The 144,179-nt window shown below is 40.8% G+C and overlaps 2 protein-coding genes across 4 annotated transcripts; one reads left to right on the forward strand and one right to left on the reverse strand.

Moving 5' to 3' along the window:
- The first annotated feature begins 24,431 nt into the window (after positions 1-24,431).
- CHODL (chondrolectin) lies at positions 24,432-51,730 on the forward strand. 2 transcript variants are annotated; one of them, XM_083439305.1, is made up of 8 exons: positions 24,432-25,024; positions 45,123-45,435; positions 46,116-46,273; positions 46,869-46,916; positions 47,302-47,385; positions 48,497-48,599; positions 50,034-50,112; positions 51,174-51,730. In XM_083439305.1, exons 1-8 carry the CDS (start codon positions 24,928-24,930, stop codon positions 51,174-51,176), a joined length of 885 nt encoding a protein of 294 aa, XP_083295431.1. In that variant the 5' UTR covers positions 24,432-24,927; the 3' UTR covers positions 51,177-51,730. The 2 variants fall into 2 exon arrangements, with proteins under 2 accessions (XP_083295431.1, XP_083295430.1); XM_083439304.1 differs by lacking the exon at positions 50,034-50,112 and having other exon boundaries at positions 24,433-25,024.
- A 387-nt stretch (positions 51,731-52,117) lies between these two features.
- TMPRSS15 (transmembrane serine protease 15) lies at positions 52,118-107,536 on the reverse strand (the record flags this gene model as incomplete). 2 transcript variants are annotated; one of them, XM_083439229.1, is made up of 26 exons in its annotated part: positions 52,121-53,299; positions 53,951-54,090; positions 56,259-56,354; positions 56,590-56,771; positions 62,173-62,347; positions 62,816-62,865; positions 64,500-64,595; positions 68,168-68,300; positions 70,724-70,834; positions 71,658-71,798; positions 72,663-72,788; positions 73,868-73,957; positions 80,543-80,684; positions 81,717-81,867; positions 82,111-82,216; positions 82,865-83,014; positions 85,126-85,263; positions 86,151-86,260; positions 89,714-89,822; positions 96,078-96,197; positions 97,193-97,231; positions 99,082-99,123; positions 100,653-100,804; positions 104,260-104,327; positions 104,865-104,986; positions 107,392-107,536. In XM_083439229.1, 26 exons carry the CDS (start codon positions 107,534-107,536, stop codon positions 53,144-53,146), a joined length of 3,090 nt encoding a protein of 1,029 aa, XP_083295355.1. In that variant the 3' UTR covers positions 52,121-53,143. The 2 variants fall into 2 exon arrangements, with proteins under 2 accessions (XP_083295356.1, XP_083295355.1); XM_083439230.1 differs by lacking the exons at positions 62,173-62,347; positions 62,816-62,865; positions 64,500-64,595 and having other exon boundaries at positions 52,118-53,299.
- Positions 107,537-144,179: the final 36,643 nt, after the last annotated feature.

The following is a 144,179-nucleotide window of genomic DNA, read 5'->3' on the forward strand; positions in this document are numbered from 1 at the left end:
CCAGCTTATTCAGAACCAAGAATTTTCTGAGTTAAACAATTAATCAAATGATAAAATCTAGCTATTCATTTTTAGTATAAAATATCCTGTACTGTGGACACAGGCCCATGTTTAGGAAACTATACCAAATCACAAGTGATTAGAAAGCATGTAAGTTATATTGGGGCATGTCACTCATTTGTAAAGACTACAAATGAGTGGGGCTGAATGTGCTAAGGTCCTGTATACTATGCCTGTCGCTCTGCATGAGTTGAAGAGCCAAATCTGAAGCTCAAGCACTTGTGAAGGATCCCTATGTGATATAGAACCCCATTTTTTTCAGGCAGTTCCTCACTTCAGACTTGTGGAGTCACTCAGCCACTTGTGGAGAGCACCAAGTACAGCAACATAGCAGGGTGCAGAGCTTAGAGCACTTGTCCCCACTTGGTCTATTTGTGTGCAAAAGCCTTTACCCACAAGTAACATACCCATATAGGGCTATATCTGGGGCCTAATATGAGGGCTGTGTTGAGGTGAGGCCTGTGTGCCCCATTCTATGCATGGACCTCCTTCACACGAGTAATATATGATGGGAACTTTCCATTTTTATAAGTGTTACACCAACAAATAGTCTCAAAATCTTCTTGCTGACAATGAGTGATCACTAGAAATAGCCCCACGCTTATAATATTTGACACCCTGATTTGCCCAGCATATACTGGCATTCAGGGAACAAGAGCACATTGTAAGGAAACTCTTCTAGTTGCTTCCCATCAGTTAGGGTACCAAATAACTCAGTTGGTTAGAGCATGGTGTTGATAATGCAAAGGTTGCAAGTTCGATCCCCCTAATGGGCAGCTGCATATTCTTGCATTTCAGGGAATTGGATTAGATGATCCTCAGGGTGCCCTCCAACTCTATGATTCTATGAAATGTCTGCTTACCAAATGAAGAGGTTAGATCCAAAAAAGGCTTTTGCTGGCACAGGCAGAACACGGGTAGGTTCACCAGTTTAATGCAGGACCTCTGTGGATCTGACATCCACTCTTTTAATATGGACCATATCTTAGCCGAGAGACCTAGCCAGCCACTGCCTGACACTTCTAGCATCCCAGTAAAATGAAGGGGTGGTGGAAGTCGTTCGGTAATTATAGTAATGCAGGAATGACCAAGTTGTGACTCATAAGAAACATTTCTCTCAAAATGGAATCAGCACCCTATTAATCAAGAATGCATTTGGGTGTATTTAAATGTTGCAAAAAAACATTAATTAGAACGTTACTGCAAATACGTAGAGGAATTAATTGGTCTTTTCTCCTCAAATATACGGACAATGTTTCTCATTCACGTTTCAAGGAAATAAAATCATTAGTCTCCTATGCACAGAATTATATATGTGGTTTACTTATTACAATGGTTCCCAAACACTTCCAGCTGGCAGCAGACCTTGAAATATGGCCTGGAAGATTCCTGAGCCCCTTGGCTCCTAAGCAATTCATCTTGATGTCTGCTCAGACCTCTGCAAATTCCAAGTGGGAGTTTGTGGCTGGAGTAGGGAATACATATATAATACGTTTATAAGGCAAACGATGCAGCTCTCTTCCTTCTCATCCCCCCTTTGTGACATCTCAGAGGCTACAACAAATTGCTGATTGATTATGGCAGAGGAAGGAAATATTTGTTTTGAGGGAAGAGAGCACGGCCTGTGGGGACATCTGTCTACCCTATTCTCATTAAGTTTAACACACATGAGGGTTGTCTTTAAGGGACTTGTCATGACACAACAATATCTGAACTTCTTTTAGTCTCTGATCTGTCACATTTTCATCTTGCTCTCTCTCCATTTATCTTATCTCATTGCAGCCTTTTGAGGTTGCTTAAGATACATTCCTTAAGCCACCAGGAAGATCTATATATGAGCATGGAATTAAAGCCAGATTTTCCTAGCTGACAGTCCCCAGCACACCTTTTTATGGGTGTATTCTGCACCATGTCATTGACACAAGAACGCTACATGGCTACTGGACTGTCAAAACCCTATTCCACTTTATTAATTGTTTTGTGATGTTTCTCCAGTGTTACTGCATTCTTGCCATCTGGAGGGGCACTCCAGGAAAGATTCAAGATTTCAACAGGAAGCTACAGGACATACACCAATCGGAAATGAAGCAGTATGACCATCCAAAACTATTGTAGGTGCAAACATTATTTATAACTGGAGTAAATATAATTGCCCCAATATAATTGTGAGAACAAATCACTAGGAATGCACAATAAAAAGGTTGTCTGGAGACTACCCCAAGCTCAGCTCTCCATCTTCTACACTTATCAAGTAATTTCATGAACTGACACAGACAGACAGACAGACAGACAGACAGAAAGACATACTATTTTTAAGGTCAAATATATCTTTTCAATCCAGCAGCGAGATTTAGCCAAAATGTAAATGCTTACTGGTCACACATTAAAGTGTGTTCAGAGGAATGGGCATTAAATCACTTTCATTTGAGCCACAGCTATTCCTCTGTTGGTAATATTTAGTTATTGAGAAACATGATTCAGTTTAATATTAGAAATCAGCTTCTCTCCTGCCTCTAATTATTTACATGAGACTGATATTTTGTTTCTCTAAACTGAAGTTATAAAAATGCAATCTCAATACAAGTTTGAACTAGAGTTGGATTAAAGTCATGACTATAAATCCTAATACCTATGGTTAAGCAGACTTCAACTTTCAGGATGAACTCTCGTCATGCAATTGTCAAAAGAAAATGCTGAACAAACACCTGTGTCTAACATTGTTATATTTATTGCCTGAAAACAGATGGTCGATATTAGCCTGCACATTAACTAATAGCACCAATGATGCCCCTGCCCATACAATATCATAGTTAATAGCAATCATAATGTCTTGCTACCACAATAATTGGCTTCCTCAGAAATCGATGGACTCCATTTCTGACGCAGACAGAACAGTTGAAAAAAACATTTTGCATTTAGAAAGGGTTGTTTATTCAGGTAACATGGAATTTAGAAAAAATAAGATGGATTTATTGGACCGTGTGTGTGTGTTTGTGTAAATTGCTACAACATTGATGTATGAAAGCCAGTGGCAGTGCAGATGAGTCTGCTAGGTTGGAAATCCCGAAATACACAGAAATCCAGGCATACTTGGTTGCCCCATCTATTAAAAAATCATTGTTGTTTAATAATATACTGTTTGTTTTAGACTGTACAACCTGTCAGGGCCATCAGTGCCGGAGGGAGAGAGCAAAAGCCAGAGGGATTCCAGAGAGTGTCCAGGGATTGGGAGAAGCAGCCCATCTTCTGGGGAAGAGAATCAGCGTAGCACCAGTGGAGAAGGGGGGCAGATGGGGGAAGCGGCGAGGCGGTCCCATGACTCCTTGCCTGGGACCAGCAGGGAGAGTAGGGGTCCTCCGTTGCCCACACCCTCCTTGCACAGAAGGCTTTCATGCAGAGAGTGTAGGTGAAGACTAGGCGTCAAAGAGCTTCTTTGCTGGAAGAAGTTTAAGAAACGCCCACTGATGGATTCTGCCAGCGATTGAGACAGCCACGGGTGAGTGGCTGTCCGGACAGAAAAGGTTCACTCAGGCAACCCAGCCAGCTTACGCACGAGCAACCCCTAGAACCATAACACAACCACTTAGAGATTCTTGAAATATTTTAATATTTTTGAAATATTAAGTGGTATATAAGTTCTGTACAACAAAAAATAAACTGAAATTGATACTTCTTGGGATCTAAGGTCTGAATTGACACAATTTGTTCTCATTCAGGTTTTGCCTACTTTCCCTCTTTCCTTTTGGACTCATGGCGGCTGAAGAAAACACAGAGATACTTAAGTGTCAAGAAAGGGCTTTCTGTCTGTCAACTCTGCCTGTTCATCTGAACAAAAATTCCTAACTTCTCATATACATTAAGAAGGTATGAAACGATAACTAACCAGGAATGAGATCTTGGGGTTGGGTGAATAGCCCAATGAAAATGTTCACCTAGTGAGTGACATCTGTGAAAATGGTGAATTATGTGTTTCATAAAACTACCAATATCATTATACCATTAAAGAAATCTATTGTGTGACCACACCTGGAAAATTGTGCACAGTTCTGGAAGAGCTGGAATGGTGCAGAAAAGGTACTGAAACAACTCCCTAGTGAAGATATCTTACAACATTTTGGACTTCTTAGATTAGAAAAAGGCAACAGGGAACACAATGGAGTTGTGTATGCATGATATAGAGAAAAAATGATAAGAGATATGTCCCCTCCCCCCAACACTAGAAGCTGGTCCTGGGGTCATCCAGTGAAGCTGAATATTGGAAGATTTTAGATGAAAAAAGGATGTACTTCTTCACACAGCACAAACTGGACTTCTATACCACAAGATTTAGTGATGGCTACCAACTTGAGCAGCTTAGAAGATTCATGGATGGTTAATACCCATGCTTAATAGCCATGAAAGCTGTGTACTGGAAGTGTTATGCCTCAGAACACTAGCAGCTGGGGAACATAAGCAAGGAGAGTGTTATTGCCCTCATTTCCTTCTGGTGAACTTCTCATTAGCATTTGGTTTCTCACTGTGAGAACAAGATTCTGGACTAAGTAGGTCTCTAGTCTGATCAAGCAGGGCTCTTTTGATGTTATAATGAAATTGATGCAAGCTAACTTATATGTATCCATACAAATTTAGAAATAATACACATAATTTAAATGGGGAATGCTGAGTGATTGCTTGGTGTGTTGTTTAGGTGCTAACTGTTGATGGGCAATTTCCAGGCCTATGTTCTCCCTTCTTATGGATCTTTATCTGGAACCTGGGCTTGGACCACACATCCCTTCAAACTGGGGGCTATCCTTTACAGATGGCCACCCTCTAATCTTCTTGAAAAGGAAGTAGGACTCACAACATGATGTGGGGAGAAGAGATTTAACATAAGTGAGTGGGCATCATCACCAAGCTAAATGATTTTTTTAAAAAAATTAGACCTTAAAATGTTTAACCTATCTGATATAGGAGCATGATTTTTATAGGATGCCTGAAAAGATCATTACATTCAAATTCAAATCTTCTGCAAACCTTAATGGACAGGCTTCAAAACAGATGATGGATCTGAAAGACATGAAAGACTTCCATCACTATCTCAGCAGCTCTTTGCAGATGATGATAATAATTTGCTAACTGACCACATTTTAAAGTTCCGATCATCTTCTCTTATCCATGTTTCCACACTATTTATTGAGATCTTAATTAATTAAATGCTTTAAGTGCTGAAGTAAATCGACATTGATTTTTAAACTGGAATAGTAATTCCAAAAATAGGGGAAAGGGGATATTTATGAAAAGCCATAGCTTGATTCATTTATAGGTACTTTCTGGCACCAGCTCGTATGCAAGTTGTTAACCAGCAGTGCTTTGATTATTGATAGTATTGGAAAAAGAAAGCTTGCAGCTTTTTAAAGAATATGTAAATGAGGTTTCTCTGGCATAAATACTAGCAGATTTTTTTTTTTAAAAAAAGTCATAGGGCTTGTCTATATATACATTTTAGTCAAGATGATCACTCAGCATTTTACCACCAGCTGGTAATCATCCAAATGCAGCAGTCCCCCTCCCCACTTGCTTGTATTACTGAGGCCCAGTCCTGGTGGACTTTTTTCTTTTATAGGTGCAGAAAAATATACATAGACAAAATATGTACAAAATTTAAATGAAACACTTATTCAACAGAGCTTCCCCCCTGTCCTTAATATCCTCTCCCCATATTCTCTGGCGTGGCCTCTGTTGCACAGTGGTGGATGCTACTTCTCTGTGGTGCAGATTTCAGCTGGACAACAGCAACAGGCCAGCCAGATGCCTGCCTGCCCCCTAGAAGTCATCTTAATGTGAGAAGTTAATGTCAAATGGGGTAGCAGCTGTCTAGCTAGGAGCTATTCTTCCTGTTGACCCAGCTCTCCACCTAACCCAGATATGGCAATAATGAGGAACAGCTTCCCCAAATAAGCACTCCTTCCCTGGTTCAGGTATTCAAAATCTGATGGGACAAACTGTTCTGTTGAGGTTAGCAATCTTTGGCCATGATGCCTTTCCATAACGAAATGTTCTGTGAACCACCCTGAGACCTCTGGACAGAGGGAGGTACAGTGGTAAAGGTAAAGGTAAAGGTACCCCTGCCCATACGGGCCAGTCGTGACCGACTCTGGGGTTGTGCGCCCATCTTGCTTAAGAGGCCGGGGACCAGCGCTGTCCGGAGACACTTCCGGGTCATGTGGCCAGCGTGACAAAGCTGCTCTGGCGAGCCTGCACCAGCGCAGCACATGGAAACGCCGTTTACCTTCCCGCTATAAAGCGGTACCTATTTATCTACTTGCACTTAAGGGTGCTTTCGAACTGCTAGGTGGGCAGGAGCTGGGACCAAAGGACAGGAGCTCACCCCGCCGCGGGGATTCGAACCGCCGACCATGCGATTGGCAAGTCCTAGGCGCTGAGGTTTTACCCACAGCGTCACCCGCGTCCCTTAAGGTACAGTGGTACCTCGGGTTAAGAACTTAATTCGTTCCGGAGGTCCGTTCTTAACCTGAAACTGTTCTTAACCTGAGGTACCGCTTTAGCTAATGGGGCCTCCCACTGCCGCCGTGCGATTTCTGTTCTCATCCTGAGGTAAAGTTCTTCACCCGAGGTACTATTTCTGGGTTAGCGGAGTCTGTAACCTGAGGTGTCTGTAACCCAAGGTACCACTGTATATAAATTCAATAAATAATAATAATGATAACTTACTACAGAAGATGCTAAGGGATGGTAGGGAGAAAATGAGGAATGCCTATTTAATTAATTAAATATTTTGATTGACTAAGACTGTATCTCAACTAATCAGGCAGCAACTTCTTTTTTAAATGATAATAGACAAGTAGTTATAAAAACTGCAGGTAGCGAATACCATTTTAATCAATGCATTTCCACTTTTCTCTCACAATGGAAGAGATGCCTTTTCTAAAACGATGCCTGGTGTGACTCATATGGGTCTCACTTAAAAATAAATATGTATCTGTAATCAGAACTAATGTTTTTGCACACATGATTGATAGATTAAACAGTTCCATTGCAACTGTACATTAAGAAGCAAGCCCCAATGTGTTCAGGTTTACTCCTAGGTAAGTTTGCATAGGATTGCAACTTTCATCAGCTAAAACATATATGAATGATCAACTGATATGTCATTAATCGGGTGACAGCACTAGAATAAAGCCATTTAGTCACATGAGCAGTGGAAAAAGGTGACCATTTTTTGTAAATAGAAAATGCATAAATTGTCATCTTTTCGTGGCAGAGAAGGAGTGATTTTGCATTGAGTTTGTGCATCACACATCACACTGTTTATATGAACAGACCTCTCTTGTGAACGCAGCCCCACAGCCATCATCATCCTTGGCATTTGAGCAGAACCAAACTCTCAGTAACCCTGTCTTGAAGGATGGAAAGAAATACTGACGTGTGCACTTTGTTCGTGCAATCAAGTACTGACCCTTGTGGAGAACAAGCTTCTGGGAGGCAAGATAAATCTGAAAACATCTGTATATATAGTATTCATCCCATTTTCTCCAGGTATATCAAAAGGTCTCCCATGGTGTATGCAAACATCCCATGTGCTGAGAAACACTTTCCAATTCCACATGTCCCATTGCAAATATTATGCACTGCAAGAGTATCATCCTCTTTGCTGCCATTTAGGCAACTGCAAATGGAATGTGCAATTGACTTTGCCAAAGCCTGGCATAAATCACCAAATGGAAAAGACAGAAAATTATATTTATTGAAATCAGGATTAAGCTGCACAAGTGCCAGATTTCTGGAAGCCTACAGAAACTGGCCAGCAGCCATAGACATTGAATTTCTGCTGAATACAGTTTTATGTGACCACTGCTGTAGAAGTAAGCTTGCCCACAGTTACTGTATATCATCCATAAGACTGTCAGATCTGTTTCTTTGCACACTCTTCACAAAAGCATCCATTTCTCCCATCTTATACTTCTTTCTTTTAAAATAGCTGATGCCAGATTAAGCCATCAAATCTGGTTCATTTTCCCCCCTAAGAGGGCAACAAAGATCACTTCTTTGCTTGTCAGCAACGAGACTCCATAGCAAAGTTTGAGGCACCTGTAGATCAATGAATGTAGCACATCTAAATATGAATGACTTGTTATCATAGCAAGAGAAGTACATCTTTCCTTTCTTTTATTACAGTTGTACACTTCATCCGTTTTTGGAGTAATCTGTTGAGAAAAAAATTTCCATAAAGAGAAGCAGTCTTGATAAGCATGTCTGATGCTCATAATTACAGTGATTTTTCAGGATCATTCATGTCTTCTCTCACTTGCACTCATGTTTATTTTGCCATATTCTCCTTCAGCTGTAGTGGCAGATAGTAAAGCTCCTTAGCTGAAGGTAATCTTATAATCAAAGTATGTGTTGTATGACAGTAGAAATAATGCACAGTTGCTACTTGAATGTTCTCTTTCCTTCCACTAGAATAAAAAGCCAAAGCTGCAGAAATAGGCCAGGGGTGTGGATTGAAGATTAGGCTTTGTATCTCGCTGATATAGTCTCTGAGATTCCTGCATCCCAGGGGTTTGGACTAGATGACCCTTGGGGTCCCTTCTAACACTACAACAGCTGCCCTAAAGAATTTACACCTAACATGTTTAGGCTCCTGCAACTCATTCAACAAACTTTTTTTTAAAGCACCTCTTATGGTCTTTTCCTTTCTAATTTTTTTAAAGCCATCAGTGCACATCAGGGAATGACTTGTACATCTGCTAAAATGTACAGACTAGCCCTCAAATGTTTGTATAATAAAGCCCATGAGCAAACGCATAAGGAAGGCAGAGTGATGCATGAGAAGTGGATGAATGACTGAGAACAGCCCTCCCACCAGGCAATCCACAATGATTTGTCCTTGTTGTGTTTGGAGTCAGAACATCATGATGTGAGTATATTTGCTATTGCAGCAACATATGGAACCGCCCAATCAATACAATCGACTCTTCATAAGCTATTTGTTAGATTTAAAATTTCCTTTGGGGATTTGATTTCCCTTCACTACAAAATTTGGGGCTCCATGAATATGCTTCTGTCAGACAAAAGGTAAGCGATCTTGACATAAATTAACTGCTGCCTGTCACTGCAATCCTATGGATCAGCTTAACAATACAGTGCTACAAATAGTGAAATGCGAACCATTCCTATGTTTAGCCAGGCCAGCATCAGCATCTGGTATCCTCAGGCGGAGGTTGAGGCTTCTACACTCTCATGCCCCATCATTGATGGATGCCAAGGGCTTCCCCTTTCCAGTGCTCTGATGAGTGCTGGGATGCCTCAGGGCCACAGTGTAAGCATCCCACAATGCCCTGGATTGCCCCCATTGCTCCACCCATTCCCAGGGAAACCTGCCAAGGCTCATGGAGGGCACTGAAATAAAAGAGGCCTATCAGAGGACACGGCTCAGAGAGTTTTCTTCAAACTTCAGATCAACCTGCTGCCAAGGAATCAGGGTGGTGTTGACTGGCAAACAGGGATGGGCGAAGAATTCATGGGGTCTGAATTCACAGGGGAACTCTCCTTCCATACGAGTGTGCTAATTTGGATGCAGCTCTCCTGAGGAATCTGTACTACAACAAATAGTCTGAGGTGGTCTAAGGCTGCCTTTCAAACCTTTCCATCTTTTTTTCCAATCAGGGAAGCTGGTGGCACTATGGTGTAAACCACTGAGCCTTGGGCTTGCTGATTGGAAGGTCAGTGGTTTGAATCCCCGTGATGGGGTAAGCTCCCGTTGTTTGGTTCCAGCTCCTGCCCACTTAGCAGTCAAAGTGCAAGTAGATAAATAGGTACCGCCCTGGCGGGAAGGTAAATGGCATTTCCGTGTGCTGCTCTGGTTTTTTCAGAAGCGGCTTAGTCATGCTGGCCACATGACCTGGAAAAACTGTCTGCGGACAATCGCCAGCTCCCTCGGCCAGTAAAGCGAGATGAGCACCGCAACCCCGGAGTCATTTGTGACTGGACTTAATTGTCAGGGGTCATTTACCTTAATAACTGCATGGAGCAGTGAGCATTGGGATCTTGGGTGGCAGCTGCCTTTCCCTCTATGTGATGCTACAGTTCATCATATCTTCCCATCATGGACCAGGGACATGCTGATCCCCCATTTTCAGGATATGGCAAGAGCAGTGCTTGCTCGTTCCTCCAAGTTCCTCCAAGTAGCTGCTAACTGCTTTAAAAAAGTAAGAAAGAAGATGTAGAAAATAGACCACTATGTAAAAGTGAGTGATTCATTTTGTTTTGGGAGTGAGAGGGGCAGAATATAGTGTTGTTGTTTTTTTAAAATCCAACAACTATAGAAATACAGTACACCACTTGATCGTAAAAAACCTCAACTTTCTAAGCATCTGGGTAGGCTTGTCTAAAGAAGAATGTTTTTAGCAGGCACTGAAAAGATTAGTGCAGTGGAACTTCTTTGTGGGTAGAGACTACAGCAAAGCCATGTTCACGTCCAGGCAATAATGTGCAGGGATGAGTTGTAATGGTCAAAGAGTCATGGTTCAGTCCTCAAATGACGAACTTCAGAACAGTCACACTCCAGCTAGAGCAAAGCAAAGCACTTTAGCTTCTCTCGTTTTCCTACACCAAAGAGACTGAATTAAACATACAGCTTGCCAAAAGTGTGACAGCTCTGAACACGTCTTGGCAATCTTCCTAAAACATCTCCTGCACGTTTCTTCTTTTTATGCTCTGATTTATTTATTTATTTTAAATAAAATCTAGGCGTTAACTGCATAGCTGTAGAGACCAGAAAATAAAGAACAAAAGGCAATGAATTGAAGCATTTTCACCAAAGGGATTTACCATAAAATGGATCTGATAATTGCTAAGGAATATATAAGAAATGGGGGAATCATAAGAAATAAGCAATAAGGAATCCCCATATGGTCTTAATCTCCTGTCCCAGTAACCTACTGCAGAACTGAGAACTCAAATATCTTGTCTTTGGCTTGGAGCCAGCTAAGGCCTCAGCTACACCATACATTTGAAGCTGAGCCATAGCTTCTCTCAAAGAAGGGTGCTGAGAGATGTTAGGTGACCCATTCCCCTCACAAACTACAATTCTCAGAGCAGTTTAACATTCAATCCCTTCTCTCAGGAAACAAAATTTCTGCCTCTCATTCCCACTTTGAGCCTCTTATCTGAGAAAAGTCTGATTAGTTCTTCCAGAAAGCAGCCTAGTAACATGATACATCATAGGTAGCAACTTTAGCAGACAGAGAGCAAAAAACTCAGAATGACCCATGCAGATAAAAATTAGGTACCAGTGAAGCTCTCCAAGTCTGGGCTCAGAAATTAACTTGGGAGGCTTATTCCAAACTCTTATTCCAGCTCTGATTAAAATTGCAGAAGCCCTGGGAATACTATATCATACAGCATGTTCTACAGTATGCTAGGGTGATAGAAAGTAGATGAGGGAAATGTCTCTTCTCTATGTGTGCATTCACTGTTACACCTGCTACTATTGATTCAAGGTAAGGAAATATAGGTTTGGAGTGTTTTGGAGGAGTAAGGAATAATGAGGGTTGTGGAGAGAGGCAGAGTTTGTCCAAGACCCTGAAACTGGATGGAAAAGTTACCTGAGAACTTCCTCCCCCCCGCCGCCCCTCTCTCTAATCTTTGATAATTGCAGAGTTAACCTGAAGCAAGTTTGAACTGCTTTTCTGATTCCAGCAAAAAAAAGCTCTTGAGAAACCTATATTTATTTCAGTGGACCTTGTGTGGGAGATGGCCAAGTGGCCTGACCCTGAGTGAAACCCTTTGACAATCTGTCAGTTTGTTAAAATATTCCCAGACTATGAAAAATAGATTATAGTGATTTCACCACTACATACCAACTTTATTGCTCATAAGTGCTTGATACAATGTCAGCTGCTTCTGACTTACTCTAGAGGCTTTCAGTTCCTTAGTGACACGATAGGAACATATAATTGGTGGCTGCTTAAATGTTGAAGAATGTCAATGAAATGGAAACAGCTTTACCATATTGATTTGCTTAACAAGAGGGTGGCACAACATTAATAGTACCCCATTACATGTGACAAGATGTTCAGAGACCAGATGTTATTGTAAGGCTCTGTCACTTTGGCTGTAATAAGATAGGGGCTTTGAGCATTCTAGCTGTAGAAACTGACATGGTAACTATTATATTATCCTTCATGGAGAAGACTTTGTCACCATTTCCCTTCTTGAATATGTCTGGCAGGGTAGATGGATTATAAAGTGGCTGGCTAGGAAGGAATAGGACTTTCAGACAATTGTTTTTCAATTGGACAAAGCCTGGACCCAAGAATGGGCAAAGCCTGCCAAATTACAGGCAGCTAAGCCCATGGGCTGCCATGCTAGCTAGGCATCTTGAAAAATTGCCTGGGTGGTGTTCAACTAAGTTTTACTCAGAGTAGGCTCATTGAAATTAATGGATGTGATTAAGTCAGGTACATTCATACCAGTGTGTCTACTCTGAGTAAAACCTGAATTTGAACCATCCATATTGTCAAATCCACAATATTTTACAGACGGTGCATTTGGTTTGGAAAGCTTTTTAATTCTAGTGGCTTGAAACGGAACAATTCTTCAGAGAAAATGTCAAGAAAATAAAGATTTTTTTAAAGCCTATTACTTAATGTCCATAAAAGCGTATTTAATAGAATGGAAGCTTTCAGAACCATTGAAAGTGGACAGCATGTCTCCTTACATTGCTGATTTATAAAATAGTGCAAGAGTTATTGGTATTTTACAATCCGTTAACCACTTTATTGTGGTAATAGCAGGGATTGTACAATCCTCTGTGTCTTATAGCAGTAATTAACTGAAGCCTATTTTAACGCCCCTGTTACTATCTGCTCGTACAGGCAGCTCTAAGTGTGATTTTCCATATGAATGCGTGATTCCTTATATTTCACTGGAGCTATTAATAAGATTTGGACAATAGGTACTCCAGAAAATGATTTGAGACATTTGTACCCACAGTTAATGCCAACATGTGTGTAGCAAGCAGGGCTATGCTGAACGACTGTTCTTCAATGTATAATACAAACATCTGAAAATGATTCTTGGTGTCTACAGGCTCTACTTGATCTGGAACCCTAATCAATTGCTCATGGTTCAAATACTTCCATGGAAGGGCCTGTTCAGTAAGTCTCCACTTCCCATTCATATTGGTTTTAGCCATGTGTAGACCATGTGACCAGGGCTTCCACTTGAGGTATAACCCCCAGTCATGCAAACTGGGTGGAACAGCAAAAAGGGACCAGAAAAGATCAATGCAGACAAAGTACAAAGTAAATCATGCTAAGGGGAACCAAGCTAAAACCCTCAAGAGCTGATCAGATCTGAATTTGCTTTGACTGCCGAGGAAAGAGATATCTGAGTCATGATAGTTCACTGAAAGCGTACAGTGTTCAGTGGTAGTGAAAAAATGTAAACGTGGAGTAAAACCTATGTGCATATGAAAGTAATTGCAGCAACACTCAGTGGGACTTACACCCAATTAAGACATGACTACCACCTTAATGGAATTATTAGAGAAAAGACTGGAATTAATACAAGGATTATTTAGATTAATTTAAAAATGTAGCCAAAAGGTGGTATACTTTGTGCAGTTCTAAGGGCCCCATTTCAAAAGGGACATTAGAAAGACTTTACATGATCAAGTAGTTCTTTCCTTTTGCTAGTAGAGGCAAAGTATTTACTGCAGAAAAGCAACCTGCCATGATCTCTTCCATTAGACTAGTCAGTGTGCAAGGCAATATGGAACTTCAGTATGTCAGATTTAGGAGCAGCAAATACATGAGCTGTCACATCAGGAATCCAAGGAAATGCAGCCAGAAACAAATATGACCAAAGCTGGATTCAACATGTCCTTAAGATATTAAATATATCAAATTTTAGATGTCTGCTCATTAAAAAGATTTCATCAAAGAACGTTCAAATACAAATTTGTCTCATCTCCCACATTTCAGGGGATCTAGATGGATGCCTACAACTAACCAAAGTTGAACGCTAAGTTGAAGGCTATGGGTATAAAAATAGACATTTTGTCAAGGCCACTGAACAACAGTCCCATAGATCCTTCTTTAGTGCGTATGAAGGCAGTGCTGTAACAGGCACTTTAGTTCTTTAGTTCAGTAGCTTGAATCCTAATATTCTCTCCTCTTTTCTTTCCCACATTGCTCAGGGAGCTCCCCTGACCCTGTGGAGAGGTGGGTGGCTCGGGTGCAGACTGAGGTTTGGGTGGCTTGGGCTTATAATAATAATAATTCCCCAGCTCAGGCTGGCAGTGGCTCCAGCTGCCTCCTTTTTTTGCTCTTCAAGATACGGCAACCCTAATATATGTAAGATTTTCTGTTTTTTCTCATAATTCACAGATTTTAATAAAAACTTTTAAGAATGAACGATGAGTGGGAGCTATTATCATAATCTGCTCCTCACTCTGACTGTTGACTTCACACCAATAATGGCACAGGAAAATGGCAGCTGTTTTAACTAACATTTATTCGGGTTAGTTACAAATGTTAGTATCTGTTTCAACAGCCACAATATCTTACTGAAAAGAGCAAAGCAAAAATCACACATGTTCCAGGCTCTCTTAAGAATCACTTAAGGCTGAGTGCTGCTTGAGGATTGAAGAATGCTGAATTTGAAAGAGGGTAATGGATGAGTGCTTTATCTAAACACCTGAGGGGAGAGAGAAAAAGGTGTGTGTACGCTACCTAAAATGCCCTTTCAGGTGCAGTGGATAGTTTCCTTCACTTCAGCTTCTCAACTGAAGTGTTCAGTGCAGTGCAGTGCAGTGTAGTCTCAGGTTCACTGCAAGACTATGTGTATTGTTAGAGTTAAGAATTCATCTTCTAGATAAAAGAACTTTCAGAAGAGAAGAGTGGAGATTAGGGAAGTTAATTCCATAGTCAATATAGTATGTTCAATGCAGTATCTATCCCTACTGGACAGATGTCCATAACCCAATTGGAGAGTGGTCCATAAAGCAGGAATTGAGTCTTTAGGGCTGTGACACCTTCCCCACTGGAATTCCTTCCCCTTGACTATTAGACAGGCACCATCTCTGTTGTCTTTTCAGCACCTACTGAATATCTTCCTCTTCCAGAAAGCCTTTTGAGAGCTTTCTTCTCTCTGCAGCTGCGTTGGAATGGTTGTCTGTTAACAAGTGCACCAATTCTTGAGCCGAGGCACCTGCAACCCCCCAATATTTGTTTTAAGGGGGCCTGCCCCTCTCAGTGTTGATGGGGCCCAGTTCGACATCACAGACAGCTGCACTGGCCTGCTCAGCATCAGAACAGGTGTGTGACTTCCCATATGCAATGCACACTGGGGGCCCCCAATCTTGGGGGCAACCTGGCGCCTCTGCCTGTTAAGGTGGCTGTGTTGTTTTAGCACTTGTTTGCTGCCCTGGGCTTCTTTGGGAAGAAGTGAGGGATATAAATTTAATCAATAAAAAAACAAGCAATAATTGCTTTCTTTGCTTTACTTAAGAGTATTCTTATAAGTTTCCATAAGCATACTGAGATACAATTCTCACATCCAGAAGACGCCACAGAAAACTTTTGTAGTTGACTCGTACTTTCAAACAGTGCCTTTAAACCCCAATTCTGCAATTCCCTCAGAGGCAAGAGAAGAATAGGAAATGGGTGAACACAAGCAGAGTTGTGTGAGAAAGAACAAATTTAAGATGTGCAGACAGAAGATTTGCTGAATCCAAAACCTCCCCGTCAAATAACATGGCTGTTATCTCTACAATTTATCCTCTGAACCTTCAATGCTGTTCTTCGTTGTTGGAATCATGGCACTATTCACCTTGATATTTGAGGGGCTAGGAGGGCTGCAATGTAGGGCATACCCCTCAGTTACTGGGACAGGAGTCAGAGGGACAGGCTGTGTAGTTAGCACTGAGTCTGGGGCCTCCACAGTTTTTGCTTCAACATCATGGCCAGTATTCTCATTGGCCAGTGAACAACTGTCCTTTGTTTGCAGTGGCTTAGACTTTTCGAATCTCAGGGCCGGGCCAGAATAATCGTATTCTATTGTATCATCCAGGTTATCCTCCCCAAGACGATAATGTCTCTCTTTCTTTGTAGAAATCTGAAAACAAATAAGAAGTTAGGTAAGTTCCATTTACTCCAGTTCCAAGAGCTAGAGCATAGATACCAGCACATACTCCATGAGAAATGGAGACCACCATAGTCACTCCTCTCCTCCCAAGCACCAGGCAAGACATTTTAGGACCCAAAATAAAAAGGAGCTGTTGCGCACCTCCTGCAGGTCAAAGTGCATAGTACCCAAAGGTGGGAAAGTTTGGCATCCAAAGTGGAAAATCCAGAAGAACCTCCCTGGGAGTAAAAACACCATAATGAACTAAACAATTTGCTGTCATGGTGCCAAAAATCAGCTGCTCTTTCATGACACCCAATATCAGTTCTCAGAAGTGGTAAGGTCAGCCCTGCAGGGCAGTAGATGGCATAACATGGGAATAGAAGAACTTCATGATAAGCCTTGACTACAAAGTGCTGTATTTGCACATTATCCTGGCTTTCATTAAAGAAGTAGATTAATTTTAATAAATCTAAAATAAAATAGGATGGGAGTCCAGTTGATCTCCACAGGAAGGGCATTTAAGAGAAGTCTCTGTCTCTTGTACCTGCACATCTGATCTCATGTCAAGACAGCACAAAGAGCAGGGCATCACACACTTATCTCAATGTTTGGGAAGGTTTGAATGGGAGAAGGTGGTCCTTGAGGTAACATGCTGCATGAGCACTCATGGCTTTAAATGAAAAGGATACTGCTTTAAACTGATTTGAGAAATTAGCCAGCAAAAGCAGAAGAAAAGTGCTCCTGGTCACAGCTGCTGCCAGGCTCAGGTGCCTCTTCAAAATGCATACCTGCTTCTTCAAGGGAACATAACCCTATCCAAAACACGTTGTAAGTCTTCTCCCACATCACAAGGACCCTGCAATGCCTCTAATTTGTCCTTATGAACTTTTAACACCAACCATCAAATTATCACTCAAAACAGAAGCAACCTGGCGGAGTGGCCCTGCTTCCCTTCTCTCCCTCTGCTTCAGTTCCATGGAATGGCTACTCCTGTGCAACAGATGAGGGAAAGAGGAGCTGGTATCATATTATACGTTTTCTGGAAAATGTGTGCCATTTTTTGTCTTATCCTACGGATGGTAAAAAATTAATGATTACACTTCCTTTTACAGCTGCTAATGTTGGATAATTTTTTTCCTGGATAGGATCCTGCATATGGCAGGCAGAAGTTAAAGCTTTTGCTACTGCTGCAAATTTTAATAGCTGAATGTCTGTTTTTGCCTTATGAGGATATACTAATAGCAGATCCTCTATCCCAGTCCACTAGCCAGATACCCCTTCTATCCTAGTCCTTAAAGAGACCCGTTAATCCTTGGTTCAAGAGGGAGGAAGGGGAGAAAGAATTCTTACTTCTTCATCTGATGAAATATAGTCAGAATCCTCCATTTCTGCCCAAGTGGGAGCAAATTCTGAAAAAGAAGAACGAAGATAATTAGAAGGACTAGAACCAGGGCTTGTTTTCAGCTGGAACTCACCAGAACTCAGTTTCAGTACCTCTCAGGTGAGTACCATTGCCATTATAAGAAAACAAGGAAGGTGTTCATGGTTTCTAGAAAAATAGCACTGCCTAGAACAGAAATATTAAAACTCAAACTCTCAAAGCATAACTTTCAAATTCAGTACTCAACTATTTAATATAAAAGTCCTAATAGGATCTAAGGCTCCATAAGAACGCCTTATTATAACACAATGGAGGGTGGGGCAGGAGAGAAAAGCAGGACTGAAATAACAAGGATAACAGGTAGCATAAAAAGCCATCACAGAAATGTGAGTAACAGTGCCTGCGGAACACCCCACTTGTAACCTAGGCTGTTGCTTTTTAGTGTAAGTAGAATGCTGTAATAATTTCACCCATACAAACAACTAGGTATAAATGTCACAGGGAGGCTAATACCTTTACTGAGAGTTGCTGTCCCTTCCTATTGGCTTGTAGCTGTTCCACAAGGTTAATTATTTCAGTTGTATGAAGTAATAACTGATCATTTCCTTTCGCAAGAGGAACCTACTGCCCACAGATCTTACAAATACTTATACACTGAAGCACCATTTAAGTTAAATGCTTCCACCTGTTATGTGCTCCCAGCTCTAATGACTTTCACATTCCAAACATCCCACAGAGTTCTCTGTACCAAGGAATCAGGCATGTTCAAACTAGCACGTACACCTCAAGACATCATGGCAGGAAGAGGTTGCAGCCACCAACCCTAGCCTACCACACCCCCTACTAGTCACACATGTATGAAAAGGCCAAACATAGGTGGACTGATGGACATGGGTGAGTCTCCATACTGGAGAGGATCCTGTAGCTATTCAGATTTTCCCCTCCCTTATGTAAAGGTACACACATAGGTCCCTGCTCATGCGTGCTGTCTATACAGACAGAGTGTTTCACATCTGGTGGACATGTCAGCAACAACGGGCAGGGTTCATATGATATTTCAATTCATGGAGAGACATTTACTTTAATCCAAGTTTTCAGCCTTTTCTTTGCTTGCATAAAGTAAAATGGAACGTCACGGATTCCTTTCACCTCCATATTGACTGTAAACCACATGATGTGCAATGAGAAGGAGATGTTGTGAGGTTATGGGACTATTTCCACTCTGTCATAGCTGTCAACTTTTCCCTTTTCTTGCCAGGAATCCTATTCTGAATAAGGGAACTTCTCTTTAAAAAGGGGAAACATTGACAGCTATGCACTCTTTTCCAGAGATTCTCTTCTAGTCTTGACTTTCAATACTATTAAAAGGAAACATAAGGTTAAGATTCACAGGACTGCAAGCTAGAGCTGAAATTAAATATCCTTAAAATTTCCAGTTTGACTTTACCCAAATCAAATTTTTAATCTCAAAATATTACTATTTTTGTTATCTCTTTAAGGTTGCAGTCCTGTAGACATAACTTACACTTAAGGAGGAGACTTATTTCTGATTTGACATGCATAGGGTTGCTCTGTAAAGGAATGTTTCCCAAATAGCTAAATGAATCGCTAAGGCTGCAATCCCAACTCTAAGTACTTGGAAGTAGAGGTAAAGGTAAAGGTAAAGGTAAAGGTACCCCTGCCCATACGGGCCAGTCTTGACAGACTCTAGGGTTGTGCGCCCATCTCACTCAAGAGGCCGGGGGCCAGCGCTGTCCGGAGACACGTCCGGGTCACGGGGCCAGCGTGACATCGCTGCTCTGGCGAGCCAGAGCCGCACATGGAACGCCGTTTACCTTCCCGCTAGTAAGCGGTCCCTATTTCTCTACTTGCCCCCGGGGGTGCTTTCGAACTGCTAGGTTGGCAGGCGCTGGGACCGAGCAACGGGAGCGCACCCCGCCGCGGGGATTCGAACCGCCGACCTTTCAATCGGCAAGCCCTAGGCACTGAGGCTTTTACCCACAGCGCCACCCGCGTCCCACGAGAGTACTTGGAAGTACTCTCTATTGAATTCAATAGAATTTACGTCTGAGTAGACAAGGTTAAGTTTGTGTTGTAAGTCTGCAGTCATAACCCTGCTTGCCTGAGAGTAAGCCCCACTGAATTGAATAGGGCTTACCTCTGAGTAGACATGGTTAGGATTGTGTTGCAAAATTAGCACTAAAGACCGCATTCACAAAAGGCTATTGATGTCAGGTGTCAGATACTGAATAAACCTCAAGTGAGCTATTTAAAATGTTAACTACCAAGTATAGATGATTATTAGGTATAAAACATTGACATGAAATATAAAATATCCTTAGATGTCACAACAGCCAGAAATGGAATTTGAATGAACAGAACTTATCTGACACCAGCATGTATAGAGTTAATGCCTCTCCACCTACAAATGTGTGAAGTGATGTGCAATAAATACAAGCAAGCAATGGGGACTTTTCAAAATGTTGTATGCCCTGTGGATAGATGAAGGAGGCTGTTCAGTGACTTTGAGAATCCATCTGTTCGGCTATTAAATATTAAACTATTAAGGATTAAAATATCTGTGCTGGATCTTGAAAACCACAATTTGCATTTGATATTAAAGCTAGGTCTAGACATAGATATAGATATGCTATTATATAGATTATTTAAGAATCAAATTCCATAACTCATGAGATCTATTATAAATTAGAGTATTCCCAATAGAAGTGCAGTATTTTGAAGTATTAGCAAAGATGCCAGGCTTTTGTGAGTACTGTTTTCATATATGGTGCATAACTTATTAATGCAGAAGGGAAGAGAGCCATTTTAAGATTGAAAATGGACATTTCATTCAATGTACCACTTCATTTAATTCACAAGCAAGGCGAACCGGGATACAGATTTTATTATTGTGTGTCAAAAGGCACTGGGATTGGCTCAGCCACGTAATTTTCCTTGTGTGACATTTTTTGAATAATGTTATAATGCTGAAACAGATTAAAATTACCTCAACATGCTAAGCATCTGAGCAGGTTTGTCTAAACAGGAATGTTTTTAGCAGGTGCTGAAAAGACTAAATGGAAGGCACTTGCTTGTGTCAAGAGGCGGGGAGTTTCAAAGTTTAGGCACTGCTGCACTAAATGTGGAGCAGGTATTATGAGGCGCCTGCAGTAGTGCCAGTTCCTTCATGGTAGAGGGCTGTTGCCTTTCTCTCCTGCTTGTGGTCTTCTGTAGGGGATTTTGGACCAGAGATGGACTTTAGTCTAATCCAGCAGTACTCTTATCTTCTGCAGGCAGCATACGGATGGCTTATGGTTACATTCCTAAGGAAGGTTCACTAGAGCAGGCATAGGCAAACCCGGCTCTCCAGATGTTTTGAAACTACAACTCTCACCATCCCTGACCACTGGTCCTGTTAGCTAGGAATGATGGGATTTGTAGTCCCAAAACATCTGGAGAGCTGGGTTTGCCTATGCCTGCACTAGAGAGTCAATAATGCCCATTGAACACAGTAACAATTACTTGTAGGTAAGCAGGCATAAGATACAGGCTGCTTACACTGCTCTTCCCAGTTGCCATCAAGAAAAGGTCTTTTGCGGGGCCTGCACTGGGGAAAATAAAGTCTAAACTAGTGCATTGTTTCTTGATTGTTAATCATGCAATGAGTGCCAACCAGGGACCTTTAGTAGCTTCTTTTTAATTACTTGGTTGGCTTCTTGGTTTGTCTTGAAAGCACCATCCTGTGCATCAGTGAGAACTTCAGATATGGCAGTGAGCTTAATAAAGATTTTGGTCCCCAAACTATTAGATTAGTCCTGTTGGTTCTCTGTGGCTGTTCATAAAAAAGGCAGCTGTTTCATTATCTCAATCTACCCATGGAACCATAAAGAGCAAGCTAGCATTTAATCCATTTTTTTAAAGTCTTGTAGTAGGAGGCTATGTTAATATGCATTTGAGATGGAAAAGCATCTGAAGTTTAAATGAGTCAGAACTGCAGATTCCCAAGATTGTGGGAAATTCAGGGGGGGCAGTCATTATCCACAGTCCCATTAACAAATGAGGTTTTTTTCTGTGTATTTCTTCTACAGCTGAGGGAGCACCATGATAACACTGAGCTCCAGTCTTTCTTCTGGTTGGCAGTAGGTAAGTTCCACTTACCAATATCTTTCCACTAGATGGGTCCAAACCCAGTGATCACCCTCTGCCTGCAAGTACAAAAGTGACTCTGCACACAAGTGACTTGATTCCTTTTCTAAATTATTATAGCATTGCTTGGAAGTAAATCCCAGAAATAAGCACTTAAAACTGCATTAAAGAGACACCTCTTGTGAGACATTTTGTGCTTTTGTGCAGAGATCCCTGAATACAAAAAGCTCCCAGATGCATTGTGTCAGGATGAAGGCATACACCCAGATACTCAGAAAGTTGATGTGAATCAAAACCTGTTTTAGTATTTTAACTTTTTGTATGTTTAAAACCATTATTGTATCCCCCCTTGATTTTGTTTCATCTTTTTGTAAACTGCTTTGTGGGGTTTTTTTAAAATAAAAAAAAATGATTAAGAGTTGTATAAACCTTATGAAATGAAATACATAAAATATTTAAACAGATGCATTTCCCCTTCAAATACACACAAGTGGTGACTGGACAATAGTAGTTTGATAGGGAAAGCTTGGGTTTCTCCTTGTGTGTTCTTTGCACATGACTTTGGTCTACATATATTTTGAAGTGTGCTTTGAATATTTGTGCCGGTCTCAGTGCAAAGCACTGCATAAGAAGTGACCCTTAGCTTTGGTCCTTCCTTGCCCTATCATTAGGCTGACTGAGGCAGGCGCTTCAGGTAACAGGTGCTGGGAATGGGGGACTGGAACTGTGCTGTTGGAGAATATCAGGGGCGAGGAACCTCCGCCTTGTGGACCAGACTTGGTCCACCAGTCCTCCCCATGTGGCAAACAAAGCTAATGTCCTCCATGATGCCAGGTGTGGGGGATTAAGGGTGGGGCTTAAAAGGAACAATCTGGAGCTTGAAATGGGATTCCAGTGGCTCATTTGCTGGAGCTAGGCATGCTTTTGAGGGACGCGGGTGGCGCTGTGGGTTAAAGCCTCAGTGCCTAGGGCTTGCCGATCAAAAGGTCGGCGGTTCGAATCCCCACGGCGGGGTGCGCTCCCGTTGTTCGGTCCCAGCGCCTGCCAACCTAGCAGTTCGAAAGCACTCTCGGGTGCAAGTAGATAAATAGGGACCGCTTACTAGCGGGAAGGTAAACGGCGTTTCCGTGTGCGGCTCTGGCTCGCAAGAGCAGCGATGTCATGCTGGCCACGTGACCCGGAAGTGTCTTCAGACAGCGCTGGCCCCTGGCCTCTTTGAGTGGGATGGGCACACAACCCTAGAGTCTGTCAAGACTGGCCCGTACGGGCAGGGGTACCTTTACTTTAGGCATGCTTTCAACTGCCCATCAACTCATGGGTGAATGAAAGGAGGAACGCCTGGGGTGATAGGAGCATGTCTAGCTCAAGGAGGGGTTTTTTGGGGGGAAGGTGCCCCATGCCAACCCTCCAATGTCTCACTTTCTTGGGTCTCCCACAGCAGCAGTGGGTGCTTGAGAACTGTGCCATGGATTTTGACAGGTGGGTGCATGGGCGTAGATAGGCTTTATGTTGGGGGAGGCAGAACCTCAGTTAGTTCTGCTTTTTTATTCAATGATTTAGGGGGCAGCTTCCCCCCTGCTGCCCCTTTGGGCTATGCTCATGGGTGGGTGGGTGGTTCAACCTATCCATGTGAAGTCATAATGGCACCATGTGATTGACAGGCAAACATGCCCATCCACCTGTTGAATTTGGCCTACAAAGCTGATCCTGTTAGAGCCGCAAGGATTCTTCACCACTGAAGAAAATAGTTGCATAACCCAGCATTGCTGCCCCGCCACCGCCCCCAACCTGGGGCAGAACTTGGTGCATCTGGCTCCTGGCTCCCAGGGAGATTTTGCTGGAACCTGGAAGTCACTGCTGCCGCCCCTTTTCCTCACTTCTCTGGCGTGGGCGGGTGGAGGACATGCCTGTGCTTCTCTGGTGCCACCGCGGGCACTTCCCACCCCCTGTCACCAGATAAGTTAGGAAAAGCGACCTCGCCAGAACCCAAAAGCTGAGTGACCCCGACTTTGGAGCAGGGTGCGCGTGAAGCAGCATTTTCCCATTTTGCCTTAGGCAGCAAAACGACGGGTAGGGTCGATCCTGGTCTTGAGCCTTTAGACTGCTTAGGGTTCATTTATGGACGCCTTTCAGCTGGCCCAGCAAAGAGCCTTCTTGGATTCATGTAATCCACAAATGGCAAAACCGCAGCCTAAAGGCAAGGCGATGCCAAAGCTCCGTCTCCCCTCTGATCTTATAGAGATGGGTGCTGCTACCTCCAGTAATATGGGGAAGGCGCTCTGTATATGCCCAGAAATATTCTCCCTCACCACCACCACCCAATCTTGCCTGGCTGCAGCGCGGATTGCAGAAGTGGCGCCTCGACCGTGCGCTAAAGCGACAAGGAAGCCCAAAGAGCCGGCAGAATAAAGCCAGAAAGTCACGCTGATTTCCCAGAGAGGGGTTGTTGGGGCGGAGGGGGGGGGGGTGGAGGCAGCCGCCCGTTACCATCTTCTGCGCGGTGGCAGAAAGACAGGGAGCCCACCCGCTCCTTTCGCGATTTGGCACCGTCGCCCTCTTTTAATCGCCTCTGCGGCTCTGGAAAGCCCTCTGCCTTGAGGAGGGGGCTGCTGAATCCGCGGCTTTCAGGACCCCCGCCCCCCAGCCCAGCCCCCCGCCTCGCGCTCGGCCCCCTCCCAAGCTGCAGCGCTGCATTTCGCACCAGAAATCGATAGTCGCGGGGCTGGCCCTGCCCAACGCGGAGGCTCCGGGAGGCTGGCCGGAGCCGCTATATAACCAGGAGCCAGCAGCTTGCGCCTTCTTTCTCCCTGCGCATCCAGCGTCGCCAGGCGCAGGCAGGCCAAGGCGAGGAGAAGGGAGACCTTGCAGTGCCTCCTGCTGCTTCTCCTCCTCCTCCTCCCTTGGACAAGACGCTTCCCCTTCTCGCCCAAAGGGGTCCTGCAAAAACGAGCGCGCTTCCTTGGCGCACGGAGATGCGCGCAGCGGCAGCGGGCAGGGCAACAGCTGGCTCTCAGGGATCTCCTCAAGGCGGCTGCTGCTCCTATAGTTGCTTGGCGCTTTGAAGGGACCCGCTTTGGAGCATCTTCCCCGCGGAGGACCGGTCGTTGCGCAGGCGCTGAGGGTGCCTGCCTGCCTAACCTGCTGCTGCTGTCACTTCGGGGACTTTGTTCAGACGCCCAGAGCCTCTTCCCTCGGCCGCTGCGATGCTCCCTTTTCCGTGCGGAAGGCGTCCCCAGCTGCTGCTGCTGGGCTACTGTTGGCTGTGGGCTCAGAGTTGCCTCTCGCTGCGAGTCCTGAGTGGTGAGTTGAAGGGAGGGATGAGGAACCTGGTTTCTTATTTGGGGGAGAGCAGCGAGAGAGCTGGGACCCCCTCCAGATGTTTCTGGACTCTACACTCCCATCAGTCCTGACCATTGACCATGTGGCCTGGGGCTGTTGGGAATTGGAGCGCAACAACCTCTGCAGGGCCCTTTCCCTGCTGTATAAAGACCCCGAAGTGCTCGGGATATTCGGGTGCAATCCTTCCACCTCCCCCTTTCATTGCATTTCAACTTGATCATTGAACAGTGGTTAGCGATTCCCAGACAGAAAGGTGGCTCTTTCTGGCGGGGATCCTCATACTTTCAAGCGGGTGGCGCTCTATTGATTCAGTGAGGCAAAGGGAACTCAGGGAACGCAGCCTTGGCATTGTGTCACTGGCGCTAGGGACGAGCTGTTTCCTGGCGAGTAAAATAAGGCTCGATTTTTGTCCCAAGTTGATGATTTGACTTTGCGGAAAGATCACAGCCTCAATCCTGGAAACTCCAAAGATGAGATCCCCAATTCATATCTTTAAATATGGGGATGGAAAGTTTGATGTCCCTTATATTGTGTCTCCTAAGTCAAAAGGTTTTGCTCTGACTTGTCTTCCATTTATAGAGAGTCTATTTGTCCCTCATTTATAAAAAGTTCAGAGACTGAGAAGTAGGATAGAGGATCAAATACAGAGAAGAAGGATGGGGGCTCAAATACCAGATAAAGAGTGGTGTGAAAGAGATGCCCATCACACCCGACAACTTTCTCAGTTCTTGCTTGTCTGCAGTAACCACCGAAATCCACATTCATGTTTGTGGATAAGGATTTGTGTGGCATGGTCTGTGGTGGGAAAGATATGAGTGCAAGAATACTTCTGAAGAACCATGTGTGCTACCAGATGTAGACTTCCAACCTGAGTAGTGGGTGGTAGGGGTATATGGGTGGTGTCCTAAACTTCTGAGCTTGTACTTCTACTGAACTTTGATGTGAATCAGTACTGGAAAATCCTACAGCTTCCTCAGATGATCCCAATCTGCAGAGGGTTGGACTAGATGACCATTGGGTCCCATTCTATGATGCGATTGTCTTGCCTTGAATATTTCTTTCCAAGGAAAGAACTTCTCAGGGAATTTGCTGAACTGCTTAATTCTTTATAATCAGGAAGCCGTCTTCATATATTGAAAAGCTCCTTAAGGAAAAATATTAGAAAATATTTATTAACGTACACATTTTTTCAAATGTGGTGCAAAGTTCCTTCCTTCCTTCCTTCCTTCCTTCCTTCCTTCCTTCCCTCCTTCCCTCCTTCCTTATATATTTGCCATAAATATGTGAAATATACTGTGAATTGCATGCAAGCGGTGGAAGAGCTGGAACCTGCCCTGAGTGTCCTGCACATAAAGATACAGTGTACATAAGAAATAAAGAATCCAGTTGTATCTTTAAGGCTAACAAACTTACTATGCAATAAGCTTTGATAGCTTAGAGCTAACTTTCTCCAGTGCAGATTGTGCAGTGTGTGACTATTTTCTAGATGGACCTGTACATATTATTACCTGAGTGTGTTCTATTTCAGTCCAATTCCAATGGTTTCCTGAAAGGTCAGGCAGGAAGCAAGGGACTAGAAATTGGATAAAGTTATAATTATGCTCGAGTTTTCCATAATTAGAATAGATTCATGAAACATGAACACAAGAAGCAGGAACCTTTAGACCCCTCGTCATTGGACACACCACTTTTAAAATGAAAAAAACAACAACATTCCAGGGAATCTCTTAGGAATGGCTTAAATAGTTCACATAACCTAGAACCAGTTCTGATCCTTTCCAGCTACTGATCACATGCAGCACAAACCTTAAGGTGCTATGTAGGCACCAGGGGGTGTCAGTGTCAGGAACTTGTCAAGGCTGCCACCACAGTTATGGGGACCACTGCAGATTCCCCCCCCCCATCCCCTGTCTCTGCTTATCTTGCTGTTGTTTCTTGTTCATTCAGTGGCAATAACAAGAAGGAACATTGCCCTTTTGGGCAATGGTGAAGATGGTCTCAGGGAGAGGAAATCAGTGACAGCAGTCACAAGGAAGCAAGTCCATGCAGGAATGGGGAAGTGTTGAAGGCATCTTATCCATGGGCCCCTCAAAATCTGGATTGTGATAATAGCTGAGGGGAGGGAGTTGCATGCAGCAAACAGGAGATTAATCCATGCCATCCCTTCTGAGCTTTGTTCCTGGAAGCTACTATATGAATGGAACATTAATCAACTCATAGGAGATAACACTGTCCATTCAGATGCCAGGCAGAACTGTTAAAAGAGATCTGTACCATCTCCAGGTTGCAAAGTCTTTACCTGAAGACAGTGGCCATCCCTTTAAAAGTGCTAAAGTATTAGGCAACTTTTTCAAAGTACTGCACTAGTCTCTTTGTCCACCCACCTCTTTTCTACCAGAACACAAGGGGAAGAAAAGCAGAGTGGACTTTAGTGAATTAACTGTACAGGAGATGCAACAACTGTAGTCTTGGTGTAGAGCATTTCAGGAGTGAAGTGCAACCTATGGATGAAGACCTTGAGATACTTTTGGGTGCTGAATCCTTTGGTGTCTTCAGATAACCTGTTTATGAAGTATCCAACCTGATTTGTTTGCAGAAAGCTTGTGCTGCAGTTAGACTATGTCTTGTCTTTGTTGAGTATTTGTTCATATTTGTTTGTGGTGATGTTATCTGACCATGAGCATTCTTTCAAAATTCATCCTGATTTGTTTGCATGATGTTTATACATCTTCCCATGAATTGTTTGTTTATCCTACACTTTTCAGTGTAGATTTATTGTGCCAGGGTAACAGAGTGCTTTGATCCACTTTAATTGCACAAACCTAAATTTCTGGTATGGTTTGACCCCATTCCACAAAATGCTGACACTCAGGAGGTGTCCATTGCCTGTAACAACCCAGGACAAATGCGAGAGTGAGAGTATCTGATGGAGAGAAATGATCGTGGGATTTGGAGAGAGGGGCATTCAATACATTGGTAACATGGAGTTCTACTTTGTGTTCCTATCTTATTCAAGCAAAGCTTTAGAAGTGCAAAATATTGATGTCTGGGATTTGGGATGGCATGGATGAGGGCGAGGGAAAGAAGCTCAATTTAGATATGATGGAGCTGATGTTGCTGGGTAGTTTGTCTGGCTTGGGTTCAACTCATTCTGGGAGGATCGCACCCTACAAGAGGATCATATTTGCAGTTTGATGGGTGTTGATTGACCCAGCTTTGTCACCAGAGGACTACATGGCTTAAGAAGCACAAAACATTTCCCATTAGCTAAGGCTGGTATACCAGCTGTGGTCCCTTTTAAACAGAGATAAGCCACAGTCATCCTTACTTTGGTGATTGCTTGAATAGATTATGGTGATATGTTGTATGCAGAGCTGCCTTTGAACTTTCCGAAAATTTATGAATGCTGTTGTTAGACTAACTGAGGTGAGCTACAGCTAACACAACTTGCTGGTTCTGAAACAGCTTTGTTGTCGATCAACCCCAAATTCTAAGAGCAATTTAAAGCCTGATAAGCAGTGTTTGAAATCCCCCAGGCGCCAGGCGCATTTTGAGACTGGCATGGGTCCAACTGTGTCCATGTGGATGCTAGGTTGGTGACTGAGATCTCCATCTGGCTGGCCCCTCCAGCTCTCTTAAGCAGGTAAGCAGAAGAGCTTATTTAGTGCATTTATATCCCACCTTTTTCTCCAAGGAGTACGGTACATGGTTCACCACCCTCCTCAGTTAATCCTGAGAACGACCCTGGGACGTAGGTTAAGAGGCTGTGACTGGCCCAAGGGCACCCAGTGAGCTTCATGACTGAGTGGGGATTTGAACCCAGATCTCCCAGGTCCTAGTCCGACACTCTAATGACTACACCAGACTGGTTTCCTATAGTATTTCTGCTATGGGGCAGCAACCTAAATTAAGTAGGTAAATAAGTATGGGGAAAGCAAATATGTCACCCAGAGAAGGATCTGAAATATTTTCCTTGAAACTTGTTTTATTCTGGATTGTTTCATTTGATGTTTTAATGTGTGTAAACCACTTTGAGTTTTTTTCTTCAAAATATAAAGTGCTATAGTAATGAAATGAATAATAATAATAATAATAAATTTCACTGGGAAAACCATAGCTATGTTTTTCCAGTAGTGATGTATGGAAGTGAGAGCTGGACCATAAAGAAGGCTGATTGACGAAGAATTGATGCTTTTGAATTATGGTGCTGGAGGAGACTCTTGAGAGTCCCATGGACTGCAAGAAGATCAAACCTATCCATTCTGAAGGAAATCAGCCCTGAGTGCTCACTAGAAGCTGAGACTCCTGAAGCTGAGGCTCCAATACTTTGGCCATCTCATGAGAAGAGAAGACTCCCTGGAAAAGACCCTGGTGTTGGGAAAGATGGAGGGCACAAGAAGAAGGGGATGACAGAGGACGAGATGGTTGAGCAGTGTTCTCGAAGCTACCAACATGAGTTTGACCAACCTGCAGTAGGCAGTGGAAGACAGGAGTGCCTGGCATGCTCTGGTCCATGGGGTCACGAAGAGTTGGACACGACTAAATGACTAAACAACAAATAAATTTTACTGCAAAAAAGAAAAGATGCTTAGACATGCCATTGTAGTGACTGTGACCCAGGTTTAAGGTGCCATTTGGTGATTAGCTGATTCCTGTATTAACATCAGAGTAAATGGACCTTTTTGGGATGCTGTTGCTAATAGAGGTTAGATAGGTGTCTCTCAGGGGAAAAAGCCTTTTCAGCTGTGATGCCTCACTTATGGAACATTCTCCTCTGCAAAGGTTACCTGGTGCCAATTCTTAAGCCTTTTCAGCAGCAGACTCTTTCTCTCTTTCTGTATATATACAGCAAAGTTCTTCAGATCTTTTTAAACATTAAGATAAAATTGATTTCTGCTTCTGGGGCCTCTCTTTGGGATAAACTTAACAGCAGCACAATGTACAAAATCATAGTCTATAACAAGAATGTACACAATAGAAAGAAGTTGTGTTCTCAAAACTACACCATGCAACCAAATTCCAAACAAAGTTAAGCACCTTAAGCCTGTTAATTTTAATGGGATTAGACCTGCCTATTTAATGGACTTATTTGCTGTATGTGTGCAGGAAGACCAAATGAGGAGGTGCCAATCACAGAAGCAGACTTCCAGGTGCACAGGAAAAGGTTGATTAGGCCCAATTTGTTTTGGAATAAATCCTCCTTCGGAAGACTCTTGAATTATTGCTGTCAACCTGTCTATAAACCACTGTTGTAGCTTTTCCCACATATACACCTGTATTCCTAATGGTGTAGTCTTAAGCCTGTTTACTCAGATGTAAGCATCTCTATGTTGAATGAGACTGGCTCTTTGCTGTGGAGGACTGGGGATTTCCAAGCCATATTGAAAGCAGAGCTACTTGAAGTTTTGTCTGAGGGTTTATGTGCAGTCAAAGGATTTTTATTTTTATTTTGAACAGTTGACTCCCTCCTCATTGTTGCATCACAGACTAATTTTGAGATGCCTCTCAAAAAACAACAACAGTGTATTATGAAACATAATGGGAGAAGTGACAGCTGTTGGGGTGTGTGTGTAAAGCCCCCTTGGGTTCAGGGAACTAGTTCCATGGACTTACGAATACTAGTCAGGGTTGAACTGTAGGCCACAGTAGGGATGGGGGAGAATTTCGACTCAGTTGCCATTTAAGGGCAAACCCACCTCTTCTGTATTTGCTGAAGAAATATGTGAACCAAAATAGAGCCATCCTTTAGAATTTGCTCTTTCCCAAACTGTGGAGGGGAGTTCTCCAAACCAAGTAACATGTACGCAGATGCATATACAGTGGTACCTCGGGTTAAGTACTTAATTTGTTCCAGAGGTCCGTTTTTAACCTGAAACTGTTCTTAACCTGAAGCACCACTTTAGCTAATGGGGCCTGCTGCTGCCGCCGCGCCACTGGAACACGATTTCTGTTCTTATCCTGAAGCAAAGTTCTTAACCCGAGGTACTATTTCTGGGTTAGCAAAGGATGAAATGGATTTGATCTGTGGGCTTCATAAATGAGCTCCTGAGAACTGCATGCTCCTTATCCCTCAGCAGAGCAAAATTATTCTATTCTGTTCTCTTATCTCTGCTAACTCATGATACTTCATGGTAGCTTGCAGCATTTTTACATTCTACCATGTCTTATCTCATATCCTCGTAATTGACCCTGTAGCAATTTTTCTCATGGTGGTAGTGCTATAAGAAGTGATAGGGAAACACATTATGCTTTTGTGTTCATATTGAATTATTGGCAACAATAGCTGTTTGCAATGCAGTAGTTCAGAATGCCTGGAGTTGGCTGAAGACCAGTCCTTAAAAAAGAAAAGAAAAGTGAGAAGACAGGGTTAGGAAAAACTGCTGAGTGTTACATAACCTGCATTGCTGTACCTATGACATCATAAAGCACATAAAGTGATGATAATGCAGTTTGCAAAAATGCAATTACTTTAAGTATCTGTTGGGCAGGAAATACGAGAGCTAATCTTTTTACTAGCCACTTAACAACCAATGTATTAATCAAAGCCATTATGCCTTAATGACTGCTGTTTGCTGTCAGTTTATTTTTGCCCTTTTATTTGTGATATTTTCTTGATTTTGTCAAGTGCTCATTCCAATATTTATGTGACAGTACTCAAAATAAGATCTCTGAAGATAAAAAATAATTCATAGGGGTGTGTGTGTGTGAAGTTGCCATTTACTAAAATGAAAATATCAGCAACAGAAGTGTGGCACAATTCCAGAGATAGTTGTTGTGTTAATAATGGTCAGACAATAACTACAGTAGCCCAAAGAGTAGATGGAGATACATATGTCAATCTGTTTCACAGTCCGTATGGAATGGTAGATCCCTCTGAACACTGTGGCATGAGCATCTGATCTTTTTGCTTTTCTATGAGCAGTTACTCTGTAGCTGATCACATGAGTTCTTGCTCTAGAAACAGGCATCTCATGGAATCATAGCTCTCAAACTACTGGGGTAACATTCAAAAATGCCTTTATGTCTGCACATGCTCAGGCACACTCTTGCTTTTACTTTTGCTTCACACATTCCGGAAGAGAGCTCTGGAAGTCACACAGCTTCTGGAGCCAGCCCCTGGCTCACATTAGAGCTAGTTAAAGGCTTTCCAATATTGATCCAAGACATTTGAATTCACATCACCACTTCACGCTGAAGAGGAGGTTGTGACTTATGCTTCTCTACGAAGAATTACAACTGGCTGAAGCATGAAAGCATTTACAACTTTGCAATAAGCAATACTTCTGATTAGGGCAGCACTATGTCAAAATTAGACTAGCTAATTTTAAGGTTGGTTTCCCATTGTCAAGCTTGTATCACCCTTATTTTCAAGATGTTGGCAGCAAAATAGATGGGACTAAGGTAAAGGTAAAGGACCCCTGGACAGTTAAGTCCAGTCAAAGGTGACTATGGGGTTGCGGTGCTCATCTCGCTTTCAGGCCGAGGGAGCAGGCGTTTTTCCACAGACAGCTTTCCGGGTCACATGGCCAGCATGACTAAACCACTTCTGGTGCAATGGAACACCGTGATGGAAACCAGAGTGCATAGTAATGCCGTTTACCCTGCCGCCACAGTGGTACCTATTTATCTGCTTGCGCTGGTGTGCTTTTGAACTGCTAGGCAGGCAGGAGCTGGGACAGAGCAACAGGAGCTCACCCTGTTGTGCAGATTCAAACCATCAACCTTCTGATCGGCAAGCCCAAGAGGCTCAGTGGTTTAGACCACAGCGCCACTTCCATCCCAGGCTACCTCACAACGTAGCTATGAGGAGCATTAGGGCAGGCATTTGCCCAAGGCCTTGAATCCAGACTGCTACATCTGACTTCCCTACAAACAAATAAAAATGAGTGTTCAGTAAATAGTTATGTTTAGTCACCCTGCAAACAAATTAGGATGAATGCTCAATTGGTGGCTTGGAAGTCACCCTCTGTCTCCCCAGTTCAATACTATAATCATGAGGCCACACTGACTCACTTTGGGTGTGATTGGCCATTTTCAAATATGCTTTTGATCTATTCACTTACTTCAGAAGATAGAGCAAACTAATGGATTAATATATGTTTTTAGATTCTTAATAACATTCTTGGAAGAAGCTGAGCACGATTTATCAAATCATGTTGCAAAGCATAGTTTGCAAAACAAAACAAACCTTGTTTCAAGACTTGAGCTTTTCTGCATATTCATCAAGAGCTTTGAAAAAGCAAGGAACCTTCATGAAAGCAGTGGTCCTCCTAAGATGTTATCTCATCCTCAAGCAAGAAAAGCAACATGGAAGTGTGATGCTTCACAATGTTTTCAGTTTAGAAAAATGACCCTTGATTACTGTGGCCATAGAAAATAAGTGCAGCTGCTGTAGAGAATCTGCTGCTTCTGTTACTTGAAGTGAAATGAGCATGTTCCACTAGGTAAATGTGGGTTGCACTTGTGGGATGTGATACATAAGTAGCAGTCAAGTACAACATTCCTTGTTTTCCTAGAGTAGACATGCGGGGGGAATGTTTGGCCCAGCCAGCTGAAAACTTACTGTTTACTCCTGGCTGGGACATACTTCCTTTGCATGTGACTAGAATCATAGAGTTGGAAGAGACCACAAGGGCCATCGAGTCCAACCCCCCGCCAAGCAGGAAACACCATCAGAGCACTCCTGACATATGGTTGTCAAGCCTCTGCTTAAAGACCTCCAAAGAAGGAGACTCCACCACACTCCTTGGCAGCAAATTCCACTGTCGAACAGCTCTTACTGTCAGGAAGTTCTTCCTAATGTTTAGGTGGAATCTTCTTTCTTGTAGTTTGGATCCATTGCTCCGTGTCTGCTTCTCTGGAGCAGCAGAAAACAACCTTTCTCCCTCCTCTATGTGACATCCTTTTATATATTTGAACATGGCTATCATATCACCCCTTAACCTCCTCTTCTCCAGGCTAAACATGCTCAGCTCCCTTAGCCGTTCCTCATAAGGCATCGTTTCCAGGCCTTTGACCATTTTGGTTGCCCTCCTCTGGACACGTTCCAGTTTGTCAGTGTCCTTCTTGAACTGTGGTGCCCAGAACTGGACACAGTACTCCAGGTGAGGTCTGACCAGAGCAGAATACAGTGGCACTATTACTTCCCTTGATCTAGATGCTATACTCCTATTAATGCAGCCCAGAATTGCATTGGCTTTTTTAGCTGCCGCGTCACACTGTTGGCTCATGGCAAGTTTGTGGTCAACCAAGACTCCTAGATCCTTTTCACATGTACTGCTCTCAAGCCAGGTGTCACCCATCTTGTATTTGTGCCTCTCAATTTTTTTGCCCAGGTGCAATACTTTACATTTCTCCCTGTTAAAGTTCATCTTGTTTGTTTTGGCCCAGTTCTCTAATCTGTCAAGGTCGTTTTGAAGTGTGATCCTGTCCTCTGGGGTGTTAGCCACCCCTCCCAGTTTGGTGTCATCTGCAAATTTGATCAGGATGCCCTTGAGTCTATCATCCAAGCCGTTGATAAAGATGTTGAATAAGACCGAGCCCAAGGCAGAACTCTGTGGCAACCCACTAGTCACTCTTCTCCAGGATGAAGAGGAACCATTGATGAGCACCCTTTGGGTCCGGTCAGTCAGCCAGTTACAAATCCACTGAGTGGTAGCATAGTCAAGACCGCATTTTACCAGCTTCTTTACAAGAATATCATGGGGCACCTTGTCAAATGCCTTGCTGAAATCAAGGTAGGCTACATCCACTGCGTTCCCTTCATCTACCAGGCTTGTAATTCTGTCAAAAACCGAGATCAGGTTAGTCTGACATGACTTATTTTTCAGAAATCCATGCTGACTATTGGTGATCACAGCATTCCTTTCTAGGTGCTCACAGAATGTTTGCTTAATGATCTGCTCCAGAATCTTCCCTGGTATTGATGTCAGACTGACTGGGCGATAATTATTTGGGTCCTCTCTTTCCCCCTTTTTGAAAATAGGGACAACATTTGCCCTCCTCCAGTCTGCCGGGACTTCGCCTGTTCTCCAGGAATTCTCAAAGATGACTGCCAGTGGTTCTGAGATCACATCTGCCAGTTCTTTTAATACTCTTGGATGCAGTTCATCTGGCCCTGGAGACTTGAATACATCTAAACTAGCCAAGTATTCTTGTACTATCTCCTTAGTTATTCTGGGCTGTGTTTCCTCTGCTGAATCATTTGCTCCAAATTCTTCAGGTCGGGCATTGTTTTCTTTATTGGAGAAGACTGAGGCAAAGAAGGCTTTGAGGAGTTCAGCCCTTTCTGTGTCCCCTGTTTGCATTTCACCATCTTCTCCTCTGAGTGACCCCACTGTTTCTTTGTTCTTCCTTTTGCTACGAACATACCCATAAAAGCCTTTTTTGTTGCTTTTAACCTCTCTAGCAAGCCTGAGTTCATTCTGTGCTTTAGCTTTTCTGACTTTGTGTCTACACGTGCTGGCTATTGGTTTGAATTCCTCTTTGGTGGTTTCCCCCTTTTCCATTTTTTGTACACATCCTTTTTAAATCTTAACTCAGTTAAAAGTTGTTTAGATAGCCACCCTGGCTTCTTTAGGCACCTTCCATGTTTCCGTCTCATTGGTATTGCCTGAAGTTGTGCTTTTATCAGCCTTCTTCAGCTGCTGCCCTGCAAGCTCTGATAAGCTCCTCCCATAGCTAATCACCTACCTCAACAGAAACCCTGCCCCCTCTGACCTTTGCACAGGGAGAGCAGCTAATCAGCCACAAAGAAACACACACACAAGAAAACCCTTTTTGCTCCTTCTTCAGCTGCTGCCCTGCATGACCTTACCTGTCCAGGTAACAAAAGGACAAGGCTGCCACTCTCTCTCTCTCTGACTTCCTCCATTGTTGGAGCAGCTTTTTAGCTAGAAATGCGCTGTTGGCTTTTAGCCTACAGATGTCACTGGGATTATCCCCATATGGGATAGATCCACATGCATATACTTTGTAACTAAGTCTGCCTTCAGGAATCCAACTGTGAAATGATGATGTGAGTAAACTTCTTTTATATACTTTAAAGAAGATTGTGGCATTCTTATTCTTTTAAGAGAGATATAAGGAACTCACTAGGAACCTCATACTGAGAGGCTTAAACAAGCCTGCAGCCAGGTATCCGCTGTGCGTTTAAAAGGGGAATGTAAAACTCTGCTAAGTAAAGGAACTTGCTAGCGCAAGTTAGGAAGGATATTAATAAACTCTATATAGCCTCTTCTGCCTCCTTGAACATTCCTACAGTACTTGCCAGGCATCTTTAGATTGCCCCTGTTACAAGCAAATCTGCAGCAGGAAGGTAAAGAGGAAAGAGGCAGGTTATGCTGAGAAAGGCAGGTGAGCTGAATAGGTGAATTGGATCCAGAGCCAGCTTAAAAAACCATTGAAAACAAGGTCTCCCACTGAACAGAACATCTTCTACTAAAAAAAGGGGGGGGGTTGGTTGGGTTAAAAACATCACAGCGGAAAGAGAAGGAACTTCATGTGGATTTAGTAATACCATATTATTCAAATACAAACACTTTAATTATTAGTACAATTATCATGAGTTTCATCTGAGTGACAGTAGAGAAAATAAACAAATGAGTGTACACATACATATGTGCCATTCTCTGTGAACCAAGGCGCAGCTAGGGTGTGTTAAGTAGAAAACCCCAAGGCTGAGAAGAGCTTGTGTGCCACTTTTGACTAGACCAACAGAAGCCTGCACAGGAAAGCCATTGGTTAACCTTTAGCTTCATGTTTACAGAGAGTGTGTCCCATCCTAGGTTTCAAGTTATGCTTCAAGATCTCTGTGAAGCCACAGATACCACCAGTTTGAGACTGCTGGAACATTCTTAAGAGACTTCTGCTTAGACAGAATTCTGGCTGTCTGCCAGCACTGATCCTATAATTTACAGCTGCAGGGTCCATGAGATCAAATGGGGGTGGGGGGAAGCATCTATTACAGAAACAACTAAATGGGTCTAAGCCTCACATTTTATAGCATATTAAATATATGGAGTGGAACTAATGCCAAAAAATAGACATTTTCAACTTAGAACGGTAAAGCTGTCAGAATTTTAATAGTTTGGCGCACAATTGCCTTCAGGAAATACTGTAATATGTAGGGCTTTTTCCTTGATAAAGGCATACCACTTAAACCAACAAGTAAAACAGTGTTTCATTTGCTCCTTCAGCATAATACCAATTTGCTGGTTGAAAAACCATTTATCGTGTATTGATCCAGGTAATTAGACTTCTGCATTTCTTCTGGAAATCTGTGAAAACTAAAATGCTGAGTCTGTTTTAGTCAGATGTGCAAATAAACTTTGATACAGTACTAATGTATGCTCAGGTCTGAAGAGCTCTGGTCTTTGTGGATTCTTTCAGAGCTCACTTTTTCTGTGATTGCATTAAATTGGAAGTGTGACACTTTAGGTTATAGGTGATAGATGCATACTGCTCAGAACAGGTTTACACATCTATGTACGTTATTTGATTTATCTATATTTATATACCACCCAACTTTATCAACCCCTAACTAGGATGCGCCTCTTCTTGGATGTGCTCCTGGGTGAGTTACATGACCCACACCTTGCTTTTGCCCTGGGTTAATGTGAATTTTGCTGAGGAAAGGCACTGTGTGTATGAGACTGTGGGACCTGCACAATAACAAGGAAAGGGAAGGGATTGTTACAGCATTTGAAAAGAGGCTGAGAAGATGATGACGAGGTGAAGCCATAAGATGTTTGGTAGAAATAACGTTGAGAATATTCTGAGTCAAAATTTGTTTATGAGATAGTGGGACAATTCACAAGGCCAGTGCTTAAACTTTCCTCCGATTTTTATTTTTTATTTTGCGAACAAGGAGAGTGGAATAGTTCCCACCTCTTAGCAACACAGAAAGGTTTGGCCCCACCTCTGATTGATTAATATTGATTAATTATATACCACTTAATGCCAAGATAGGCTTCCAAGCCATTTACAGTAGTACCTCAGGTTAAGTACTTAATTCGTTCCGGAGGTCCGTACTTAACCTGAAACTGTTCTTAACCTGAAGCACCACTTTAGTTAATGGGGCCTCCTGCTTCTGCCGCGCCACTGGAGCACAATTTCTGTTCTCATCCTGAAGCAAAGTTCTTAACCTGAGGTAATATTTCTGGGTTAGCGGAGTCTGTAACCTGAAGCGTATGTAACCCGAGGTACCACTGTACAAAAACCATGTGTAAAATCCTTAAAACATTCAACTCTGAACATCCATAGCTTAAAACATGCAGCAAAACAATAATCTTGCAACAGAGTAACTAGAACAGCGTACTTGGATCAAGAGATCAAGAGAATTCAATATAAGAAGTTCAGGATTAGTGTGTTGGAGTATACACTCTCTGCCTCTCTTCTCAGGGGAGTGATGGATAGAAAAAGTTCTCCAGGCCCTTTGTAGTGGTTGATATGAAGTACTTTGAAACTCAGAAGGGGCTAGACTGATTTAACTTTTAAGTAGGTGGACTAGAAGGGAGCTTTGGATAAGAGGAAAGCTTGGCTTCATTTGTTTCTTATCTTTTTAATTCTACATGGCTGTACTGTTTCTTTATTTCTACAAAGTTCTTTATTATCCTTATTGTTTTATCATTTCTTTATCACCCATTCTTCTTTGCATTTATAGTATTTCTCCTATTTTATTAAGAAGATATATAATTATTTCTCTACTACCCCTCATGTTTTAAGTTTAGTTCACATGAGTTACCGTTCTGAGTGTATGGTCTTTTATTAGTGACTCAGCTGTACTCCTGAGGAATAGTTTTGAACCCAGATTCACTTGCTACATTTGCTGGAAAAGATGGCCAGTGGGAGATCTCCTACCATAAAACTTGTGTCTCATGTGCTTAAGGGAATCTTAAATTCTGGATGCTCGGGCAAGATGTTCTTAAGTTTCAATTTCTCTGGATGTAGTTAGGTAGGACATTTGTGTACTTAGAAAAAATATATTGGCAATATATCTCCCCAGGGGATCTTGCACTGTTTTAAATAGTCACTCCCTGACTCACCAAGTCATGTATGGTAGCTTACAAAGAATTTGATCAACCTCCTTGTTTTGCTTCCTACCTGAGACCATCAAAAGTGTGTGTTCTCAGGCACCAGGTAGGTTTCTACACCTGGTTGGTCATCAGAATTCAGCTTTATGGGTCACATCTTGTGCCGGCTTGGCAAAAGATAACCAGCTAGAGGGATGAAAGACCAGCATAAATGTTGAAGCAGAAAGATGTTTCTTAGCGGAAAAGAAGCTATTAGTTTCCATATATTTATCTTACTAATGAATACAGAGTACAATTATGAAATTATGCTGCAGCAGTAGTTTTTGAAGAGACATAATGTAATGTGATTTATCCTAAAATGCAGATTAGAGCCCATCGATGGAACAAAAAAGAAAAAGAAAAAAAAGGGTATGGTGCAGTGAAACATCAATAGTACTTAATGCAATTCATCACAAGATTGGCTTCTGAATTGGATCAAAGTTCTGACAACATAATAGGAAAGGATGATTGCTAATCATATGATACATCATGGATGGGTCAAAATGCTACCCTAGAGATGTGTTCTTTCTATTTATCAGCTCACATCTTGCATTTTCTGTGGCATATTAGCTCTCAAGCTGAAATTGTGTGTGATGTTTAGGTAGTCAGGACCACTTGTAGGATGAATAAAATAACTTTGGTACATTAACAGAGATATCAATGAATTTGTTATCATTTTCAGCAGCTGTGACAACTCGTTGCCTATTATGTAGCATTTGAGGGTATGGCTGTTAATTTAAAAAATGTCGTTGGTCTTTAGTCCTATTATTCCCTTCAGGTTTTTTTTCCCCTATTGGTCTCTTCATTTCCTGATCTTCCAGGGAATCTCATGCATCCCTCTTTAGAACTCATGGGCATTTGTCAACATCACTCTTTGCCTCTCCAGCAAAGCTAGTTTCTTATCCTCCATGGTTCTCCTTAATTCCCTTTTGAAGCTGTCCAGATTGGTGGCAAAAATCACAAACCTTCTGGTAGACAATTCCTTGGTTTAACTAAGTGCTGTGTGAAGTAGTTCTTCCTCTTATTTGTCCTCATTCTTCCACCATGCATCTTGATTGGAAAAATGGGTTCTAAGTATTATATGAGAAAGAGAGAAAGACTTCTATCTACACTGGTACCTCGGGTTAAGAATCTAATTCGTTCTGGAGGCCCGTTCTTAACCTGCAACTGTTCTTAACCTGAGGCACCACTGTAGATAGAAGTCTTTCTCTCTTTCTCATATAATACTTAGAACCCATTTTTCCAATGAAGATGCATAGTGGAAGAATGAGGACAAATAAGAGGCCTCCCACTGCCACCGCTGCCGCACGATTTCTGTTCTCATCCTGAAGCAAAGTTCTTAACCTGAAGTACTATTTCTGGGTTAGCTGAGTCTGTAACCTGAAGTGTCTGTAACCCGAGGTACCACTGTACTTTTATACACCATGCATAATTCTGACATGTTCCCACAGTTTACTTACATTTTAAAAATAAACTTAAAAGTCTCAGTGATTGTAGCCTTTTCTCACTGAGAAGTTGCTGCAGCCGCTTGATAATTTTTACTGCTCTATTCCAGCTATGTAGCATTTTTTAAAAAATAACCAGACTTATAGGCAGTCTTTCAAATTTGGCCACACTAGATTTGTATAAAGGCATTTTGATAATGGTATTTTTAGTTACACAGACAATGGTTTGATGTTTTCATCAAGTTGTCCACCATAACCTCAGATCCCATTGTCATTTATGTGGTTAGGATTCTTTTTGATCTAATGCAAATCACTTTCTATTTGGACTTACACAGTGGTACCTCGGTTTACGAACTTAATCCATTATGGAAGTCCGTTCTGAAACCAAAACCTTTCTGAAACCGAGGTGCGCTTTCCCTAATGAGGCCTCCAACTGCCAGTGCCCTTCCACTGTTTGGATTCCATTCTTAGACCGAGGTAAAGTTCGCAACCTGGGATACTACTTCCGGTTTTCTGGAGTTCGTAAACTGAATAGTTCGTAAACAGGGCTGTTCTTAAACAGAGGTACCACTGTACTTAGACTTTATGTGCATACTTTATACTGAATTATATTTGCTATGCTCATCATGCAATTTTGTGAGTTTCTTTTAAGAGTTCCTTGCAATCCCCTTTTCTTTTAAGAACATTGAACAATTGGGGGATCATGAACAAATATGGATATCATTCTGTTCCCCCAGAACTACTGATAATTTGTGAATGTTTAAAAAGCCCTGGTCCTATACAGATCCTTGGAGGACCCCACTGTTCACATCTCTCCTTGATGCAGTCTGTCCATATATTATTATTCCTCTTATTTAACTAGTTTCTGATCCATACGAGGACCTCTCCTCTTATCCCATTCCTGTTGGCCTTATCTGGTACCAGATATGTTTTCTCTTTGTGGAGTTGGAAAGTATTTTTATTCAATTCATTCATGAAAGCCAGCAAGGAATAAATGCATGCCTACCTTCATTCAATATTGCATGCTTTTGATATGGTATTTGTTGGATATTTCACAGACGATGTGGTAGGTATAAAGCTTTCTGGTCTAAATTATATTTTCATGGGAAAATACAAAAATAAATAAAACAAGGATGATGCTGTGATTCTTTCAGTAGGCTGAGTCCACATCTGAGCTTGCAATTTGTTTCTTGTTTACCTTGAACTATTTCTGTGTCTTAACTTTATACTATATTGTTAAACAGGGTGTTGATTATATTAATATAGATATTTTATTATATTTATATTTATCATATTAAACATGATGTGTGTGTGTGTGTTAGATAAATGTGAATTTGGTTACTAATAAATGTACATCTGGTTCCTTTGTCTGGATGCCATAACTCATGACCACAGCCTAGGGTTGCATATGATTTTCTGTTGCAGAATTGGGACCACACATGTGGCACTGAAAAGTTGACCAGTTCTGCCATATATGGTAGGGCTAATCATGTGCTTGGGCATGAGGGACAAGCAGTGATGTGCACATATCTCTGAATCAGAATATGCAACCCATGAATTAGATTTCCATCACACTGTCAACTTAATCCACTAAAGTCAGATTAAAATGATCCAACAATTTAGAACTATGTGACATAATCAAAACCCAAAACTGGCAATTAAAAGGCAGCAAGAGGTGGCAGATAACTGACCCCCCCAAAAAACAAAAAATAATGGTTAAGTGATCAAGTTATAGTGCAATTCTATGCATGTATTATTGGAAGTAAACCCCATTAAGTTCAGCAGGACTTGTGTTACATTCAGATAGCACTTTATTGTTTCCCTGACATTTCCTTACCTGATGGTTTCAATCTTTTATGTGATATTTCACATGACATAAAAGCCACTTTTGAAAATCTGGTGGAGGTTTAGCACTTATTTCCATACTAATTGTTGTTGTTTTTTAATCTGTTTGCAATCCCATTAACTCGCAAGCCTGATAACTTGGAAAGCTGAGTTTTGTATTGTAGTTCCATGTGATGAAAAGTGGGGCAATATCCCAGCAAGAGTTCTTCCCCACTGTTCAGAATTCAGCTTGACATGGCAGTATGTCAATCTAAAAGCCACAGTTCCATAATGCAGCTGGTACTGCAGTGTAAAAGGAACATTAGAAATTGGGATGGAAGCTCTAGCCTTATAACCAGTAAAACTAATGCAGCAATCCTCACATTTGAATGCAGCCTTGCTTCCAGCCCATAATCCATGTGTATTAGTCTAGCAAAAAAGTTTTGAGAAAGACACTGAAAGTATTGTAAGGTGGGGGATGACATATCTACCTAGGCAAGGAGTTACATAAGCTGGGAACCATCACAGAGCAGGTCCCCTTCCACATTCTTACTGGATGTACTGCAGACAAAGGGAAGATAACCTTATCAGATGTGCTCAGAGATAGAGAAGCCTAAAATGAAAGACATGGGTGGTGCTGTGGGTTAAACCACAGAGCCTAGGACTTGCTGATCAGAAGGTCGGTGGTTCGAATCCCTGCTCCTGTTGCTCAGCCCCTGCTCATGCCAACCTAGCAGTTCGAAAGCACGTCAAAGTGCAAGTAGATAAATAGGTACCGCTCCGGCGGGAAGGTAAACGGCGTTTCCGTGCGCTGCTCTGGTTCGCCAGAAGCAGCTTAGTCATGCTGGCTACATGACCCAGAAGCTGTACGCTGGCTCCCTTGGCCAGGAGAGCAAGATGAATGCCGCAACCCCAGAGTCGGCTACAACTGGACCTAATGGTCAGGGGTCCCTTTACCTTAAAATGGAAGAAGGAGGACCTTTAAGTATTCTGGCCTCAAGCCTGGTAGACTTCAGTAGTGCCAGCAAGCACATTGATTGGAATCCAAAAACTTATTGGTATCCAGTGCAGTTGGTACAACAAAGGTGTCACATGTCCCAAGGACCAGCCACTTAGTGCTCTTGCTGCCAGCTGAACTTTCTGAAAGCTTCTCTAAAGCAGCCTCACATAGAGCACATTGCAGTAGCAGTCCATTCTTGAAGTAACTATGGAGCAATGTAGTGTCGATAGATATTCTTTTCAGAGTCCTTAGCAGGGCTTTTTTTTCTATCTGGAACTCACCAGAGTTCAGTTCCAGCACCTCTCAGCTGGGTGCCATTGCCATTATAAGAGAACAAGAGAGATGTTCATGGTGAGTTCTGGCACTTCTTTTTCTAGAAAAATAGCACTGGTCGTTTGGAAACCATAGTTTCATGCTATGTCTGTTATGAACCTATGTGAGCATTGGGTTCATGCGCTTCACCCTCTCATAATTTTTCACAGTCACAAGGAGAGGATTAGAAACATTCATTTCTGCTTTTGAATAAATCACAGTGTCTGGTTACTGGTGCTGGTTTTAGCCTTTAAAGCCCTAAATGGTTTGGGCCAAGGATACCTGAAAGACCACCTTCATCCATATGAGCCTCACCAGATGCTCAGTTCAACATCTGAGGTCCTGCTTTCTGGCCAATCAATAAACCAAATACTTATATATATTTTCATATTCTTACATTTGTAGCCTACTTTCCTTCCATTATGTAATCCAAGACATCATTCATGTGCTTCCCAAAGACAGTCTTTCATCTATTCACTGACCAGAGCCAGAACTGCTTAACTTCAGCAGTGTGGTGGCCTCATGATTCTTCAGATCAGACCTTGGGCAGGCACCTTACACAGGGCATTCTCAATGGTGTCCCCATACCCTTGAACCCTCTCTGCATTTCTGTTGTTTGTAACTTAAAAGGTTTTGCAAGAACAAACCATGCTTTAGATCCTGAAGGGTGTATTAGAAAAGTATTTAAAACATGAATACTGGGGAAACTGGTTTGTTCTAATTAAACCATAGTTTGTGCAAATCACAGCTCTCTGAATTCATAATGGAGGACTGAAATTTGTTTAAAAGCTGAAAGGATGTTTCCATTGAAACTCACTCCATCTTAAGCTTCTGATGAGGTCCTTTCCAGTTCCATTTTAACAGGACCAGTATCAGCATTTTGATGAGTGTTCAAGTTACACTTGTCTCAGGACCTATCATGTGACATTTGCTCAGGAGACAGCTTTTGCTCATCAATCTCTGTAGTTGGATAGGAGCAGAGCAGTTAGGGTAGAGAGGATCAGTGGAGGAAAGATGTCATTTTCATGTCATTCCATTTCTTTCATTTTCCACAAAAAAATGTTCATGGCTCCCACAAAAAATAATAACAATGAAAATGTATACATGATTCATTGATTCCCCACCCCCCTTAGCCTGCTTTTGTGGGTTGTAACCTTCATGGATATTGTACCCATTGCGTCTCAAAAGTTATCCTATCAGATTCTTACATTTTTAAGCCACATAACATTTTTGAGTTTATTAATTTTTCAATCATTAGCATGGAATTCTGGGAAAAATTAAATAAAAGATGGTGCGAGAGTAGGGGAATGTAACCCTGATGTCATTCATATGCTGTTTTGCTATGAAATAGGTCTCCATTAACCTATAACTGCATGTCTCTATATTGGTGTGTGGTTTTTTTTTAGGGCAAAAGATATGTTATGGTGATTCAACACACCCCTGCTACAAGATAGCCTATTTCCAAGACTTGTCCAGACGCCTGGGATTCCAGGAGGCTCGCCTGGCCTGTGAAATAGATGGCGGAGTACTCCTCAGCCTTGAAAGTGAAACAGAGCAAAAGTTAATAGAAAACATGCTGCAGAACCTCACAAAATCAGGCCTCGGCATTTCTGATGGGGACTTTTGGATCGGGCTGTGGAGAAGTGGTGAGGGACAAACCACATCAAGTGCCTGCCCTGATCTTTACAAGTGGACAGATGGAAGCAATTCACTCTTCAGGTAAATATTTTGTGTCATTTGCTGTTGCTGCTGCTGCAAACAGAGGCCAAAAGGGGATTTGGGGCTGCTAGGCAGACTTGATATTGCCCTGGGGCCCCATAATCCCTGAAGAGAAAATGGATCCTGTGAAATAAGAATAATGAATTATGTATTAGTAAGTTATAAAGGAAGAAATGTTTACTGGTGAAATACCCACCAAGTGCTGGCAGCATGTATGGAAATGTGACTAAGTAGCTAGATAAATGCTAATCTCAATTTTCTCTGTTTTTGTCTCACTTTTCCCATTTCTCTGCTCCATCACTGAATCTAGCATAGTATTATTTATATCCATGGTAGTCAACATGCTGTCCTTCATATGATGTTAAACTGCAGCTCCTAGCTTCCTTAGCCATTGGCTATGTAGGCTGAAGATGATGGGAATTGTAGTCCAACAACATTTGAAGGCACCATGTTGGCTACCTCTGGACATTCATAGGCATACAGTGGTTTTCCAAAGCTTCAGAATGAAGTATATCTCAGTCCTTGCTGGGAATTGAACCTTGGATGTTTTGCCTGCAGAGAATGTGCTTTACCACTGAGCTACTCCTGCTCCCTTTTTTAGATCCAGCAAAGCAAAAACGGACTCACAAGCAATAATAGTTTTCAAACTAATTTTTACTGTAATTTGTGTATTGTTATAGAAATTGGTATACAGATGAGCCTTCCTGTGGGAGCGAAGCTTGTGTTGTGATGTATCATCAACCAACTGCAAATCCTGGCTTGGGAGGGCCTTACCTTTACCAATGGAATGATGACAGATGCAACATGAAGCACAATTTTATCTGTAAATATGGTCCAGGTAGGAAATGCTGAAGATGAGCTTCAGATGTTATGTGTGATTTCTGGTTGACTTTTCAAACCCTTGAAGTCCTGGTGACGTTACCCCAGTGCAGGCCATGTATCTCATTAAGACAGGTGAAATTCACAGTTTAGTTGGATTAGTGTATAGAAGCAAGATAAAATGTAAACAAGGGGGGTACTGTGTTATTCTGTTACTAAGAGGCAACATCACCCTGCTTCAAATTTTAACAGAAGGCCTAGATTTTAGCAGAAGTTATACTAATCATTACACACTATTTTATTTTCTGCCTCAAGCACAGCACCTTGCATTAACTATCCATACATTAGTATACATATCTCCTTATAAATAAATTCCATTGAGTTCAATGGGACTTATTCCAAGGGAAGTAGGTATAGAAATGCAACTTTAATTAAGTACTTCATAAGATGCTACAGGATGTATTGTGTCCTTAAATACAAAAATCTATCCCACGGAACACAATTGTCAACATATGGTTTTAAGTATATGAAAAACTGCTTATTTAAATTTAGGATTGCCTGAAAAATGTAAACAACCTATTCCTCCCTGCCTTGTTTATATATTATTTTAACAGATGACATCCTAGAAAAAGAATTAGGAGACAGAGCAGATCCAGATTATGGTAAGAAACGTTTGGATTGTGTTGCAATGGTAAAGCAGTAGAATCTCATCCATCATTTCCAAAAGCAAAACAATCCATAGATTGGAAAAGCAGAGTAGCCATGGAACAGCTGAACAATGAATCCTGTAGAGAATAATAGTTACCATGTATGTTTTTATAAGTGTATGGATACATTTTGGAATATTTCAGTTTGTAACTCTTATTCCAGATGTTATCCCTATGTTACAGTAAAGTCCTTAGACGAGTTTATCACCTACACGTATTCATGTTCAAAACTGATGAATCTTGTTGCCTTTGGAGCTTTTGCAAAGTGCAGTAATATGTGCAGATGTCCCAACACAGGAATTCAATTTTGTTTTGTTAAAATATGTAATTACTTTCACAGAAGCCCAGCCAACGGTGCCAGCAGGGAAGCCTCACGATTCAAGCAAGCCAGAAGATCATTTTCCAGTGGTTGTTACTGAAACTGGTAATTGATGCATATGATTCTGATATCTGAGTAATATTTAAATATAAAGCATAGACTGCAGACATGCAAACCCCACTTATTCATCATATGAATAAACTGGCTGTACTCCCAGAAACTAAAATGAACCTGAGCTCTGGGATTTTAAAAAGAAGAATTATTCAAGATGTCGTTGCTGCAGGGCAAATAGCTCTACTTGGGTTTTTAAGGGGAAATGCTTTTTGTCAAGGATAGACATCACATCGCAAACAGCCAGAGTCAATATGCCAAGTATTTTCTCCCACAGTTTCCTCTTGTTCTTACTCCAGAGCCACACACAGTGAATGAATTGCAGGGGGTTCTGCATGTTCAAGTCTTAATCTAGTCCATTAAGCTTAATGGACCACAGAATAACTAATTAAAAAAATGATCTAACAAAACATTTGGTTAATGAACAAGTTTTGGAAAGTCAGCTTTTTGCTAAAGTTCTGCACCTTCCCAATCAGGTTCTTGTTTTGTTTGTTTGGCTTTTATAAATGGTGGCTGGTGAGGTTGTTTGCTGAGTACAACTGCCTACAGCTATGATGCTGAAGTAGGGGGCATCCATTTCCCCCTACATTGTTAGGTAGTGCTGGAGGTGGAGTACTATTGAAGCAACCTGCACCTGTGCTGGGTTGACCCTCCGGTTACCAATCGTACATGGGACTGGGTTTGGCACTCGCTGCTTCCACTGCCACCGCTCAACACAGAAAGGAAATGGTGAGAACCAAAAGCCCTGGCCAGGACTGAAGATAAACCCTGGGACACTCTCAAAACTTTTACAGTTGTACTTTATGTGGAAAAGTCTTTACAGGTGGGCAAGTTGTCTTTCATGTCTTTTCCATCACCAGTTTTTTTCACTGAGGCCTTGAAAGAGCCTCAGGGTAGTGTTCTGCAGCCTACAGTTTGAAAATTGGAAGAGTAGAGTCCTTAAGATTGGATACCTCTTGGGTTGTAAGATTTCATGGACTAGATCACGCTAGTTCATATGTGTGAGCCATTGGATTAAGAGACCTCAGATTGTTGTGGATTGACTGGTGCAGTACAAGAGAATTTGTGCAAGCAAAATACAATAATGAAACCCTTTTTCTTGTAGGTTTAATTCCCAATTTAATTTATGTTGTTATACCTACTATACCACTGCTGTTGTTGATATTAGTGGCTTTCGGGACTTGCTGTTTCCAGATGCTACATAAAAGGTAACTATTATGACTGGACAGAAAGAGTGTCTTGGAACTTAAGCTCATGTATTATAAAATTAATCCTTCCAACTGACTCATATTCAAGGCCATTCCACACACAAAGCAAGGCCATTCTCATCTGTACTTGAAAATGAATATTATTCCAGTGTTATGCCTTGACTAAAATGGCAGGAAGTCCACATTTAATAATGTAGCCACATTGTCAAATATATAATGTGTTCAACATTAATAGCAGGTATATTGAGTTTGCAAAACCTTTTGTTCTAAGTAAGTTAATGCTGCTCTCATGCTAGTGTAAAGAACTCATTGCTTTTGTAGATTAGTCTTGGGGAACCTTGGCCTTCCAAATGTTATTGGACTACATTTTGCATTTTTGTTGCTCTTTGGCCATGCTGCCTGGGGCCGACAAGAGTCTAACAACATCTGGATGGCTGCTGCTTCCACATACCTGTTGTATAGTATAGAAACCAGAAAACTAACATTTAAACCCAATGCCTAAGCAAACAGCCCCTAGATAGAAGAAAAGGTCCTTGTTGTGTACTTGATTACAATGCAAAACTGAACTTACTACGTTTTCTACCTGCCTAGCTTTTCCTCTCAAAAGTCTGTTTAAGAAGAAATCAAGCTCAATCATACTCAGTGAGTTTCCCAGCTTTGAAGATTTGGTTAGTTTTTGTTATCAAAAGGATCACAGGAACAGGCTGTTTTTTAGGGCTGAATCAGCTGAAACACTTTCTTTGACACAGGTTGTGTACCCACCAAACATTTAAAGTACATGACACCACCTGAAGAATCCTGGGGACTGTAGTTTAACCCATCACAGAGCTACAATTCCAGTACCCTCAGCAAACCAAAGTCCCCAGGGTTCTATGGGGGAAGTAATGTACTTTAAATGTATGATGTGCACACAACCACAGTATGTAGTCTTGGAATATTGTGGGCACTGTTCTCTCTGCACTGCAAGTGAGGGCGGAGCCACTGCTGCTACTGCTACCTATGCAGAAGAAAGAGCAATGGCAGAAACACAAGGATTTGATCCCAGGCTGAGTTTTGTCCTCATCCCTATAAAGTTTAGTCAGACGTACATCATCCACATTTCCATAACCAATCGGCTACAGTCAATGATGGGGAGCTGAAGTGGGTTGGGAAAACAACACAGGCATATCTGACTGAAAGTTGCAAGGAGAGGTCGGAGTTGACGCACAAATGCCATTTCAGCATTAAACTTATGTCAAGAACACACCAAGTTCTGCTCCAACAGGATGCTATATTGCTCTTGCTCTCAAGGGAAGAAAAAGTTATGATGGTCCCACTGGTAGTGCAAAACCAAAGTAAGGCACGAGAAGCATCCACACCGAGCATTTCTCCTGTGCTTTATGGCAAACCAGCAACTCATTCATGCTTAGTGGCTTTCCCTTTCCTTTCTTCTAGGGAAGCAAGGAGAAACTGCTTCAGTGACTCATCTCCATTATCATCTGAATGCCTTGCAGAAAGTTTAGATTCTAACTTGGTATATTTCTCAGTTTCTATGATTGTATTTTTAAGGTAGAGCTAGGATTCCTGGCAACTCCTGTGATCTACAGAACGCTCTTCCAAGAAACTTTGCACAGGGACAGAATCTCCTCACCAGGGCTCGGTTGGCTTCATTTAGTTTGGCGGCCTTGAAATTATGTTGAGCTATATCTATGGATATAGTTCAAACTATGCACTTGATTCAGAACATATTTTTGCTACCTTTGTTCAGATGACATCCCACTCAAAGTGTCCTTTAAAAGCAGCAGTACTGGATTGGGAGTAACTTTTCCTTGCTTCATTCCATGGCACTGTGGCAAATTCTAAAGGTTTGGCACAATGTGGTTGGGATCAATTGTGCTTTTATTATCAGATTGTTCCTAGCCTAACCCATGCATCTCAGATGACTAACAGTTGTATGGGAAGGGCTCAAATGTATTGCTAGGCTTTTAGCTGCAGTGCCTTTGAATGGAGCCATAGAAAAGAAGCTTCCACGTTATGGATGTAGTGCCCTTAGGTTAGCTGAGAAAGAAATGCATACTGCAAAACTGGTTTCAGTATAACACTGCTAATGGTGGATTGAAGAAGGAAAGCCACTGGGCTGATTCAACAGCTATGGTTATTAACCAACATTAGGAATTTTTGACTCAATACAAAGAAGCTATAGATCAGGTAATGAATAAATGTACTGTAAGATAAATATGTAAAGTACCACACGAAGCTTTAGACTTTAAGGTTTGCCTGAGGGTGGGCATAGATTTTGAGGATCATATAGGTGATAGATTGTGAGAAAGCACAGCATTGATAGGCTCATCTTGTATACTTCCTTACCAAGAAAAGCATCCTGTTGAGTGTGAGGTCACTTTCCAGCTGCTAAGTGCACAATCTTTTTACAGGAGGCCAACCAAGCAACATTAGTAGCAGAGACCATTTGGAAAGCCTTTACAAATGTTTATTGTGCACCATCACCCATCTTTCATTGCATACTTATATGAACATATGAAAGGAATAGATGCATAATAAATGCATGTATATACAATTGTGTTTCTAATTTTCCAGTAAAGGAAGAACAAAAACCAGTCCGGACCAGTCTACGCTATGGATTTCTAAGAATGCACGGAAAGACAGCAGCATGGAGGTATAGAGATATGACTGAAAAGAAAGCAGGAATAACACTTTTCCATTCAGGATCTATTATAATGTCATGTCAGATATTAGCTTGGAATGGCTTGGAATTGCAATGGATCAGCAAAATGAACTGGAAGCTCCCCCTTGAGGCAATTGTTCAGATCATTTTTATATGCAATGTTTGATTTTGAATTCAGTAGCAAAACATGGCACTCCAAAAGAAAAAAAAGAATGCATTTATTTTGCTAAGGAAAATGACTCTGCTACAGATAGTAATGAGATGGAAAGAGCATTTGGAATATATATGGAAAAATGTCTACTGTATATGTCACTTCTAAACAGTCATTTCTAGTTTAAATTTTAACTCCCTCCTTGTTAGTTTCTCATACGTTGTATTGTCTCTTATTAATGGGTGTACTGTAAATTCAGTTAATATAAATTTACAGTGTAACAAAATAATTTATCTTTGCATAAAAATTTGATAAAAATATTGACTGTAGGATTATTTATTTGAAATAGGAGGTGATTTTACTGTTGTTCTTTCACTTACATTACTAAAGACAATTGGCAACACTGTGCTATTCTGCAAGGATAAACTTCAAAACCACGGGGAAACAAACTGATGAACTGTAATGAGTACACTTTGGTAGCAAAAAGGGTATTTTTATATTATGCTAGTCCAGGGGCAACTTGAGTCATTCTGCCTGTGGCAAGTTATTCATTCAATCCTTGGAAACAAAAAAGAAAAGAAAAAAGGGGGGTGGCCAGGCAAAGATCGCTAGTTATTGCTGTGCCAAGTAACTAGATTTTAAGAACAATTGTTGATTATCTAAATAAATAAACTGCCCCCCCCTGGGTCTAGTATAAAGAAGCCAGTCACTGGCACAGGGGGGACATTTTGTCTCCTTGTTTTGGTGTTTTTCCTCTTTCCTGCACTGGGAGAGAGAAGACACTGTCCCAGTGCATCACAGTTTCTAGCTCACTGATCCTTTCAAGACCCTGGGAAGCACAACTGTTATTCAAAGGCGGTGGCAGTTGAGGGAGGGATATATGTAGTAATTGAGAAGAAGCTTATATGAACAGTTTCTTAAGGTGCAATATCAGAAAAGCACAACTACAGTCATTCTAATGACCCAACACCAATGGAGGTTGTGTAGGTATATCCTTGCAGTAAGGAAGTGAAGCTGTGTTGCGTTTTGACCTTCAGAAATGGACGGCTCTGCCAAAGTTGCCTGTTCCAGGAACATTTTTTTGACAGCAGAAATCTCTGCTTCTACCTCAGCATCTTAAATAATACTTCAGGACTGAGATTTCCAGTAACCAAAATCAACAGAAGGAAGGCTTACTTGCAGCGTCTTCAGTACTTTATTTGTGATGAGAAAGGCACAACAAAAGATAAGCAGAGAGAGGAGGCATGAACAATATTCAGTACTACAAAAATACATTGTAAACACTATGATTCCTTCATTGCAGGGGGTTAGCTTAGATGTCCCTTGGGGTACCTTCCAACTCTACAATTCTATGATGCTATGGTATACATGTCACAGTTGATGTTTCAGGGTAAAGAGGTGCATTTATAGCATACAGTGATCGATGAAGATGCAAGACACTTCTCTCTCGGGAGAGAGTTCTACCATTGAGGGGCTGCCATGGAGAACGCTATCTCCTGGGGTACCGTTCTCTGCACTTCTGAATGTGGTGCCCTTCTCTGCTGATCTTGTAGTCCTAACGGGACACTGTTGTCCCCAGAACATACTTATTGTGGGGGGTGGAAACACAGGGGGAGAAGAGGCAGTGGAAGTTCTTCTGAACAAGCGGAAATCCTTGTAGTAATGGAGTGGCTTTGTTGAACATAACCCTCTAGTTTTCCATATATATATATGTATATATATTAAATGGTGCTAATGGATAGTCTTTTTTATCCAGTCGACAAATTTCGAAACTTTCACATAAACGCCGGGACGATTTGGCAGAGCACACTGACGGCCAAAGGATATCACGCCAGCCAGTAACCACCTTTCATTCTCCTGACACATCAGTGGCCCACCAGAATCTCCCTGGAATGACAAATATTGTTACATACATTTGTTTTTAATTGGAGACAAAACGCTATGTAAAGCTAAAATGGGATTTGCTATGGCCTTCAGCATTCACTGAGATGCCTGTCAGTTATACGCAGTATTAACGGAACCCTCTGCATGAGCTTCTACTTTAAGCTAAATTCTTTGAGCCAGCATGAAAGTTGTGTCAGAAGGGGTTTTGTAAGAATTGGAGAAATAGACATTGCCTTTCTTAGACGGCAGAATATCTTTAGAAACAATCTGAGGATGACAGCAGCCCATGGCTTGCAATGCTATCAGTAGTTGCTTTGTATTCCCTTGGAGGTGACAGAGCCTAGAGGTTGTTGTTTCTCTAAATAAATTCAAGTATGCTAAGGTCATAAATGAGAAGAATTGAAAGCAGTAAGATAATGATGATGTTGATAATGATAATGATAATGATGCTGCCCTTAAAGAAAGCTCCCAAGTAATGCTTTTTCCATATATCAGTTATCAAATTATGATATAGAACATTTAGACCATAAATAATGATCAAAGAATCAAAAAATGTGCCTAATAATAATAATAATTTATTATTTATACCCCACCCATCTGGCTGGGTTTCCCCAGCTGTATTGTAGCAGAGAAGACATATGTTATCAATTTTACCTGACAGGAATCAGTTCCTCCTTCATCATATCCTGCACATATCATATTTTCAGTAATATTGTACTCTGGCATCAATTGCTGGCATTTCTCATGTGTTATAAGAGGGACTTCTGCTTCCTGCAATATGCTTGCCACAGAACCTGTTTAAACATATGCATTGAATAAGCCTGATGAATAATGTAAAACAAGTTCTTCAAGCAATATTTTCATTTATTCTAACATTGCTCGTTTCCAACGGACAGTTTATAAATGCCTTATACTGCCTGTGTTACCGTGTAGCAGATGTGTACATGAGCATAGCCGTGATAATGCACAGACTGGCTTAAAGTTTGGACTAACATAGCCAGGTGTTCTTCTTATTCAGTCATCCCCTTTTAGTTGTTAAAAACAAAGATTGTCACAACTATTGACATTCACACAACTTGGGTGGTGTTCAGCTATGCTGTGATTCCCCCCTTGCGGGGGATTGTACTAAATGACCCTCAAGATCCGTCCCAACTCTTCAATTCTCTGATTCTCTGATTCACATAGAATCTTAGACCCATTGAAATTAATTAACATGTTAGGACTTAATGGGGTGTCAAAAGAAATGCATTCATTGTTGGTTTACATTTTAGCTTCCATTTTACCTTCCATGGAAATGAGGTTGCTGGCTGGTCCCAGCTGCATCTCTGAGCCTTGGTAAAGGGTACCCCCCCCCAAATGTTTGGGTCCTTACATGATTGCTCAACCTAAGCAGGTTTTGGTGCAGTCAGTACCTAGATGGGAGAGTGCCTGAGAACCTATGCCTCTTTGAGTTCCATAATCAAATACAAATGTATTAGATGAAATACTAATGTTCTATTAAACTACGAATAAGTAAGATATTTAAAGCCATAAAATTGTAAGAATGAAGTGCTAAGACTAAATCTAGCTGAATCCTAAAATCAGTTCTCCACAAGAATCTATGAAATTTGAAAGGGGGGTGGGCGAGAAATCACATTTAAATTTGTAGGCTGTTAACTGAAACTAAACTATTTTAAAACTGGCAAATTTATGTTGGTTGCACTACCAAAAGCATTCCATTCAATACTGCACAAAAAATTAGCCAAAATATTTCTCTATAGAACAATGAAAAGCATCTTTAACTTCTTACAAGTCACAAATAATTCCTAAAGGATAACTGAATATCTGTTTGAAAACGTGTGACACATTCAAAACAGATTTATTGTGGCACAAGCTTTTGTAGACTAGAGCTGCCCTCGATTTACAGTTTTTATTGTTTGTAAACATCTATGTGTTTGCCAAATGAGGAGGATACTTGATGCATCAAATGAAATAGGCTCAGGTCCATAAAAGCTAATGCGACAACAACTCAGCTAGTATTTTTAAAGTGCCAGAAAACTCTTTGCTGTTTCTGATTTATTGGTATCTTTAAATATAGCCCCTTATTTATACATATGAGAGCATAGTTTAGAACATAGGGCCTGTGGGCACATTTGCGAACCAGAGAAACTGTTGTGGGCACCCCTCCTGCAACCAAGCACACAGCACAACTTCTTCCATTGTCTACAATAAAATGCTTCTTTCAGGATGAACCTCAGTGGAGAGAGATACCTTGTGAATGACAGGGAGGGTCTTTGTTGGCACATGTGCATCTGCTGGTGCCATACTGGTGAACCATGGTCTAGAAGCAGAGGTCAACATGCAAACTAACATATCAGAATGGAAAAAATAACTTTCTTCTCCATGGAGCAACTTGATGGGATTGGTAGGCATTCGTGAGAAATGAGGCATTATGTATTAGCATCATGTATTGATGTTTCCTGATTTCCTTAACCCTGGCCTTGACTGCATTCTGTCCTTTTTAACTGGTGCAGATCTATGCATATTGGTTTCAATGTGCATTACTTATTCAGGGCTAAATTACATGCCATGCATTATTGAAAAGCAGTCACCTTGATCTGCTAATTTGATTGGAGCAGGTGGCTAAATTACTAATTCCTTGCACAACAATTTCCAGATAAAAATATCCACACCCAACCTGTTGTTTGCCCCACAGAGTAAAAAAAAAGGCTTATCTTTTCTTCTTATGGTCCACACTTTGGTCCAACAGCTCTCCTGGGTGGGGGGGGGGTATAATTTGTTCCATTGCAGCTAGTGCTATGACAGTTATAAGAAAAATATTTTTCTGCATAGCAACATATATTTACTTCAAGTACCTTGTATTGATTGCATCATAAAATACCAAAACACAGAGACAAAAAAACACAGAGAAAAAGTTCTGCTCCGGATTTTAATAGGGCCTTTTAACAGTGTGATGACGTACCTTGATTTGTAGTTCTTCCCCAGCCAGCAATGGAGCAATTAGTTCCTGGCAAAAATTGTTTTGTACTTTCTGGGAAGCAAATGGGCTGAATGTAATCTGTGAAAAATAAATGACCAATCAGTTTCAATTCCAGTGTCCATTATGTCCATTTTGTGATGTCATTATACAAGCAGCTCCTCCACAGCAATAAGTCCAGAATGCGTCCATTACTCAGGTCTATTTTATTATTTTATTGGAAACATGTAGTATCTTAACTTTCCAAAGTTCTTCTAGATTTGATTCTAAATCACTTCACCATATGAAAGAAACCAGGAAAAGAAAATGATCCCACCTGTGTAATTCACTCGGATTTGAAGATGCATCAAAGCAATGTCGCTATCTTTCGTTCGCTTATTGTAATGGGGATTTATGATGATTTGATCGATCTCTTGAATGACTATTTGAGGATATGACAAATTCAGATTGTTATGCGCACCAAGTACGGCTTTCCACTGAGATGGTTTTAAATTCCTCCTGAGGAATTACAAAGAATATTCTGAGTCAGAATCAACTGTGATCAAATAACAACTCTGAGCAATTTGTGACATGTAATTTCTGTTACTTTCTACTTTTACACCACTTTGCACAATGTCTCAATCATTTGAATGCAGCTGGACCATGCAATGGGCTCTTACTGTATCATTTGAAATTGGTATGGAGGTCTGATAGTATTGTTGATATAAACCAGAGCATGCCAAATTTTTACAAGATTCCCACATATTAAAATTGGAAAGACATATTATTTTAACACAAAATTTACATACAGCCTGAAAACCGAATAAGCAATCTGTTTGCTACTGTGAGAAAGGTAATCTAATATTGTGTCCTGCATACCACCCAAAACTTTGTGGGATGTAACATAAGCAGTCAAGTACAACATTTCCTGTTTGCTCAGAGTGGACACACGGGGATGGTACTCCAGTCAGGAGGACTTCCTGTCACACCTGGTCTGGAGCATCCTCCCCCTGTCTGTGACCAGGTAGATGGGGGTGATCCTGTGAGACCCTTTAAAAGGGCCAGTCATGCAGCCATCTTCCTCTTTGACTCTTTTGCTGCTCTCTTCTGATACTGATGCTTTTGCTGTCTGCTGGCTCTCAGCCAGCAGCACATGAGCCCAATCCTCATATGGGATGAACTCAATCTCTATTCTGTAACTACAAGCCTGCCTTCAGGGAACCAACTGTGAACTGAATGTGAGAAAATGTCTTATTACAGTGGTACCTCGGGTTACACATGCTTCAGGTTACAGACTCAGTTAACCCAGAAATATTGCTTCAGGTTAAGAACTTTGCTTCAGGATGAAAACAGAAATTGTGTTCCGGCAGCAGCAGCAGCAGGTGGCCCCATTAGCTAAAGTGGTGCATCAGGTTAAGAACAGTTTCCGGTTAAGTACGGACCTCTGGAATGAATTAAATACTTAACCTGAGGTACCACTGTACTTTTAAAAGAAGACTGTTGTGTCTTTATTCTTTTTAAGAGGGATAAAAAGGGAAATTACCAGGAATAACCCAATCTGGACAAAGCCAGATTGGATTGCTTAAGTAAAGAGATTCAAACGAATATACCAACTAGCTGCCTGCAATACACTGGGGAATGTACTCTGCTACTGACTCACTAGCGTGAGTGAGGAAGGATAATATTTAATCAATATATCCTCTCCTACTATCCACAACATTCCCACAAACCTTTCCTCGGTCAGTTGATATTGGGACTATACTTTCCTTAATTGCCCAATAACCACAGTATGAACTTGACCAGTATATGACAGTGTAGTTGTACACCTTCCTGGGGGATACCTCTGCTGATATTTGGTACCCATATCTCTACCAGATGTCAGGGACTGGCAGGGTTCTGCTGAATGTGTGATGGAGGAAGGGGGCATAGAGGCTGACCCAGGAGAGAGGGCAGTGATTTATGCATTTTGGTGCCACTCATGAGCCAGGAGCCAGGATTGAAGCAGTAAGAATTGGAAGAGGGGGACAGGGCATGTCAGAAATGGAGGTAGAGGCAGTTTGGGTAAGGGACCTGCTCTCTCCTGCCCCACTGCCCCCAATCAGAGTTTGTAGAAAAAAGCACAGTGACAACTTTCATGTCCCAGGTTGTGTCTGCTCACTCTGTCAGACAAGGCTACACAAACTGGGGTGGTGGTGGTCAGAGTGGCTTGGTCCCACAGTTGCTTCAACTGCTTGACCCAGCACAAACCTGGGAAAGTTAATGCTAGCACTTAGACGCTAGAAGCATGTGTGCGTTTCTATCTGGTGCGCTGTAATTGTCTGCTTTTGTCAATAAAGAATTTACTATCAGCTGCTTGTCTTCCTTGGCTGGGTGTGCACAGGACACCATGTCTGGTTTTACCACAAAGTGAGAGATGATCCAACAGGGTGGCTTAATTTTTCAAGTCACACTTCAGCTTCCGCCAAGGAACTATGGTGCCTGGAGACACCATTATGGAATACATCAAACTGTTTGTAAATTGCTTTCATATTCAAGCAGCTTTTCAGATGAATTTAGATTATTTGTAAATAAAGAAAAATATGTTTGATAGTTACAGACTTTAATTTACCACTGACTTACCACTGCCTGTATTTTGTGTCTCATAGCACTGGGATGTGGGGTCATCAAAGAGGTAAGGATAACTGCTGCATTTATTCCACTGCAGAAACATGATCACCTTCTAGCCCAGTACTATCTATTATGCAGCTTTGAGAAAAGAGGGGTCTTTTTATAGCAGCCAAAGGAAGAGGGCTCAGGAGTATATTATTGTGCTTTTATGACAAAGGCTAAATGACAGCTTGGTCAGTGACAAATGGGGTGCTTGCTAATACCACTTACACTGTGGAGTGTGATTCATTGCTCTAGTGGTCAAACACGAATACCTTGGCTTATTTTGCCTTACATGGATGGGTTGTATGCTGGGCTGTGAAGCTGAATCTACCTTTAGAAGATATGAGGTCATTTCTTAATGACACCACTGGCAACATGTTGGATGAGTAATGCAGATACTCAAGTGATTCTAAATAACGTGGGAACACTTAGCCTGGTATAGCATATTTCATGTAGATAACTTTACATTAATCACTCGTTACTTGCTTATATCCGCTATTGTAACTGATGAGATATAAGGTTGCAAGTAAATTGAAGAATCATCAAACTGGATTCCATTTTTAGAAGTGAAGAGCTTTGACTGTATTAGATACATTACAATAAATATGTTCACATTCTGATATACTGTAGAAGATTTTAGTAATATGTACTCTGATCAACACTGATTAAAAAAACTGAACTGAACTGAAAAATAATCAACAGTTTATCAGCAAAATGTTAAATATATGTTAATAATTTATATATATTTACATATGCACACACACAAATATATAAATACCAGAAGAAATGCCTGGCACCTCCCAAGTATTTTTGGAAACAAAGAAATATTGTGATTTTTAAATGAATAGTGTTGAGTTTCTGCTTGTCATGCCAAAAACTGGGTGAAGTCAAACCACTGATTGTCTCCAAAGAACCTACCGTAATTTTGACTCCACATACACTTTCCCTTACACCAAGATGACAATGCAGTTGCTTCTAATACTACCATAGCAGTCTTTAAGATCTCCTCCAAAACCATTAACACCTCATTAACACATCAGCTCATAGTGATTTCGGGCCCCAGAGTGTAACTGTCAGTAAAACAGAGCTATTGCTTTGTGTCAGCTCTATTAAAGGCAGCATTTTGTTAAAGAAAATAAAAAGCAACAAAAACCTTGATAGAGGCACCTAAAATATCTAAAAGATTGAGAGACCCACATGATGTTGTGGAAGTGTGCTATGTAAGTTTGCCTAGTTTTTGTGTTGTTTTTTTAAATCATTCAATATGCCAGCATATCTTTAATTGCTAAGGCATTGGAAAATGGCATGCTTTAATAGTGCTAAAGTTCTGTGTTATTGTTAGAACAGTATGAATAAATACAGCTGAGTAAGAATTTCCCAGAAGATCTTCATAACATTAATAAATCTAGATGGAAAAAATGAAGAATTATAACTGATTATGGCTATTTTCAATTAACCTTTGGGAAATCTGCCAGAAGAATTTACACACTCCTTTTGTCTATATAGCAGAACAATCTTCATTGTCTCTATCTATGTGCAACAGTGCTTTTTGGTATAGTTCTTAAATGAGCATTACACCAAGATGCCTGATAAAACCTGATTGAAAGAGGGAGTCTGAATGTATATGATTCATTTTCACTAGAAAGACATTTTGGCACCTGAGGCGAACTACAAAATGGCACCTTCCCACAAGCGATGAAGTGGTGAATGAATTTCTGCATTAGGAAAAAGGGAAGAATAAAGATCTACATTGGGAACAAGGTGGGGAATCCAATCAACCTTACCCAAAGGCTGTTGTGGGTGAGGGGAAAGGGCCCACTGAATCACACCAGGCAGGTGAAGATTCCAGGAGACCCCAGAGGGACATCTCCACCATTTCTTCCCTAGGGAAGGGAGGAAATCAGTAGTGTCTCCTATACACCAAGAGGCAGCTGGTAGCAAGGTGGAGGATCCAGCCTCCAAGGAGTGTGCTGTAGCTATTGTTGCTGGAGCAGCATGAGTGGGCCAGCCCTGACTAGAGCTAACCTTCATCCCAGAAAACACAGCATGCAACAATGATAATGAGCCCTTTGCAGCACCAGGATTAAATGGTGATACAATGAAATGATATAACATGAAATTTCATATGATCCCTAACCCTGATCATTCATGATGCTGAGTTTGAAGATTTGTCAGTTTCAAGGTCTAGGGCACCGTCCACCCCACCCCCAATGATCTAAGATCAGAGCGACATGGGCTAAAACAGGTAATGGGGTCCTACATCACGTCACGGCCATTTCCCCCAAGCCACATCTACCTGCTCTATACCTGATGCCATATGACATCAAGTGTGGGGCTAGTAAAGCAAAGGCTGCAAAGAAATCTTTGGGAGCCTTAAAGTGCATTCTTGATATTACCCAGCAAGAAGGGCTGTTTTTGGTGTCAAAAACCTAGCCCGGCTGGATTTAGGCAGGAGCTCCCAATCTGAGCTTCTGCAGTTGATTTCTGCATAGAGTGGTGCTGAGTTTTGACAGGAATATTTGCAGCCCCAGCTTGAACTCAAGCCATGGCTGCAAAGATCCATGCCTTGCAAGCCCAGTTTAGCTCAGCTGGTAGAGCAGGAGACTCTTAATCTCAGGGTCATGGGTTGGAGCCCCGCAAAAGATTCATGCATTGCAGGGGGTTGGACTAGATGCACCTTGTGGTCCCTTTCAGCTCTATAATTCTATGTTTCTATGAAATTAAAGCTGGGGTTGCAAAGAATGAAGAATCAGGCGTGTACCTGACAAAAGTGGCCCCTGAAAGATGGGCCAGATTCATTTATCCACTCAACCCTTTTATGTTATCTTATGGCTCTCCCCGAAATGGCAAATCAAGCACCACAGCTCAGTTGCAGACCACTGACTTCTATGTGCAAAAGGTCCCAGGCTCACGCCCTGCTATGTCCCCACAGGGTTGGGAAAGATCCCTGTTTGAAACCTAGAGAACCAGAGCCAGTCAGCATTGACAATTTGCTTATCTATTTAAAGTATTTTTATACCTCCTTTTATTTGAAATCACAAAGCAACATAAAACAACATGCTAAAATTACAATAAAACAACATAAACAGAATCTAAATTAAGAAACAGCGTCATACAGAAGCCAAGGAATACTAAGCAAGATGCACCAATGGTCTGACTTGGTATAAAACAGCTTCCTAAATTCCTAATTCCTGCTTAAGCTATCAGAAGTAAAAATATTATGACAAAGAACCAGGTACCTATTACAAATTAAGGATAGAATTAAGCTTACCCATAAACACAGTGTGCAGCAGAGACCAGCCATTCATTGCTGACAAGAGATGCTCCACAAACTGGCCTGGAATTGAAACGTAACGAGACCATCCAAGGCCAAGCACCTTCTGGAGCATCAGAACCACCTATAATTTTCATTCCATGTTCCTGAGTAATCAGCCTTTCCCCACATGCTACCATTAAAAGAAAAGGTTAAAGTTAAATCCATGTCATTTGTGGGGCTCAAAATCTAGAAGGAAGTATAATGTCTTTCCAAAGTGTTGGAATTTCATTTGAGATTGCCTTCTTTATGATCAGTTCATGATCTCTAGGATTACCCAGAGCTACATTATTTGAGTTTATTATACATACAGATGTCAGAGACAGATACTTGGGGCAACTGCCCATAGTGGAAATCCTTTCTCTTAGAGTCTTCACATAGCATGAAGATGGATATTTTCTGGAAACATTAAAGATTATTTTATTTGTTCTGCCTTTTGGTGTCCTAACTTAAGCTAGGATTTACAATACATTTTGCTCCTGTGAAATCTATTTTATACATGTTAAATATAAAAACCCATATTGTTAAATATAATATAGTAAGAGAAAATGTACGTGGCGCAGGCATAATGTGTTAAACTTTTGAATGTTCATACACTCACGTTTATTGTTGCATTGCAGGTGAATCACTGAATTATTGAGACAACTTGCCCTAGAATGAGAACACAGTAATTGTATTTAAGCTGTTTAGCGAAAACAGATTTTCATTACCTGTTGGAACACCATAAGGTTAGCGACATGGTGCTTCTCACCAGTTACATATAATTTTTTTGGTTTTAAATATGCAAGTATCTTTAAGGATTATGTGAAGTCTACACTGCTGGATAATCTACAAAAAAGCCACCTCAAACCCTGTACTTCCTTAATCATTAGTATTAGGGAGTATGCACATTTTAAAATAGTCTATAGACTCTCAGTACTCTAGTAAGAAAACAGTATTGCTTTCTTATATGTTTACACAGTCATTTGCCACTAGAGATCAGTGTGACCAAAGATTTAAAAATGTTAGCTTGCTAGGAAGTAATACTTACATAGATACAACTCTGCTCTGTCAGGACTATCTTAGCTTTGCTCAGAAGACTGAGAAATATTTGGTCAAGAAAAAAAGAAGATAGATTCCAGAACAGTAAAAGACCACAGATCAAAACGACTCTAGTATTTCTGTGATCCAGGGGCTTGAAGAATATTTCATTAGCCTGCAATTCATTTGAGCCCCAGAAGCTGTGACTGTGCCGTTAGTTAACACATCACAAATCAATAAATAGCAACAAGCATCATGGATAAAAATTTGCAGATAAATAGAAAACAACTGCACAAATGGAAAAAAATAATACACACAGTAAGAGACTAGGGCAGGGGTAGGCAACCCAAGGCCCAGGGGCCGGATGCGGCCCAATCGCCTTCTCAATCCGGCCCATGGATGCTCTGGGAATAAGTGTGTTTTTACATGAGTAGAATGTGTCCTTTTATTTAAAATGCATCTCAGGGTTATTTGTGGGGCATAGGATTTTTTTTCAAAATATAGTCCGGCCCACCACATGGTCTGAGGGATGGTGGACCAGCCCACAGCTGAAAAAGGTTGCTGACCCCTGGTCTAAGGGCTTCTGCCCCTGCTTGCATTGCTTGCCAAGGCTGCCTCCTCCAACCAACCCCTTACTCTATTGCCAACCCCTTGCTCACCCAGGTAATCCCCTAGAACTTCCCACCTGATGCAACTAGTACTATTGGCCCTGGGAACTCCCCTCTCGCCCTATCCCCAACCATATGCCCTCAACCCAGGCCATAACCCTCACTGGCCTTGCTTCACACACTGCTTGTGAGGAGAGTGGTATAAAAGGAAGATGAAAGGCAAAGTCAACAGGGTCAAATCTCCAGAGGACTTGGAAGTTGTTCAAAATCACAATAAGCTCAGGTAGAATGTATACAGCAGTTCAAGAGGTACCACTAGAGCCAAGAAGATGCCACAATAGTTAACAAGAAGAAAAGGTAGCTGTTAGAGGCAAGAACGCTTCCTTCAGGAAATGGAAGTCCTGACCACATGGGAAGAAAAAGGAAGACTAACTTTGACAGAAGAGATGCAAGGAAAAAATAATGGATGTACCCCCCTCCACTATACCATTGGGACTGACCTGCAGATTCTGCATAAGCCCTCTCCTAATGCAACTACCATGATCCTTTTTTATAAAAGATGAGACGATCAGATGACAAGCTGAATTTAAAGAAAAAATAATAATGTGCCCTAAGCACAACTTCAGTTGTTCATCATCATAAGTTAAGAATACTTACTTGGGTGTTAGTATTAAACTGTTGTTGACTGCTTTTGTAACTTCCACAAAAAGTCCTGCCCGATCAAATAATACAGGATACGATCTATTCATACTTCTACAAAGGAAAACAATGCTTGGAATATATTCTTTAAAATAATAATAATTAACCTTCTAGAAACAATTATGCCAAATGCCTCATTAATATAGCAGTGGCTTTAAGAAAATGTCTGATGGATTTCTTTCTTCCTCTTCCTCAAGGAATCTTCCCTTTACAGATACATGTCACACAACATCTGTGATGTATGGAGAAATGTGTCCAGTAAATTGAGCAGTCAGAATACGACAGCCAACAATTCCTGTGATCACAATGGTACTTTGGCCAGCCAAGGGCAAAAAGTGCTATACCTATCACAGTGTTGTACTGTTTCTGGAATGGGACTACACATGAACTTGCCAGACACAACCCATTTGAGAAAAGGGAATCAATCCACTTACCTTCTTCCTTTCCCTCCCCAAAATGAGGGATTAGTGGCATCAATACTGACAGTGCCAAATTGTACAGTTTTCATCAGCAACCAGTGATGATAGTAAAATTCATTACGTATTCTGAAAATGTTCAGTTAGGAAGGATGCCCTACATAGACCAATGCACTCCCTGGTTTCAGTCCAACCATATCAAATGACGTATTATTATTATTATTATTTTACTGTACTTGACTGTAGTAAACAGCTACAGTCACATAATCTGTGGATGTAAGCATTACACATGAAATCCTGAGCTTCTATACCTAAAGCAGGCTTTGGGGACTAGAGCAAGAAAGTATAATGCATATTTTCTCCATGAAAGCTAGAATATTTTTTCCTGAACTCCATTCCATTTTATAAATCCTAGCATGTTTTAATTTAGGTGAGTAGGAGAGAAGGTTAATGTCTAACCCTTAGGACTTTCATTTTACTTACCATTGACTTAAATAACATTTAATTTTAGAAGTTCTGTATGACGGTTCAAACGTGATTTGCTCTTGTGTATTGTGGTGGCAATACCCAGTAGGACTCTTCATGCCCATTGTGATAAAATATTGAGGAAATGAAAATATAGGCCAAATATCAGCAGAGCTCTAGAATGCAAGGCTAAACATGCAGAAGTCATTGGGCGATTGGCAGAATATCCTGGAAGCTGAAAACTAGGCTAGCTAACACTAGTGTGGAAATACAGCTGGAGAACAATCCCACACTTGGCAGGAAGATGGACTAAGTGACCTAGCAGGTCTTTTCTATCTGCAGTTTCTTTGATTGTATGATTGACTTTGCTCTTGCCACTTTACCAAAGTGCTTGGAAGCAGCAGGATATGTGCAGAGGTTTGAGGGTCTGGCGGAATACAATACATCCATTATAAAAAGAATACAACATAGTCATCTTCCCCCAAAATTTCAAGCAACAGGGATGCTGTTGGCAGTTAGCTGAAGCACACACACTGTGCTAAAGACGGCCCTAAACCACTCTTTCTGTTAAGCTGGTCAGTTTTACACACTGTTCCTCAAGTCATTATCAAGAAGGATGATGCTGAGCACATGCCCAGCCCCTCTGATTTACTTCTTCTTGTCACCATGGGAAGACCAGACATTTCCAATTTGATCAGCGGTTAGTCTTTTTCCTCAGGAAAAGGCTAGGTAAAAAGTGAATTTCCTCATAAATCTCAACTGAAAAAAATGAACTCCTTTAAAAGATCTGCCTGCTCCACAAGCTGTTTTAGCTGCTCAATTCAATGCTATCTCCAGTTCAGTGCAAGAGAGAAAACAGCTAAAGTGCATTGTTTGCAAGTCTCATTAGCTACTGGACAATGCTCAGGGGGACATCACTGGCATCAAATGGCAACTCCCTTTGCTCATGCCCAGGCAGTTTTTCAAATATTAGGGTGGTATTCAGCTATATTTTATTCAGAGTAGAACCATTGAAATGAATGAGCATGGCTTAGGGAGCAAGCCAGATCCAAGATCTGCCAGGATGTGACTTAGGATCCATCATACCATGCAGCTAGGGACCTAGGCTGAATCTTAACTCTACTCAATCACATTGCCTGACACCCTGGCAGAAGTGAGGCCAGCAAAAAGGATGGAGTAATTCAAACCACATAATGAAAATTAATAGAGAGGGCCCAATCCTCAGAAATCTGCTCCTAGCTTGCCCTAATGTCCCACCCCACTCTGAAAGAGCACTTGGGTAGGGGTGCAGCAGGGGCCTTGTGAACACTCCAGGGAACATACTTCACAAACACTGGGCACTCTGAACACATTCCCAATGAAATGCAAATGAGGAAGAAACAAAATTGTCATGCTAACATCTCTTTCCCAAGCTTTTTCTCTCCACAGGAATGCACCAGCAGTAGCAGCTGCAATTTGGAGATCCAGTAACAGCAGCAACTGCCCACAAGGAGCAGCAGCCACAGAAAGCAAGGTCAGTTCAGCTAGGGAGATCTTCAACAGAAGACCAGGCAACAACCCCATTCCCAGTGAGGAGGGTTGACTGCTAGTGTATCTCACCAAACATGGTTGCCATTGCTCCTCTTAGGGAAAGCCTCTCTGGCCACAGCAGCCCCACTGGTATCCTAAGAAGAGGTCCCTCCTCTCCCAACTGGTCACAGCTGATGCCAAGATAATGCTGTGTGCCTGACAGGTGCTCCTGCCAAGCAATGGTGTTGCAAGTGTCTTGCTGCTACTGCTGCTGTGAAAATCATTGTCCTTAGCAGCCTACCCTACTTGGCTTAATGGCAAGGAATGGAATAATACCTACAAGAACATTTGAGGCTGCCCACCCAGATGGCCATGGTGCAAAGCCTGTCTCAGGATGAGGTGATCCTCGGTCCAATCCTGTCAATGGAAACCATCTGTGGGGTGGATTTCCTAAGAGGTGAATGTCCCTGCTGAGGAGATGGTATACAGAGGGAGAGCTGGGCCTCTGAGAGGCTGGCAGCTATAGGATGGAAGGGCAGCATCCTTCATACTGATAGCACCCTTAAGATTAAGATGATGATGGTGATGATATCATCAGTTGTATGTTATAGCATTCTGTACTTTTCTTTAAAATAGTGCTACTAATAGATGCTGGTAATACTCCATTTAAGAAGATGTCTTCTAAAACTAAAGAAAGAAGGCAGAGTGCATTGGCCAATGCAGGTTTTCTGAACGATTCAGCATTTGTTATGAAAGTTTCGTTTATTTGTAATAGACTTTGCGGAACTAAATCAGCTATACTTCACAACACATTCAAGAGGGTGCCAGTCTTAGGGCCCTTCCTGCATCCCTGCTCTTTCTCAAAGCAGTGTCATAAGCTGCCCACTGCCCTTTCCGAGAAGTGCCTTAGTGGAAGAACAAAAATATAAATATATAACCTCATAGTATTGATCCACTAAAAATGATGCTCTCTATTAAGGGTGGGAAACCTATGGCCCTCCAGATATAACTGGACTTCAGCTATTGTCATCCCTGATGATTCAGCTAGAGCTGATGGGAACTGGAGCTGAACAACATCTGGCGAGCCATAGGTTCCCTATTCTTTATCTACATTTTATTGGATAATCACACATGTATGTATACTGTCCTTTGCAAAGTTGGCCAATCTTCTACCAGATATAGCTATTATGAAGCATATACAGTCTGAAACAAAATGAATTAAACAGCCTTACTTACCCAAGTCCCAACCAGTTACAGACACTGCTTGACAATTGTTCAGCCCACTCATCTGAACAAGCTGTGTACCATTCATTCTCAACCTTGAACTGGACCAATCCATTGAAGCTGAGAGAACCATTGACCAAGCGCACTGTTGACAAAGTAAATAGACTCAGAAGTAAACTTCTAACAGTGCACTATAGATTGTAGGATATTTCCACTCATGAAGAGGAGGCATGGGCTCAACTTAAGGCATCCTAGCCAAGAATGGGAAAAGGGAACTAAGACTTGTGCTAAGACTTCTCCCTAATTTAGGTGTTTAGAAAGCTACTCTGAAGCCAGCCATAGTGTGTGTGTGTGTGTGTGTGTGTGTGTGTGTGTAAGTTTGGGTCCTGAAGCAAACACCATTGCAATCATGAACCCATTACTTGTAACCCAAACAGAGTGACTGTACCATGGTTAACTCCTGAATGGCCAGTAAAAAGCTTTCATCTATCAGTTTCTTGCAACTGTATGTTGCTTAGCATCTGTGGGTGGTATGATAAGTACACTGTTAGAGGAAACATATGGACAGACAATTTTACAAATGCCTTGACCAATAAAAGAGGAACAAGAAAGGTCACTGCAGTAGCAAAGTACATGCAAATAAAGTATTTCATATTGCACTTTAGGGATAGGTGTTCAATTAACCATAACCACAGCCACAATTTTATGGGAGTAAAATTGAGCAAATAAATACTTGTATTATTCAGATTTTAAACCTTCTATAGAAATTACTGCCAAGATTTGCAGGTTCATATTTGTTAAAAAATAATAAAGTATAGTTTTTTAAAAATAAGCTTCTGCTACAAAAAGTAGACTACCGATAAAAAATGTCGTCTTCTTTAAATATAGCAAGATAAGATGTATTAGGAGCTGTATTTTGCCTTTGGACACATATACCACTAATGATACCTGCCAACAGATGTCTAAGAGTTTCACTACTAACAGTTATGATTTATCTAACATAAGCCAAGGAAATACGTGTCTCCAAATCTAAACATCCACCCACAGAAACGATTGTGTCAGACAGCTCTTTGTCTGTGAGAGCAATTTCATTTTTTTAAAAAAACAGACCCTAGCATCATTTTAACATCAGTTCTGCATATAAATTGGTGCACAGAGACCATTATTTCTGTTTTATGAGAAACAGAGCTATGTATGGAACATTTAATTTTGGAAATAACTACCTCCACAGATGGTACTGTGACAACAGCTGTCATAGTTGTCAAAGTAACCCGCATATGTGTTGCAAAAGAGTTGAAATGGTGCTCCCCCGCAGCTGTTTTATGCTCCTGTCAAACACTTTTAACAGGCTTACACTTGATCCTAAACTCGTTTGCTTGAAAGTGAGCTTGAGAATTTAGTCCTAAGCATGCTTTTTAAACAAACATTGAAGTGAATAAATAGGACGTTGCAGAGGCAGTAAATCTACAGCTCCTACGTGTATATACATTCTGGTTCAAGATACTAGGCTGCAATCCTCAATAGTTTCTTCTTTCAGTTCAGTGGAAACAGAGCTGCACAAGGAGTCTAAGGGGTATCATGTACTGAAGTCCCTTTACCACTAAAATGAAGAGAGCTCACAAAAGATCATGTGTATTCTCTGGCCCAGGGCATACTAATTCAGAGAGGGTATGTGCGGGTGGCAGTGGAAGACAGGAGTGCCTGGCGTGCTCTGGTCCATGGGGTCACGAAGAGTCGGACACGACTGAACGACTAAACAACAACAACAACATGTGCTTAGATACTGAGCATACAGAGCTCAGAGTACATTTGGCTCCTCACTCTGTGGCCTCAGTCTGCTTTAAATATTGTATATGTATAGATACAGCAGTATGTAACATGGTTTACATTTTGGTCGAGAATCTTGGCCTGTGTGAAAGTTTCAGTAGGGTCAGTGCAATGAAGCCTATTAAATATAAACCATTGGGTAGATTGTTCCCATGGAGATAAAGCAGCTTGTACTGCTTCACATGCCCAAAAAAAGCCCTTCACCTACCAGAAAAGTAGATGTGCAAGCAGGGCATATCTACTATGAAACAAGTACATCTTTCCAAATGTACGCTTGCCTACTTGTGCCATCCAGTTTGGTTGTTGTTATAATTCCTTTGTTTGATCCTATACAGTAATCCACTCTACAGGTATAAGAGCTCAGGAGTTATAGCACTTGTCCAGTGAAAGCAAAAATTCCATAAAGAAGTGTTAGAATGACTTAGTTTTCTAACTAGTGATCTCTGTAAACAGAGTTCTTAGTTCTTCACATTTTTTTGAGAGAGAGATTAGCACAGGAAAGGTGTGGTGATGTCACCGTCAAACAAGATAAAGGAACTGCTACAGAAGATCAAGGATAGGCATATTGTTCATTACACTTAGGTAAGAAAGCTGGGATAGCAAAGCAAAGTTTTTAACACCTACTTTCCTTCCTGAAGATATTCTGTATATGACAATTTCTTATTGAATTTTTTTTTTTACTTATTCAAGAATGTATTAGAAGTGGGTAGCTTGTTTTTCGTTTTTGAAATAAAGATTTACCACAGTCTGATTCATCAGAATTATCTTTACAGTGCTGTGATTGATCACAAAGGTAAACCAGCGGGATGCATTCTCTACTTCCACACTGATAATAATTGGGACCACAGGGATCTGTAAAATAAAAATATGTATCATATGTATCATCTAAATGTAGCATTTTAATTATTGTACTGAACTCGAATTCTACATAATGTTAATAAACACAATCTGAATCCATTTTATCTTTAGAAACTTGAGGCAATTTTCTGGTCTCTCATGTGTAAGGGCATTCTTGCAACTCCTGCAAGAAGGACTTACAGTTCAAAATGGGGCTTAGTTAACCTCTTCTTGTGAAGAGATACTAGGTTACCCTGATAACCAACATTAGTCCAACAGCCACTTCTTTGTTCCTCCATCTGTCATCAGAAGAAGGTTATTTGCAGTGGGGAAAGAGCAGGGAGGATGCTTAACCCTTTTCTTCATACTAATTCCTCTCTGAAAGCCCATGCTTTCTTAGACCCATGTTTTTAAGGGAAACACAGCCTGGCATCCCACAGGAAACAGAAGTGTATGGGGTTGACAAGGAATCTCAGGGGAAAGTGAGAAGAGGGCAATTCCCCCCCCCCCCACCGCACCCCCCACCCACTGGTTCTCTGCCGCAAATCATCCCTGCTGAGCTTCTTTGGAGTACAGAATTAGCCATTTGGCTAATGATAGGCAGAATAACTGAAAGTTAGTGTGTAAGATGCAGATTAGCCCAACAGAGGTCCTGATAAATGTGAATTACATTTGAAGGCTTTAGCCTTATACACTGTAATAGAGGAAGCTCCATTAAATCCAATGAAACTAACTTCTAAGTAGACATGCATAGGATTGCACTGAAACAAATCTTTGTTCACAGTTTCATGTGGCGTTTTAAAATGTTTGATTAAAAATGTGTAAGTGTGAATCTCACCTGGCATGCCTAAATGGTATCCTGTAGTGAAATTGGCTGCAAATCCTTTCTTAGTTACAGAATCGTCAGTAATGAAGAGTACAGTCATCTGATGAGTCGTAGAGAATATATCTGGCACCGGAGACTTTCCTGTATATACAGCTACCCATAGAGAAAACAGAAATATGTATATTTTAGATATAGGTCAAATGCTTTCTGCTTAGAAATTGTGTGAAGTGTTGATATACATAAAAATAATAAGAAAAAACCCAACCCCATAACTTTTTGAGTGAAAAAAATGCCATTGTCCTTCATCTATATCTAGGGGAAACAGTTTTTCAAGACTAGTCTAGAAAAATTATCCTGAATTCTTTCAATATGTTTCATCCACATATATTGGTGAATTCTGCCCAAACTGGAATTTGTGGGGAAATGTACCTGAACCAGGACCAACATCTGTAATCTATTAGCAGTTCTGGTTCAAGCAAGTTGTGGGTTCACTACTAGAATCTGCCACATATGCATGGAAGTCTCTCTACCACATTGTGGTACAACATGCTACAATGGTGCTACAACAATGCCTGACACACTGAAAGCCTTACTACACAGAAACCTATGGAGCATCATGGGATAAACGGCATTTCAGAGTCCAGAATGACCTCTCTGTAATTCTTTTAACTATACCAGCCAATTTGGAAGTTTCAGTGAAATCTGTGTGGAAAGCCCACCAAATTGTTTCCAGAGTAGAACCTGCCCACTTCTAGTTTCACCTGCATTGTTGCAGCTAGTGTTATTGATGTTATATTTTTACCTCTAGCAAGGATAAACCATCAAAATATTATCTCATGCTCAGCTCAGTGAAATTGTCACAAATGTACTATAAGCAACTTTCATGGTGTATTTTTTTTTTTTTAAAAAAAAACCTAACTAACTAACTAAGGTCGCCTGTGTTTTCCAGAAAATATGAAATACTGCTCAACCACACACAGTATTCTAATTCTGCATAAATTTGTGGATTATACTTGCCTAAAAATAAAGAACCAGTTCCTGTGCCATCTCTGATTTCTACAACGTCATTAATATTTTCCAGATCAAGGTACTGGAAATGAAGTTGGATATTTTTTCCTTTCTCTGCATTTAAATACCATACACCTAGGAAATAAAAGACAGAGAAAAACAGTCCCTTTGTTTTACAGATATACTAGAGCTTTGATTTATCAACATCTCCACATAGAGAGATATGAATAGCAGCTTAAGCAAAGATACAGACATAACAACATTCTCTTCCAGTCTGAGAATGAATATAAAACCAATTCCTGCCTCATGTGAAGTCACTCTGGCATGTCTCTTCTTCCATTTATGCTCTGCCTTTCAGTATGAACATCTTTGAACATCAATACATCCTACAATCATTTACTTGGAATTATCTGACTGTGTTCTATGTAATACAGAGAGACACAATCAAAACTGCATTTTGTTGTTTTTTTTGGAAATTGCACCTTTTGCTGCAGGCTGTGGGCAAAGGGAACCATAAATAAAGAGCAATGTTATTTTACACTAGGGACAGTGAAGAAATTTGATTCAGTTTGCATTCAGAGGCAATCATGCCTAATTCATACTTTCTGATAGAATGAGAACCAAAACACAGGAATCCTTGAAATTCATACTTTTCTTAATTGTGCGATACAGTTCTCCAGCCAAGCAGTGTCTACAAAAATACATATATCCTGTGTAAGTACACATAAAAATGAATATTTTGGTGAAAATAGCAAACAAAATGCACTTTATTAGGGAAACTGTTTGCAAAAATATGTGTATCAGTCAAAACTGCATACAAAAGGGTGTTTATTAGAAAAATAAATGCTCATAATTATTATTAGTTTTAAAATAGCAAATTACTGCAGAAACATGGGGAGGAGTTTAAGACTGGAAGAATGAGAAACTGAGAGAACTGAAATTAACAGTCCAGTCCACCCCTATTCCACACCAAATAAAAGAGGGAATGCAACCTTTTAGTGCAGTGTTTAAGCACAGTGTACCTTTCTAGGCTCCTAGTAGGTTCACAAGATTTTCCTCATGTATAAGCACTGTTTATGACCACATACCATATTCAATCCAGTCTAATAACAGTTCATGATGTAAATTGCTTAACAGAATTTTGTTGATTAAGTGGTATATAAATGTTGTCAAACAAAGAAACATTTATTAAGTTCTGAAGTTACAGTACTTACAAGAGGCTAGGTTGGGGTAATTATTTGGATAATTCATGGAACTAAATGTAGTGTTTGGTTCCCACAGGTCAAATGGTCCACCGCAGTCAGCTGAAAGGGGGAAAATTATAAAGAAATGACAATCCATTTATTTATTGACTAGTGTACATCAATACAGTTGTTTACTTGGCTGAAAATTTAGAAGCTGTGCTCCAACCTTGCTCCCTCTTCCATGTAATGCTCTTTGGACATATCCTTATCTCATCCTTAGAAAGAGTATATGCACCGTACATTACTGTGCACTTGCTCCAAATGTGTGCATTCACACAGGCACAGGATACATGCTTGCATTCATTCATTCAAATGACAAAAGCCCCATGCTTTCGAGAGCCTTTGGTTTCTAAAACTATAACTGGATTAAGATATTCCAAAGTGGTGGAATTTCAAGAGTGGTGTTGCTAACAGAGACACAACCTCACTGGCTTATGGAACTCTTGGCTTGGTGTCCATTCTTGCACTTCTTAAACACCGAACACAAAGAGATTTTTGGAGAGTGGCGTTGCTGACCTGGCTGCTTTCTGAATTCCAGGACATATCTTGCTGGGATAAGCTTAGTCTTATGACTTGTAAACTCCCACTTTGGTTTTCTGTGCTCCTCCTCATCTACTGATCCTTGACTGGCAAAATCATGACTGAGGAGAACTGCCTCCCTTTTGAACTTTCCCTGATGCACAGGAACCTTGCCGTTGTTAGCTTTCCACTGCACCACTTCAATGCCCCTCCTTTCCCTTGAACTCTAAAGCATCACAGCCTTCTGGACATTGCAGTCATCTCAATTCTTATCCTCCCTCTACCTTTCTTTTCTCTGAGAAAGCCTTCAATGTATAATTTCCCAAGTACCTTACAAGGGCATCCCAGTATCTAGACTAATTCCTTAATTGACACACTCTGACCTGTGCATTTTTGTAAATGTCTCCAAACCCAGCTCTACCAGATGGATAGTGACCTCTCTTCCAGCTGAATAATGCCAGGCAGAAAAAGGACTGCACTAGACCTAGCCTCCCTCTTGTGTTTGAGAAGGGCTTATTCCTGAACACAGGAAAGCATTTTTGGATTTACGTACCCCAAGTAAACAGGGCAAAATGTTATTTTGGGCTCAATAAGTCCTTTTGGCTAAGACATTCTAATAAAAAATAAACAAACATTTCTCAAGGGGCTAAGAAACACAACATTGTATTTATAATAAAATCAGCAATGTCACAATCCTGTCTACTGATTTAAAATCAAAACTGGGGATTGCTAACCCCTGCCCTGGAAAATGGATTAGGTTTCCACACTAATTGTTCTGTCCTTGCTAGACACCACAGAGTTTGGGGGTAGCGGCAGCAAAAGGGAAGTTAAAACAGACACAGAGCTGGTTGGGCAGAGAGGTTTAAATATCTTCACTCAGCCGAGGGCCCTGGAGATGTTTAATTACACAGAAAGAACTTGGGAAGTTCAAAAAGTAGTCTGTTTATCTTAAGATGGTTTTTATGGTCCTACAGAAAAAATATGGAGAAGGAAAGAAATGTCATGGGCATTAATGAGCCTGGCAAAATTACTAAGCCTCTCTAATATCTATAATACATACTAAGTAGAAGATGTATTCTTAAATAATGAAGACCCAAGTTTTAGAATAAAGTATAATTTTATGCTGAACACCTCACCAGGCAATGTATCTTTTATTCTTTGTCTAACAAGATATATTAACAGCTGTCTAGGTACAGATGGCTTGAAAGAAGCACTTACAGGATCAGCTATTATAATTATAATGATACCATTAAATCTAATGATAATTTGACTACTCTGTGTGGAACAGATCTTCCTCTATAATATTGCTTCATGCATCCTCTTATACTATGCTATTAGATATACTAATCATACAGCGGCAGAATAAGCATTCAATGGAGAAAGGTTGAGAGCTACATATTTAAAGAAAGAAGCCTCACTCTGGACTGTCTGCCCTAATAACCTTCAAATGTCAAGTCACAAGGTGGTGGGGCAAAGCTCAGTTTTTACTACTTCAGGGGTTGCTGCTGAAGACCACCATGCTTAGCTGTGCAACAGGCAGCTTGTGTATCTGTTTCAAAATAATTTGTTTTCTCTAAGGGAAGTTGAGAAATGTACCAGTGAATTAATGTGTTTAAATATTCCATAATTGCAAGGGGTCCAAATAAGAAAACTTTTTTTGGGGGGAGGGCATGGAAAAAGAGAGAAATAAACTTGGTTTTCTATTTCATGTTACTGATTAGTGGACTTTAACATCAAAGAACATCCAGTCACCTGGGTTCTTAGGAAAAGTGTCACCACATAGAGAGAGCAACACAATGGATATGTATGGGTAGGAGGGGGACAATCTGTGAGTTGCAAAGCTGCCACTACTTCCTGTGTCCTGCTAGTTAGCTGCGGCCAGGGTGGGAGGAGATATTGTATCCTCTGGGTCTCTCCACTCCTAAATTGATTGCAATAGGAGGGGATTAATTATGCCTGCTCTTAGTTGGTATAATTAGGGGACCTGTCTGGGACTATGGTGGGGGAATGAAGGGGCTTAGGATCCAGCAGATCCACTGTATCCCCACCTGGAGTGCCCTGTTTTCACCCTCCAATGGGACATGACCACCAGGTGGAGTTTTCTATTGCTGCACCAGGGGACCTCTGGTGATGGACTTCTGGGCACTGGAGAGATACGTCAGCAGCATCTTGCTGTGCCTCAGCCACCTTCCCTTGGAGCACAGGATTGTTCTCACAGTTTATTAACTGAATTACTCCCCCCCCCCATTTTCTAGGACAGAGTAAGATATGTGTCAGCACAAGATCACACCCTTGTATGTGGCACTAAACAGAAAAACTACAACTCCCGAGTGACATATTAATAATCATTTACACAGCAGACTCATAATTCACCTACCTGTGTCATACTCTTGACATGAAGTAGATCTATCTATGGCTGCCAAGTGTTTGTGAAGGGCAGTTAGCTAAAGTTCTAATGATATTGTAGTTACCATTGTTACCAGCTACTGTTGCTACTGCTGTTTAATCACTGCTGAGGATAACACAGTAATAAGGGATATTCTAGGTACGTGCATTTGATTCTAATATATGGCATCCCAAAGAGAATACACCCTTATTTAAAAAAAATAAAAATAAAATTATACAAATCCCACCAATTTTTCTATGCATTTGTGGCACATTGAGGCTGAAAGATGGCAGCACTATGGAATCAATCTTTGTTTTACATTGAGTTTAAACACTATTTGCATGTATCACATATTTCACTTTGGCAGAACAACTGGATATATAAGCCACATGGGAAACCTGACAACAAGCATAATTTAAGCAGCTCTTGGTTAATGTCCTCCATGGCTAGGGCTATAGAGACCAAGGTTATTTGAACTGTTTACACATGGATTGGTCTCCCCATATTGAGACATATGGTGTTAAGTGAAGTGTACTCATACAAACAGCCCCAAACTTGTCTGAACAGAATGCTCTCTTACATCTACTGAAAGTTTAAAGAAATTTGGAGCGTGGTCCTGTGAAGACTGCGCCTTGATTGCCTGTCAATTTTTTTGTTCTATGAACTGCTGGGTGCTACAATAAAGAATAGACTTGTTTTCATTTTTCAGTGTTGGCCAATCTATATGGTTTTCTAGTTGACTGAATTGCCACATCCAGAGATAGCAAAAGATGTACAATAGAAAGAAGCTACACATCAAGTGACATAAATTTAATGAAGATATTGATAGAACTAGAGTCAGGGGAAAACCTCAAGTGAAGTCCATTCTCAACAGATATAAATCACTGGCATTTTGTTTTGGAGCAGGTTTTTAAGGCTGGATAACAAGATGAGGAAAATAGTGTCTCTCTGTGTGTGATCTGATGATTTAAACAGAATCATAGAAGCAAAGTCAAGTTTTGACTTGAGCTTAGCCAAAATTTGATTGTGTATGATTTCTGTACACTAGATTTCCTATTCATGAATAGGAAACATAGTTCTATTCACAAAAATAATGTAGAAAAATACTTCTGCTTTTATCTTGAAATGTACTTTCAAGATTGTTCATAGTACCTTCCAAGCCATAAGACTGGAAGATACATCACTTTTCTATGTTTATTTTGAAATTGCGAGGTGATCCAAAACTAAATAAAGGAGTAAGAAAATGGCAGGTATCATTGTATGTGCACAGTAAATTACTTAGGGACAAAAATAAATTCCCAACCAGATGCATGCTGAATGGATCTTCAGTGTCTGTGGCCACCCAGAAAAGCCATATTGGATCTATAGATGGAAGCTCACTGGAAATGTCATCTGACTTCAGTGTTAAGAATTATTACGAAAACAGAATCTCAAGAATGACAAGGCCACACAGTAAATTTGGAACACTGTGTAAATGGAGCAGCTTCCTTTTGAAGAAAAGGCTAAGGCACTTAAGCATTTAGTCTGGGGAAACAGCTGAAGATGGAACATGTTAGAGGTTTATAGAGCTATGTAAAATGAAAATGAATAAGAGAAAGATTACAGATGCTGCCTAGTGGGGCTGGTTGGGCAAAGGATGGGGCATTTAAGAGCAGGGGTAGGAAAAGCCATAGGTCACAGTAGGTGCAGCAATCCCACCTTCTCTCTCACACACACAAATTTACACAGAGTTTAAGCAATGGGAAGAGAAGAAAGAGCAAGGCAAAAGGCTGGGAAGGGTGTGGTGAAGAGTGCAAGCACGACCTGCCTTTATGTTCAGTAGGCGGACCAGAGTGAAGACCAGCACATAAAGTCTTCACTCTGGTCCACCCAGTAGACCATACCCGTCTTTCTCAGAAGGGAACTGCAGCAGCAGCAATGTGAATAGTTGAAAGCATTTTGAATGAATTCTGATTGGTTCAGCGACACACTCAAGAGTAACATTGTGGGGAACATTTTGAAGCAGACTAGCTGTGGAAATTAGTTTGCAATGGACTCTTTTCTGCAAATAGCAGCAAATAATTATGGGTGGTGTCCAGCTATATAGTTTTGTTACTGCAAGGACATTTTGTGTGCAATGGAACTTCCATCCCCTATCATGTCCCCATGTAGAACAGAATCTGAAAAAAGAGCGATAGATATTAGTGATATATTAAAAGATGGCAAGGGTGTCCCCTTCCAATGATTTTAAACACCATGCCCTGTTTTAAAATTTCACTAATATCCATCCTTTTTTTTAAAAAAAATCATATATTTCACATCTGGAAATGGGAATATTACAGCAACGTGTAAAAGACGGCCGATCCAATTCCTTTAAAATCACTGATGCTTTGCTATTGTCTCCAATGAGTGCTGCATTACAGCTAATGTCTATTGGAGTAGACTGAGGTAGGCTCAGGTCCTTTTTGTCTGTTGTTTTTGGCAGAACAGATTTAATAATATCAGTAGCATTATAAAAATGTGACAAGTTGAAAGATTGAATTTGATGGTATTCAAGATTTCTGATAGCTCTAGAGGGAAAACAATTTTCAGCATGCTTTAGCAGAAGAAGGAATATAATAAAACTAGACGTATTAGCCATCTTTCCCTGGCCGGAATTAGTATAGAATATGCTATTATTTTATTATGTGAAGCAATCTGATCCTGCCTCAGAACCTCATTAACAGTTTCATAAGCATGTATGGCTGACCCTTTATCCTTTCCACCCTTGTTATTATTTGTCAGTTCACTGAATGTTCATGAGATATAGGTTACTGTTTCTCTCTGAAATGGACAGAAATTACTCATGTGCATCATCAACTCTGTCTTTCAGCATCTAACACAGCAACAGCAGCAAAATTGGAAAATATGTGAATTTAATTAAGACATCCTTATTTCCCCCCTGCCCACGAAAGTCATATCCTATCAATGCTTTTGCTGAAATTTCCAGTGAACATCAAGTTGTCACATAATGCAATTAATGGGATTTTACATTAGTGATGATCTGCAAAGTGATGCCATGGATGAATTTGCATCAGTGTGTGACGTTAGTAGGAAGTCTGGATTTTAATAGGTTACAGTTAATTTGGGGATGCATTAGAAATATTACACTTTCGTCTTAAGGCCTACAGATAACTTCCAGTTCAGTACATTGGCACCACATAGTGAAATATCCCTCCTTGCTCAAAAACTGGCTTCTGTGTGGCATAAATCAAATAGCCCTACTATTTCCCCCATCATCTGCCATGCCAGAGGGTTGAGGGCTAGCATGGCACTAGCTAGTTGTTTGGAGTCAAGGGCTCAAATGTGCTAAATTAGCACAGCCAGTCCCCAAAGAAAGTCCTGGGCAGACATGCCATTCAAAATTTAAAATAGTGGAACAGTAGAGCATTATAACCCCTTGCACCGCATAATTGTACAGTGCAGAGGAGAGCTATAGTGCAGCAATGCTGATAAGAGTCCAGCCCTGGCAGTGCTAAATCCTTAATTCCCACCTTGACTGGCTGCAGCAAGCAGAACAGCCAGTAGGAAAGAAAGAGATAACATAGGAATGGCAGGTGAAAGGATGTTATTCCTCCTTCAGATATTATGCCTCTAGCTTTGCTTTGTTTTTCTGTCATCAGTTGTTCCACTTACTACTGATAGCCCCCTCCAAGAATACAACATAGTAATCCAACCTATAATGAAATGCTTCTGTGATCACAGAAAACAATAATACTTACTGGGCAGTTGAGGGGTCGTAGGGACTGTGGGGACCAAAGTAGGCTCTGGATAAATAGTTTCATTGCAGCCTCCATTTGTCACAGCAATATCATCAAGGGCAATGCCATCCCATCCTGGTCTTTTAAAGGCATCAAAAGCAACCTTTTTTAAAAAAAATCACATAAAATGTTATACATGCCATTTCATTTTAGATTTTACTTATTTATTTTACTTATTCTACTTATATCATTTATATATCACTATTCATAAAAAGATATAAGAGCTATCATATATAAAACCATACAACATAGACACATTTTTAAAATTAGACACACATAGGAGTAAAAACCATGGGATTCAGTGATGGGGCTTGCTTCCTAGACATGTATGGGATTCCACTGTTATAGAAGGAATCTTTCTACATTTCTAATTTTAATAAGTAGAAATGTGAGCAGTCATCTATGTGAACCTTTTAATGGCTTTACAAGGAATTCTACCTCCCCTAAAAGGAATTACTACACATTCAGATTCTCAAAACATCTCTAGCCATTTTTGCTAGCGACATTGTTAGTGGATGGAAAGATGACATATGAATACAGTAGAACTTATGGACCGAATCCATTTTTCAGTACAGGAAAGCTGAAGGAACAATTCTTCAATAGAAAGGTTCTGTTGATTTATTGGACATGTTAGGCCAATAATTTATAAACTAGATCTAAGCACGTTCTCTTTGGAAGCCAAGTTTGACAATGTAAGCATAACCAAGTCCTAGAATTGTTGTTTTGGAATCGAAAGGTCCCTGGTGTGAGTCCCAAAAGAAATTGGGGAGGGGGAGAGACTTAATATTGCATTCCTATATGAAATACTTCAAGTAAAGCAAGTAAATTTCAGTTGTAGATATATTTTATCACTCTAGACAAGGGTTCTTAACTGGTGACAAAGCTGGCTAGCCCAAGACAGAGAGAATTTTCAGTGTTCCAACATAATCATAATAATTTCTTCTGTCAAAAACATACAGTCTGCTCATACTAACTAGTCTTGTGTGCTGTAACCATTTTTTGGCAGACTGTAATGATAAAAGTATTCTTTTTGCAGATACGAAGATTGGGATAGAAGATTGGGAATGGTCATAAAGGCCCACTGAACTCAGTGACTTGACTACATTCTTTACTGAGGATAGATAGCTTGACATACTTTAAAATTAGATGTTTCATTTAGTGTTATTTGCCCATAGTTCCAGTTATTTCCATAATTTCCTTCTTTCTGGAAAACTGTCCTTTCAGTGTTCTGATCATACGTGATGGTAATGCTCAAACGATACACATTAATACCATACATGTGATACCTGAATTGGAAAATGAGAGGTAATTATTTATTCTGGCATATTAAATTGAAATCCACTTGGTATCCACTAGCACAGCAGACTTCAGCTTGTGCAGTGAGCTTTTCCTCCCCTCTGCAGCCCCTCGTGGACCCTCAAAATCTGTTCCAGAGGCTTGGGGGATTCTCTGGAACAGATTTTGAGGATGTGTGGAGGGAGGAGAGAGAACTGACTTTGCTATTAGTACATATGGTATGTTCACAATACCAGAAACTTAGGCAGAACACATCTGAAGAGGGGACTAAGGATAAGCTTAAAAGTCGAACTCTCACAAGTCTGCCTCCAGACATCATTGGTGTTGAAATGTAATAGCCTGCAAGACAGATAATAATATATATTAGTTAATTATTAACTCCTTGTTCCACCAACTACCTAAGGAAGTACACTTGCTAATTTGCTGCCCTGAACAATGGAATATACACTGAATAAATACTAATAAAATAATTTTATTAGTTGCTGTAGTTGCTCTTTTATAAAAAGAGACACACATAGTCCACTGGCTCTCATATAGATGCCTAAGCATGATGGATCACTGGGCTGAGGGGAAAGGTCCAAGGAGCCCATGTTTTGTAGCCCCTCGCCTGACAAGCTAAAACTCTTAGTTTTTAGAGCAGACATTGTTTCCTTTGCTAAATACAAACAAACATTCATTATTTTGCAGATATAACAAAAAAGGGGGGGCATTGTTAACTCACATGAACAATAAATATAATCCATCAGTTCTGACCTAAATATTGATATTAAGATATGCATTCCATTGGTCCAAATAGGTATCCAAATGAGATTGATGATTATAAGATATATTGTCAAGTGCACCAAGAGTAGTGATATCTTCAAGAGAGGAAATTATCCCTCCTGCCTTGCAAGACATTTCTTTTTTCTTTTCTTTTTTTGCAAAAATATATTGGTAAAAAAAGAAAATTCAAATCAATTCATGTTTTGCTCATATCTTAATTCTTACCTGATAAATTGCCAAATGTATGATCAAAGTTAGGGCCAGATGTAATAGGGAATGTGGGACCACTAATTCTTGCCCATTCATCATCGTCATCTAAATCTTGAATCCAGTAGCAAAAGCCATCTTCAAAAGTGCAGTTAAGTTTCTGACTGTCTTGAAGCGAAAAGTGAATAAATTAATGAAATGAAATTTAATAAATTAACTCAATGGACTGTGAACAATGACATTCCACCATGTACTGATTTATTATCATCCTTTTCATATCACAAGCAAAGTGACTGTGTTGAAAGTGCTTCCCATCCAACCTGAAAATACATCACCCAACTGTTAGCTTCTATGAACCTTGGCATGGTTTTCTGTAGATACTCCACACACACTTATTTTCTGTACTAGTTTCATGGTAGGTTTAATGGCCTTTCCCCATTCTCAAAGCACTAAACATGAGTACTATTTCCCTCAACTGGCATTAGGGGATTGGTGTTCGACTGGATGACCCTTGGAGTCCATTCTCACTCTGCAATTCTAGGATTCTCGATATACAGTAAGCCTGTAATGCAGATGCAAATCTCCCTCCCATCTCCGTTCTAATATTCAACCATGGACTTATCCACACTTACATTTCCTCTGCTTGTTCTAGGCATGGTCCACGCTTTAAAGCTCTACGTCCAAGCACCCCACCCTTTTTTGCTCCAGAGCCTTTTCCCGCAAAACTCCACTCTTTAAAGCTCAGTTGGAACAAATGGCAATCAATGGAAAAGCCAAATTGATATTTGCTCTGATGGAGCGCTCAAAAAGCAGGTTTTTGTGGGGAAAGCTCAGGGGCAAAAATACCCTCATGCTCAGACACAGAGCTGGGTTGGAAAAGAGTGGGGGGAAAGGTAAGTGTGGCTAAGCCCTAGGCCCCTCTGCAAAGGAAGACAGAAATGCCTAGGCAACTGGACAACTCTCCCTCTCTTCAAGATCAGTGCAGCAACTTGTATCTTTTAGGACTGTAAGGTTTGTTAATATCCACAGAAGAAATGAATATAAAAGATACAGGTCTTTGTTTTCAGGGCCAGAGGATATTTGCTTCAAAATAACACATGATGTTACAACTCAGCAGTGGTTCTTATGCATGAATGCCTATATTTAGTTTGAACCGTGTGTGTTCCAACAGGGTATCTATTTATATGAAGAAAGAAGACTCAGCTGAAAGCACTTAATGTCTTCTTAATGAATATAGAAGTTGTGTTTTTGTTTTTGTTTTGTACAACATGCTGGGCATAGTTGTTACCAGCTCTGACTTTTAAAGCCCTAAACAGGTTGTAACCCAGTTATCTTAGGGATCAGTTGCAACCACACCAGACTACCCATTTCATGAAAGCTATGCCAGATGCCCTGATGTGATGCCTGCAGCTAAGCACAAGAATCAGGGCCTCCTGCCTATCATGCTTCTGCCTATCATGCTTTTCAATTTTGGAGGAATTTTAATTTAAAAGAATTTAAAAGAGCTGTCAATGCACATTTTAAAAAATGCCATTTGGAGAGTAGAGCGTGATGCTGGATGCTGGTTTGAAGTAACTGAATATTGTCCTAAAATGTGCTACAGAAATTTCTTAAACAAAGAAATATATTCTTGCATGCCACTAGTCAGATATTTCAATCAATTTAATTTATTTTTTCCCAAACCACAGGGTACTAACATCTAGGAAAAAAGTAACATAATATAGTAATTATCAAGGTGAAATGGGAATTAGATTGGAAATCATCTTCATTAATCTGTAAATCCTGTTAATTATGTATGTTCCTGGGTAACATCTCTAGGTATGGATACATTTTCCCAATTTTGATTTATTTGTTTTTTTTTTAAAAAGTCTAAAGAGTTCAAAGCTGTAATACAAGTAAGCAGCCTTGATGATACAGGACCTCTGGTATCTATAAGCAGCAAAAAGGGTAATGATATCAGGCTTGACCAATATAGAAAGGGATAATTATTCATGGGGTGTTTGGACAAGTTAAGTGGATAAAAACACATTGTTACATTAGCACTTCAAAATGGATTTGATAAAAGAATACAGTGTCTGTAGCATAAGGCTATAGACACAATGTAAGACTACCATTTATGGGAGCTGATTTAATACATCCACGGCAAGTCACATGTGAAATCAGGTGCATTTGTCTCCGTATCAGAGCAATGTCACAGTTTTGCTAGCTGTGGCTAGATCTCTTCCCACCACATATACTAACAATGTGATATTTAAACAGAAGTTAGAAAGACTACTTACCTGTCAGTTCACTTGTGTTAAATGCAGTGTAGGTTGCATTAAAGCCATTATAATTTTCAGCGTAGTCTGTAACAAATTCTACAGTGGCTTTATTAGAAAATATGTAAATTGTACCAGGATCAGAACCTGAGAGGAAACCTACAAAGAAAGAGATGGCAAAGATATCTAAAGGGTATAATGCCACATACATGCACATAATCCAAATCAGTAGTCTTACAGAATAGTGAGCCCAAACACTTATGCTTTTTCTACTATTATCCAATTGTATACCTAAAAATGAATAGAGTTGCTCATATTTAAGCATCAAGCTGTGAGCAAGATTACAATTTGCCATTGAAATTGTTTCTGCCCTCGTAAGAGTTTGAAGTGTTATCCTAGGATATATCAGATTATCCTCTAGAATCTCATGATGAAAATAGACAGCAATTTATAATTAGAATTAGAAACACCATTGACTCGTAACTTCATGGAAAACAAACAAATCATTTATATGACATTGACACATGAAGAGTTCAGCATTATTGTGGCCACTGGTTCCCCATGGCTTTGGGCACATGGTAGTGGTTGACTTCTGCATAAGCAGAACCTCAACTAACAGAGGCTTTGCATGTGGTTAGAAGTGCAACCTGGAATGCTTTTAAGCAGAGATCCTGCAACAAGTGTTGTCTTTTCATCCACAGGAAAAGTATAAGCTGGACATTGCATTTATTATAATAGCAATTCTTACTTCTCTTAGAACTTTTGGAAAATGCAAATGGGACACATAACAATGGTGTGACTAACTAAAGCACATTTGCAATTGCCACAATGAAATTGTTGAAAGGAATGTACACAAGGTGCTACCTCCTACATTCAGCTGAATGGGGAAGCCTGCTCATGAAAAAAAATCCCTGCATATCTTGATACACAAAACTCTGGATCATTCTCACCACATGGGATTATAAAACATTGCATTGTAAAAAGAAAAGGATGCCTGGTTGCTGTAAGTATCACAGATTTAAAACAGTATTAAAAAGGTGTCTTACCTCTTAAAATCTTCCCTGGGCCTACACCTTCATAAATACTTAGAGTGTCTGCATACTGTTGTGTATCAAAAGCACTGAAATTCAGCTTAATAGACAGTTCTTGATTTACACTAAAAGGGGCAAAATATTCTGTTAATAGCTGCATGCAGTAGACATAATACACAGAAATGTGAGGACATATCTTGAATCAAATCCCCTTCCCCTAGCCAGCAACAATTTTGCTTTGCATTGCAAGCTAAGTGCTGGAAAAATGCTGCTCATGTAAAGAGCATTGGAGCTCCGTCCAGATGTTCAAATAGTTCCTTGCACATTTTATTTACTTACTTTATTGCTTTCCACCCCACCTTTCCTCCCAAAGGAGCCTATAAAGGTGCTCCTTGAATTGTATCCAAGAGAAGCAATTCAGGGATAGTTATATTTTGAAAATTACACACTTCATTTATTTATATTTAGGAAAGTATTTATATACTGCCCAATCATAAAATACCAGAGTGTTGTACAGCAATAGGAGCACATTAAAAAAAACATTTAAAACAGCGCAAAATGATGATTGAAATGACTGGCTAGTGGCTACTCAAGAAAATGTTAAACAACCACATACGCCTGGTGGGATAAAACAATATTCAATTTGTTTGAAAGTCAGTGTCTGCTGAATCTCTGTTGGAAGAGTGTTTCAAAACATGGGGCTGGAGACTGAATGCTCAACTTCTGATTGAGGCCAGTTGGGCCTCTAGCATGGCGGACAAGTGGTTGACATCCCATTCTAAACAGACTCATTTTGAAGCAAGTCCTAACGAATTCTATGAGCCACCTAATTTAGGTTTGCAGTCTGAATCTGAATCCTGTTTATCTAAACTTTCTCTGTCCCCCCCCCCCAAGTTTGTGCAAATCTAAGTATAAGTTGCTGATTTGTATAACAAATAAATATAAGCATTAATTGTGCACTATCAGCTCTGAAAGTTCATGGCAATTTTTAAATTATTTGTTGGAGAGTATTGTTTAGATTATATTTTGTCAACTTGGTATTTAAGGCAATGGATTTAAGATATCTGGTCACTTCACACATTACCACGTTAGAAAGTGTGCTACATATGATGACAATGTATCCTGTAAAATGGGAGAAGATTGCAAATTTATTTGAGCAATGCATGCATCCTGGGTGGAGCTGGTCTATACAAAGTATATATGCAATGTACGCAGAGTTTTTAAAACAGGATACATTTTATCATTATACCTAGGAACTTGCACTACATCCATTAATTATGTAACATGAAATGGAACCATACACCCCCCCCCCTTTATTTTAGAGACGTGCACGTTCAGAAAATGATATAAATCCGCTCTAGGATGTCATGTATCCCAATCTTCTGGAGCAGATTTGGGGGGTGTATGAGGGCTGTAGGGGAAAATTCAGTTATGCAAGTGGAACTCTGTAGCATGAACACAACAACAGTGCTGGAAACAATGCATAGTAATTTTTTAAAATAAACAGTAGCATCATCTCAGATACAGTCCTCATTTCCATTGTCATGTCCTCCTCCTTTTACAAACTAGAAAATCTGGAATACTCAGGATGCGAATACAAACTTCAAACTGGCAAACTGTTTTGAATTTACTAAATTACCTTTTTTCCCCTGGTTGCAGTTCCCAAAAGGAATTGAAGTATTTGACCACAACCATTTCAACATGCTTGTCAGAATCAATTTGGAAAGTGCAGTAGAGCCCATTTTTAATGCAATCTGTAATCCTTTCTATTTATTCTTTTGTTAGCACTTGCGTAGATAGAAGAAGCATAGAAAATTATATCTGACAATAAAAAAGCTCAAGGAAAATGCTGGGAAAAGTAACTCAGTAAGCCATATTTGGCTAATTTAATATGATAGGGTAATTTGACAACAATCAAGTTATTTTTCTACATTTATTAAAAAGAATAACAATATTATATATTTCTGTTCAGGAAAGAAGCACAAAATTGGATGAGGAAATGGAAAATCTTCATAAAAGCTTAAGTCAGAAGAAAGCAACAAAACAAAACAAAACCCTCACAGATCATCTTTGTCCTGCTTCTGATTTACTTTTGAATCACTGACAACAGCACGTGCAGGAGTTCAACATGTTTATATCATCATTCAAGGACAGGAAGTGTCTGAGTAATTTGTTAAATCCTTCCACAAATATCCCACATGCCACTCAGCTCCTTCAAAATACTGTACACCCCTCCAGTTTGGCTGGAGAAGAGGACTGGGGTGGAAGGGGAAGAATACACCTAGGATATTTCATCCTATATCTTGAGCTTGTGCTGGTTTTCCCCACCCCTCAGGTATTTAGCTGGGAGATTGAGAGCTAAAGGGCTCTCATCCATCAGCCAATATTGGCCCTATATTGGGGGGGGGGGAAATCCTCCTCTGCAAACAAGACAAGCAACAGCTGTACTTTGGAGATCTATGTTCATCAGTAAGCCTCCCCACCCCCTGACCTATGAGGTGCTCCTAGAGATATGTCAGTATTGTCTGATGGCGACAACAGTTGATAGTTAGGTCATTAAGGAAAGAAAAGTAAGTCATTTGTTGCATGAGACAATGTCAATTGACTGATGCATAGAAGCTGGATGCAACCCACCCTGAGGTTATGTATCAAGACCAGGGCCAGCCCAAGACATTTTGACACCTGAGGTGAACCACAAGATGCCTTCGTGCCAGAGAAGAAGGCGTGAGTGAAGATCTATACCAGGAACCAGGGAGAGTGTGTGCGTACATGTGTGTTGTGATCTACATTGGGAACAAGGTTGGGAGGAGACCAGCAGCGCCTCCTATTCATCTATTCACTACTGCAGAGGTGCAGGGCTGCTGAGGAAGCAGCAAATCTGGCCTCCAAGGAGTGCACTGCAGCTGTCGCTTGGATGCCAGATATGTGGCCACTGTAGAGTCTGCTGCACAAGGCAGTTGCCTCACCTTGTCTCAGAGATGGGCTGTCCCTGATCAAAACAAGGAGAGAAGCTGGGCACGTTGCAGACAGTGGGATGCTCAGTGATGGCTCAGTGCCTGTGGGAATCACCTTGAGGAGGAGACAACACAGAAAATGGCCCCTCTGGGGTTTCCCCTTCTGTGATGCCATTGGGGATCAAGAATTGCACCCCCATGAAGTTTGCAGATAGGTGGTGGAATGATCCCGAGTGAAAGAGACCTCCGGTATAGGTTGGTATAAAAATTCAATAAATAATAATAAATAATAAAAGACAGGGAAGTGAAGATATTCCAGGGTGAGAGATGCAGAGGGAAGAAAGGCACCCAGGTGAGAGCAGAGAGGGCATATTTCCTAATGTTTTATTTATTGTTTATGACTACTTTTATGTTGTAGTTATTTTTTTTATGTTGCAAGTCGCCTTGAGCATGGTTTGTAATATGGAAAGTTGGCATCCAAATAAAATTATATACCATATGTATGTAAATAACTTATTGGTGCATATTATGCCCCGCATTAACTGGAGTGTATAAAAAACATTGTTGAGAAAAAAGTGTTTGCATTTTATTTGCCAATACAGTCTAGTTGATAGAATGACTTACTGTATAATCCATCGGCAAGCAAGGTTTGAAATATAAGGCTCTGGATAATGAATAGAGTGGAAAGATCCAGTGGAGCCAGTCAAAATAAATTTTCCATCACAGGATGTAGCTGTAAATAAATAATAATTATCTTTTCAAGAAATTCAGTCTCAGAAAGAGATTGCTCCAGTCCTTGATTATAAAGAACAATTGTACTTTGTTTTCCAACTATATTGTCTCAGTAACACATTATGGGAAGAGGAAAAGCTTCACAGTTTGAGATAAATTTGGTTATATTAGCAGACAGAATATAGATTTGGTATTCCTCATTTTATTTTTACTGTCTTGAAGGGGCTAGGTTTCTTGTTTCCAGGGCTCCCCCTTATACATTAAATTGATTTCTGGAGCATGAAAAATTACCTCACAAGTCAGCTGCAACCATTATTCTAAGACAGCGATAGTAATTCCCCCACTGCTGCAGTTAGAGCCTCCTTTCTGGATATGCCTTAACTATCACTGGCAAGGTCTGGTTAGATAGAACTTGGTATACTAGAGACATGGAGCTCATTCTTATGAAGGGCCAGCCACACCATTAGCCACACTCACAGAGTCATGTCAGGCAGCAGATGGTGGGAAGTGGTGTGGTATTCGAGAGAACTGTTTTTGTGCCACTTGCTCTGCTCTAGCTTTCTATCCACAAATTCAGTAGGAGATGCTATTCCATCACTACTGTTGATGACTGCATCTGCACTATACATTTAAAGCCGTATCATACCACTTTACACAGTCATAGCTTTCCTCAAAGAACCTTGGAAATTGTACATTGTTCAAGGTGCCACAATGCCCAGAGTTTCCTGGGAAGGGTAACTGACTGGCAAAGCACTCTGAGCTCTGTAGTTCAATGAGGAGCATGGGGTCTCCTAAATAATAGCTCTCAGTACCCTTAACAAACTACACTTCCCAGGCTTCCTTGGGGAAAGCCATGACTGTTTAAAGCATTTGATAATGCTTTGAATGTATAGTGCAGATGGCGCCTTAGATTCAACTAATCTAATAGAATGGGGGAGAGTGCCATCTTGTCTTTTGCCTCAGACAGCAAAAATCCTTGTGCTAGCCTTGTGCCCATGAGGTAAATCCTTGTGTTGTGAATGTGAAGAAATACAAATCTGGTCACTTTTCTCCCCCAAGGGAGACCAATCTCTGGCCAAATGAGTTCAAATGCTCAGAGCATATTTTGTTTTCGCTTCTTTGCTGACTCATTACAGCAATCCAAGCACATTTTCTTGAATTTGTCCTTAGGATAATGAGGAAGGGTGTACATGTCTTCACAGCCAATCCATGCTAACCAAGATATTTTGTTGACAGGTAGTTTCAGATACAATATTAGCCCTCTTCAGGCATTAGCAAATGGTGACAGTAAACATGCAAGGGAAGGCATTGGGGATGAGTGTGCTAGCATTACTCATTTCGCCCCTCACTGTTTTCATAGCCTTCATGGAAGATGACAATTTGAAGCTGACACTCTTTGGTATCCATGGGGGCTCCCCCCACATTTTACAACCCTCATTTTGTGTCTACATTCACTGTTTAACAATGCCTTCAGAGGGTGATTACTATAAATAGTATATAGCTGTTCAAATTTGTTGTGTTTAGACTTAGCTGACATCTCTGTCTTACAGTCATACAATCCACCACTTCTTTTAAATAAAGTAACAACTTAACAATAATAATAAAACACTTTAGATTTCCCATATACCTCTGTCCTCTTTTAACAAAAAATCTTTTAGTACCATGACTACTTCTACTATGATTACTACCTGAATTTCAGTATAGGACAGGGTTCTCACTTTCTAAAGCTGAATTAAGGAATGGGGACAATGGTGGAGTCACTTCATTTCATGGCAATTTTATCATTAAAACTAGGGGACAGAGGGTTGCAATGTCACCTGTTGTCTGCATTTCAGCTGAGAAACTAATTGATTTCACTGAACTCTGACAGCATCAGGAAGAAACTGTTAGAATTGCACCCTTCCTGTGCTGTGGCTTTATACCTCTAGCATATGCTGAACTCAGTAACACTAAAGGGAATTTTAATGGGGACCGGATGGTGTTGGACATAGGTTCTTTTGTGGACAAGAGTAGTTATAAAATGACTATAAATCCTGTTGTAAAATTTTCCAAACTTCACAGGCAGCTATTATGGAAGAGGTAATGTCCCTTTGGTAATGGGAACCAAGTGAAAAATCACAGACCTGGAAAACTTGCCCTGCATTCTAACAGTGTAAGTGGCTTGGTTCACCTCTTGATGGTCTTTCTGCTAACTCTGCTAGAAGAACTAAAGCCTGGCAGAACTCTTCCTCACTTCCAACTATAAGACCATAAAAATAATGGTCAAAATGTCACACTGTTATCCCAACAGAAACCTATTCTCCTAAATTTTGTGGAGGGCAGGTTTTATCTACTTTTATTATTATCATCACCACATTTATATACCACCTTTGCTCCATGTCGCCAAAGGTAATATACCCACTTTTCTTTCTATTCATTTTATCTTCACAACTATCCTGCAAAGTAGTTTAGGTTGAGAGATAGTGCATGGCACAAGGTCACCCACTGGTCTTCACAGGTGAGTGTGACTTTTAATCCTCCTCTCCCAGGTCCTAATTGAATACTCTAACTGCTGCACCATGCTGGTTCGTTTAGGGAAACAATGAGCTGAAACAAACACTTTGGCTATGTAGTATGTTAGCATCTTATGCACATTTAACTTGGCCATTTCAACCATCTGTGGCTGAAGGCAGGCTGGTTGAAATTCTCTTGGGGTTACCTGCTGCAGAATGACCTTAAAAGCTCTTTTCACATTGGGTAACCCAGCTCAGGGGGCAAGGCCCGCTCTGACTCCCAGTTCTAGGATGCTCTCGTGAGATCTTGAGGGGCAATCTGAGTTCCAGTATGTGAACGTTCTTAGGCTTCCAGAGCCCGTGTGCTGAGATGGCCTTGCCTGGCAAAGAAGGCAGTGAGCTTTAAAAGCTCTTTTCATGCCAGTTAAACCAAGCAGACCAGGCACAAAAATAGCTTTTAAGCTATTTGCCTGGTTTGCAGGGCACCCAAGCCCATTCAGCTTGCAAGATGTCCTTGAAAAATCTCGCTGGGTCATTTGAGCTCCCATGAGATCTTCTGAAAGCATCTCTTGCCTTCCAGATCCAGCATGCTGAATGGGCAGAGAGCTTAAATGCTCCTTATGCACCAGGTATCCCCAAGTGGACCAAATGCCCCCCCCAAGCTTTTAAACTTTCTGTCTTGCTTGCAGGGCAGGGCCCACTCAGCACACAGGATCTGGCAGTACTGAGGATTCTCTCTCCCCCTGCCCCCCTCACATTCTAGCTGCTGGGTGGCTCCAAGTGTTTGATTATAGGTAATTTTCATGTATAAGCAGAACCCTTTGAACCAAATCTCTGCATAAGATGGGACCATACTGTATATGTATTGTGATGCATCATTTCAACAAATAAAAATAAGACATCTAAAGCTTTTGTACACTGAGTAATAGCAATAGTCCAATAATGTCTCCGACTGGCAGTAGCTCACTCTGGCTCAGAGCTATTGGGTTTATTGAACTAGAAAGCTCAGAGGTTTATCACTGAACTGCATACATGCTAAGCATATCACGGGGATATAGAGCTAAGCTTAATTTTTCAATTCTATGCATATGGATTTTTCACAGAGTCCCACTAAGCTGAAAGCTGAATTCTATAGGTAGGAAATAGGGGAAAAAAATCCTTGTGTATTGGCTTAACATCTTTCAGTGTTCCTACACTTGAGGCTGTGATACATTAATCTTGCATCTACATTGTTGACATACTAGGAAAGAGACTGTATTCATAATTGCTCCCTTGATGGTTTGTGAAGTTTTGTTTTAAATGTCAGGAAAAGAAATGGGTTAAATGAGCAGCTTGTGTACATGCTAGCTTCTTAACATCTTAATATTAACACCAATGCTCTTGCTATATTGTCAACAGCAGAAACCTGAAATTTGAAAGAACCAAACAAATATAAATATTGAACATAAGCACCCACAGAGAAACATGATATTGGAACTGGGGAATAATATTTGATCACATGTAACTAGAATACTTCCTTAAGGCACTTCCTGTAAAGTTTTCTCTTCAGGGGCATCAACATGAGTTGTGGACATAAGTGAACTATCTCATAACCTTTGTTTGTGTAAGCAAAATACAGCTCTGGGTTATGTGAATATGCTCAGAGTAGTTGTAGTGGCAGAAGGTGAAGGTGTGCTTAACCAGCTGTGTTAGGTACAAAGACTGAAGAATCAGATAGAAATACTACTACAAATAGTGGTAGTAGTAGTAGTAGTAGTACAGTGGTACCTTGGGTTACATACGCTTCAGGTTACAGACTCTGCTAACCCAGAAATAGTACACCTCGGGTTAAGAACTTTGCTTCAGGATGAGAACATAAATTGTGCGGCAGCAGCGCAGGAGCAGTGGGAGGCCCCATTAGCTAAAGTGGTGCTTTAGGTTAAGAACAGTTTCAGGTTAAGAACGGACCTCCAGAACAAATTAAGTACGTAACCAGAGGTACCACTGTAGTAGTAATTCCCTGTCCAACTGGACCACTCTTGTTGGTTGGTTTGTTTAAAAAAATCCTGATCTCCACTGCTTTTTTTCCAGAAGGGGAAAAGAGACCTTCTATCATTTTCTTTACAACAGAAAAGCAGTTGTGGGAGGAGGGATTTTGACTGAGAAAATCATCTGCAGTGAAACAGTCAAGCATCTTTCTACCACTCTCCCATTCAAATTTCTAGCCCTTCCCTGGTTGTAATAACTAATAACAACCACAGCTAGACTGTTCATGTGTCTCCCATGCCTTCACTAGGTAAAAAGGTAAAGGTACCCCTGCCCGTACAGGCCAGTCTTGACAGACTCTAGGGTTGTGCGCCCATCTCACTCAAGAGGCCGGGGGCCAGCGCTGTACGGAGAGACTTCCGGGTCACGTGGCCAGCGTGACATCGCTGCTCTGGCGAGCCAGAGCCGCACACGGAATGCCATTTACCTTCCCGCTAGTAAGCGGTCCCTATTTATCTACTTGCCCTCGGGTGTGCTTTCAAACTGCTAGGTTGGCAGGCGCTGGGACCGAGCAACGGGAGCGCACCCCGCCGTGGGGATTCGAACCGCCGACCTTTTGATCGGCAAGCCCTAGGCGCTGAGGCTTTTACCCACAGCGCCACCCGCGTCCCGCTTCACTAGTTTGGTGCTTAAAGTCCCAACTGCTGAAATGTGATTTATTTCCCCACCTTATATGAATGCTCTGTTGGCCTCCTGATATTGAAATCTCAACACAGTCATCATACAGTTTCAAGAAAACAACCCAACTATCCACCATAGACTGGCCTGCACATGAAGGTAGGAACATAGGAAGCTGGCTAATGCTGAGTAGGAGCATCTAGTTCAGAACTGGCTACACTGACTGACAGTGGCTCTCCAGGATTTCAGGCAAAATGTTTTCCCAGCCTTACCTGGAGATGCCAGGGATTGAACTTGAGACTTTTTATATGCAAGGCAGATGATCTACCATTGATCTATGGGCCTTTCCCTTAAGAATGGGCTGGGAAAGGGGAGGTAGACTTATAAGGTAGAACAGACTACACAAGGAATTATATTTCTTAATCTTTCCCTGAAAATCAACATGAAAGCAGAAAAACACACACAGTAGTGACTGAACTGGGCTACACCAAAACCATCCCCAATGTTGCCACCCAAAACACCTCATCTGTGCCAATACTACAACTAGAATACCAATGGTGGGGTGGCAAGGGCAGCAGAGGCCTCCATGCTTATAAAATGGAGGCATCAACTGGAGACCTCCTTCTCCTCCTGTGGATCCACATGCTATCATATAGTCTCCAAGATGCCTTCCATGGAAGACCATCTCATCCTACATATGCAGCTTGGCTTTTCACTTCTATTTCTTTCTATTGTAGCCTCTGTCTGAAAGGAACCAGACCAGACTGAGGATATGAATACAATATGAATTTAGAGCTGTGAAAGCTGGATCTTTGTTCCAAAGCAACACCATATCTCAGCCTTTTAGTTGGCATAAAACAGCTATTCATGGTTAATTGCATAAATCTTTTTGTAGTCAGAATATTGCTTTTCTGTAGTATTTCACCTATAATTTCTTTATCGTTAATTCTTTTATTTTAAAAACTGGTAACTCAAGTTGCAAGAATTTCTTTCCCCTGATGGGTTAAAGAAATAATATTGTATTACCTTCCACATATTGTATTACCTTCCACACAACACTGCATGATGTTGAGAGAGTCTGTAAAGGGTCAGATGTTAATTGAAGGAACTCAAATTCTTACCACATGTTTTTTCATTTTCATCAGAACCATCTGGGCAGTTTGGTATTCCATCACAAAATGATTCTCTTCTTATGCAGCTTATACCATCAGCACAAAGCTCATCAAGAGGTAAGCATTCTACTAAAATAAGTTTTTAAAAGGAAGATGGCATTATTCAGAAAGTTGCTTTGATCATACACAGTTTGTTGTTTAGATTGTGCACCAATTAGAGATTTTTGAAATATTAAGTTACATATCAAGCTTTAAAATAAGTAAATAAATATAGCAAGGGTGGTCTGGGATGCCCAATCCAAAATACAGTACTGACAGTGTTCTCTATACTTCCAGTGCAAACTTTACAGTGTACAAACCTGGAGCAAAAGGCAGACATGCATTCTTCTCCCAGATGTGCTACTCTAGTCTTTCCAATAAGATTGCTAACTGGCCCTTTAACAGCAGTTTGGTTCTGCAGCAATCAGGAGGTTAATATGTTTAGCTGTGAAGGATTGAACCTAGGACTGCATCCGTTTTACCCCTGAGTTACAAGCCCTCCATCCACTTAAGAGAACTTTGTGCCTTCATACTATTCTGTGAGCCCAATATTACCAGTGTCAGAGACTGATTAGAAGTTCTGAGATACTTCAAGTAAAGGCATAATAAATCCTGTGAAAATAATCAGTAGTAGTCTGCAAAAACTCAAAGAGCTTGAGTTTTATTGACGCTAGAAACTGTGCTTATAAAGGACAAGTTTAAGTCCTTTTGGAATTAAACTTCAGAAAACTAAACCACAACGCCATCTACTGGGAAAAGAAAATGTGCTTTCTTCCATTACTGATTCTCTTTCCAAGTCAGAATAACAAGCATATCCAATCATCAACCTTTTTAAGCACAAATGTTCCTTACTTGTTCCTAATATCCACTAATTGGTACAGACACTGGTTACTGAAATAAGTGTATATTAGTGTAATGTGGCAGAAAGTGCTGCTCATAATTTGAACAAAACCTTTTAAAGCCTTATCTGCACAGGCTCAGTGTGGATCTTGTGGGTGGAAAAGCATATGATTTACTTGATTACAAAAATACCTGGAATCTTTGATACAAAAAACACTATATCTTGCCATTTTCTATCTACTAACCTGATGTTGTCAAAGGACTTGTACCAAATGTTCTGAAGTCTTCAAAGCAAAAAACAAAGAAAAGGGGGGAGGGACAGAAAATTATTTATAAAGCAAATGTTCCTTCCATTCATATTATAAGCTTGATAGTGCAATTCTATGCATGTCTACTCAGCAGTAATCCCCACTGAGTTCAATGAGACTTACTCCCAAATAAATGAGCACAGTATTGTAGCCTTATATGATTATATGTCGGACGCGGGTGGCGCTGTGGGTAAAACCTCAGCTCCTAGGACTTGCCGATCGCGTGGTCGGCGGTTCGAATCCCCGCGGTGGGGTGCGCTCCCGTCATTTGGTCCCAGCTCGTGCCCACCTAGCAGTTCGAAAGCACTCTTAAGTGCAAGTAGATAAATAGGTACCGCTTTATAGCGGGAAGGTAAACGGCATTTCCGTGTGCTGCGCTGGTGCTGGCTCGCCAGAGCAGCTTTGTCACGCTGGCCACGTGACCCGGAAGTGTCTCTGGACAGCGCTGGCCCCCGGCCTCTTAAGTGAGATGGGCGCACAACCCTAGAGTCGGACACGACTGGCCTGTACGGGCAAAGGTACCTTTATTGTAGCCTTATGCAAAAATGTAGAAAATGATGTGAGCAGTTGTTGCACTTCATCAATGACTTTGTCTAGATTTCTTTTAATATTAGATTATATGCTCTGTATTTACTAACCTGATGTTGAACCAGGCAGAGGACCTTCTCAGTAGTGGAATTCACCCTGTGGAACCCCCTCCCATCAGATGTCAAGGAAATAAACAACTATTTAACTTTTAGAAGGCATCTGAATGCAGCCCTGTATATGGAATTTTTTTATGTTTTATGCTTCATTGTGTATTTAAGAATTTGTTGGGAGTTGCCCAGAGTGGCTGGAGAATAATAATAATAATAATAATAATAATAATAATAATAATAATAATAATACATATCAGAATGATATTGGAAAGTGTGGGAGTATATTGTTTAGCCATTGGATATCATCAATTATTTTTCACAGATTTTCCTTTTAATTAGGCTGATATAACCTTTAGAACATATTAACTAAATGAATTGAAATTATGTTTATGTTTTCATTGGCTTGCTTTTTGGTGTTAGCTTCTGTGTTGGACCCATCTCTGCTATTTATTCTTGTTAAAACTGAATGTTGTTGTTTTATAAACTAACTCCTCAGTGTCTCTCTATCCCTGCTTTATTCAAACCTCAGTCATTGTTTAAAATCTCCACTTCCCTCAGAGTCTCTTCACCTTTGCTTTACTCAAATTTCTTTCATTGTTTTAAACTACTATTTTTTCCCCTCTCAGTGGATAAACTTTCACACAGAGAGAAACTCTTCTCCCCTTCCTTGCCTCAGCAATACCTTCCCTTAACCACTCAAAGTCATTTATTATTGCCTTTTCCTTCCTGCCCCTTCCTCCTTTCTATGTCCCGCCTTTAGAACCTTGGGAAACAGCCAATGAAAAGAGTATGATGATGGACTAGTGCAAATATAGTATATGAGAGAGAGAGGTTTTTTTTTTTAACCATCCATTAGGAAATAATAACAAGTAGGAAATAAGAAAATCACTCCAACAGTCTAATTCAGCCACTTACACACTGGTCTCACAGCTAAGACTGGAAGAGAATGACCACTCTCATTCATAAAGGACTATGTTTCTTTATTTCAATACCCCTACCCTAAAGTATTGTTACTAGAGCTGCCTTGAAAAATTATTAGCTGTGATTTCAGAATGAGAGATCCCCCACCTCTCTACCCAATTCCTTTTTTTCTACATCTTATCCCCTCTCAAGCTCTGGTTGTTTGTCCAATCAGCTTGGTTTCATTTCTCAGAAAATGCTATATGATTTGTACTTGTATTTACTAACCTGATGTTGTCAGTGGACTGTTTGTGGTAAACATTCCTGAATCTGCAAAGCCAAAACAAAACTGAATATTGTTTCAGAAAAGGAAAGGAAAAACAAAAGAATAAAGTGCCATGATTTTTTTAGAAAAGAACAAGGAGAACAAGTTGGGCTGGAGACTCCCTGCTCCAATTTAACATGCCTTGTTAATTGCATGGCCCAACTTGGGAATGTGAGAATTTGCCCTGATTTTACCCTGATTCACCCCTACCAATTAACCATAAGGTCTAGCCAGTAAGGCTGATGCTAATTAGAAGACTGTGCAACGAACAGCTGCCTTTTCAATTAGTGGTTTCCATAACAATGAATTCCAGTTTGGACTTCAATTTCTGAATCTAATACATACTAGGTATGAAATATTTACACAGAATATAACCTCTCAAGTGCAAGCTATTTTCAAATGATAGTTTTACTATGTGCCAAACTTAGAATGGCTGCTGAGGGGTGGGCAGCACTTGCAGCCTGTTGCGGGCTCTCCCCATGCCTGGGGGAGGGGTGAAATTCCTTTTGGTGCAGCTAGCCACTGACTCCCCCCCTGGTCAGCTGTTTTGGATGGCGGGATAGCCTGCCAAGACTTAAAGGCCTGCTGCACACATTTCACTCATCTCACCAATTCACCAATTCACCAATGCAAAGCAGGTGTAATTTCAGGGCACCCCATTAGAGGGGGCTAAGTGCAAGTCTCTGCCCAGAAGACAAGTGTAGGGCAAATGGGCCATAGAGCTTCCAGCAGCAGTCAAGGATGGGCCCCATCAGGGGACCTGCATCTTGTCATGGTCCAAATCCCAGGCACAACCGTGCTTAAGCTTCATCCCTCCCATCAGGTGGCTGATAATAGATATACACCCAATGCCTGAGTCAAAACCTAACCTACATCTGTAATCAATAAAGTTGTGGCCAATTTTTAATTCCAGACTGTTTTCTTGTCAAGTTTGTTCCATCACACCATTGCTATGCTAAGTTGGGGGCTCTGCAAGTGAGTCCACAATTGATATTGTATATGTAATATCCTGTACTATTGTTATTTTTTTTTTTTTTTACATTATTAGATGCAAATTATTAAATACTACTGAAGGCAGAACACCAGATGTTGAGTGCCAAATAACAAATGCCAAATACTGAACAGTTTTCTAGTCCTGTCACTATGGAGATGGATTTGGGGGTTGTTAATTTGGGGTAGGAAAACAAATAAATTGGGACACCAAATTTCCTTATTATATTATATTGTGGATATTCACCCCATTTGGAAACTTTCCCATCCTCTCTCACATCTTCAAAGTACACAGTGCCTGAATTTCACTTCTGACTCATCTTACTGCACCTCACAAATTCAGTCATTTCTTTGTTTTAAGTCAGCCTTGTTGTGGCTGTTGTAGGTAAATACTTTAGGATGCTGCTGACTCTTATCGACACAAAAAGACTTGTTGGCAGGAGCAGGGGTACTTTGGAGAAGACGCCACTGTTGAATCAGGAATCAATGGATAGTAGTTGAAATAACAGCACAATGCAATGTTTCAAAAGGAAATAATGATTACCTGTTATTTCTATGCTGTTCACATCAATGCTGAGAGTCTGCAGAAGATCACTTTTATTTCTTTCAATGCCCAATGCAAGTTCATTCTTTATAGTTACACCAGGCACCCATTGTAGAAAGGAAAGGTTGAATAGTACAATAATGCTGCCATTTCTGCCAAAGAACAACAACAAAACAAAATTAAAGTCTGCGAAAAACTTTTTTGTTTAGATAAATTCAAATGTAATACATACATTTTTTTATACCTCAGGTTAAGTACTTAATTCGTTCTGGAGGTCCGTACTTAACCTGAAACTGTTCTTAACCTGAAGCACCTCTTTAGCTAATGGGGCCTCCTGCTGCTGCCGCACTGCCGGAGCATGATTTATGTTCTCATCCTGAAGCAAAGTTCTTAACCTAAAGCACTATTTATGGGTTAGCAGAGTCTGTAACCTGAAGCGTATGTAACCTGAAGCGTAGGTGACCTGAGGTACCACTGTATATGAAAACTGTTTATTTCATTGATACTTTGATAATTTTATTGTCTACTGTTCTTCTCACTGCTTTGATCATCAGTGGGATCATGGAAGTTTAGGGAGTGAGCCAGAAATGGTGCAGATTTCAAACTCCAGATTAGGAGATAGTAAAAAAAAGTCATTGTCCCCCCCTTAAATTGTCACCACACCAAAACTACATACAATCCTTGTTTATATAGTGCTATAATGAAAATGCAAGATCTGAAATAAGGGAGGGGAGATCTTGAAAAATATATTTTTGTAAGAGACTGCAAAAAACATGAGTGTTGACTCTGAATGCAAAAGGGGGGGGAGGGAAGGATGAAAAGAGGCCTGTAAATGAATCTGGTGAATAAGTGGGTGTGCATTCAATCAGGCTAAACAAATTAAAAAGAAACTAGTGGCATGTTTTAGAATATACCCTTCATAAGCGGGGAGAGTGAACATGACCTAAAATGCTTCCATCCTTTGCCGTTTAATCTGGGTATTGGGATTTTTGACAACATTAGTTTACCCAGTGGAAGTTTCTGCTTGGTTTCCTTCATTTTCTTTACTCTCAATATAGATGTCTCTACTTGTAGCAATATCTGGACTGGCGATGATGTGTGACTCTATAATAATGCTTACTGAAGTGAAGAAAGTTTTCTCGTGGTTAAAAATCAGCAGTGACCTTTCTTATTTCAAAGAATTCCTGCCAGCAGACTGTCACTGATACAGCTGTGCTTTGGGGTAAGAGGTGATTAATCCTATCATGGAGCAAAGCAGAGGCTGCAGCAATGTAGTGAAAGATTCTTCTCTTTAATTTCTTAAATGATTCTAACAACCTCTAGGCCAGGCTGAGTAAACAAAAGCTTTTGATGCTATCTTTGTGACTCATCTGATTTCAGGGATTAAATAAGAAATCGGATTGCCCCGAAGGATAGGGCAAACACTTTTCTTAGGAAAGCTGCACAAGGATACACTCTTTGAATCAAAGTAACAATTGAAGTTGGTTGGCATGCAAACAATGTTGTCTAGTAAAATTTAGGGCAATGCTGGCAAGTTTAGGCCCTGAAATTCTGAAGTTGTGCCTCCTCCTATACTGACCTGCCCTGTTGTAAGGTTGGGGGGTTGGGGAGGGCCTATTCACAGAACCATCGCTAAATGAAGCAAATAGGTAGGGCTTCTTGGCAGTAGCCTCTAAGTTGTGAAATGGATTTCTCCAGTCGCACCTTGTACCAGCTTTCATAAGCAGGTGAAGATACACTATTTTTGCTCAGGCTTTTGGAGCAGTGTGGTGAAGCGATGCTTTTAGTTCAGTGGTTCTCTGACTTTTTTCTCTGGGCCACACTTTCAGAATAATTTTTTTTCTTGTGCCACACAGCATTCTTTTATTGATAAGAAACAACTGCTAATGGTGCTTGATTTATAACACAGAACACAGCTGCTCTGTAAAATAATGCAGCTACATAAGAACAGGAATCATTCTCAAAATATAATACTGATTGTTCTTGAATCTTCCGACCACAATTGCCATCCTCTCCACCACACAGTTTGAGAACCACTGTTTTAACCAATTCCACCTTCTCTGTGGTGTTGATGTGCTTGCTGCTTGTACCGTATATTTACTGTGATTCTAAGGCACAATATTTTATGGCTTGTATCTAATGCAGCACATAGTAGCTATCCTGTGAGTGCAAGGATTTTTGCCTGGACAACAGGACTTTCCCTACTCTCCTCCTCCATCAGGTACTCTGCACCTTCTCCAAAGCTACTCTAGAGGGTTGGAGGAAATCCCAGAACAGATTTAGAGATGTGTGGTCAGGGGGAAGGGGTGGGCGGAAGTCCCATTGCACAAGCAGAAACCCTTGTGCTATTAGGAAGGTTACTTGGTGCTTCATAGGATTCAAGCCAATATTTTGACATTTTATCCAGCATGTACTGGTACCCTTGGCGGAGGGGCAGAGAAAAAGAAAACAGTGGGTGGGTTAACTGAACCCCACATCCCAGAGAAAGCCAAGGCTTATAGGTCAAGTGGGGAGTGATTCATCAACATTCAGGAAGTGCTGATTAGAGATCATTTTTCAGTGTTGAGTTGAGCAACCATTGCCTGTGTATGCTTGAGTATACATGTTGGCACTTTATCAAATGTAATCGAAACGTGGAGGTGTTCATGCAGCCTAAAGCTTCATCGACAATCTGAATTACAGTGGGATTAGATGTTCAAAAGATCTTAATTGATACTGCTTTGGTTACTAAAAACATTTATGTTGTATTTGGTTTCATTTTATTTCTCAGATTGCAAGCCAAAAGGTTCTGGTTTTACTTAATTTGAGTATAACTTGACAGTAAATGTTATTAAACTTGGGAATGGTGATTCTGTGCTTCATTAACATTGTCAAAGGCACCAGCCAGCTGCTGTATTTAGCAAAGGGAAAATGTGTCTTATTTCTTGACAGATCTGCTGGAGAACTGATTAGAATGGCAGTCAGATATGCTATGAGGAAATGCACAAAAATCTCAGAAAAATCAAAGAAACTTTCAGAAGAAATAAGCAACAGACGTTCTATGGCAGCACAGTTCCCTAGGCCTTGCTGGAAGTGTTATTATACAAGTCATGAAAGAAACTAAATAAACAAATCCAGGTCTTAGGACCCATTGCTAAATTTGGAAGGTGTTGGGAGAGCTAGCATGCTCCTCCCCACATCACCATTCCTGTCACCCTCACCTTGTGGAAGGTATTTGTATGATATGGACAGAATCCTGTATCTGTGAGGTTCCATGTGCCTTATGGAAACTCAGGATTGTAAACCACATTGTGATATGTGGGTAGGACAGGAGACTGCTTGCTTCACACAAGAACTTCCACAAGTTGAGATTTACAAAAATGAGGCAGGGTGGAGCTAGGATGCTTGTTTCTGCTACCCTATCTCAAACGTTAAATACCACATCGTCTTTAGTGGGCTAAAGAGAAGCATGAAGAGGAATATAATATGCTGTATTATTATGAAAATAATTTAGCCTCCATTCCTGCACACATTTGCATATATTTCAATCTGTATGATTTTAGCAGTATTTAATGTACATAAAACTGCAATCCCCCCCTCTTTTTGGGGGGGAAAAAATACACCTCACCTGAATTGCAATATTTTAGAGTCCTTGTAGTCATTTTGAAGTTCACTTGACTGAAATATATCATCCACCTAGATAGAAAAGGATGACATAAAATGTTTCAGCTATCTAGAGGGGGAAGGATGACAGGCAATTATGACAAAATATTTCAGTCAGTGCCTATATGCAAATTTATGAACTTTCAAGTGAGGTATAGCTCTGTTAAAAAAAGAAGAAGCTCTGGAAGGTTCTGTGGGTGGATAGAGAGAGAGAGAGAGAGAGAGAGACTGAGAAGAGGATCCACAAGTACAACAAAGCTATATAGGACCAGGTAAGAATATTGTTCTTGACTAGGCATCAAGCTTCACATTTTTCCGAACTCCTGGTGCTTGACAATTGAAGGGTCCCAAACTCTCTGAAGCAGATTAGAGGTGGGCTGCAGGGGGGAGAGGATGAAGGGTAAATTTCATTTCCACAAATGGCTACCACAACTGAACGTCTCCCACTACTGATACCTGCATGTAAATGGCAGAGAACTTGGATAGATTTAAAACTGAAAGACAATATAGAGGAACCTGTGAAAACTAATCGATTGCAATTTGGTAAAGAATGTATTGGTTGATACTTACCATTTGCTGAACATCAAAGGCAAGAGCTTTAAAGGCTGTTGATGATTTATCTTGCAAAGCCGGACTGAAAGATGCTCCTGACAGTATGGTGAATTTGCCCTGGGCTGCAGTTCTGCTCACATCTGATATAATTAAAGGAGATATATACCAGCAAGGATACACTTCTCTCATTTTATTTAGAGCAGCCCTTTGCACTTTCTAAGGGACGTGGGTGGTGCTGTGGGTTAAACCACAGAGCCTAGGGCTTGCCGATCAGAAGATTGACAGTTCAAATCCCCACAACAGGGTGAGCTCCCGTTGCTTGGTCCCTGCTCCTGCCAAGCACATCAAAGTGCAAGTAGATAAATAGGTACCACTCTGGCAGGAAGGTAAACCGTGTTTCCATGTGCTGCTCTGGTTTGCCAGAAGTGGCTTAGTCATGCTGGCCACATGACCTGGAAGCTGTATGCCAGCTCCCTCGGCCAATAAAGCGAGATGAGCACCATAACCCCAGAGTCGGCCACGACTGGACCTAATGGTCAGGGGTCCCTTTACCTTTACCTTTACCTTTGTACTTTCTGTGAATTCCAAAATGGAACCACAACATCAAGGAGGAATGAGTGACAAACCTTATGTTATGCTTATAAGTTTCCTCACAATTTTGAAGTATATCTCTGACAATGGATTTGGTGTAAATACCCAACCTTGCAGTGGCAGACCTTGGGATCTCAAATTTCAGCCGCTTTTGGGCAATGCCAAAATTCTAAACCCTTCACATGTCACATTCTGTTCGAAATAATAGTTGCAGTGTCTCCTGCGGCTCCGCTGAGGTTCAGCTACCAGTGCAGTCAAACTCCCTTAAATCCACCTCTGCAACCGCAAGCATGGACATAATGCTTTCTTTTATATAGTTACACTTCTACTGCACAGGAATGACGGAAATTTCCTGTAGCAACACACACACACACACACACACACACGGTGGTTGGCATCAGCTATGGAAGTTGTGTCACTTCTGTCTAAGGAAGGGACAATGGCCAGGCAGCCAATTTTATCCCATACAGGAAATCATGCTGAGGAAATTGAATACTTTCAGGGTATTATAAGAACTAAGGATTAATGCTATTTCCTCTGGGCATGAAATAGATACAATTCTCTGATGTACCACTTTGAAAGAGGCTGCTTTGATTTGACACAGATATGTCTGACCTTTTCTGTCAGAACTCATGTATTGCTTTGGTGAATGTAGAGAATACCTTCCTACAGTCATTTTGATCTTTCAGATTGGTAATCTTATAAAATAAAGTTCATTTCAGTCATTTGAGATCTAAAAATAGCATCTTAAATATTTAAATTATTTAATCCAGCCTAAGATTTTTTATTTTTTTCCAGTTCTGAAAAACAGCAAGGATTGAAAAGCAATCTCTTAAATAAATCCAATGTTCCTCGTGTTGTCCCTTTAAATGCAGCTTAATTTTTTCATGGCCTCTGCTTCATGTTCCTGGTTGTTACTAGCAGATGCAAAGAGACTGACATCATGCAATTGGGCATGACACCATTAGTGAACCATGTTATCTTTTTGATGTTGTGAGTTGCCCTAAGCATCGTTTATTATGGAAAGGTTGCATACAAGTAAATGATGGTGATGATGATGACAGGGATCAATCACCCATGAAAATATAATTTCTGGTGACAGTTCTGTGGCAAATTTAACATGTTCTCCAAATGTAACATGAGATTGGGACTCAAAGTGTTGCATTAAAAGGTAAAGGTAAAGGACCCCTGACAGTTAAGTCCAGTCACAGACGACTCTGGGGTTGCAGCACTCATCTCACTTTACACGTCAAGGGAGCCAGCGTTTGTCCACAGACAGTTTTTCCAGGTCATGTGGCCAGAATGACTAAGCCGCTTCTGGTGCAATGGAACACCCGACACCAGAGCAGCACACGGAAATGCCGTTTACCTTCCCTACCTATTTATCTACTTGCACTTTGACGTGCTTTCGAACTGTTAGGTAGGCAGGAGCTGGGGTAGAGCAAAGGGAGCTCACCCCGTCGCGGGGATTCGAACCAATGCATCCCCACCAAGTGTTGAATTACTTATTAGTAAAATGTACCACAGGGGTACTGCCATATTAGAAACACTTAGCACTTTGCAGAATGTGGTGCCAAACATGCTTCAACAAAAGAACTTATTTTTCCTTCATCTGTCTTTTTGTTCAATGCACTGTAACATTCCATTGATTTAAGCAAGTGCCCTATAGCTCGTACAATCAATTCTCAAACTTGTAAATTAAAGGAATTCACACAAAAGGCTAAGTACAAAAGCAACTTTCATATCAACTTTAAAGTCACCCTGTTCTATTCTGTCATTAACTCAGTGAACATATTCTTTAGTATTTAAATTATGGTCTAAGGGTTCACTACTTTTATGTATAATGATTCTTTTTCAAAGCAGCAGTACATCTGCCTAGCATCAAACATGACAAATAATTAAAGTAACATGAACAGTTGACTTCAGAGCTCAAGGCTGAATCCTACCTCCTTACCTTGTTCAGCTGGTTTACCTTCGAACCACAAAAGTGTTAATAATCCAATGCAAATGCATAATGATACTGTAAACAGAGCAGCAAACAAAATTTCATAGCTGGTAAGAGGAATGCAGTTTTTCTTTGATCTTTTTATCAGGTTCATTTCAGGATGGAAAATGGTGACAAATTAAGGATTGCCACCCGATGCATGTAAGGATAAAAAGAACAATGATCTGCTTGAGCAGATATTTATATACCGATGATGATTAGAAACTAATTGCAACTTTAATCTTCATTTACACTCAGTCATTTCAGCTCAGGTTTCTCTGTCATCCAGTGTAATGATATGTCCTCAAGAACATATACATAGTATGAAAATGTGACTCCTGTTGACAAAGATAATATTTTTCAACATAACGTATGTAAACAAAACACCCAAAGTTATAAATGTTAATTGTCAACTTTACATTATTATTATTTTACCATTTATCTGTCACCAGTGAAATTAATGTGACATTCTGTATTGCTACTAGGCTAGAGGTATTGGAAGCCTGGTGTCAATTTACCTTTGCACCAACAAGATAAGAAATCAAAGTTCTAAAGTGCTAGAAACAGTGGCAGTCAGCTTGGAAAGGTCCATTCACATTCAAACCACTTATCTTCAAACCACACACCCAGTTGCCCAGGGTTTGCTGAAGAGATACTGTCACCTTACACAAGGTTTTTAAATGATCTTCCATTCCTGGATAAAGATAAGTAAAGGTAAAGGGACCCCTGACCGTTAGATCCAGTCATGGCTAACTCTGGGGTTGCGGTGCTCATCTCGCTTTATTGGCCGAGGGAGCTGGCATACAGCTTCTGGGTCATGTGGCCAGCATGACTAAGCTGCTTCTGGCGAACCAGAGCAGCGCATGGAAACGCCATTTACCTTCCCGCCAGAGCGGTACCTATTTATCTACTTGCACTTTGACATGCTTTTGAACTGCTAGGTTGGCAGGAGCAGTGACCGAGCAACGGGAGCTCACCCCATCACAGGGATTTGAACCGCCGACCTTCTGATTGGCAAGCCCTAGGCTCTGTGGTTTAACCCACAGTGCCACCCACATTCCCCTGGATAAAGATAGGGATAAGTAAAACCATTGATTTTTTTCCTGATTATGCTATTTTTGTAAGAGTTCACCCATTAGTCTATCCCATCCTATTTCTACATGTGAAGTTCACATGGGCAGAGAAATCTGAATGGGGAGGGAATGCAGGCAGCTTTCCCCCCCTTCTCCTTCATTCTGGGAGCTTTACAACAATTTCCTTTCCATTTAGTTCATCAGAGTGAGCCTGAGGCCACTGGGGCTTGGGTGTGGGAAGCATAAAAAATGACAACAGTCATACCTCGAGTTACGAATGCTGTGGGTTGCGTGTTTTCGGGTTGCAGACTGCGCCGAACCCAGAAGTACTGGAATGGGTTACTTCTGGGTTTCGGCGCTCGAGCATGTGCAGAAACACAAAATGACTTCACGTGCATGCGCTCAAGTGCCGAATCACATCACGGGCATGCTCAGACGCGGTCCTTCAGGCTGTGAACGCTGCGGGTTGCGAACGTGCCTCCAACACGGATCACATTTGCAACCCAAGGTATGACTGTATTGGGATTGAAATGGCCACATCTTTATTGATTACAGATGTAAGTAGGCTTTGGCAGAGGTGTTGGGCATGTACCCCGAATCAATGAGCCCAACTGCTGGCTGATTACTTCACCAGGGTTGATTTTTACTTCATCAGGGTTTAGAATCCCCCCATGACACACATCAAATAGGGAGATCCCTCCATGGTCATGTGGGAAGTTCTATGGCACTTGCTGCAGCTTCTGGACCAGATACAAGGGCAGCATGTGGCAAGGTGGGTTCATTTTCTTGCATGTGGTGGGACTGCAAAAAAGTTAAACATTTTTGGGATTCTATTTTTGCAGAAATAAATAATAATAATAACAACAAGAACAGCAATAACTGCAATACCAGAATTGGCATTATTAAATGTGTATATGGGAACAAACCAAGTGTTGCTTGCTAACAAGAAACCAATTGGTTTTCTTCTCATGGTAGCTAGGATATTAACAGCCCAACACTGAAAAGCTCAAAAGTTCTTATTCTGGATCGTTGGTACAATAAAGTATGGGGCATATCCTTGATAGAAAAGCTATCTAAGCAACTATACCTGGTGAAGGGACAGAATAAATACCTGAAATTACTTTTCATGTGAATGGACTCTTCTCCAATGATATCTGTTTTCTTCCATGTTGCCACCTACAAAATAAATGGTTATATTAATTTATCTTCCAGGTTATGTGCATGTTTATGTTCTTGTTTTCTCACACTATCTGTTTCGTCAAGAATTAATTGAAAACCTCAATAAACATTGTTTTTATTTTGTAATTTCTTTTTAGCGTTTCATAGGAGACAACCAGCCTCTGTGTCAACTACTGTTAAATGTCTGTTACATGCAGAAGGGCTGCCATCAAGCACTGTTTTGTTAAGTGCTTTTCATAAACCTTGTCAGTGTCAAACTGGCCAGAAGTCTTTCTGGTTTCTTTTCTGAGAAATGTTTTACATATCTGAATCCCCACAGATTCATGTTTCGATGAAGTTTATGTTGGCTCAGCAGTATCTGCAGTTTCTTTGAGATTTACAGTCTCATTGTGCTGTTTTTATTTTCTCCTTTTAATCATGACTACATAAGCAAAAGAAGTTGCTGACACAGAATGGGGAAGCATAGTGGTTTTTTGTTTTTTTAAAGAAGAAGAATCCCTTTAATTCCAGATCTATGTGAAAAGAAGCTAGTGCCTGACATATTGTTAATCCATCTGTGGGGAAATGATTTGGTTACATGCACAGGATTGCCCTCCATTAGCAAGATGAAGTCAGACTCAGCTTTCCTGTGGCAGGTGTGTTAAATGATTCGATCCATTCTGCAGTGCTAGCTGCTGTGAAAAAAGGTGAATAAACTGCATCGACGGATCTGCGATGAAAACCTGGGAAAAAGTCCAGTTACTTATTTTTGCTGACACTTAGAGCCTATGCTTATGAAAAGAACTCTTAGATGGATATCCTTGCCTGCTGGGGGAATGTAAGAATTGTGAAATGAAATATAAGCAGGTTGGCCGTTTGACACACATCCAAATTAGCACAATGTCTTGTTAAAAGTCATATTTTAAAAGAGTATTAGCAAAACACCAATTCTGCAGTATGTTATTTTTATGTCACACACTTCTGTTAAACATTTAAGCACATCTGCTTCCCCTGCATAACTCTCATTGTGACTATGTTACAAAAAATGCCAATGCATTTTGTGTCTCTGAATTAGCCTCCTGCTTATGAAAGTTAATACAATTATGACAACAACCACTAAAATTAGCTGGTTCTTAAGGTGCCTTTCTTACTTGGTTAACTTTATGGGAAAGTCACTGTATGGGAAAGACAAGATCCTATGATGAAATCTAATAAATAACATAACAATAACAACAATACACGGAAGATATCTTGCAACCACAAGAAAAGAGTGGCAGTTCAGCAGATTATCTCTCAGACCTTATACAGGGCCTCTATATTAACCTGAAACTATTTGGCTAATTATAGACTCTTTTGGGACTAACTTAAAGGAGTTAATGGTGTGCAGGAATGTATAATGCCATGAGAAAGGACTGTGGTCTTTTGGTAAAACTACAGCATGAGAAAGTACAATTGCAAGGGTGGTGGGCTTTGCTTATTAGCCATGATCCTTGGCCACTGGCCAGTCTTTGAAGCCACCAGTCAGGAGAATGGAAAAGTTTGGTGACCTCATCTTGAGGCATTACAAATTCTATATAAAGCCAGTAGTGCCCTTGCTTAATTGAAGATTGCAATGGATGCTTTAGGCTGCATTCACATGGCTCTTTATTCCATTTCTTTGACATTTCCCTAATGGTTAATTTCTGCATTTTATTTGAGCTCTCACACAACAGAAAAGCAACATAAAATACTGCAACAGAGGAATTAGAAAATAAGAAGTGACATGATACACTTAAAAAAAAGTTTCTCTCGGGAAATAATAAGCATAGAAGTATTTCCTTTATTTCTTTTAAGAACTTAGGTGCACCCAGGAATTGTTTACATTTTGTGGGGTAAGTCACAAAACTGCTTATAAAGTATAGATTGAAGTGCAACGCCATGAATAGCTCATTTTTAGTCTTTATTCTCCCTTTGTATTGTTAAATTTGCTGGAATTGTTTGTTGTGGATGTTTGGCTTGTATTTTATGATTTGTGCAACAATATGTGTTGTGCTACTGATAAACACACCCATTTCTCCACGTCTCTTTTATATGGGGTTATCTACCGATTCAATTGAGATCATATTTGCGATAAACCATGACTTGTTCTGCTTCAGTAAGTTGTACTACTTCAGTAAGTGTTTCCAATCTTTATCCTAATTCAGAGTGTCATATACATGAGAGCTGTGGCCTTAACCATACATGTAAATTAACAGGAAGCACGCATATCTGAGAGAAGGCCAAAAGATTACTTCGGACATTGCGTGAGAAATTGTGTGCATAAAAGCTCATCACACACTGCAGTATACTGAGACCAGGACTGTAAGAATCTTGTGGTTGGGCAATCAGAAGCAAGTTATGAGCGATAAGAATGAAGGATGCCACAGCAGATGTAACGATGGACTAAGGTGGTCCATTCACATAGTAACATATAGGGCTCTGCACTGAATTCAGCTGAGTCCTGACCCAAATCAGTAAAATTTGGAGGTCAGTCATGGATCAGTGCAAATTGGGGTGGATGGCCCAGAGTAAGCCATCTGGAGCATGGGGCACCATGCAGAAAGAAGAGATACACAGGACAGGAAATTGCAGGGGAAAGCTGAGACCTGCCTGACTGGAGGCTACCCTGGAAGTTTCCCTGGAGATGGTAGACCCACTGCTGTGACTCTCCTTCCTGTCTGAGGCCTGTGGGATCAATGCTTTCACTCAATAGCCATCATGTGGAGGCATCAGTCCCACTGAGTGCAGGTGCTACTTCACAACGAGCTTCCCTGCAAAGCAGTTTTCCCCAGTTTAAAGCATTTTTGTCTGTTATTTTTACCAATAAGAACATTTTAACATGTAGTTTACTGTAATATGTGCATTTCCCCCCACATTACTTGGCTAGAGACCTGCATTTCAAAGGTCAGAGAAGCATGCATTTTGAAGTATGTCTGCCTTTCAGTCTGCATATTCTTTCAGAAAGCGTGATTTTTTTGTAGGTTTGCCTTTAAAATCAAACTTAATTGCATTTCTCCTCATCCCTTGCTGCAACCTTCTCTCTGAAAGTTCAAAGGCTTGTGCAGTCATATTTTGGCTTACTGTGCCATGTGCCAGTATAAGGCTTATTTTGTTTTTGTGTGGGTTATGGGCAATCAATTGTTTAAAAGCATTACACAAAGCAGAAGGAAGCTGTGGGCTCATTAGGGCTCAGTCTCTTTTCTGTGTCAGGTTCACCTAGGATGTGAAGCAGTTCATTGCTAGGAAAATATATGACTCAGTCCATTCACTAGGCACAGAATTCCAGGTCACAGAGTACTTAGCACCACTCTAAAAAAAGGAAAGCACTGAAATGATGAGGGGGAGAGGTATACAAGAACTGCATTTATAAGATAAGAGGCATCATGGACTATATAAATAAACATTCAGATGAGTCAAAGTCCTCTCTGCCAAAGGTAAGGGCACCAGGCACTGTGCTATAACTAAGAAAGAAACAGTTTCTTATCTCCACTGATAATGCTAATAGCATAAGAGACACGCACAGCAGGAAGAACAAAAAGAAGCCACAGCAACATTGGCGCCAAAATGTTTTTTTGTCGGTGGAAAGTGGAATGAGTTAATAATAACTCGGTAATGGGCAAAGTTCTAGCTCGGCTTTCAACAGGAGATTTTAACATACAGTATATTACATTTTGCATCCACAGCTGAGGCAGCAACCAAGTTTAAGTTCTCATCACAGATGATGCGAGCCCATTCCCCAAACCTAGGAATCTGAACAAATAAAAGTTTGGAGCTTTGGAAGGGAATTCTGCTCCACTTGGAATATACTTAGGGGTTAATGGTTTGGGGCCAAGGTACTTAAAAGACCTATGAACCTGCTGGAAATTTGAGATCAGCTACAGAGACCCAGCTTGCCAGAGCAGCGATGTCATGCTGGCCACGTGACCTGGAAGTGTCTCCGGACAGCGCTGGCCCCCGGCCTCTTGAGTGAGATGGGCGCACAACCCTAGAGTCTGTCAAGACTGGCCCGTACGGGCAGGGGTACCTTTACCTTTTACAGAGACCCTGCTTGCATGCATGTCAGGAAGGGAGATGAGGCTGCCAGGCTAGAGAAGCAGGGCCTTCTCAGCTGTAGAGCTATCTCCCCTGAGATTTACAATCAGCTCTTTTCTTGGTACTTTCATTGTTCCCACATCTGGCAGACTCCAACTGAAGGCTGATATAGCCCAGGCCACAGCCAACACCAGCTGCAAGTGTCTGAGTCTGTTCTAAAAGCCTCATCTCTTGAGCATTATCATTACTCTCAAGGAGCTCTTTACTTGTGCAGTGAACATTGGGCTCTCAGGCACACACCATTGTTGGGTGGTTTGGATCTTCTGGAACAAATGTTCTGAAGGATACGGTGTTTGTGTGTGACCCAAATTTCCCCTCTGACTTGGCTAAAGCCTCTTGTGTGGATCGGAACCCTCACCCCAAGGGTCCTTCTAGAGTCCCCTTTGGGAATAGACCTGGGGAGATCCTTCTGATGTACCAGGGTCTTCAGCCAAGGGGCTTTCTTTGCTCAGCTAGGCTTTTGATCATCAGGAGGTCCAGGTCCTTAGCAGAGGATTTTTCCATCGGAGCTTGGCATAAAAGTTTAAGCCACCTGGGTAGGTGGAAGGTGTTGATCTTTGTGCTTGGTAATAAATGATAATGGATTGGATCTAGACTGGGTTGGTTGCACTTACTTTGCATTCAAAATCAATGGGATCTAAGGCAAGCTATGACTAACTTGTCCCATTGATTTCAGTGAGACTGAAGTTCAGTTTACTTAATCTGGATCCAACCCAATATGTCCAGAAGAAGGATCTGCCTCACTTTTAGTTTTAGTGCATGTTTTGCATAACCATATGAACCTTTGATTATGAAACTTTATGGTGCAAATCAGCAGTTATTACTGAAACCAAACCTTGTTTGTGTGCTTCCTGAGATACATAATCCTCACATAATTTAATATTGGCAGTATGCTAACTAACTGTGTTAGAACGAGTCTCATAAATTCCTAAGTCATAAGACAGCACTGCTATCATTTGAGTAAACAAAGAAGCATAATAATTTTATGTTTTGACATAACCAACATGAAAGAAAAACCCACAAATCAAGCCATCTTACAGTGTTCTTGAATGTTTTGTGCCTTTTGTGTGTAACCTTCCTCTATCTTCATTTTATCACTGGAAGATTGATGAGGATAGGAATGCCTGAGGGATCTATCTGCCACCCCCTGTTAATTGTGGTAATAAGATTACAGAGGTACATTTCTGGATCATCAGGCTTGCTCAATCACACGTACTTTCTCTTCCTTGCAGGATCCACAATCAACAGGGGAGCTGAATGCTGAAAGAGAGATAATTTATGCACTTTTAAGCACCTCATGAGGAAAGACATTCAGGTTAGACCTCTGTGGTAATCCAATTAACTCCTTGCTCCTAATTAGCACTTCACAGTGGACACTTGACAAGATGATTGAGAAATAAAAACGATGACAGAACTAATGTGGTGGGCTTTCAGGTTTTCTTTTGGTCAGATTATGTGAAAAATGTACAGGAATTCTTAAAACAGGGGTTGCTTATTTGCCTATGGTTTTGCAAAATGTTTTATTAGGCCCATTTTTTTAAAGATCGAATGCCTTGGGATGAAACGAAAATCCTGCAGGAAACACAAAGCTGGCACTGATTATAGCAGGCTTCCTGTTCTTGCTTAGGAATACCTAGTGAAACATTCAATACCACACCACTATTTGATTAAATAATAAGAATGCAAACATGAGAAACAATTTCTAGAAGAAATAACAAAATACATACAACATTTAAGACTAAGCACAAAATTAAGCTCCAAGCAATATAGAATCGGAATGTACAATCTGTCGCTCCCTAGTACATCCCAGTTCTGTGCTTATACAGCAACATACACAGAATCCGCTGAGTAGGTGCATCTGTTTGGTGCTCTTATTATTAATCTTAGTTGTACTGGCTAAGGAAATCTAAAAGGAATACCGATGATGCATATTATAAAACCAAGTTCCAGTTAGAATAACCCACAAAGAGGCATTCTTCAGGCACTTCTCAGCGTGGGTAGCACTGTGGTCTAAACCACTGAACCCCTTGGGCTTGCCGATCATAAGGTTGGTGCTTTAAATCTCTGCGACGGAGTGAGCTCCCATTGCTCTGTCTCAGCCCCTGCCAACCCAACAGTTCAAAAGCATGGCAGTGCAAGTAGCTAAACAGGTACTGCTGCGACAGGAAGGTAAACAGTGTTTCAGTGCACTCTGGCTTCCATCACGGGGTTCTGTTGTGCCAGAAGTGTTTTAGTCATGCTGGCCACATGACCTTGAAAGAGGTCTGCAGACAGACGTTGGCTCCCTTGGCCTGAAAGCGAGATGAGCGCCGCAACCCCCTAGTTGCCTTTGACTGGACTTAACCACCCAGGGGTCCTTTACCTTTTTACCTAATTGAATTCAGCAGTTGTTCAAGGGAAGGGAGGAATTCCTGTTCTTGATTCCTCTGTAAGGGTATTGAACTGCTTAAAACCTTAGTAGAGAAAGGTAGGTTCTAATTAGTTTACATTTTTTATTTAAATGAGGTTATACTATGATCACTGAAAATGCAGCCTCCTGAGTCTACTGCAAATTTTTCTTAAAAGGTACATTATTTATTCATTTTAATAACCTCTCAGGATTACTAAATTTGGCAGACTGCTCCTACAATGTCTGTTTGACTGATATTAAAAGAGGTAGGGACTGAGTAGCTCTTTATTTTGGAAGGATTCCCCCCTCCTCAAATCACGTCTGTATCACGTGATGGACAGATCCTAAACTGAAGGGACTGAACTGCCAGCATGATGGATGATTTTAGATTTTCCAGATTGTATGTGGGCACATTAGTAAAAATTCTGACAAGTGTTTCTACCGACTGACTGTGCTGCAGTGCTTCAATAAACAACATTGGCTGTGATATGCAATATTCCCTAATATCAATGGGGTCTCTCTGGAATCTAATATTTACTAGTTTCTCAAAGTAGTGTTGGTTAAGGGTTTCAAAAGAAAAGAATACAGCGCAAAGAGAAGCAGAATGAAAAACCGGCTTTCATATTTACATATTAAAATCTCTGTTTGATATGCAGCTTCTGCTATGTAATAAATAGTGCTTGCATTTCTTTGTTTTTTATTTGGTGAGGAAGAGGGGCTGCATCACGACTCCAGCTGAAAAAAGAGGTGGTTGTAAAATATATATATTAAAATGGAAGTTTTATAGCTTTATTAAAAAGCATCTGGAAACCTCAAAAAGTTTAGCAAGTGCCTCTAAGGGACTGGCCAAATGGGAAGACAACAGCAGACTATTCAAGATTCAGGAAGAATGGTGTCCAGAAGTTGTGCTGATGTTATAGTAGCATTTCAAGTCTTCAATCTCACTTTGCAGACCATCTGTTGTATACGTTGTAAACAAAACTCTAAGGGGGAAAAAGGAAGTCAACACTATAAAAAAATCTAAAGCTATTTCCATGTGTGATAAAAGCCCCTTTAATGCATTCAAAAAGGCTGAACAAACATATGTGGGGATCAGGGAAGTGGCATCGCCATGGCAGGTTCTGCCCCAGACCAACACATATTCATTAAAACCTGTATTAAGAGTCGAAAGCATATTGGTATATGCTCTCTAAATAGGGGGCTTCAGATGATATCCCTCAAGTGTTAAAAGCATGCTGGGTCACCAGTCTGCCATACCTGCTAGTCATACCCTCGCCACTAGATATGTGTTCTGCGATGATGAAAAAGGATTATATGCATGTAAAAAAAATGTAAAGGACCCATGAATGGCTAAGCCCAGTCAAAGGCGACTATGGGGTTGCAGCGCTCACCTCGCTTTCAGGCCAAAGGAGCCAGCGTTTTCTGGGTCATGTGGCCAGCATGACTAAAACGCTTCTGGCACAAGAGAACCTCATGATAGAAACCAGAGTGCACGGAAATGCCATTTACTTTCCCGCTGCAGCGGTACCTATTTATCTACTTGCACTGGCATACTTTCGAACTGCTAGGTTGGCAGGAGCTGGGACAAAGCAATGGGAGCTCACTTGGTTGCGGGGATTCAAAATGCTGACCCTCTGATCGGCAGACCCAAGAGGTTCAGTGGTTTAGACCACAGTGCCACCCGCTGTACCAGAATAGGTACACAGAGACCCTCATGATCCCCACTAGGAGTTGGTACATTCATAAGAGCCCCTTCTCCCAGATGTAGAGCATGGGGCTGGTGGGTGTGATGGCAGCAGAGGCAGGACTGGTGCTATTATTTATGTATTTAAAATAATGCTGTCAATTACAGTTTCTCTCATTTTTGCAAGCTTAGATTTAGTTTGCCATGTATCTGTGTCAGAACTGTTGGAACAGTTACAACAATATTATTTGCACATCTTAATCACAAGCCTACAAGATGTCAATATATAACAGTGTATGGCATTAGTTTAACTACTTGCTTACAGGTTCCTTTGATAAAATGAGGATCTTTTAAAGCAGGTACACAGAGGTCAGATAATATTTATGTTTCTAACATATTCCCCCCCAAAAGATATTGTTTGTTTTCATTATAATAAATTATGGTCAATAATTCTGACTATACTATATGCTTGAATATTTGTTCAGCAGAAAATGTAAGTCAAGTGCTCTTGTTTCATTTTAGCACACAGAAAATTGCTGCTGTTGCACTGGGAAATATCCTAGAAAAGAAAAACCTACAACCCACAGAGTTCTATAAATATTTTACTGGCCATTTCACTTCTATACCCCTGGGCACCTTCAAAGTCTCAGATCAAACAATCCTTTTCAGTTGGTAAGTACTTGCCGTTTGGATAGTTGGGAAAGTTTGACTTTTTGCTTTGCATTTAAAATCCTGGTAAAGCCTGAAGAGTCGTGCTGGAACCAATGCAACATATATTTGACATAACTAATACTATTTCCAGAATTGTGAACAGTCTAAAAACTCTTTCAAATTTCACAAACAATATTACCTTAAACAGCATTGTATACACACATATACACATACACCCCTTCAATCCATCCATAAGCGGAGCTGCAGTTGATGTGTGGCTAGATTATCATCAGTTATGTAGCTGGATAGTGGATCTACCCTATCTATTTATGTAGCAGGTTTTCCAAATTTACTTACTTCCACTTTGGATTTGTTTGTAGCAGCACACTACATATTTGCCACACAGAGCTCCCGTGGGCTGCAGATTATTCTGCATTCGAAAGCACACTCATATTTAACATAGACACAAGGCAGGCATGATAGATGTCACATCCTAGCCATGCTTGAGTTTGGGACCAAGAACATTCCCAACGCATGTCTGTGTATTCCAGAAGACCAATAACATTGAACAATCTTTTTTTTTTTTAAGGATGTTTGTCTGCCATTATTAATCTATAGGATTCAGTAATAAGCTTCCAAGAAACCCTAAGGTCCTACAGAATAGAGTGCGAAAATGACTGCCATAGGTAATTTGACTAGATAAAACTGAAACACGACTGCAAATGGAATGGCTCTTAGCACACTGTGGGCTACAAATAAGCATGGCAGCAGCAATCATACTAGAACAATGAAGTTTCCCTTTAGAGAGAAAGTTTTCATTTTCAGTTTTGATTTCCAGCATTGTTTCATTGTGGCTGCCCTACTTTTATGGCTCATTTTCAAATATAATGGGGGGGGGGCAGTTGCATTATAAACTCTCAATTTAGGGTTATATTCTCCTTTGAATGCATAATTCCCATTAGTGCTAATGAGAATTATGTGCATGCACCTAGGGAAGAATCATGTCCCTAAGCTCATTTAATAAAAAAAAAGCAAAAGATAAAAGCAATTGCTGCTGCTGTGCTGTTTGAAAGTCTTTGCTCTTGTGGCCTGCTCTTTTTTACTGAAATTCCTGGGTGGCGAAGCTCTATTGCATACAAATGAATATACTTTATTCCACTTCAGTGTCCTTTGGGGGAACCAGGGAGCAATCATTTCAATTTATTTAGAGGAAAAAGAAATGTGCAGATGTTTTGAATGGCACAAAACTCATTTTTTTCTCTGTTTTCCTTTAATGTTTCTGGAGTTGTTGGGATCTTGATCTGCCTCTGTAAACAGCAAAGCTGGTTTGTTGAAAGGTCAAATTTCCATGTTGTATATCTTCTCCTTTAATTATGCTACCTTTTAAAGAATGTGCCTTTCTTTCACAATCAGAGAGTTTGTCTAATGTGGCCCTGATCGTGAGATTTTCTGCAGAGTAAACCTCTCTGCAACCTACCTGAACCCAACACCCACTCATACACACTGCTGGTGACCCATATTTTCTAGACTCACCTCTGTGCACGATGAGCTGTGGCTTCACCAGGCTAACTCTTCTAGTCATCTCTCATCCTGAAGATGCAGCACGCATAGCTAAAGTCTCACAAACAAAAGGCAAAACCTAAGGCTCATTCCCATGGCAATATGAGCAGTTGGCAGCAACAGTGTTTTGTCTGGTTTATGCTGGATTTTAACCCTTGCTGCCAAATGGTAAATTGGTCAAATAAAAGTGCTGAGCAGTTAATGTGCTTTTACTATGTACTCCAAAGCTACAGGTATGATGATATGCATGCAAAAGACTTATTAGCACTTAACGCATTGTGGGTGGTTTTCACTTTCACAAAATTATCTCAGCTCAGAGCAAGCTGGGTGAAATAATTGATCTTCTTGCTGAAGAAAATCTATAGTCTCAAAAGAAAAATAAATGAAATGGCCCTTGGGCTTGAACAATTCATATTGGTCACCTCTAGGTCCATATGCAGAATATAGGTAAAGGTAAAGGGACCCCTGACCCTTCGGTCCAGTCGCGGACGACTCTGGGGTTGTGGCGCTCATCTCGCTTTATTGGCCGAGGGAGCTGGCATATAGCTTCTGGGTCATGTGGCCAGCATAACTAAGATGCTTTTGGCAAACCAGAGCAGCGCACGGAAACGCCGTTTACCTTCCCGCCAGAGTGGTACCTATTTATCTACTTGCACTTTGACGTGCTTTTGAACTGCTAGGTTGGCAGGAGCAGGGTCTGAGCAACAGGAGCTCACCCCATCGCGGGGATTCAAACCGCTGACCTTCAGATCGGCAAGTCCTAGGCTCTGTGGTTTAACCCACAGCGCCACCCTTCCCATATGCAGAATAATTAACATTAAATGGTGCACATGGGCGTCCTTCACAAGGTTACTAAAAATCTCATGATTATGCACAAAAGGACACTCAGGGAAATGTGAAGTGATCCATAGCGGAGTATGATTTGTTGAAATGTCTGCCACAAATTGCAACAGAAATTTTCACTTTTGTTATCAAGTCAATTCTGCTTCATCTGAATTCCCATTCTTTCTATCATATGCCTAATAATAATAATAATAATAATAATAATTTATTATTTGTACCCCGCCCATCTGGCTGGGTTTCCCCAGCCACTCTGGGCGGCTTCCAACAAAGATGAAAAATACACTAAAATGTCACATATTAAAAACTTCCCTGAACAGGGCTGCCTTCAGATGTCTTCTGAATGTCAGGTAGTTGTTTATCGCTTTGACATCTGATGGGAGGGCGTTCCAGAGGGCGGGCACCACTACCGAGAAGGCCCTCTGCCTGGTTCCCTGTAACTTGGCCTCTCGCAGTGAGGGAACCGCCAGAAGGCCCTCGGAGCTGGACCTCAGTGTCCGGGCAGAATGATGGGGGTGGAGACGCTCCTTCAGATATACTGGACCGAGGCCGTTTAGGGCTTTAAAGGTCAGCACCAACACTTTGAAATGTGCTCGGAAACGTACTGGGAGCCAATGTAGGTTTTTCAAGACCGGTGTTATATGGTCTCGGCGGCCGCTCCCAGTCACCAGTCTAGCTGCCACATTCTGGATTAGTTGTAGTTTCTGGGTCACCTTCAAAGGTAGCCCCACATAGAGCGCATTGCAGTAGTCCACGCGGGAGATAACCAGAGCATGCACCACTCTGGTGAGACAGTCTGCAGGCAGATAGGGTCTCAGCCTACGTACCAGATGGAGCTGGTAAACAGCTGCCCTGGACGCAGAATTGACCTGTGCCTCCATGGACAGCTGTGAGTCCAAAATGACTCCCAGGCTGCGCACCTGGTCCTTCAGGGTCACAGTTACCCCATTCAGGACCAGGGAATCCTCCACACCTGCCCGCCTCCTGTCCCCCAAAAACAGTACTTCTGTCTTGTCAGGATTCAACCTCAATCTGTTAGCCGCCATCCATCCTCCAACCGCCTCCAGACACTCACACAGGACCTTCACAGCCTTCACCGCCTTTAAAATGACACAAAACATTGCTAAAACTGAGAGGCATTTAAAAAAAATTAATGTGCAGCACTATATTATGCATGTTTACTCAGAAGGAAAATCTCAATGAATTTAATGGCACTTACTCCAAGGTAATGTAGAGGATTTCATCCTTTGTGTAGAAGATTTCACCCTTTATCTTGAATCTACAGTATATACAAGCTGTGTCAGACATTAATGAACGCTGCTCACCTATTCAAATCTGAAATTGCGCTCCTGAAGCTAGACATAATGATTCAAATATTTCCATGCATCTCTATCATACAGCTAATATGGATGTTTCTTTAGAATTGTTTCAACTAAGCACGTCATCAGCAAAAGGTCAGTTTTGGGGGGAATTTCTTCCAACAACCCTATTGGGAAGCTCTCAAAGATTGTTGTTGTTTTTCCTGTATTTTTGCTGGAATCCACCCAGAGTTGCTGAGGCATCCCAGTCAGATCTGCGGGATATAAGAAATATGATGATGATGATGATCATGATTACAGCTGGCCTGAAAGGGCGGGGGGGGGGGGCGACATTTACAGGCAACGAACAATTTGCAATCCTACATGCACACTAACCAGTCCTTCTGCCTTTCTATCGGCCTGGCTACATATCTGCCCAACGTTTTCCCACATTACTGAATCTCCACTCCAACCCTTTCTGGACAGACTTCTTGATTTATAAATCAATCAATTAAGTAAATTAGGCTGCAACACTTGTCTGGGAGAAATTCCCACTGAACTCAGTGGGACGTGTGTCTGAGAAAACATACATAGGCTCACACCACTTGTCATATTCAATGCTATTATGTCTATTTTTCTCCACTTTAATACAACAGTAGCCATAACTGAGAATACTGAAATGTGGGGAAACTTCAGATTGATTTTAGATTATGTGGGACTGTGGATTGATGCTGATATGACCCTTTAAACAAACCTTCCTTTGCCAGCATTAACTAATAGGTACACGTTATATAACAGACCTCCTTAAATGTCTTGGGAGGTTAGATAAGAAATTGGTACTGCCTACGTTGATAGATATCTCTTTTTGCATCTTACTGTGGCCAATGCACATAATATCTTCTATTTTGAATTACAGGTGTTATGGTTACTTCTCATTTATTTTAAACAGTATGCTTGCAGAAGACTAACATATTAGTTAGATAAAATTCATATATCATAAACTTAGATAAAAGCAATTATGTTTCCTTCTTTCTGTTTGCTTTTTAAGGAAGATATTTGTGGACTTTGTCCAGAATTGATCTCCTCCTATATGAAACCATGGTTCTTATCTATCTCACTACCCTGTAATCTGTAATTATATTGGCAAGCAGCAGGGATTGCAAACATAACCTATTTCTCACAGTGCCCAGTATGATTTAGGATAGCAAATAGGAGAATAGATCCATCTGAGTGCATTGCACATCCTTAACCAACAGCAGACTTGCTGACAATGAAAAATATTCCCCATAATTGTACATAAATGTAGAATCACTGCCCCTCTGAATGCTATGGCAGTTACTTCTGAGTAAGTTCGCACAGAAGTGGAACATACTGTAAGAGTGTCTACTCAGACGGATGCATCAAATTTAATTGGGTTTACTCCCAGGTACATGGTTACAGGAGGAAATCCTATGATTCTATGAAACTCTCAATCTAGGGAACTTTGGGAGTGGCCTTCAATTAACTGCAAGTAGTTGGGATGACAAAGAAGCACAAAAATAACTGGGATAAAGATGCAGAAGCACTGGCATGTGTCAAAAGTGTTCTTGTTGTCAATTTTGATACTGTTTTCTGACCCCTGAGCCATCTGAAGGCAATCCTGTATAGAGTTTTTTATGTTTGATGTTTTATTGTGTTTTTATATATGTTGGAAGCTGCCCAGAGTGGCTGGGGCAACCCAGTAAGATGTATAAATAGTAAAATTATCATTATGGAATGGGACATCCTTATTTTCATCAGAGAAATGTTGGGAGAGTATAAAAGTGATATGGTTGTATCAAAAGTTAGTGATATTCAGAGTAGACCTATTGAAATTAATGGACATGACTAGCAAAGGTACATCAATTCCAATGGGACTACTCTAGTTAGACAGGGGGTCAGCATTTTTTTTCAGCAGGGGCCGGTCTACTGTCCCTCAGACTTCGTGCGGGGCCGGACTAGGTTTTTTTGGGTGTGTGTGTGAATGAATTCCTATGTCCCACAAATAACCAGGAGATGCATTTTAAATAAAAGCACACATTCTGCTCATGTAAGAACACCAGTCAAGCCCCACAAATAACCCAGAGATGCATTTTAAATAAAAGGACACATTCTACTCATGTAAAAACACACTGATTCCCAGACCATCCATGGACCAGATTTAGAAGGCGATTGGGCCAGATCCAGGCCCCAGGCCTTAGTTTGCCTATCCATGTATTAGAATTTAGTTGGCTACTACATCTCATTGTTTCATTAGTCAGAAAGAATGCCATTTTTATGCCACTAGTATGGCAAAATCTTGAACCTATGTAGAAGAAAAGTTTCAGATGATTGTACTGTATATTAAATTATTAAATTACATGCCTTTAAACAAAAGCAAAAATAAACAATAGCCATTAAAAAAATAAAGGAAAGGAAATTCAAATTCCCTTTAACAAAGAATGCATATTACCACCAGGGGGCATGGGTGCTCTTTCTCAACATCATTAGCTATCTTGCTACTAAGAAGAAGCTTAAAATTCTCTGAGCTGGGATTTCAGGTTTCTATTTCTTCATGAAGAAAGATAATATACAGTGCTAGTAATATTATTTCTCAGACAATTCACAGTGTAGAAAAGCTTAGACCAGCATTTGTGCTTAACAACTAGCATATGTTGCAATGTATATGGAGAAATATTGCTAGCAAGAACTGGATAAAGGGACTATACTGTCCAATTTTCTGATGAGCTCATTATTTCTGAGTGTCCAGGTTAAGATAAATTGTACCCAAGCTTCAGAATTGCTGAGGATTAAGAGCTTTGATTAAAACCAATGACTGCTAAAATAGGAGTCATAGCTGGGCACTCGTATGTTTCAAAGAAAGCTATTCTCAAACCAACATCCTTTTTTAGGAATCAGAATTATCTTTCGAATATATTTACCAAAGGACATACTGCACCCAATTTTTGAAACTTTACCACCGATTTTAAGGTGACAGAATTCACAAGGCCTTTTAAAAAAAAGTCCTGGTATTAAGCCTAGAAATTTAAATATATGAGGTTCTGGAAAATGGAATGATCAGCTGGATATTCAAGAAATACTTCACATAAGGGGTTAGAGGCTGTACTTTGCTTTGGAGGCCAATTCAAGGCACCCATATTGGTGTTTAAAGCTCTAAATGACTTAGACCCCAAGCATTGAAAAACCACCTCCAAACCTACAGACTCTTGGTAGTTGAGAGGCTTTCCCTTGGTAGTTCTGTCACTCTCAGAAGTGCGAGGAAAGGCTAACCAGGAGATAGCTTTCATGCTGGCCACATGACCCAGAAGCTGTCTGCGGACAAACGCCAGCTCCCTCAGCCTATAGAGCAAGATGAGCGCCGCAACCCCAGAGTCGTCTGTGACTGGACCTAATGGCCAGGGGGTACCTTTACCTTTAATTTTTGGAACGTTCTCTTTACAGAGGTGCACCTAGCATCTTCATTAAACAGCTTCCGTTGTATGCTGAAGACGTACTCTTATTTTGCCTATGGCAGTAATGTATTTTTGTGGGACCTTCTGCTTTGTTGAATCTATACTCTGCTGAAATTTATTTGGAATTGTTTAAGTTGTTTTTTATAATTGTATATAAATTGTTTTATTTCTTTTGTCCGTATGATTATAACTCTGTAAACCACTTGGTGACCTTATGGGGTAAGAAATAATGTAACCGAAAAAATAGAATTGGGTATGACTTCAGACACACATATACATAGACACCTCCAAGACTTAAGTTAGGAGGGGGCACCTTCTGTTTCCTTTCATCATTATCCCATCCTTTTTTTGCTTTCAATTTCAATCATATTGGCAGGCAATGTGATGCCATAAGAAGACAGCATAAGACCAAGATGTAAGGGCAAACTGGTGTTAAACCATGCCTGGAATAGAACTCTTGATGGACACTTCTGCATGGGAATTAATAATATTGTGCTGGATGGAGGTACCAGGGTTTCCAGAAACCAGGTGAAGATATTTAACTGAAATTATTTATCAGGAAGATTGTCTTCTGTGAAGGCTCTTTCAACCCAAAATATTTCCCATGCTTCTTCTTAGAAAAGAATGGGGGAAATGGTATGAAGCATTTCCAAGCATACTCCTCTGTTAGGGTTGCTGGTAAGGATCCACTTGAAGAATCACATAGGCAGTCAGATTTTTAATAACTGATTTTATTTCTGCTTTAGTACATCCCGCAATTCTGAAATATTCCACAGTGAGAAATATGGAGAAAGAAATGAGTGTAACAATTACTTTGACTTCTGCTTTCTTTAGATTGGGGAGGAAGAGGGAAAGAACAGTTCTTTGGGAAAATAAATTAGTTTTAATAAGAAGAATGAAAACCTACTTCTATTTTCATCCCAAAGCATTCACAATTCAACACATTAACCCCTCAGTGCCGTGAACTCTAAATCCACAAATTTAATGTTCTGTCATTTACTGTATAACACAGTGCACACTGCCTCTTTAGCATTAAGTATTGATTAAATACTACAACAGGAACAGTGGCCTCCCTATAACCCACACTTTTCACACCTTGCTGTGGACCTGGGTTCAAAGAGTTGTGTGACAGATGAAGTGGAAGAATGGCAAAATAGCCTGTCGTGCCTCTGACCCAACAATTCCCACATTTCTTGCAGGGATTTAGGGGGTTGGGAACAGTGGGTAACTTAACAGAACAGGTAAACAACTAGGGGAGGAGAGCAAGTTGAGTAACACAGATTTAAAAAATACTGTTGTGATAAATCTCTATACAAAAAAATAGAAGAGAATTGAGGCTGATAAAAATAATTATCCGCAGGAGAGCAATTAGAGTCTCTGAGACCTGTCTATGTCTGACTATACAGCCCTGGGCTGGGATGTAGTTGTAGCTGCAGTCTCTGTTATTCCCTGGTGCTAGAGCTGCTGCTGGGTGATGGAAGACGGCAGCCCTTTTCTCCCTCGCCCACTTCTCAGGATGGTTCCTTTCATTCACAATCACAGCAGTCTCCTCAGTTTCCTTTCTCTCCCCCCCCCCTGAATTTCTCTCATTAGCTTTCCCTTTCTGAATCTTTTCAACGAATGCTGCTCAGAATATCTCTGAACTCTTCCTCAATTTCTTCTGAAAGAACCATTCCATCCTCTATAATAGCTCCTAAGACCTTGTATGAATAGAAGCACATTCCTCTAACAGTGTTTGTGGGGGGGTGTGTGTGGGGGGGTGTTGCAGCAGTTAAAACTGGAAATTTTCATCTGAGGTAGCCTAGGGTTGCCATATTTCAAGAAGTGAAAATCCGAACACAAACAAATTGTTGACCTTTCTTTAGAAAATTCCCAAAGTTGTTGAATTCTTTTGGGTAAATAGCTCATTTGTTGAGGTTTTTTTAAAGAAAAAAACCCCTAACCCCCTCCCCAATGATTTTTAATTTATGTTGCCACTTTTCGGAAATCCCCCCTGGACGTCACTTCTACCATAGAAGTAGTCACTAAGGTGGAAATTGAAGCAGTGACAGTCTTTTCCTGATTAATTAACCCAGAACATATTTTCCCCTCTGGCTCCATCCATTATTGACTCTGGCTTCTCTCATGGTCGGTATGTTATCTAGGGCAGATAACTCTTGAGGGAGTGCAGTCCTTGGCTTCAAAAAATATTGCCTACTTCTGCTGTAGGGCTGAAACATAGGGGACACCTGAGTTGATTATGTGATGCTAAGAATTGATCTCAATGGGAGATTTTAGAAAAGGCTATTGAAATTATGAGATAGACAGACTTGGACATTCAGTCCATATAAAATTGACTGGGCATGCCTAATAGATTCTTGATGTGGTTATTCTTGATGTTGATTAATCCTATCGATGGCAATACGGTTCAGTGGTTTTCCAAGAAAGATCCCCCCTTTTTTAGTCTTCTGTTTCCCAGAATGGGTCAATAGCCTTGACAAGAGCAGCTAGCATAAATTAAAATATCTCTTCCACAAACTTTGATTAAAAATACAGACACATCTTATACATAACCTGATGTGGGCTCCAAAATTCAGTATCCTATATGCTTTTCCACTAGAAATTTCTGTATTTAGGTGAGAGTGCATGCCAAGTCAGAAGGTCACCAGTCTTTAATATAAAATGTAATGTGAATGTAGGGCAGCAAGTTATAAATTCAGATCCATACTCCTCACAGAGGCAGCAAAGGGGAAATAATAATGGCTAGGTTAACTATGAAACAAATTAGCTCTTCAAGCCCTGATACTGGCTACCAGACTATAACATTTTTATCATGGTTGTAACAATAAATTAATGCATTGTTTGCAATCCTGTCTTATGACCATACGGTGCTGATGGGAATTGTAGTTCAAGAGATCTGGAAGACACCAAGTTGGTTGCACGAGGCCTTCTTAAATCCACCTAGCTGATGCCTAAAACATCTTGTATGAGGCAGACAACAGATTGTACCTTCAAGACTAGAGAGAACTCAGACTGTTTTATTTGCTGGCGGTTAGTCATGCAGTCCTAAACAGGGCATATTACAAATAGCGCTGAACGTAGATGTTTTTTCCTACTGGTGTGCAGTTTACTAATGGGATTTCGCAAAAGAGCATGACCTCTCATCATATTAATATTTAATCAGGCAATAAACATGTCTTGCTCAGAAGCTCAAGGCTGACAGAATCCTCAATGGCTATGTTCTCTCCGTTAAATTGACAGTAATTATTGTGGCACATTTTGGCGGTTCGGTATGGAGAGCCTGTATAGTCATAAACACGCGGACACAGAGGACGTGCACTACTTTTAATGTATACCATGAATATATTTATATTCGATTCAGATCCACACGGCACATATAATTACCCTTTCTTAAATTCTCAGTATTCCTAGATAATGTTGCCTGCTTCCAAATAGAGCTTGCAAGGGAGAACATCATTGCTGCCCTTCTGATCTGTGAATTCTCCAGGGAACTGGCTGTGGGGAGCAGGGCAGGACAGGGGATGAAAGCATACTAGATACAAATGTACCTGAAAAGGTTTTAGCAGGCACTGCTTAGAGGATCATAGATTTCACGACGTTATAAATTGGTAGTTACAAGAAAACAAAGCTGCGAATGCATAACTGGCTGGGCTCCAGATCAGGGCAAGTTCACATGTTCATTCTTCAGTGGTGGCAACATCAAGTGATGACTTGTGTAAAGCAGGTATCACAATTCAAGCATCACAGACTGAGGTGCTAGATTACCTGACATCACCTCAAACATAATGTTTTCCAGTGAAGGCTATTCACACATTTAGCTGCTAGTCTCCCAACTGTTATAATATTCTGCTCATGGACATGATATCCTGAGAAGCTTTCCAACATGCCATCCTAACGATTAAGCATCCTATCTTAGTAGTTACCCTGCATTCCCCTAAATCCAAAACTTGTGTGTGTGTGTGTGTGTGTGTGTGTGTGTGTTTGCAGCAGGGGCTATACTGTAGTATAAACAATTTGCTAGAAAAAAGAAGAGAGACAAAAAAAATGGCATTTGAGACTGTTTAATCGGCAGCAGATTGACAAGGTTATTGGAATGCATGGCTCATACCGCACTGATGATGAATATGCATACAAAACCCTAAAAATGGCTAAATCAACATTGTAGTTAGGTAAATTTAGACTCTGGATTTAATAGTCTTGACAGGGAATATGGCTTTTTACATGGGATTATTCCCCCACCTGACTTACTTCAAAATATGGCAAGCAAGTGGATGGCTTTCTGTTTATTCTGTCAATTGGACCCTGGATCTCTGCCGCAAAATTCTGCTCCACTGGCTAAACGTAGCGGCACATAAGTCAAAGCAGAGTCCATGTTGTGTAACTATAAAATGTTGTTTTATTCTACCTGGACCTGATTTTTTAAAAGCACCAACACCATTATGTTCCGCAAACATCAGTGGGAATAAAGGGGAAGGGAAGACAAATCAGAAGAAGAATCAGTAGTAAAGGGAAGCAGAAATTTAGAGTTTCAAAACTGTTTTAATATCACTGTTGCCTAAGGCAAGACAGTCTCCCAAATGTGATGGATTGACTTAATAATGAATTTGTGCTGGTACAGCTAAAGCGCTAGGCCTGCTCTACACAAACAACAGATGAGGTGGTGAAATTGTTCCTGGACTGTACCACATCAGAGTGCAAATGTGGTTCACATGACTGAATGCTTTCTCTTATAGGAAACTTCACATATAGTAAACATTAAATACTGGGAAAGTGTTTAGCCTAGGCTGCATGGCATACTATGTGCAGATATTTGTTTTTGGTATTCCCTCCCTTTTCCACTGTCACCTGCAATCTGAATCGCAGCTTCCAGGAGCAGTTTCATTATTCCCACCAATTTATCATTTCTCGTGTTGTCCTGGGCGAGTTCTGCACCCAGGGTGCCCCTGACTGTCTGGATGAAGTTTTCAAAAAACAACAACAACAAAAAACATTTTTGTTCCCCTTTACTTTCAGATCCATTGGTGCATCTTTGTTTAGTTCCTATAGGGCAGGCATGGCCAAACCTGGCCCTCCAGCTGTTTTGGGACTACAGTTCCCATCATCCCTGACCACTGGTTCTGTTAGCTAGGGATGATGGGAGTTGTAGTCCCAAGACAGCTGGAGGACCAAGTTTGGCCATGCCTGCTATAGGGCAACAAGGCCTGCAGAATGTGGCATAACAGGACCAAGGTATAATGGCCCTTAACCAGTACAACTCTTCCATCCTGCCAGTCCTAAGATGCTTGCTGGAAATTTTGAGCTGCTCCGTCCTGCTAAGTGGGAATCATAACATTAACAAACGTTAATGTTATATGTGTCACAGAGAAACTTTTTTTCAGGGCGATATAGGGAAAAAGTCATTGACAGGGATGATCAACATGAAGCTTTTAAGTAATAATACAGTAATGATATTTCTCTTTCTCTCCCTCTGGTATTTTGTTACAACTGACTACATTCTTATTTTTTATTATTATTTAGTAACAATTTTAGTAGGAAATGTTTAGCTAAACATTTTAGGGGGAAATAATGTGCACTGATTCAGGGACTGTTTAATGCCTTTATAAATATGACGGGTGAGTGATTAAGATAAAAGCATCCCTGAATTGACTGAGATGCTCTAAGAGATTAAGGTAATGAAACAAAATAACATCACAACGTTTAAAAGTCAAAGACTGCCAAAGGTGACTGACTGTACTAGTGGGGCTTTTTTATGGTGGCTTACTCCTTGGGCAGATGTAACTAGGGCATACCTATTATTATCTACTTGTGCTCATCTATCATGTACTGAGGGGAAGAGCAAGATTTATAACTGCAAAGAGGTAGAGATTACTGTAAAATCTCTTATGTGAGTGTCATTGGTTTGTTGTTTCAGAGTGCTAAAGGAACAGACCATTTCTGTATATGAAAATGAGTGCAGCTTGATCTTCCCTTTGTGGCTTTTGAAGGGAGTTCATAAGCTACTTACAGTGCTGTATTGTGATGAAAGAAGCTGTACCTGTGTGTTGATGCAACACATCTATGAAAGCAAGGCTTTCAACAATTGGGCTGCCAGATGTTGTTGGGCTCCAACTCTCACCATTTGTGACAATGGGCCATGCTAACTGTGCAGTCCAACAGCATACGCCTTTATTAAAGACCAGGAAAAGTCTGTGCCTCCTGCCAGTAAGATCACTGCCATTTACTGGCAAGGAAAGAGAGAGGTAGCAGAGAGACCAGCAATGTGCAGACACATTGGCGGGAGTGCCATATTGGATCCATCCATGCAACCACAGAGTGCCAACCTCCCTGTCATCTTGTCCCTGATTTCCCAGTGATCCGCTGCTCCTGTTAAAGACATGGCTGATCTAGGGACAGGTGGTCTCTTTCTCAGCTCCCATATGCTGGGCTGTAGAAATTTGGGAACGGCATGAATGTCTTCCATTTTCCACTTAAAACTACAACACTATGAAGCTACAAGCTGACTCATTTTGCTGAAACACCACAGATCTACAGGGCATCATTTCAAGAATCTGATTGATTCTCTGTACATCAAAAGAAAGGGAGACAGTAGCTTAAAAAAAGAGACATTTGTGGCATTTATGAAAGGATTTATAGTGTCTAGGTGTCTCTTTACTTTGAGAAAAATGAATCTTTCAGACATTGGGTCTATATTCATCCTAGAGATTCTTTCTTCTATTTCCTGTCTCATTTAAACTAAGCTTTCCTCTTTTCATTTTTCATTGGTACTTGGACACCACAAATAGAGAGATCATAAGCATCCAGGAGCATTGGTTGAATAGAAGAAGAGATCAAATAATGAATATAAGTATCCAAGTATTTACAAGCATGATTTTATTCTTGCTATTGAGCTGCCTTGACATAGGGTTGCCATATTTCAAATGTCTAGGCAGGCCTACCTAGACAACCCAGATGTATAAAGTGTAAGGACCAGTACTAGAGTTGTGCTGAGAAGCTTAAACATTTGTTTTTCAACCATTCATTGAGTCAGAGGGGTTGAATAAATCTCTGCCCCAAAGGGAAAGTACATTTCTCATCAGTGTGCAGGAAGGTTGTTGACTACCTAACTTAATCTTACCTGGTAGATGAAGGTCACCAGGTTTCTCTGTGTGTGTGTGTGTGTGTGTGTGTGTGTGCACGCGCTATTCATTCATTCATTCAAAAGCTTTGCGTGGCTCACAGCACTAAAGCTCTCTTCACTTCTCACCAGCCATGTTTCCTGGAATGCCTTGAGAGTGAAGCCACACCATGTCACATTACAGGGTTGCAAAACTGAGGAAGTACAGATGGCAGGAAACTGTGGAGAGAGACTTGCAAAAAAATAATAAAAGCAGGAAAAAATAGAAATCCCACACCTATCTTGTAAGGTTAATTAAGGTGCCAACCTGAACCTCACAAAATTCTTTACCAAGAAAGCAACAGAAAATAGACTTCTGTTTTCACAGCAGAGAAGATTTTCAGGAAACCAATACTTTGGGTGTGTGTGTGTGTGGAGGAGGGGTAAGACCAGCCTCAGTACTTACCATTTTCTTGCTGAATACAGCTAGCTCTTATCAGTTTTAGCTACCAGCCTAATCTACCCAGTTGCCACCCTGTCAGGAATCTGAACCCATATAAAACCCAGAAGGACTTGGTAATAGCATTTGTTGCCCCAGACCTCATCTGAGAAATATCTACCTGTCAGCTTGGCTCCAGACTCATTGCAGGAAAAGCTGAGCTCAGAATTTACAAAGCAGAAGTATTGAGCTTATTGTTTAAGCCACAGGACATGACCAGTTTCAGCATCTTAGGCTATGGTCCTGTAACCTGTGATCTGGGAGTAAACCCCATTGTGCTGCCATTTGAGTAGATATGTATAAGCAGAAGCAGTTTTAGGGTTGCACAACCAGTGTGATCGCACTGGGTACCACCCTGAAGGGGGCACCAAAACAAAGTCTCAGAATGGAATGCAAGAGGTGCGGCAGAGCACTGAATTTTAGTGTTGCCGCTGAAATTTGAGAGCCCAAAGTATAGGATTGTTCTGTTAGGGTCTTTGGCTTTCCAAATGCATTTTATTTTATGTAGAGCAAAACTGTGTGCTGATTTTTAAATTATTTCCCTTAGATTTCTCCCCTCCCCCCCCCATAACTCGGTTTAAGGGAAAAGAGAACAGGAATGTCTGGAAGAAAAGTTGAAATAATATTTTATTGTGAAGTTCTAAAGGCTCATAAATTTTCAACGTGAAGCAATGCATCAGGGATTTCTGAAGAGTGGTCCAGAACCTTCATTTGGGTGGTCCACTGTCTGCCAGAAAAAAATACCATTAAAAACCATACAGCATCTAGCACTTAATATTACACTTGCTAAAACAGAAAAATAATTAAGTGGTTTCCCAAGATCCTCAGCAGTTTTCAAGTGGTCAGAGGTTTGGGTGTGCCTGCATTAGATGTTACTTGATTGGATTGGTGCTTATTTTGGCTATATCTGTTGCCTTTCTTAACAAAGAAGCACAGTGGGTATCTTACAAATATAGTTCTTCTGACTGAAGGACTGACTGTCAACACAAAACTTAACATCAGAACTATCCATAACTTTTAGTAAGAGGTGCAATGCATATTTATTATATATAAAAACACCCATAAATTAATAGAACAGTGAATTTAAAAGTTAAGTTAAAGTGCTTAACAGCTGCACTTATCTGGTGATATGAAATTACCGAAGGACAGCATGATTATTACTATATAATAAAGAACAATTCTCAGTGTTCACATGGCTGAATTGATTTCACAGCAGCTGAGCTTCTAAATAACAATTCAATATATTTAAAGAACTCATACTGTGACTTGAAGATGCTGAATGTCAGTCTAAAATGAGTAATCGGTTTGCAGTAGAACTTCAGCTAAGAAGTAAGAAAACAGGTTTATTTGTGTATTTTTATTGGTTCAGCTGGTTCACAATCAAAACCATGGAACAAAATTTATCTGTATAACCAAAGCATTTCCTGCATATACTTGAAAAAAACCTAAACAATTTTTTCACATCTGCAATGAGCCCTGTTGGTGGTGCTACTGGTCTGTCACAGAAGACCTAGCCAATTTTAAAGTCTGTTTGATGCATCTTTAAAAGTAAATTCAGATTTGGCCACAGTATGTTCATGTGAGAGAACATAAAATGGTTGTAACGTTTTTTCATATATATTTTTTGTTATCATGCTCAGGTAAGCTGTTTCTTATAATCTGAAACCTGGTCACGTAAACATGGGAAAGTATAGTAGAAACAATTGCTCATCTGACAGATGAAAGCCTAAATCTACAAGGGAAGCAGCAGTGGGGAAACATTAAATTAATAACTAGATTGCAATGTACAGGACTGAAACAAGAGACGGGGGCTTTACCAGCTTAGTGTATCAGAGGAGTGACAGAGCTAATTTCTTGGCAGAGAGTCAGATTTAGATAAAAGCTACAAGCTGGGCACATGCCGTTTCTCCTGTGACAGTTCCATGGGGATCTTCCCTTGATCCAATGCTTTCAACCTATAGGGTGGCTTTGGGTTGCCTGCTTACTGATGTGTCTTTTCAAATGTTCATCCATTCCAATAGATGACCATTCATTTCTCCATCCAACTGCACATAAAATGTTCATGGATATCTCTGCTCTGTCACTCTTCCATAAGAGGATGTCAGACCTCGTGGCGTGTGCGAGATGAAGAAAGGCCACTCAGAGAGTCAAAATATGAACTTCCAATGTGATATAGTCAATTATACACTTTCTTGGGAGTGAAGAGGTAGAGCAATGAATGAAACATGGCATGGTGTAATATTGAAATGGTCAGAGTAGCAAGCAACCTGAATCTGCACAAATGCATCTGATTTCAATCTTGGCTGTCTTTAGGAAGATTTTGGAGAAACTTATATCAAGCTTTTAAGACAATGAGGGAAGGGGGAGAGAGAACAAAAAATACACATTTTAAAGAAATCATTTGATCTTTTCGCAAATATAGAAAGAGCAAAAAAGAATTCAGTGCAGCAATAGTTGGATAGAATATAAGGTTGGGTCAGAAGAACAACAGAGAATCTAGGACTTCTCTGTTTTTCTTTTACTTGTATTACAGCTTGCTGGTAGTTTAGCATTATGTGATGCATCCATTTTGGGTTGAAAGTGGGCCATCATAGATCTCACTTTTAGAAAGAGCCACTGCAAACTGCAGACATCCTTCTCCTTCTTTCCCAAAGAGTTGGCCACTTGGGTTCTTTCTGAACAAACTGTTTACAGAGCATTCATCCTGATTTGTTTGCTGGAAAGTTATGGCTGTGCACACACACAAGCTTTGAAATGTACAGGGGGCATTTTCTAACTTTGTGCAAAAAAGTATTCTAAAGCAGCAGCTATTATCCATGTTATCTACACACAGATGGGCATCTGTGTGTTTATAACTTATTTTCAATAAACATATATTAACAACAAAAAAGAGGTGTGGGGTACATTTTTTTACTTACATAATGTAACTATTCAGGCAATTAAGAGCACCCCCCCCCCACTATGGTATATGGGTGTTTGTTTTTTAATTTATTTTTGTTTTTAACTTGCTTTTAACTTTTTATGATTTTAGTGTGTGGTTTTATGTTCTTATATTGTTGTAAGCCACTATGATATATTTTTATGACACAGCAACATATATATATTCTTATAAATAAGTAAGTAAATCGTAAAACTGACCACATACAATGCCCAAACGTGGTATCATATATTATAAGATACCAAATTTCTCCATAAAGTTATGTGTGTTGCTAGAGGTTTAATTGAGGAAGCAGATTTATTAACATACGAAATGGACAGGAACTAGGTTGCATTAAACATGTCATCTTTGGAGTGAGCTCTTACCACTCTACTATGCTTTATTAATCTCCCTGATAATGCTATCTCCCAAATCCCAACAAGCCAATTTTGAAGAATAAGACCAGATCCAAATTTTCATTTAGCGGCAATTCCCTTGCATATTAGCATAGGTGCTATCTATGCAGAGCCATGGCAGCCTGGGCACCCACAAATTTTCTTTGAACCCAAGGTTCTATTTGGCGGCGGCACATCACAGTGACATCAGCATGTGCCCCGGGCACCCACTGTTGTGGTGGCAAGGCGGTGCGCCTGCATACAGCCTTAGGGTTACGGTCACTCTCTAGCGAATGAGATTCTAGCACTGAGTCAGGAGTAGACTGCTAACCCACAATGGTAAGAGTTTCTTTGGAAGTTATTTTCCAAAAGCACTGAATCACTGTGTGCTGTCACCACATTTGTTTGGAGGAACCCAAACCTTCACATCCTCTCCATTGCTTTGGGGATACCATGCCATTCATATGGAAAAGTTTAAGAGGTGTCCGTTGCCATTTCAACAACATTTTTAAGGTACGAACTTGAATTTTGGTTGACACTATTTTAAGGAGGGAGGAAACTGGACCTCACTGATCAGGGAAGTGTACACCCAAATCTTTTCTCCATGAATCTGTCAGCACCTGAGAATTTCCCATCAGTTCAGCAATAAGGAGTTTATAAATTAAAGAAGCAGCTCCATCTTGATCTGGATTCGCCTTATAACAAAAATATCCATAAACAGTAAGAGATATTAGACCCCACCCCTTGCATACAAAACATTTCCCAAACGATAACACTTGAACAATTGGGAATCAATTTGGCTTGATTTCCTCTAATTGTGATTTCTCTGTTGCCCTCCCCTCAATTAGTGTTTGCACAGATCTGATTAGGCATTGTGAGACAGGGTGCTGTGCTAGACAGGACTATGGTTTGATCCAGGAAGGTTTTCTTATGTTTTTATGACCATGTCATCTCTGTTGAATTGCTATATTAAAGGGAGAAAAGAGAGAACATCTTCAAAATATAAGAGCTTATATCCCAATAGAAAATCTGCATTATTTACTTTCAATTCTTCAAAGAGATGTGGCACAAGCTACGTTTCAGTACCTCATTTTGCAGAGAATTGGAAAGTGCACAGGGATTTTATCCTTCTAGTGAAGCATAACTGTGGTGACTAATAGAACCACTTATAGTAAAACAAATGACCACATGCTAATAGCCATTTGCTACATCTGAATGATGAATTTTAATGCTTTCAACACAGACAGTCTATAATCCATATAAGCAGCCATGTACACCAATGAAAATTGTAGGCACACAAAATTGCTATTCATTTGCTGAAAAATATCTTGGGAGCTAGAGATTTAATGAGATTGATGAATCAGTGTCATCTGGGCAAGAAATAATAGAAAACAATTTAATAATTAGAACTTCAAGGTCAGGCCAGTGATAGTTGATCAAGGTATTTGCGTGAGCACTGCACATATATTTAACCACCTTTCCTCCAGCCATTGAATCATTGCTGAAAAGGCTCAACAGCAGAATGGTATGAGGACAGTCAAATTCCATGTGATACACAGAGGTTTAAATATGTAATTATTATTTTTAATTCAAATATGCTTTCCTTTAATTCAAATTGCCCATCAAAAAAACACATCACCCTCTCACCAATACATCACATAATGGCTTTTTGTTACAAAAATGAAAAGTACTATGGTCCTTATACCCACGGCCTTTGTTAAGAGCCCCCACTGCCTACTAGAGGTGTCAAGGGCTAAATCTGTGATCTTTGGCATGCAAAGGATGCACTGGCCCCTCTCCTACAGATGCCCCAGATTAATCATATCATGCAATGCAATATGTAAATTTGAATCAGGAGCCAGCTGGAACCTCTGGGATCAAATCTGAAAAGTATTTATTTAACCAGGTTGCATAATTTGGTAACTCTGTTTTCACATGCACTTTGCTTTACATAGATCCAGTGTGGTATAGTGATTAAGAGTGGTAGATTCGTAATCTGGGGAACCGGGTTCGCGTCTCCACTCCTCCACATGCAGCTGCTGGGTGACCTTGGGCTAGTCATGCTTCTTTGAGGTCTCAACCCCACTCACCTCACAGAGTGTTTGTTGTGGGGGAGGAAGGGAAAGGAGATTGTTAGCCACTTTGAGACTCCTTCAGGTAGTGATAAAGCGGAATATCAAATCCAAATCCAAACTCCTCCTCCCCCCCACCCGGTGCTGTCATAACAATTTGTGGTGTACTGATTATTTTGTTCTATTGTGCAAAAGCTGATAGTTTTAAATTTTGTAACATGTTTTTATTTTAAAAATTAAAGACAGGCAAGGTAGACATGTACTAAAGAAATGCAAGTTCAAAAAGAAAAACTTTTAGTGAGATAGAGACAAGAGATACAAATATCAATATTTGTGCTATTCATAGAGTTTTTAAAAACTCAGTTGGAAATAAACATTGGTACTTTCAGCTTGTTTTTTGGAGATGGATCATTTTAGATATGCATGACTAGACATCATGGTTCTTTTACAGAAGATGGGGGGGGGGAACTACTCCAGTATTCACCAGAGAAATACTTTTCTCACAATATATTGGCACTCAGTTAAGCCTTTAGCTTTCAGTATGCATTATGCTATTTAAAACTTAACCATCTAGGTCCTAAAACATTAGTTTTTTCCATGTATCTGTACATTTGGCAAATAGTCTGAGGAACTTATTAAATGAATAGCTGAATTAGACTCCCAATGCTTAGGAAGTAAGAAGGCTGATCTCAATGATTATAATCTCTCCCTCATATTTAAAAAATATGTCTGACTTGCTTCGGCCTGGTGACTATATATGTTGTGGTAGGATAGATTATTTTATTGAGAGATGCCTACATATCTCAATCTGTTATGGATGGTGAACACATGTTAAGCTTTCTTGAATGGATGAGGATGAATTTGTGTGCAGGTTATACAGTGGTACCTCAGGTTACATATGCTTCAGGTTACAGACTCCGCTAACCCAGAAATAGTACCTCGGGTTAAGAACTTTGCTTCAGGATGAGAACAGAAATTGTGCTCCGGCGGCGCGGCAGCAGTGGGAGGCCCCATTAGCTAAAGTGGTGCTTCAGGTTAAGAACAGTTTCAGGTTAAGAACAGACCTTCGGAGCGAATTAAGTACTTAACTCAAGGTACCACTGTACTGGTAGCTGTGATTGTATGTGACAACACAAGTTCATCCAAAAGGTGAAAATGGTTCCCTGCTCTTTCTTCTTCTACTGGCTGCTTGGTTCCTGCTGTCTGGCCTCTTCCTTCTTTCTCTAGGCCCTGTAAGAGGGATGTGTCCAGTGACATGTTCTCACCAATGGCCTTACCATTAGGCAGAATGAAGCAGCACAAAGGAATGTGTGCCACATGACCTGTCCATTGTCCTTTAAAGTAACCAGCACCCTCAAGTATGGTGAAGCGATGCTGTCCCATCACCAGTGTTGAAACTTGCAATCCAGACAGCTCTGTACCTGGAATCAGAAGGGCTGCCATCTCTTTGACTCAGGCAGCAAAATGTCTTGGGTCAGCCCTGTGATTCATCTTTGATATTCGGGGTTCCTGTGCCTTCAATTCATGCAGTGCTTACATGTCTCCCTATGCTGGGGTATTTCATGTTATCTCAAGGAGCTGCTATGGAAGAGAACATTAGCTCTCCTCTCCCTGCCCAGCTGAACCTGATGGAAGCAGAAAAACTTTTGTTTCTTGGTTTCCATCTCATCTCAGGTTGCACCATATTCCAGACACTTGCTTGCAGAAGGTAAGGCATAGCTTCCTGTGCTCATGTCTCTCCTGCAGAAGAAGCATGCCAAGGAGGAAACAGCTCCATCTATACCTTCTTTGGGGGGAGTCATAAAAACAGTGCATCTCTTCCTGTATTCGTGTTTCCTAGGAGATGACACCTGCCCTTAGAGTGACCTCTGCTGTGGCTGTCAGCATTTGGAGGCTCTGAAGCAGACAGTGACAGGCTGCCTGTATGTTACAGGTATGATAATCAATAGAAGTGATATTCTCCTGGAATTAAGATTTGCCTGGGAACTGGAGGCAGATTGGGGCAGACTGAAATAAAAGGGCACAGTAACATACCCATCAGTCATGGCCAGCAAGCACAGCCCTGCTGCATGGGGGCCCCGCATTAGCAGGCACAACCTCCTTTCATTCAGTTCTGTTTATCTCCTCACTCATATGCATGCTTCATGAAGCAAGTCTTCACTGCCACAAGGACAATATTATATAGATCATTACAGATGTTCTTCTTAATCTCTTTCAAAAGTCCTGATTGCTAAAGAAGCATGATATACAAATTCTGATTTGAACCATCTTGTTAACCTCTCACATTTGGGCCTTTGACTAGATTAAGCGAGGAAGCTACTTATGTTGACATAATGGCTACAGTCCAATACAGAGGTAAGCACACTTAATTCCACTGCTTTTAATAGGCTTAAGAGTGCTTCACTCCAAGTTGGACTGTGGCCAATAACATGCAGGTGCTAGCAGCATTGATCTAGACTGGCTTCATTCATGCCATCCAAATGTATACTCATAAATTATCCTTATTTTCATCTCCTTTTTGATGCTTTGAAATTGAGGTCATCCTTACATATGAGGAGTGGTGAAACTGTGACTCTGCAGATGGCTAATTGTTTCCAGATGGCCACTGCTCAGGGATGATGGGAGGTGTAGTCCAGCTACATCCAGTGGACACTGGGTTCTTCACCCCTATTCTTTGAGAAGGGTGATATAATGTAAGGCTCACACCAGATTTTCCTTCATTAATACCTGCAATCTGAAGCCAATTTTTCAAAAAGTTGTATCTTGCATCATGCTGAGTTGTTCTCAACTTCTAGCCTTTGGCCATCAATTTCTTTTGAGTGGAAAATGTGAGTTAGACATTTTGGGTTTTATTGCTGTGGAAGTCTTATTCATTAAAGGCACTTATTATTTAACCATGAAAGAAGCAAAAATGGATCTGGAGCCAAAGGGGAAGGAATGGCATTTATTGCAATGCATCAAACCTGTGAGTGTTGGAAACCTACCTCACTGAAAAAGAAAACAAATGCATATTTCTCCTAGTATAGTGCTAGCTATCTGCCATGCTTGGAACTAGTCCTACCTCATTGTGCCTTTCAGAATCGACGTCTTTAGGAATTTACACTTTTGCTTTGATATTAGACAAGCTGTGTTTCATAATGGGTGGGAAGGCCTGTTCTTCCTAATCATCATGTTACTAGGTCATTATTATTGGTTTCCACTTGGTAATTCAAAGCCGTGATGTCATGTTGCTGAATTCTATTGTGCCCAAAGTTGAATAGCCGCAGTAGGTGTTTAGGAATTGTATTTATTCCTATCAATGCTTCATTCAGTTGGTCAGTTTCCTTTCCTTTCTTCTGAGCAGAAATCATAGGTGTCATGCAGAGCTCAATCTGCCTCAAGGCAAGCTATTTCTATATCCCTATCTTATTGTTTAATCTTTTTTTTAGATTGGGCCAATTTTCATTTGACTTTTTCCAGTGTTGATCAATGAATAATCTCCATCTGTTTGCTTGTTTTCATTTTGGACCTTGACAGCACCAGTTCAATGCCTAGTTAATGTCGATATGAAACCCACTAATGACCAACTGATTTTCTTCCCACATTTTTTCATACCTCCATTTCCCCCTGATATTTTATTTTACCAGTTTATTATTCTTTGCCTCAGTAGATGTTCTATATGCTAGACATTAGATGCTCTAATATCTAGTATTTGGAAATGAATGAGAAAACAAGTAACAAAAAAAAGACTTTTTCATGAATCTTAAAAGAAGTGAGTTTATCCAACATCATGGCGATCAGAATGAAGGCCCAAGGTTTAGCGCCATTTTATTTATACAAAATCACAAAGAACCGAATGTTTGCAAGCAAAAAAATCACAGTTGTCAGGGCCAGTTATCATGCTGAAGTTTTAAAACATGAAACTGCTACCGGGGGGGAAAAAGCTCTTCTTTAGGAATCTCCTGTGGATCATGTTCTACAAGTGAGGGAGACTGAAGTGACAAAGGAACCAAAGGAACGGTAAACTATCAGGGATGGTCCTTCTCTTCCACTGAGCATTCAGCTCCAGGAGGGAAACACATGGAGTATTGTGAAAGTTTGACCTTCCCTCATGCCACCCACACCAACCCTATCAATCAGGTGACACAGCCCACAATTACATCACCCTTGCACTAAGGTGACACAATGTAGTTTGGAGAAACAAGAAGGAACTCAACATCTTGCCATGAGGATAAGCACATCCTGAGTCATCTTGATTTGCTTGTGTGGTACTAGTATTTTCCCATTCGTCATTTGCTGGGCCCAAACTTGTTGATGCCTTTCTCTTATTGATGCCTTTCCCTAAACACAGAAAATCCTTGAAATAAAATACCAAGGATTTCTTGTGTAAGCGTATTTTTCTGACTGTTTGGAGGTGCCCTAGGAGTAACCGTGCCCCTTTGATAACAAGCTGCCCAGGTTTGCCTTTGCTTAAGTGGAGCAGTTCATCTGTTACCTAAGATGTTTTTCATTAAATCTGTCTTAAGAACAGTTCTTATATTTGGTTTAAGTGATAGCTATCTGATGACAGGAACCAGCCAACATGTGATAAGCTTGTTCCCTGTAGCTTGGCTAAACTGTTGGGTCTTTGCTGATAAGAGGCAGTGAACCAAGATGACTGATGAGAGCAGTTTGACATATTCATTGCTATCAAGCAATTATCAAGTGAGTAACGTAACAGGTGAACTTTCACAAGAGAGAAGGCGGGAGAGTGTTTGGTGTATTCAGGACATTTTAAGGTGCTGTTCAGCACCTTTCCTGTATAAATTCTGTGAAGGAAGTAATGATGTTACTGTAATGATGTTACTATAGGATATATGGGTTGTCATATGTCTGGGACACAGATGGTGCTGTGGTCTAAACCACTGAGCTTCTTGGGTTTGCTGATCAGAAGGTTGGTGGTTCAAACCCCCATGACGGAGTGAGCTCCTGTTGCTGTGTCCCAGCACCTGCCAACCTAGCAGTTCAAAGGCATGGCAGTGCCAGTAGATAAATAGGTACTGCTACTGTGCTCTGGTTTCCGTCATGGTGTTCCGTTGTGCCAGAAGTGGTTTAGTCATGCTGTCCACATGACCCGGAAAGCTGTCTGTGGACAAACGCTGGCTCTCTTGGCCTGAAAGCGAGATGAGCACCGTAACCCCATAGTTGCCTTTGACTGGACTTAACCATCCAGGGGTCCTTTACATATATATATATATATATAGGTTGCCATATGTCCAGGAAAACCCAGATATATCTTTTTGGGGGCCAGCATACCCATCTGGATGGATTTATACATTTTAAAGGAAATGTCTTTCAGGCTTGGGCAGCTCAAGTTTGGAGTTAAGCTGCTCTGGATGCCACAGCTGCTGCGGGCCAGAGCCTGGGAAAGAGGTGAGGGGGTGTGGTGACTGTGGCCTCCTGCACCCCGTGCCTCTTTCCCTGGCTCAGGTTGGTAGCAGCTTGGGCTGTCCTCTTTTTTTTTGCTCTTCAAGGTATGTCAAAATATGTGTACGTGTGGGTGGATGTCTTTTTTCAGCCAGAACTTAGTT

Source organism: Podarcis tiliguerta (assembly GCF_965153285.1).
Source record: "Podarcis tiliguerta genome assembly, chromosome: 4".
Classification (NCBI taxonomy): domain Eukaryota; kingdom Metazoa; phylum Chordata; class Lepidosauria; order Squamata; family Lacertidae; genus Podarcis; species Podarcis tiliguerta.

Coding starts and splice junctions, on each gene's coding strand:
- CHODL (XM_083439304.1), top strand. CDS start 24,928: ATGCTCCCTTTTCCGTGCGGAAGGCGTCCCCAGCTGCTGCTGCTGGGC. Junction 25,025..45,122: donor CTCGCTGCGAGTCCTGAGTG/GTGAGTTGAAGG, acceptor GTTTTTTTTTAG/GGCAAAAGATATGTTATGGT. Junction 47,386..48,496: donor AGTGGTTGTTACTGAAACTG/GTAATTGATGCA, acceptor TTTTTCTTGTAG/GTTTAATTCCCAATTTAATT.